Source organism: Zonotrichia leucophrys, chromosome 5 (genome assembly GCF_028769735.1).
Source record: "Zonotrichia leucophrys gambelii isolate GWCS_2022_RI chromosome 5, RI_Zleu_2.0, whole genome shotgun sequence".
Taxonomy (NCBI): domain Eukaryota; kingdom Metazoa; phylum Chordata; class Aves; order Passeriformes; family Passerellidae; genus Zonotrichia; species Zonotrichia leucophrys.
Genome location: NC_088175.1, coordinates 51,532,008 through 51,676,186, shown reverse-complemented (window position 1 = coordinate 51,676,186; position 144,179 = coordinate 51,532,008). Strand labels below are relative to the sequence as shown.

At 38.4% G+C, this 144,179-nt stretch overlaps 1 protein-coding gene and 2 long non-coding RNA genes across 5 annotated transcripts; 1 reads left to right on the top strand and 2 right to left on the bottom strand.

Annotated features, from left to right (window-relative positions):
- Positions 1 to 48,427: 48,427 nt before the first annotated feature.
- On the bottom strand, positions 48,428 to 49,941 carry LOC135449088 (uncharacterized). Its single transcript, XR_010440641.1, has 2 exons — positions 49,809 to 49,941; positions 48,428 to 49,298 (listed from the first exon to the last, which is right to left on the bottom strand). It is a non-coding gene; the product is annotated as an uncharacterized LOC135449088 (long non-coding RNA).
- METTL15 (methyltransferase 15, mitochondrial 12S rRNA N4-cytidine) lies at positions 49,318 to 132,644 on the top strand. 3 transcript variants are annotated; one of them, XM_064715592.1, is made up of 6 exons: positions 49,318 to 50,090; positions 51,495 to 51,774; positions 81,954 to 82,090; positions 121,041 to 121,232; positions 124,216 to 124,394; positions 132,076 to 132,644. In XM_064715592.1, exons 1-6 carry the CDS (start codon positions 49,513 to 49,515, stop codon positions 132,519 to 132,521), a joined length of 1,812 nt encoding a protein of 603 aa, XP_064571662.1. In that variant the 5' UTR covers positions 49,318 to 49,512; the 3' UTR covers positions 132,522 to 132,644. The 3 variants fall into 3 exon arrangements, with proteins under 3 accessions (XP_064571662.1, XP_064571663.1, XP_064571664.1); XM_064715593.1 differs by lacking the exon at positions 49,318 to 50,090 and adding an exon at positions 50,251 to 50,822; XM_064715594.1 differs by lacking the exon at positions 49,318 to 50,090 and adding an exon at positions 50,986 to 51,060.
- LOC135449086 (uncharacterized) lies at positions 121,228 to 124,980 on the bottom strand. The gene is made up of 3 exons (XR_010440639.1): positions 124,894 to 124,980; positions 124,074 to 124,408; positions 121,228 to 121,739 (listed from the first exon to the last, which is right to left on the bottom strand). It is a non-coding gene; the product is annotated as an uncharacterized LOC135449086 (long non-coding RNA).
- Positions 132,645 to 144,179: the final 11,535 nt, after the last annotated feature.

Sequence of the window (144,179 nt, the reverse complement as noted above, 5' to 3'; positions counted from 1 at the left end):
TGTTTACATTTGATGGGAGATGAATTATTAGTGCTGACATTCTTCTTTTCCTTCCATAGCTGTGCAATCATTATTGGGGAACACAGAAAGGAGCCCCTACATGAAGCATTATTTTCTGTGTTCCAGCAAGGAACATAGAAATTCCCCAGAATTACAAAGAATTCCAGAAAATTTTCTTTGTTTTGAAATCTTCCGTGCATCTAAGTTTGATGAAATTCAGAATCTTCCATTGGTTTTCATTCCATTGGGCACTGAGTGACTTTGCAAAACACTTGGGGGAAGTTTTGGCACTGTGGTTCCAGAGTCCATGGGAAAGTTGCAGGTGGTTAATAAGCAGTTTTTACACATCAGTAAGAATATATATGATATTTCTTAGGAAAATACAATTATGATTTTGCAGATCTCTGAGTTTAGGAGTAATTACAGCTGGGAGAATATCTTGGCTATTTCTTCAGCAATGAAATCACTTTTCTGCTTTAGATTTTCACTTTCTTTACTTCTACAAAATTTGCTACTATCTATTTTTCTGTATATGATATTTACTTCCTCTAGTATTTTCTACCTCTATCTATCTATCTATCTATCTATCTATCTATCTATCTATCTATCATATTTGCTATCTCTAATATGTCATTAAGATCTGTGCCAGAGCACATCCTGACCTAAACTAACCCACCACTAATAAGATGATTAAAGCTAATCTGCATCTCTGTATAAAACCAGCACAAGATCTGATCTCCAGCATTTATGTTTTGATTCTGCTTTTACTGAATGGCTACTGAATGCCTTGGCATTGCATTTTTTTCTGAAAATCGAGGATTCTGTTAATAGGAGTGTGCAATCCATGTGTGCGCTTCTGAGCTGGATCACCCAGGCTTGGCCCATGGCTGAGTTGTGACAGGACTGTTGAAATGGAAAAGGAAGAAACTGAGGTGAACAAAGTAAACCTTCATCTGAAGAGAATTAAATCTAAATGTGGTCATTAAATCTACAGATCAGAAAGAGGCAGGCATATGCTCACACATCCATATGCATGCTCCATCTTGCAATAGTCATCTCTTAGATCTTGTAGAGTTCTTCTTTCCCCTTTTCACCTGTCTCCCCTGTCTGCTGCATTCAATTAAATAAGAATTTTTACCCTTTCAGCTAGAAGTTGGTTAGTAGTCTTGCACAGAAGCCAGGAAATGAAAGCATTGCAAATTTTGGAAATCAGCAGTAGAAATGCTGTAATTAAATTGCACTAGATGCTCTTGCTTTGTACAACGACTTGCCTTCAGTGTTCTGCTATAGGCATTGAAATCTTCACTGTTACAGTGTTATGTCACAGGTGGCAAGCATTCCCACACATTCCTTTGGGAATTTTTAGACTGTTGTGCAGCTCTCATGAATTAAAAAAAGGTGCCTATGAATGGATAGAATTTGTTTGTAATTAACTGGCTGTCCAAACATGCTTGTGTCCATCATCTCACACCTATAGATAAAGGTACCCAGACCAAGGTGACTGGGCCCCGTGCCTGAAAGTGAAAATGTGTTCATTCCCTTTTCCCCTGGCTTATCAGAGAGCATGATGCAGACTGGGCATCATTACACTGAAGATTTTTCTGTGTCTAATTAATTTATTTATGTTTTGCTGAGAGCTTATCATCTGTTGGTGTAGGAGTAGCACTGCATATTAATGGTATTTCCCTTCTAACCTCTGCTGCTGCTTTCAGTGGCTTTAACCTGAGTGTTTCATTACCTGCACACACACAAGTGATTTTGGTGATTTCATTGGGCAGTGGGCTAGGGGAGAGAAGGGCCTTCAGGTCCCTACACACCCATCACAAAGCTGTTACAAATTTGAATCCACATGGTGCTGAAGGGTGTGGGAATTTTGAATGACTCAGAGACGGGACCTCTGAGTTGTTTTTGATGATGGGGTTTATTTTTCTTATCTTCTGCATAGGCAGGAAGGGTGAGTTCAGCTCACACCTTCATTGCATGCCTCAGACGGCCACAAGACCCTCAGTTACAAGATCTTTTAAGGAGTTATTGACCAATAAAACACTGCCAACAAGGATATTTATGGTTTTGACCCAATCCTTCAATATTTTATCTTATGGACCCATGTTACAGTGTAAGATTTTTTAACCAATCACGTTATGACACACAAACCTACAGTGCTGCAATCTAAACTCATTATTTACCTCTGTAATACTTTTTCTATAAAATATTCTATAAAGTTTACTATTTTCTATATCTTAAACTCTAAAACTTTACTTAGCTTAATGTGTCTTTGCTTTAAATTCTCATAAATAAATTCACATTCTGGCTTCCAGCACCTGGGTTTGGAAGCCTTTTCCAAGGTCTCAGATCAAATCCTGGGTTTAATTCTGAGCTTTGGCTTAAAAGCCCAAAATCCTTAGAGTTCCCTGCATTTCATATTCCAGCAAAGAGGACTGCAGACCTCTCTCAACTTTGTTGAGGATCATCTGTTGTTACTCTGCTGGGCTTGTTAGAACAGGAGCTGACAGCCCTCCACCCTTTGTAGGTGCACTGAATCAAGAAAAGTAAAAAATACATCAGAAGAGCCTCCCCAGATGTGTTGAACTCCGGTAAGTCAATTCAGATATTGATCCTGTGTTTCTTTGGTAGGCTGGATTTTACACAACTGACAAAACAATCACAGGATAAAACTCAGAACATTCAGAGAAGAATATTTTGGAAAAGTGTCAGGAGGTGAGAAACAGGGAGCAAGCAAAGAAGGGAAGGCATCTTGCTGCTGTCTGTAGAGAGAGCTTCTTCTACAGGGAGGAAGCTCCTGGAGATAAAGTTTCTGTTTCCATTCCTTGTCCATGGCCTTTGCATTTACAGCAATAATTTTGCTCTCCTTCCTGCAGCAAGAATGATGATTTGAACAAGACCAAGTGAAAGAACTGTAAGGAACAGTAGAATAAGACTTGAGAGAAGCTGCCTTCCTCAAAGGAATTATTCAAAATGTTAGTTTTTTTTATTTTGTGTGTGTGTGTGTATGTTATGTTTTAATTCTTCCAGGCATTTCCTGTGGTTTCTGTGAAGTTTGTTCCACCTTCAAAATGTGGCAATGTTGGTGGATGGCATTCATGCGGAAAGCTTTTTGGGGCTTATTGTACCACTCTGAATATATTCATTTTTTCAGCTTCATAGCAGCTACCATTGGCATGTGAGCAGCATGCACTTCATATCTTGGGGTAAAGTGCTTGGGCTGGCATTGCTTGTCTCAAAGGGAGTTGAATTTACTCCAGAGCTGTGATTCTGCAGTTGGTGGCAGCTTGATGGGTGAATGGCATGGAGGATTCACACTGGCTACCTGCCACGTGCCCCACAGAGCCGCAGTGCTCCCCTTTTCAGCAAAACCAGGAGCAGGAGATATCACAAATTGCTTGTGGGTTAAGGCAGAGAGAGAGAAATCACTCAGCATATTATTTCCTGTCTGTTTTACTTTCATAGGTAAAATAGACTTACTTGATTGGAGAGGATGAATTTGATTTATTACTATAAAATTCCCACTGGACACGGGAAGGGTTCTGCCAACTTCCCAGAGAAGCCACCCCTGCAGACCCTCTGCTACCACAAGCTTGCCATACAAACCCAATAAAATGTTAATTTTTGTTTTCCAAGTATTTCCAAATACCCAATGGAAAAGGGAAAAACTAATGGTCCACTGTTCTGTGAATTTAATATTCAGAAAGAGTAACAACAGTTATCACCATGTACACAAAAATGTTTGTCCTGAACTATCCTAGCAGTAATTACTTAATGCTTCAACACCTTTTAGGCAGAAAAAGATGTGTGAGGAAACTTAAAGGCTTTCCCCTTGTTGTCACAGCTTAAAACATGTCTGAGAAAGGCATGAAACAATAGCAGGGAATGGCTGAATATAAACTTTGCTTGTTCCTGCTGGAAGGTTCAGGTCTAGATGGTACAAGATGGATCATGGAACTGTCTGACCTGACCACAGAAATATCCCATGTGCAGGGCTCAGCATTGCACTGCTCTCCACTGGTGCTTCTGGTAGCCCATGAATAAATAGCTCAATAAAAAAAAAATGGGAACAATGTTCACATAATCATAAAAGAAAACATCCTCATGGTGGGATGTACCAACATCCTCACATTGGGGTTTTATTTCCCCTGTGGATGGAAATGGCAGAAACAGGCATTTGATCCAGCCAAACCAATTTCCATTATCAGTCTGTTCTGCTGGGCCATTCTCAGTTGAGGATGCACCAAATTTATAATCAGGCAGGAAAAAACTCCCAACCCAACCTGCCATGTTTTCTGTGCAGAATGGTAACAGTGGAAAATCAGAAAAATTAGGCAGCTTGTTGGACTTTAACAGAGGGGTTAAACCCCTTTAACAGAGGTGTTAAACCAACTCACCTGTACCCAACTCACCTGTACTTTTGCAAACCTGCTGTTTCCTGCTCCTTTCTTTCCACCTCCGACTTTGTGAATGCCAATCTTTTGTGAGTGGTGAGTATGTGAATGCTCATCTTTTCCCCCTTCCCTCAGAATCTCTGCTCCAGCACCCTCCAGAGCAGTGCTAGCTTGGAAGAAGCGTACCTGACCATATCCAGAGAGGGCAAGGAGAGCAGTCATGTTCCTGTTAGCAGATTTTCTTGGTGTGCTGGTGGTGATACCTTAGGTTTTAGTTTTTCTGTCTGGTTTGGGGTGCAGCTTTTAGCTTTATATTAAGTTAGTTTATAGTTTATATTAAGTTATTACTAGGATCTTTTCACAGGATGGTGAAGACAAAACAATCCCATTCCAGCTGGAGACTAAAGGTCAGTCTCTTTAAACTTCAGGCCCAAAGCTTAAACAATGTGAAAAGAAGAGGGCAAGCAAGCAAGGAGGATGAAACTTCATCATTTGAAGCTGTTACCTGGGCAGTTGGCTCCTGTGTGCAAATGGACTAAAACTTATAAAAATGTGAGATCTCATGACCAAGCCCTCTTTTGCTTCCATCTTGGAGGCATCTGGGCACTGCCAGGGCATGGCCTTTGAAGGCACTTCCATAAATATCCACTTTATTCCTCTGAACTCCTTCTAGCTTCTGTCCCAGCTCCTTGAGGCATCAGTGGGTCCTTGCATTGGTTCCCCACCTTTGCCAAAGGGACAGCTCCCACCTGAGCCCCAGCACAGGGTGCAGCCCCTCTGATGTGCCCGCCAGGCTGTGTGCTCAGCCACTGCAGCACCCACAGCTCCTCTGGGAAAGCGTTCAGACTTCATCTCTTGAGATGAGACTTGTTTTGTTGAGATGAGCCTTATTTCAATGACCCAAACCTTTGTCTTCAGGCAAGCTGAGGCTTCCAAGGGGCAGCAGCAAGGCACCACCGTGGCTTTTGCAAATGGTTTGGAGCTGAAAGCAAAGCTCGAGCCGTCTGCACTCTGCTGGGTTCCCTGCTATGGAGAAACATGAAATCCAGGTACACACATGGAATATTTACTGAAAACAGCTGAAATGCTAAGTCACAGCTCGTCAATCTGTGATCCTTCCTTTGTTTTTAATAAAAGATCCTGGGAGAAATGAAGCCTGACTAAAAGCACTGTGTGTGCTGTGTGCAGGAAAGCAGGCAGCAGTGGGCTCTCATGACACAAGGAGTCCCTTAGTGATGCTTTTGTGCATGCTACGTGACTGTCAAACCTCTCTTTCTGCTATTGTTTTCCCCTTACTATTTATTTTAAGTGAGCATATTCATTTAAGTGAAAATGCCAAGTGAGTAATGTGTAACCAGATAGAGAAATGCAAAAACTGATCGTTCTGTTAGAGGAATGATTTATTCTTTGTGCATAAATTCTAATGTTTGAGTGCAACTAAAAAATAAACATGACATTGCTGATAATGATGAGTGTTTCAGAGACCCAGAGATTGTCAGAATATCAGCTGTCATCTTGGTATTAATGAGAAACAAAATAGATAAGGATGCATTTATTAATAGACTGTGCACAGAGTCTGAGGCTAAGTGGTTTGGAAAAGTACTACATTGTTTATAGTAATAAAGGTGAAGAAACACTGGAGGAAACATCCCTGGGGCTTAATCAATGATCAGCATATGAACATAAGTCAAAGATTGTTTAAAATTGTTCCAAATGAGGAATAACTGACGTCAAGAGCTTGCTTGACTTCTTACCTGCTTCACACTCTGGTTGCCTGCAGTGACAAAAGTAAAAACAAGAACAAGCTGGGTTAGGCTTGGGGGGGTTTTGTATTTGCATTTAATTTAATTTATTTACAGGAAAGCCATAGATACAGAGGGCAGAAGTGCCATACACTGGTAAATCCATATTTTGTCAGCATCAACAGATAATGAAGCCAGGAACAAGCAATCATGGGCTGTTAACACAGAATTGCACTTCTGCACTGCAAGCCACAAATGACATTTTGGTCCCTACCAGGGGTTTTTTGTGTCAGCAGCGTGACGTAGGTACAGGGCCAAACTCTCTGTGACCCCAGGGCCAGAAGTGCTCCCCAGAACTCCTCCTGCCACTCAGGCTTCCAGAGAAGGAGCTGCTGGGGAGGGGGAGGAAAGTTCTCAGAATATTGGGGGAAATCTGCATCATGCACTCTCCCAGGTGCTGTGTAGATGCTGTAACTGAGGTTGCTTCCATGGGCACATTAATTCCAGCTCTTGGGCAGGAAGCAGCTCAAATAATGAGATTTTCCTGGACACTTTTAATCAGGTGACTAAGCCTCTCTGACGTGCAGAGGTGTCTCTGCACTGATGTCTTCTGAGATCCTAAAAGCAAGTCTGAAGTCCATCTTCTGGAAAGTTTATGCACACCAGGGAAGGAATTTGTCTTGAGGGGGAAAACTAAAAGTGACGTTTCTCTGTGACTGTTTAAATAATAACAAAAGTAGTGTTTATGCAAGACTCATGTGGGTTTCTATTTCATCTATTAAAGGGGAAAAGAATGCATTTAGCAGAAATAATCTAAGGAAAGGAAGAGTGGATTGTATCACCTGTGAAAAGGGTGGAATTATTATTGGGCTTTTTCCAACAGCTGGCCTATTTTCAGAACTGATTTTTCCCATGAGCAGGGCAGGGCAATGAGCCCACTGAGCCCTGCACAGACCAAAAAATGACCTGTAAGGGCAAACAAACGTTTCCTTATCCTACATGGAGAGACATTTTCCTTACTGCCTGCGTGCCAGTGGTTCAAAGAGTCCTCACCCTGCAGCAGAAACTTGTTGCATGAAACCTTGGCAGTCACCTGCTTCTTCTGCCCTTCAGTTCTCTGCGTTTCAACCACTTCAGTTTTCATGCCACATACTCATATTTGCTCCAGATAAAGCATCATCTCAATGGACAGCAGCCTTGTTCAGTGTGCAGTCATAATGCACATCCTGAAAGCTGCCCAGTCTCTGTCAGAAACATGCATGACAGGCTCATCTGAAAAATTCCCTGTGATCCTGCTGGAGTGCTTGGGGTTTTTTTCTGCTTTTAATGCAGCTACCTGTCGCTTCAGTGGCATTCAAAACTGCTTCAGAAATGTTAAACACAAACACACAGGCCTGCCTGTGCTGTTTTCTCCCAAAGATGTTGAACATATGGAAGGATAATCTGCCTCAAAAGCAGGTTCTGGATAGTTCAGGTAACCTTTCAGTGTGTCTGTGTCACTGATTTGAAATGGAGCACTGCTGGGAATAATGAGCTAGCATTTGGGCTTGCGGGGGCATGGGATGAGTAAACACCTGAAAAAAAAAAAAAACATTGCACACAGGATTTGTGCTTTACTTAATTTTGCTTTCATTAGGTCAGCCTTCATCACAGTACAGAGCAAGAGACACAGTGAGGAGCAGGCTAAATGCAGTCCAGATACTGCCAGCTAGAAACTTCCAGCAGATCATCCAGTGAAGGTGCTATCTCCCAGTGTTTCAGGGATTCTGGTGAGTCTGCCACACACACACACTTCTTCCTTTCTTGGGATCGAGCTGACCCCCTACATCCCTCAAATGTTTGAATTCCTCCCAAATTAGTTTTCCATTTGTCCCTCATGGTCTTCATTCTTTCTATCATATTTTAACTCAGTCAGATGTAGAGAGTTTTCTGGATTCCCTAGCTTGTGATCTGGGATTATAACAAGATTTTTAATATGTTTTTAGTGGTTTTGGAGAGTTGAGTTTGGGTAAGTCTCTTAGGGTTTTTTGCCTGTCATTGATAAGACACATCATTTAAATAAGTAAAATTGCAGTGGCTGGCATTCCCAAATACCTGAGCACTGCTAAAATTCAGCTGCATCCTATTCTGTGCACAGATGAGTTACAGGACTCAAATAACCCCAGCATGTTCACCTCAATGTCTTCTTTGTTTTACTCCATGATTAATCAAGATTTCATAATGATCAGCAACCCCTTGGAAGTAATGGCATTGACAGTGTTTATTCCCTCTAAACAGTGGGGCTCCTTTGCCTTGCAGCCACTACAGTTTGTTTTAATATTTAATAGAAAAGACTCTGAAGACAGGAAGGATGAACTGTGTTCTGGGAATATTCTTTATCCATGGAACAAACAAAAATTCCTTTTATAAATTTGACTGTATGAGGGGGGATATGTGATTGACTCTCTCTTCTTTCCACCAGAAGGCCTTGTGGTTTTAAAATGCCCCAAAACATTATTTATAGAGAAATGTTGGTTCTGAAGCCTGTCTTTGGGAGGAGATGGTGCAGAATGCTAGTGACAATGAGTCCTCACATTTATCAGCACACATTGGACAGGATTGCAATCAGCCTGTGTCACCTCTTGCCTTCTTTAGACAAGCAGAGATGAGTGGTTGAAGACAACATTCGATTTGTTTATGTGTCCACTGCAATAGAAAAAATGTTTTCAATTTTTTATTATTTTATTTTTTCATTCCATTTGTTTTTTTTTATTATTTGTACACTCTATCCTTTTATTCTCTATTTACAGTTACTTCATAGTATCACAAGAACCATATTATTGTGGCAATATAAACATTTACAAAACTCTGTCTTTAGTAGAAAGTTCAGGGGAAAAAGAGAGCATGGGACAGCTGAAGAAGTCTGTATTGCATCTCCTGTGCTGAGGGATGATGGCATCGCAGCTTGCCTTATAATCCAGATAAATCAGAAAGCATTTCTAACGCTGGAAATCTACACTATCCCTGAAGAGCTGCAATACTTCCTGTGTCTGTGAATCTGTGTGTAGGCTGTTCTAATCACGGGTCAAAATTTTGCATTTCTTTGGAGCAAATAACTGAAATGATGAAATAACTTTCTAGCAGAGTTGCCCATGTGTTGCTTGCTTTGCCAATGAGTGAAAATGGAAGCATCACTTTTATTGACCAATATATTTATTTACCAGTATATTATATATTTATTGGCCAATATCTTTTTCTTGTTGGTTTAATGATCACACTCCAAACTTCTCTGTTTGGAGGGGAAGTCCTGAATTCTTTCCCTGAGTCACAAGGGCACCTGGAATCATACAAATCTGCAGGGTTTGGACAAACTATTTTTTTTTCATTTCCTACATATAGGCTTATTAATTAGTTCTTGAAAATTTGTTCTATTTGCCAGCATAGGCTTCTTCCTACAAAAATGTTTGAATGGAAGCTTACCATAAAAACTATTTCAAAATAATCTCTAATCAAATGTCATTTATCCCTAATGAACTTCTAATTGATAAGGTGATTTCCACAGCAGCAGGTGAAGGAGTCACAGAATGGCTGTGGCCGGAAGGGACTTGTGGAGATCATCCAGGCCTGAGCCCCTGCTTTTGACAGCCACCCTTAAAATACTGGAATGCACAATTCCATTTGAGATACTGGTATATCTTCATTTTTTCATTTCATACATAGGGAATAAGGCTAAGGGGAAGAATACCTGGAAGAATGAAGAGAATATTTCCAAAATTAGACTTTTATGGTGGATTTGGGGTTTTTTTTTCTAGTTTGATATGAATTGCAAGATTCTCAGAAATCTCGTTGTGTGCTAATTGCTTTTATTAATGTTTCTGGATTAAGCCATATGGGTTTGCTTATGATTTTAGAGCACCCTAGACCAGAACTCAGAACTGAACACTTATTTCCTTTAAATCTTCATTTTAATGCTTGTTGTTACACACTTTGAGGCAGGGCAATAGCACATTAAGAAGCATCTTCAGAGTGCTTTGAGAAGAGAGCTGGTGAGGGGTCCTGGCAGAGTTCCTGTGATGAGAGTGGTTCTCTTTCCTGGCTCACCCTTTGCACAATGTCCACCCACTGCAGACACTCCAGCATGTGTGTCGTCATAAATGAATTATTAAAAGTAAAATCTGGCCCCCACTGGTGTCAGACAAACCTCCCTCTGGCTTTGGTGGAAGAACATGTATCCCCCCATGGTTTGTAAATGCACAGAGTGCAGGAGCAGTGCTGAAAAGGGAGTTAACGTTGGTGCAAAGGGTCACTTGCTTAGTAAAATGTGCCTCAAACAAGTTACTGTGGCCAAAGGCATCTGGTTTTCAATTTTTAGCATGTCCAAATCAAGCACTGAATCCTATGATCTGTTGCTGAAAGTGTGTAAAAATCCCAGAGTGAAAAGGAGAGGTTTTGCAGACATAGTCTGTGGTTTCCCCAAGCAATGCACTGAGGCAGTGAGAGCTGTATTAGCAGTCTGTCTCACACTGTGTGCTGCTTGGGTTAGGGGAGTTAACAGCAAAGATGGTGCATCCTTACAAGCTGACTAGGGAAAATTACAGGATTCCTTCTGAGTAAACAACATTAGAAATGCTTTTTCTCCCTCTCCCCCTCACAACTCTTTTGCTCTTACTAAAAAGATCAAGTTAATCAAAACCTTGTGGATTAAATAATTAAGCCTGTAGATAACCACAATTTTTTTATTGTTAATTAGACATAGAGAGGTGCAATGTTCATAGGATGCAGAGTCCCTAAATTTAGCTGTGGAATATTACATTGATCACACACACAAAAACATCATTGATCCTCTGGGGAAGGGTTGGACGTCAGTGTGTGCGTGCTGGCTCAGACCACCTTTCACCTATTAAAGGGGGTTCCAGCTGATCTTTATCCTTGCTGCACATAGCAACAAAATGTGATTTGCCATCCTTAACCCTTTGAGCATTCTCTCAGCATCTGAGCAGGATGATTCACACTTTACTCAGTTACTCTGCTTTCGTGCTCTGTGTTGGGAGCTGAAATCTTTATACCAAAAGTGCAGCGTTTTTATCTTCTGCTGGTCTGTCAATTCCTTAATGTATATGTGTTTAAATATTTAATATACACTGAAGCCATTAAAACATGTCTGTAAGAAATCTGTAATATTACACCTTCCTACTATGACAATTACTCCTTCCTTTAAATGACTTGCAACCTTTATAAACAAAACTCTGAAATTAAACCCTGACATGATGCAAAATGCTGGATTTTGCTTCACCTGTTTAAGCTTACCAAAGGCAGTGAATCTTATTAAATTACTGTGCAGAATATTTTTATTGCTGTGTAGATCTTTGTCATTATGCAGTATGATAATTCTCAGATCCTTTTCCCAGCAATCATTAATTAAGTGTAACAGGCATGCATCCAGACAGTCCTGAATTTTAATCCTCATGTTTCTTAATGAGTTGATCAGATATTACACAGAATGTAATAAAAATATGGGACTCATTTAAAATACAAATATATAATTTGTATAATTGTCCAGCTAATAAATTATGTCTAAATATTATGATTGTTTGTGCAAACACTTAGGGATGTGTCTATGCAAGTGGTAGAAATGATCCATATGTGCACATGCAATTAAATATTCTATACACATAATTGTCCATAAGGATTTTCAGAAGCATGCATGGCACTACATTTGCAGAATACTTTACAATCTAGACACAGGTCTTGATTAAAAAGAACAAAATCTATTTCTATTAAAAAGTAATGATATGTAATTAAATTGTTAGGAGGGTAATTTAGATAAAACAATACCCATTAGCCCCAGCTTGTCACCTGACTGTAGCACTGGCCTTTCCTACGTTCTGGAATGATGGAAGAGCTTCTTTCCTCCCCTTTTTCCTGATGGGAAATTCCTGGCAGCTGAAGTGCCTGATATTTGACCTGCTTTTAAATGTTTTGCATGATTTTGCAGAGTCAAGGAGCTTCCAGTAGTTCAGACAGGCTTTCAGCAAAAAGATCTAAACATCCTGCTGCTTAGCTAAAGTGACGTTTTGATGTTCAATACCACTTAATTTTCATTCATTTTTCTTCATCTTAAAAAGCATCTACACAAACTCAATATCATTTATTGGAAGAAAAATGAAAGTAAAAACTTGTCAGCTGTGAGAAGCATTTATTTTTCTGCATTATTGGTGGTATAAGCACAGTGCTGTGGAAGGTGAGGGCCAGCAGAGCCCTCTCTGCTTTACTCCGTACAATACGATTCAGTCGGGTTCAGTTTGGTTTTCTTTTTTATTTTCCAAATAATGAAAAAAATGAGCCCATCCCTGGGCTCATAAAGGCTGGGAAGACCACAGGGACAGATTGCTCAGGCACCAAGGGATGAGAATATCTTGTGCTGTTGAGCAGCAAGCCCCGTGCCCGGCTGTGTGAGAGAGGCCGGGGAGGGAGCATAGGCAGGACGTGCTGCTCGTGGTGCCTCTCATGGCTCTGGCAGGCACAGGAGGGGCTCTGCAGAGTGAAATTCCTGAATTCCTGCTGCTGAGGAGCTGGCAGACCCATCCAAGGGCATGGCATGGCTTTTGCCATCTAGCATCACTAGCAGCTCCAGTCCAGTCCTGCTGCCCGCCCCTCTGGGGATTTGTTGGATCCCCAGGATGAAGGAGTAATTGAGAATGTGACTCTATGTTTTTAGAAGGCTGATTTATTATTTTATTATATTATTTTATATTAAAGAATGCTATAATAAACTATACTAAAGAATAGGGAGAGGATACATACAGAAGGCTTAACAAGATATTAATGAAAAATTTGTGACTCTCCAGAGTCCCAACACAGCTGGCTGTGATTGGTCATAAAGTTAAAACAATTCCCATGTTGGATAAACAATCTCCAAACCTCATTCCAAATCAGCAAAACACAGGAGAAGCAAATGAGATAATTATTGTTTTCACTTTTCTCTGAGGCTTCTTAGCTTCCCAGGAGAAGAAAACCTGGTGAAGGGATTTTTCCAGAAAATATGACAGTGACACCCCTCTGCAGCTGAGCAGGGCAGGAAAAAATCCATTTCTGCCCTGCAGCCAAAGACTATTTTGTCTCCCCCAGAGCAGACCCAGCTCAGCCCTTGGTGTGAGCCAGAGCATGCAAAAGGGGCTGGGCAGGGGCTGTTCCAGCCTGGCCTGAGACACTCACAGAGCTGCACTCTCATTTTCCCTGTGTCGGACACAAAGTGTGAACCTGGACAGAGCAGAAAGAGATTTTAGGAGAAGAATGTTTATACCTAAGTTGATCTTGGCTCTTACACGCAGCTTTGAGAAGAATATCCATGCTGGGATATCACCCTGTCCTTCTCACAAAATCCTCTCCAAACAAGAGTCATTGAGATATTTAACTCCTTACTGTAATATACTTCTAAATTTGTGATGTGTGTTTAATATCTCAATTTCCTTCTTGTAAAACTGGGGACTCACATCTGCTGAAATGTGCTCTCATGTTGTTGTCCAAACCACCATTGAAAGAAAAGAGTTTAACATAAAAAGAAAATATAAGAAAAAGAGTTTAACATAAAAATTAAGAGCATTGCTTCCAGTTGTCTGGGTGATGTTTTATCCATGGATCTACATGGATGGAAATAAAATTTAAAAATGGGAATATCTACTTTACAGTGATGGTAATGTACGTAGTCTGAAACTTTGGTTTTATTATCTATTTTTTAGATATTTTTTACCATGTCCTGAATGAATTCAACTTTTTATATGATGCAAAATAGATGTGTTCTTTTAATTGACAATTTATTTAATGGTCTGATTTAAAGTAATAGCATAAATTTAAATAGGACCATCAGCTCCTCTGGCAACTGGACCACACCAAAACCAAAACTGTCCAGCAAAGAACATTCACTGAGAAGAGGGAGAGTTGGAGAAATTAAGAGGTGGATCAGGCAAAACCAAAAATACCTCGTTTTGACCACTGTCTCTCCTGTAGAGATGGAATGGGTGTCTTGGGAGACTGACAAATCTTCCTCTCCTGCTCTTCTGTTCCATCCTGCTGCATGCCAATCCTTGAATATTTCCCACAAGATTTCCAGCATTCCCTGTGCTTTAATCCTCCAAGCAGGATGAGGGATGTAGGAGCTTTTTGAAGTGACAAATGCTGCAGCTGAGTGCTGGAACCCCTGTGCAGGGTCTCAGTCCTGCTGGCTCTGTCTCTCTCTGTGAATATGATATTTTGCTCTACATACTGGGAAAGTCTCACAGCAAGAGCCTCAAAGGATACCCCATTCAGCCTGACATTGTTTCAGGAGGGAATTAACCTGGGAATTTGGACCTGTGAATTCAAACTCCCTCATTTCACAGAAGGGGCCAAACCAGTCAGAAAGAAACACATGATTCACATTTTACATGCAAAGCTCTTCCCTCAATTATCAATAGTGCTTTCATGTGAACAGAAAGCAGCTGTTGCAAATAAAATTCAGTGTAAAGCAGAAAGGTAGACTAAACATTGACTCCACAGAGCTGTTTTATCTGGAGGATGGGTTTACATCCATTATATGTGGCTGCAAAGGCTGAACTGTCCTTTTTAAAGCACTCCATCTGCAGTGTGTCAAAAATAGTGCTGTCCTGCACATGCTTACATTTTTGGCAGCAAAGTGACAGCTTAATTTCTTTTACAGTAAATATATAGATATATTACACAGTGATATGTAGAGCAGATGTTTCTAAAAATGCAAAGAAATTCCAGTCTGTTCATTTTGATGTAGTAGCTTTAGTATTTCAAAAAAAAGAGCTGGTTTGGCAATGCAGTCATGGTGCAAACATGAATATTTGAAGAGCCTGTATACAAACACCTTGTATCACTGGGTATGGCCATGACATCTACAAATAAAAACTTATTTCGAATTTACCTATGGAAAAAATAAAGCATTCCTTTCAAAAGTTTTCAAAGTGAGGGACAACTCTTGTATTCAGAGTTCCAGCATAACAGGCTTGACTCATCGATAGATGACACATCAAGCACAGGGAATTTGAAAAAGCACTGCTTAACCTCGCTAAAAAAAATCATGGTTTTGAGAACAGGAAAGAAGGAAAATTGCTTTCTGATCCTTGACTCCACCATGTTCAAAAAGGGTAATGAATGTTCTGATAAAACACACTTCATTGGACAAATAAATCTGGTTCAAACTGACAATGTTATGTAAAGGGTTGTTCAAGTCTGTTTAAAAATCATCTTGAAGCAGAAAAAAAACCCAAACAAACCAGAAGTCCAGTATGAGATAAGAAATTAAGTTTAGTAATGCATTCTTTTTTTTTTTTTGTGTTTCTCTTATAAAACATTTTTAGTGACATCCTTCACTCAACAGAATAAAAGTAAAGGAAGTGAGGAAGGGTACAAAATCCAAGCCTCTAAATTACAAAGTGCCCAAGAAAACCAACTTTAAAAAAAAAAAAACAAACAGCACCACACACACATCCATCAAGGCCCAAGCACTACACTCAGCCCTTCACAGGGGACAGCCCCAAGAATGAGATTTTCTGTTTTCTCTCATACCAAATAGAGCAACGTGGTACCTTACATCTCATTTACAGTGTTAAATTAATTATTACTGGCTTAATTCAGTTTCTTCATCTTGCCATTTGAGGTGCAGTGGAGTACCTGAGACAGATGCATGGGGTTTGGAGATTATGACCTGTGGAAATATTTAATTAAATTCTAGATTAGCAGCATGAGCATAGGCCCTGTCAAAAAGCACTGGATATCTGTTAGACACATTGAACTTTGTCTTTTCAATGTTTTCATGCACCTCAAGCATCTTTTGAAACCAAGGGGACCATAATTCCAGGATTACTTCCTTGAGCCCTAAAATTATGTATATAAAATTTGTACATAGCACAAATTATTTATATCAGCTTTTCCCAAGGCTACCCTCGTTTGTTAAAGGTGGTATAAGTTATTGCAACTGGATAATATATAATTATATAAAATTATGTTTTATATATAAATAGGTTAACAATTTGTGGGACACAACCACCTTTTCGTTGCTTTAAGGTTGATGAATGAATAGAACCAATGGAAGAAAAAAAAGAAAACCCTTTTTTTGCCAAGCAGTTTTTTATTCCCCCCATGATAAAGGACTAATTACATGAAGCGACGAAAGACATAAATATTTATGAAAAACTGAGGTGTTGAAAAGCATATCTAATTGGGCAGATCATGCACAGATTTGCACATCAAAATCTAATATAAAGCATGTGTAGAGAAATTATGCATAGGAATATCTGGGAGGCCATTCACAGAAGTGAAAGTAAGGCAAGCCATTCTGGGAAGCAAGCCATAAAAAATATGTCCACAGCTTTTCATGAAGAAAAATGTTTGTTCCAGTAGACAAAAAAAGGGGTTAATAACCAGGTGCTGCCTGTTTTAGGAATCACACGAGTGTCAACTCTTAATTTTTCAGCAAACAATCTAAATGCAGCTTCCAATAGCATCCATTTGGGAGATCTCCTCAACTTAGTGCAGTCTGACAGCATGAAAAAAAAAAGGCTTGAAAGTGTTTGCATTTTCTTCACACTTGCTGAGCAAACTGACAAAACATTAAGCATCACAAGTGTTAACACTATTTGTTTACGATGAAATAGTAGGTTTTGCTGCAAGAGCAGAAAACAGCAGTAGTGAAATATCACATGGTGCAGCTAGAGAAACTCTTGGGAGACTTACAAAAAAGCTAACAAGACAGGAATCATCAGAGGAAAGATTTGTCAGCCAGCTGCTTTCTTCTAAATTTGTGATGTATGTTTAATATCTCAATTTCCCTTTTGCAAAACTGGAGACTTGCACACACATCTGCTGAAATGTGCTCTCACGTTGTTGACTGAAACATCATTGCATATAAGAAAAAGAGTTTAGCATAAAAAAATGGAGAGCATTGCTTCCAGTTGTCTGGGTGATATTTCATCCATGGATCTACATGGATGGAAACAAAAGAGCAAAAAATAGGAATGTCTGCTTTCTACAGAAATAAGGAAGAATAAAATTCTTAAAACCCTTTGCAATTTGTATAAGCAAAGGTGTTTTGAAACATTTTTTGTATAAGTTAAGCATACTATCCCTAATATGTTCATCACCATCCACAAAAGTGAACTTTCTGACTATCTCTCTAAGATATTTTTTGTCAGCAATTCTCAACCATTTATTGTCTCCTCTGCTGTGAAGAACAGAAGGATGTAATCTGGTATGAAGACAGCTGAGATTTATTTAGTGTCCATGGTCAAGGAGGGAATTTATCTGTAGAAATGCTTTCTTGGAATCCTTCCCCTCAAAACCTAAAGTCCCTCCGAATCTTGACATTACATATACATGCAATATAAAGATAAACTTGTTTGGAGCTCATGAGATTTTCATAGAATAGTTAAAATTACACAGATGTACAGTTGAGAATTACGTCTTGTTTAATTGTGTGCCTGGAGATGGATTTTTGGGTACTGACATTTGAAAATGTTGGCCTTTGCATCGAAATTATTCCATGATAAATCTGTTCAATTAACGAAATTTCATGTCCAAATATCTGTCACAGATAACAGAACCAGCATTGATGCTACATCTTAAATTCAAGTTATTTGTAATATTTTGTGAGGTTTTTTTAGTGTTTTGGAGACACAGTTTGTGGTAATGGGCTCCAGCTGTGAAAATCAGGTGAATGCTACTGAAGGTGAGGAGCCAGGGAGTGCCCAGGGGTGCTGAGCAATCACACAGAGGGCACACAGGGGCAGGGCATCAACAGGAGGGCATAAAAGGCTGAAGAAGGAGAAGGGCAGAGCTTGCAGCCTCCTGAAGTGGTCTGGTGTTACTCTGTATGGGCTGAAGCTTTTTGATATTTTATGAAGATGCTCTGGATATCATGGCTGTCTCAGCTGTGGCAGGTTTGGCTTTCCCAGTAATCAAGGTAGGTACAAAAGCTTCTTTTTCCAACACACTTGGTCAAAAGAATAAGTAAAAGTCTTAAGACTTCCAAGCAGTTCTGCAAATGCATTAAATTTCTTGGCTGAGGAAGGCCAAACATGGTAGACTAGAACTTGAAACCTTTTCTCCTATGCAAGTAGAATAGTGATGAAAGGGTTTGAGCTCTATTGGAATTGAAAAACAAAGGAGATATGAAAGATGTTCTGAAGTTGTTCTAATTTTTCAAATGGGAATTCTAAACTTTTGAGATATTTTGATGTACTTTTGTTTTTAATTCTTCTTCACACCCCATTTGTTTTTCTTTTCTTTCAGTGAGAGGGTTGTAAAGTATTTATGAGAGGTGGGAATGGAAACAGTGAATAGAGGAAAGTGGGTTTGCTAATATTTCTGTTGGTTTTATTAAATGAACTGCTAATGAAACTACTTGCAAGAATAAGACATTGCAAAGCATGTTTTTTATACTTTTACTGGAAGTAATTAACTTCAGTACAACTGTAGTGTCAGTGTTGGAAAACAGGATCCTACTTATATATTTATACAGCTGAACATGAAGGAAGGCATCTATGACCTGGGAGGGCAGGAAAGAGCAGGTACAAATTGAAATGTGAGGTATTCAAACTGTGGCTCAGGGGAAGCCCGTTTCACCTTAGGGACTGGAGCAGTAGAACAGGTTGCCCAAGAAAATTGTGTGTTCTTAATCTTTAGAGATTTTTCAAGACATGACTGCTTCAAGTCTGGAGCAACTGTGTCTTATCACATGGCTGACCCTGCTCTGAGCAGGGGTTTGGACTAGATGAGCTGCCAAAATCCCTTCCACACATGGGCTCTCCATGTTTTACACATCCTGCATTCAAGCTTTGGTTGTCTGAATATCCACAAGCCTTCAAAGACTTTTTTTTTTCTCTCAAATTATCAATACAGAACTTGAGTGTGCATACCCAAGAGTTGAAAACTGAGTGGCTGTGGCTGCTGGCTACAAAACCAGCACTGGAAATAGGTCCTGGGGGAAAAGCTGGGATGGGATTCAGTGAGGAACTGACTCTCTGGTCTGACAGCCTGATGGTCAATGAGCATGGAACTGTTGCCTAAATCACACAGGGACAGTATATATAAGAAACACAGATATATAAAAAGGAAAACTTGAGCTGAGGGATGGCCATCTCTGGTTCCTCTTGCTGTCAATAAAAGAGTTCTGCTTTCTGGCAGAGGCTGGAGAGTATTGCAGACAGCTGTGCTGAGCCAGAACTGGTTTTTATGGCTGTGCCCCAAGTCTCTAGCTCTGAATTTCTTATTGCTAACACCTGTAAGGTCCTTGCCTCTTTAACCTCACTCCTTGTTTTCTTCACTGAGCAAGCTCTCTATTGAATGCCACTGTGTGAAGGTATCCACAGATATGAATAGTTTACACTGAAGTGAGGAGTTTGAGTTGACCCTTCATGAATATTTAATGGTGATAAAATTTGTCAGATTAATACAACTCAGGTGTCAGAGTGGAAAAAAAGTTCTTTTAAGCACTCTGTGAAAAAAAGCATGGATTGATTTTTGCCCGCCTATTAAACTAACTCCTGATAAAATGCAGAGATGCTTTCAAGAAATTCCAGAAGCAAAATATATTAAGACAATACATCCCTGAAAACAATTCTGTTTTCCCAGCTAAAGTAACAATTTTGGCTGTCACAGCTATGAAATGTCTCTGTGACTGTGTGTGAACAAAAGTTAAGATGAGCAAAGAAAGTTCAGTCCATGCACTCCTGACAAATCCTTGCACTTGCTGTGCTCCATAAATAAAACTCCTGCAGAAGATACATTTGAGGCAGGACTTCATTTCATGCCAACGTTTTTAATCTATTTCTTCTGTGAAGTTTTTCAGAGTTGTTGCAGTTATTTTCTTTTAAATGAGAAGGGGATACCATATTTAATTTCCTCCTGTCTACAGATCAATAATTTGATATTCTTCTTGACATTGGGTAGGGTGGTTTTTTATTCCTCCCACACTTAATTTTAAGTTGCTTTCATTGTAATAAAAGAAAATTTAAAAGCATAAACCAGTGCACTTTGAGCATAAATGTATGGAAAATATGATTAAATGGTTAACCACCTCTTCTGGCCACGTACAGAAGCACTCAAATTAAAGGTGAAATTGAACCCATTAAATGTTTTTCATATTTCAGAGTTCAGTTCTATATCCCAAAACCAAAATAAGCCACCTACTCTTGTACGTGTTTGTATTGCACTACACAACATTAAAAATAGAGAAAATTTTATTATCTAGGTATTTGTTATGGAAATGTAGATCTGATTCTTATCTTTTGGCTCTCTATGTCCTTTGGGAAATACCCTTTGCATTTGGTGATAGATGGGAGAATTATATTAATAGAAATAAGATTTAGCCAAGTTATTAAAATTCTCAGAATCTTAAGGTAGGACTACAAATAATGCAGCAAGGCCTCTTTCCATTTTCAGTTCATAGAAATTTCCTAAACTTTGATGTAAAGCAAAGTATTTACCTAGTGGGTTGGGGAAGGGGCTGCAGGTTAAACATTCTATTCAAATACATTTAACTGTTTATTTGTGTTTGGAATGTTTTATATATTGAACTCTGTGTTTGGAGTATTTTATCAGTTCAAAAAGGAACTTTTTCTCTCTGATTGTTTGGGGGTTTTCCCTCCTCCCACTTACACCTATATTTTAAGTCCCATTATATTTATCATTTAGTTGTAGAAATGTCTTACTCAGGTTTGCTCCAATTTTTATTTAATTTAGTAATTCCACTGTAAAGTGGGCTTTACAGACAGGACACTGTTTTCCCCTAAACATATCCTTGTACTACCAAAAAGCAAAAGCTGCTGAAGAAATTGAGTTTGCATCCTCAAGTGTTGTAGAACACACATCTTAATTTTCCCCTTCCTCAGTGCTCTTCAGTGCACTGGCTGCTCCCTGCATTGAGAATTTCTTGGTTTCCCTTCTTGGTGTATGAAAAAGGCTGTTCTTCCCAGAGCATCACAAGGATTTGTTTCTTAGCCTTCTATTTCCATCACATGTGAAGAGACTCTATTTTAGCTGTTTTCAGAAACATTTTGGTAGGTTTGAATGTGCTTCGCCTAGTTTGGTTACTTCCTCATCATGCTAATGTTTTCAAAATAAATGTAGATAAAACTGGAGACAACAAATGGTTTGTAATCATCCTGAGCAGATAGCAGCATTGTGCCTTATGTAAGAAACTTTGGATACTGTGAGCTCATATTTGACATTTCCAGAGATAGAAGTAATCTCCAGCCTGTCCTTGCACATAGAGGATTCTACAAGAAATTGAAGTTGGATTCCATAACTCAGGGAACTGATGTCAGGGGATCTTCCCTACTCTGCTTTTTTTTTTTTTTTGCTGATGGGAGGTGAAAACACAGCTCAAATTAATCAGGCACAAAAGGAAACTTCACTGTCTATTTATTCTTCCCACTTTCACCTCCTAAGTGAGTGGAAATGATGAAAATCTATGAGCTCCTGTCAGTCTGGAATTGGAGAAGTTAATTCTTCCCTGAATCCCATCTGTCATAGCTTGACATTTGTTTATTTAAACCCAGGCTTTGATGCCATGTCTGTGTAATGAGATTTCTTTGTGGTGGACACCAACTCCTCACCTAAACCAGGGTAACCAGCAGGAGATGGAGCCAAGGCCAGAACTGGAACACAGTGTATTGAAACATCTGGACCATCAAATTAAAACCCTTCTCATTGTCAATTCTTGCATTACTTGCCTCCATTAAGTTAACGGAAACCCATCTTAAAATAAATATTTTTGTTCCCACTGAGGATCTTTTCCAGATCCTTACTCCTTTGATGCATAGGAGGTTTCTTTTAAACTTATTTATGGACAGCTCATGCATATTTGTTCTGTTGACACATTGACCTTTCACAAAGCCCTGACTGATTTCTTCCTCTGGTATGTTTCTAGGGAACAAATTTATTTCTTTCCTTGGCTTCTCCCTTTTCCCATATTTTTATTCTGTTTGGAAAACTAAGCCATTCTGGTCTTAATTTTGCCTTTAATTATTCTATCAATTCTTCTGTTTCCTTTCTCTGTTAAAGTTGTTCTTATTCATGATGGATAAAAGCCACGAGTATTCCAGGTAGGACACTTTTATCCTGTGAGAATCTCATGCTTAAAATTCTACCAGTGATAATGATAATGATTTCCTTCTGATAATGATTTCCTTCTTCTTTCCAGAGAGAGTGAAGATGCCACAAGAGGATATTAAGCAAATGAAAGGTCTGCTTTTGCAAACAATGACACTTAAGGTGGCATACATAATTGTATCCTCTGCTGTCAGACAAAATTGCTTTTACTCCCTAAAACAAGATATAGAGTCCTTGCTTGGGAAGGAATGTCTTGATCCTGGTGTTTGGCCATCTTCAGCAAGTTTTGTACATATAGATATCATGTCTGTATAAGAATGGATATTAATGATTTCTACTCCAAAATTATGGGCCTGATTCTCTCTAGAAACAAAGTGCAAAACCATATATATTTTCATCATAAAAGTCCATATTGTTTGCATAATGTATCATCCACTTCCCTTTCAGGATCCTTAAATTTCCCATCCCAAAAGTCAATATTTTAAAAAATTATAATATAAATTTTACCTGTTAGACATCCCAAGCTGAAGTAACATGACAACACAGGACAGGTGCATTAAGTCATTCAGTTTGTTATACATTTTTAGACCTATACTGAAATAATTTTGGTCTCCTAGTCAGCCTTTCTTCAATAGAAATGTATTTAGAATACCCATGAGTGATCAGGACCCAAAGAACAGGTGCAGCACAGCCACTTCACTCCATCATAATGGGAAGAAAATGTATTTAGTCAGCTGTCTTGGATGTGTTTTATTTCTAGTGATGCCTTGTGCAGGCTGCCCTAGAGCAGAGGCTGGGCAGAGCTACAGAATCAAGCAGGGATTGATTCAAAGCATCTCCTCCATGGATCCACCTTGGGCAGCACCAGAGCCCAGCCAGGGCTGCACCCAAGATGAACCAAAATGGCCCCAAAATGCAGGAGCGCTCCCGGGCTCTCTCCCTGGGATCAGTTCTGCTCCATTTGCACCTTGCAGTTCATTGTCCCATTCCAGCTTTAGCCCAGGCACTCCCACCCTGCTTGTTTTTCTCTCTGCAGCCCACGGGGTTTGTGCTCTGGGGCTGAGATTGGGATCATTTGTCCTTGGTGCCCAGCTGGAGCAGGAATTGTTTTGTCTCCCTGCTCTGTGCACAGAGCTCACCATCCCTGAATGTGAAGCCCAAACCCACACACTAAAGCACCACAGAATGTGAAAAATATAAAAGCTGCAACATGAGGCATCAAAAGTATTCCCTGTTCAGGTGTGTCAGTGTGATTGCAGTGTGCCAGCTGGCTGGCAGCAAGGGTGGCACAGCTGTGGGCCAGGAAGGAAAAGAGAAGGAAGGAGCTCTGTGGGTCACGTCCTGCTGAGCCTGAAGCCCAAGGGTTTTCCATCCCAGCTCTCTAAAGGGCAGGCACCCTGTGTCCCACAGGGGCAGGACTGGGTTCTGTCCTACCTCCCTGAGATCTGCATCCTGTGCCAGCTTTGTAGCCCCAATCAGGGAAGCACAGAATCAATTAGTCTGGGAAAGGCCTCTGAGATCTATGACCAAAGAGCACCTTGTCACCCCGAGCATGGCACTGAGCGCCACCTCCAGCCTCTCCTTCCACACCTGCAGGGACAGTGATGCCCTGGGCAGCCCATTCCAATGCTCAATCACCTCTTCTGTAAGGAATTCTTCCTCATGTCCACCCTGAACCTCCCCTGGCACACCTAAAGGTCTCCTTGTCCTATTGTTGGTTGCCTGGGAAACAGTCTGACACTTTGCTTCTTAAAAAAAAAAAAAGCAAAAGCTCAATGACAGAAAAATATAAGGTGAATTTCTTGGGGAAGAGAATAAAATAACCTGGATCTTGCTTATTCCCTTTATTTGAGACTAATCTTTGTCTCATATCCAGAAACCCACATCTAAAATGTTAATATTGCTTAGAAATGGTTATGCTGGGTGTGATGTTACATTGTTTTGAAAGTGTTAACTTTATTGAAAATTAGCTAATAAAATAGATAATTTTATTAGAAATTAGCTCTGTGAAAATGTAGATACTTTGCAAGATGTGTTTTGGGTCAATAATTAGTTTGACTGCCATTAAATTGGATGTTCAGCAAGAAGTTCAGTCAAGGTTTCTGTGTTTCAGAGGATATAATGATGTATGCCACCTTAAGTGTCGTTGTTTGTAAAAGCATACCTTTCATTTGCTTAATATCCACTGCTGGTATCTTTACTCTCTCTAAAAATAAGAAGGAAATCATTATCAGGCCAGCACTGGCTGAAATTTAAATATAGGATTCTCAAAAGATCAAGTCCTGCCTGGGTTACTCCTGGCTTTTATCCATCATGAATAAAAAGAACTTTAACAGAGCAAAGAAACAGGAGAATTGATAGAATAGTTAAAGCATGGTGGAATAATTAAACTGGATGTTCAGCAAGAAGTTTAGGCAGGGTTTCTGAGTCCAGTGTTTGCTCATGACCCTGTCTGGTACCCATAAAATGATATTTGGCTGCTGCACACAGGAGCAAGGCATAGAAGAGCTCATTGGGCTGCACCCAACCACCAGAAGTTTTATTTTGTTTATTTAATTTTATTACTGCTGAAGCTGCACCCATGGACAAGTGAGGGGTATTTTTGTTGAGCATTGCCTAAGATGAAACAAGATTGTGGATTTCTGCAATCTGCTGAATGCTGGGACCTGAATCAGCCTGCAGGGCTGGCCTTACTCTGGCTCTTTGTGGGATGTTTGTCAGATTAGAGCAAAGAAGCTTCCTTTCCTTCTTGCTTTCATGGTTTACTTTTACTCTTTTTCATTGTTTACTTTCCTCTTTAGAGGAATATATTCACAGGTAAATGAGTATCTTTCAATTTCACCTACATTCTTGTATCAAAGGCCAGATCCACTATGGACTATTCCATTTCCTTTTTTTTTTCCCCTGTAGCTTACACCTTCATTAATCCTTTTCTACAATAGAATCTCCCTGAAACATTTCCTAAGAACATCTTATTAGCAATGCTCCCAAATTGCATTTGATCTCTTGCTAGAGGACTATTAGAAAGTCACAAGGTTAATTTTCCACAATTAAAATTAGTTGTCCTTAGTCACAGCCTTCAATCTGCTGCTCCTCTGTCAGGAATGATAACTTTGATACAGCAAGGCCCCCTGGAAATTCTGCTTTATTGGAGTTGTTCTTCCCTCTTGAGAAGCCTGTTCTGCTCAGCTCCTTCTGCAAGAGGGAAGAGATGGAAATACTGGTTCCAGTCTACATCAGCCTTCAGTAGAAGCCTTCTTTTTCCATATTAGAAAGATCAAAACATTGGATGACAGAGTATCCAATTTATTAAACTTAAAAGATCGTATTAGTTTTACGACAGACCACAGAATAAGATTTATATGGAATAAATTCATCCATTTTCAATTTAATTCAAGTGTTTAGTCTTGAGAAACGAAGAGGATTTTAATTTCTGTTTAACTTTTGTTCAGCAAGTAAATTCATTCTCAAGTTAATACATTTAAAATTTATTTTTAAAAATATTATTAGTCAATTCATTCATTCCTTCATAAGGCAAAGTAAAAAAATACTACTGCCCCTAGCAGAATATTCAGAAAAAAAAAAAGTCGAAAACATTGCTGGTGTGTGTTATTTTGAGATTATTTTTCTTTTTTTTTTTTTCTAATATGTCAAAATTGTCCGTGTTGTGTTCCTTTGTGGAGACCTCAATTTAAATTTGTTATAATTATTCATTTCTCCTTTGCTGCAGTGATATTGTACACAGGCATGTTATTTTTAGGAGATTTTGTCCTTAAATCAAATCTGATGCCTGTTCCCTTCATGACCCCTTTTTGAGATCTTTTTTCAGCAGCACCAGTCATTCTGCAGTCTGTTGGACATGTGCTGATATTTAGCAGAGAAATGTGAGCAATGCCTCCCCTGAATGCAGAAAAGAGCCTTTCCCCAAAGCAGCTCTTGACACTTTCAAAAGCTCTGACTAGGTTCTCCAAGTGAATTTAAGTGGTTTCTCTGACTGAGATCTAAATGTGCTCCATTGATTTCCATCCTAAAATATATTTTAAGTTGTGAAAATGCATTTTGTTTTAAGTCACTTTGTTTAAATTTGTGGGAGGGTACTTTTTTGGGGGATGGGGTAGTTCTTATTCCATATTATCAGAAAAATTGAAAAATTTATAATTTATCATCTTCAACAGAATTCTCTGAAATCTTAATGTTCTGAAAACAATGTTGTACCTTTTCAAAAGAGTGGTGCATACAAAGCAGCTTTATTTCCTTCAGTGGCATTAATTAAAAATTAAGTTCTTAATTATACCTGCGTTTAAGGGCTTCGCAAGAATATGCACAAATCACAGTGGCACTGTGGAACCTTGAACACAGGTTTTTCTGTTGTTTCAGTCCTGTTTTCCTGTCTCCTGAACTTTGCTTTTTGTACTTGGTTCCTAGAGCTGGTATTTTTAACTTGAGATGAGTTGCCTGGAGCTGACTTTGTTGGGCTGTTTAAGATAAAACATTTCAGCTATACCTGGAAGCAAATAATGGCATAAACCTGACCATTTTTTCTTAAAATAAATTAGAGTCCTCCTGGAAATTTTATTGACATCAGCTCCATACTCAGGAACAAAGATTAAAAATTAATTAAAAGGTTCTGAAATCCTTATTCAGCATTCTTTGACATGGGTTTTTAAAAGCAGCTTTCATGAGTAATTCTGCACAGCACTGAAGTGGTACAGTAATAAAATTCAGAAGCTGATGAGGGATTTTCTCTGAAAGAGCAGCAATGGATCCTTACTTTGTTTAGAGGTAATAGTTCATTTTAATATAAATTAATTTTAATGCAGTTGATGCCACGAAACAGTAGCAAGCTGCAGGCAAGTGACTTTACTTCCAAAAACAAAAATCTGTAAATTGGAGAATGATACATTTAACACTTACAGAATCTTGTAAAATAATTTTCTTGGTGAACCAGTAATTGTGAATTAGCATTGCATCATGCTAAGGAGAGAGAAACAGTGATATGGATCTTTTTGCATGTTTAATGATTTTGCATAAGCACCAAAGTATTTTCCATGAGTAGTTTTCCAACATTGAAGGCAGCTCATCAAATACAGCAAGTATCACAGACAGAAGTTTGTCTGCAGCAGAGACATGTATCTCCTTGGCAACTCCAACTCCCTGCTTGTCTCTCCTGTCACTTTTTGGGAAGTGAAGGATGTCACTGAGCTCCATCCGTGTGAAAAGCACAACTGCTGCCTCAGAATCAGCAGGGAGGACTGCTCAGCATTGTTGAAAAAACACAGCCTGCTCTAGACAAAGCAGGTGAATAAGATACAGCAGGAAAGTCCAATGTGGTATTTATCTGCAGTAATAACAGGAGAAAAACTCATGCTGCAGTTCTTGGTTAGGTACAGTGGGAATTTAAGAAATAGACTGTTTTGTTGTCTATAACTTAATTATTTAAATTCTGTGGTGGTAGCTGTCACTGTGATATTTTATGGAAAATCCCTCTGCCAGGATTTTTCTCCTGAGAAGCTGAGAAGCCTCAGAAAAGAAATGTAAACAATAATTATCTGATTGCTTGGAATGTGGTTTGGAGGTTTCTTACCAACAGGTGCATCTTGGATTGATTCTATGTGAATTGTTTTTAATTAATGACCAATCCCAGTCCAGCTGTGTCAGGACTCTGGTCAGTCAGGAGTTTTTTATTATTCATTCTTTTCCAGCCTTCTGATGTCTCCTTTCTCTTTCTTTTAGTATAGTGTCAGTATAGCATTCTTTAATATAATATGATAAAGATAAAATAATAAATCAGCCTTCTGAGAACTTGGAGTCAAATTCTCATCTCTCACCTCGTCCTGGGGACTCTCACAACAACACCACAACAGGCAGCTCCCTATTTTTGCAGTGGGAAGTAGACAAAGATATTCAGTATCTGTCATTTTGTTTCTGTCTGCTCTGGGTTATCCATGGGAAAAAAAACTTGCAAGAGTTGCAGAGTTCCAATTGGAAATGTATTGTGCACCCTGTGAAAGAAGGTTTTGCACAAGCTAAGGGGAGGACAGAAGATGAGGAGAAAAACCTTTTTTCTTGATCTTGACCTTGAGCAGTCTTTATTATAAGGATGAGGGAGTATATTCTTTTCTTTTCTTTTCTGGAGGGTGTTTTTTTTTTTTTTTTTTTTTTTTTTTTTCAGGCTAGAAAATGAGAACATTTGCTGCTGACCTGAACAGATGTGTAGAAAATGCCTTGTGCTGAGAGGTATTACAGAGAAGTTTGGTTTGTGAAATGTCAGTGTGGGTGGACCTGAGATGATTGAAAGGAGGGATGTCATGAATTCTTTACAAAGATAAACTTGCCCCAAACTCCATAGCACTTGTGAGAGTTGTTCATCCATGGTATGAATAATCTTTTGGATTGGATCTCCGGTGTGTCCTATTATTGGAGCTCTGCAAATTCTGTGAGAAATGGATGCTCCATGTCTTTTGGAGAGATGGTTCTTTGTCAAACATTGCCATTTCTGTTGAGTTCTGAAGTTCTTTCCTCCTTGCAGGTTTTTCTGGGTGTAGTGGGAAGAAGTTCTTGTCCAAATGTTTTTCAACAGGAATTGAGACACAAAGAAATAACAGAAATTAGGGAAATGAAGGAATCTGCAGTTCTGAGAATATTCCCAGGAATAAAAAGGTTCTGTGCAAGAGTCATCTCCCACTAAATAGGCACAAGAAACGTGGGGTTTGTGCTCTCCAGCCCATGGAAAAGCTGCCCCAAGTAAGTGGCAGAGGTGAATTGCCTCCCACCTTTGTTGTGCTGCACCTTCTGCTCACTGAAAGCTTTCAGATTTGGAAAATCCAGTGTATCACTGGATTTCTACGTGGCCCTGACAACCACCAGAACATGCACATTTACAGGCATTCCAGGAGAGAAACACAGGGAAAACTGTTCAGGAATGAGGATCCTGGTGGATCTGGACTATGAAAACAAGCAGGATGGAAAGAGATTCTGCAAGGGTAGAAATGCTTTCAGAAGCACTCTGAAAGGACAATTACAGGGCTGCAGCACAGTTAGGAGAGTGTTTCCCATTCAGAAAAGAGGCAGATAACCCTGGTGTAGCCTCAGCCAGCTGAACCCTGAAATGAGCCCTTACCTGCTTCCAGCTAACAAACAAACCAACCCAGAAACAGGGAACAATTTGAGCATTAAGGAGACTGAATGCTTTATAATAAACATAATCTTAAAATAGGGTTCAAGGAAAAAAAAAAAAAAAAGAGTTTTGCACTTATAATACTCCAGACTGGGTTTAAAATGGTAGCTGGGAGCAGTGTCTGTGGTAGTGAGTGAAGTTTCACTTACCATGATGTGTTGCACATTTCTGCCAGCATCACTATGGAAATATGACTTTCAGAAGCAACCAAAAATACTTGCTCTTTTAGTGAGTAACAGCTTAAAGCACAACTCTATATGGGACAAGAGGCTCCTTGGAAAAAGGAAAGCTCCTAGTACCTGTCGTGGGAGATGGTGCATGGCAGAAAGGAGACCAGAGCTAAGTCTCAATTCTCCAGCCTTGGGATCTGAGTCAAAGCCATGTTTTTAACAGCTACCAGAATGTTTTATTTCCAGAGATAGGGCATGCTAGTGTAAGGGACAATGGTGTGCATAAAGGGTGGATGCTGAAGCAGGATAGAGATCAGTGACTTGAGGAACCAGTGGAAGAGATAAATGTTCATGTGGGTTTTGTGTAGGCCTCAGGGTCCAGCTTTTCAGCACCAGTTGGCTGAGTCCTTCAGGTTTCTATAGAAACCTTTTGTATGAGACTTTAAATAGAGGCTCTGCATGTACCAAAAAAGTAAGAATTCAAGAATTCTCTGGTGCCTTTGGTTACAGGCTCCTTCTTTCACCCAAAAGTCAAGTCTTACAACATTGAGAAGATGAGAGATATTCTGGAAGGAACAATGCTCCAGTGATAACAAATATCTGTATGGTTTCCATCATTTTGTGATCTTAGTTTATGTTTTATGTACAAAGCCAAAAGTTTGTATGCCTCATTTAATAATACGTGAATATCAATTAATTTGCAGTTTCTTTAGGAAAAAATCACGATTTCTTTACAATTCTGGATGTTCATTAATTAATATCTTCTCTAAAAGTTCAACATTATTGGTAGAATTATGCTTAGAGACCATAAGACAAATTCCTTGCCTGAGAGCATTGTCCAAACACTTCTTGAACTCAGGCAGTCCACGTCATCTGTACCTTTAAAAATAATTCTCTCTATCTTCCAAGATGTATTTTTTATAGCACTTTGCCCAGAAGAATGTAACTGTGCTAAGCACAACCTTTCCAAAGCTCATTCTAATAAAATAAGTAAATAAAAATACTGATCCATGGTTCTTTGATGCCAGTCAGTTTGCCTTTCATAAGACTTTGCATCCAAGTCCAGCCACCTCCAGCTAGCAAAATGTTTTTTCTCAAAAATGAATGTCTTCCTACAGTATTTCTCATTAGTGAGGTTTTTATCTTGGGATTTTTTTTCTTTGCTTGGATGGTTGAGTTTTCATGCAAAATGAGCTGAGGACACTTTTTTCCCCTTGTCATGCTAATTTTGCTAAAAGGTGAGTTCAATTAATGGGGGTTTTTTTCCCCAGACAGGTACTTTGATGTTTCACTTGAAGGAAAAAAACCAAACTAGAAATTGAAACTAATATTTTCTGATTTCTGCTTCACATTTCCACTACTTTCCAGAAAAAAGAAGTCATCCAAACTTCTTTTGAAGAACAGAGTAGCCAGAGCCAGTGAAAAGTGATTATCTTGGGTTCATTAACTCACTGCTCCAGCTTTTGATGCCAAAATTGTTGCCTTCTAGAAACTGGTTTTGAAAGGATTAGTTCTTTACCAATCAATGAGCTCTTCTTCCTGCTATTTCCTGTGCAATATTGAGAATTTATTGTGAAATTATTGCTTGCAGACTTTATTTGTTTTTCTGGGGTGAATTCTTTGTCGATTTGAGTGATGGTGAAATGCACAATTACAGGACTTGGATTTCATAGGAGTGTTATGCTCTTAGATATCATGTAAACTCAACAGGCTCTCAGTGGTAGAGAGGAATTAAAAGATCTACTTGGAGCTGGTAAAATCAGGTCCCACATAAGGAAAACTTTTTAATTTTAGTATCAATGAAACTGGACAATACAACTTTTAGATATTTTTTAGGTATATTTTACAAGTAATTTCTAGGTATGGACCTAGTTATTTCCTACAACTCCATAAGTTATTTAAAGAACAGGATGGGAGAGAATAGACTTCAATAGTTCCAGCTGGAAGGGACCTTCAACAATCCAATTGCAAGTAGTGATGGGCAGGTAAATTTCTAGTTTTTTGGATGAAAAAGCCAACTCTATGCTCCCCCAAGAGTTGTAGCAGAAATAGGGGGGGAAAATAGAATCATTAAAATCTGCCTAGTGGAGAAGCAGACTCAAAACACAACCAGCTGCTGTCAGACAGCTTGGCAGCTATCTCAGCTGAGCTCTCTGGAGCAAATTTAGAGCTACTTGTAAACTAGAGCAACTTGTAAACTCTGATCAGTTGATAATGAGTGTGCTGCATAACTTATGATGATTTACAGGTGCAAAATCACCATGAGTGTACAGGTGAGGGGCCTCCTGGTGGAACCATTCCATAGTCCATGGATTTATAGCTCATTATTCCAGGGGCAAAGCCTGTTTAAAATAAAAGCAATAAGATCATCCACTTAATAACCATGTGTATGAGAGAGATGTTGTCATGCACATCAAAGGAGAAAACACATTGTTTCATAGTCAGGTTTTTATTTTTGGTGTTCACATAATTTCAGGATATGGTGCCCTCAGCAGCTCCCCACACTCCTTCCCCGTCCTTGAGGCCTCCTTGGGATGCTCTCTAATGGCCTCATCTCTTTTTTATGTTGTGGCACCCAAAACTGCCCCAGCACTCGAGGTGAGGCCACCCCAGCTCAGAGCAGAGCAGGACGATCCCTCCTTGCCCAGCTGGCCATGCTGTGCTAAATGAACCCTGGTGGTTTTGTTTTTTTTTTTTTTTAACCCTGAGAATTACAATATTTTGTAGCTGTATATTGAAGTAGCTAATAAAATACTTCTAAACCACCAACATTTTCAAAATCCTGATTCCTTGATCAGCCTTGTGCATGACTTTGCATGCTGCTCAGCTCCAAGATCCATGAGGATGAATCTCTCAAACCTTGCCTGCTCAGCTCATCCTCATTCAGAGACAAAATTGTGTCTTGTTGAAATGCAGAAGAGCTGCAGATGAAAGGTCCATCACAGTGTCAAAGAAAGAAGTTAATTTGGATGGAGATGCAACAGCATGTTGTGAGCCAGGACAGAGGAGCGATATCCCTCTGTTGAATTGCACTAATTAATTTCTGTATCTGTTAATTTTTGGTTCACAATTACTTTCAGCTCTGTGATTTAGACATTTCTGTTGCCCTATGACTACTGTACTTCTCTTTTCAGCTGCATCCCAGTAAAGTTTTAGCCTTGGTGGGGCATTCGCCAAATTTCTCACGTGTTATTTGATAGAGCTTTCTCTTGTTCTTGGTGTAAGTTGAGCAGTGCTCAGGTAGAAGAATGTGTGTGTGTACTAGAAAACTCAAAATGCCTCAGCTCCAGAAAGATGCATTCACTGGCTCCTCCATGTGGTGTTCTTTCCTGATTACCTTGATGGCGATGGATGGCCCAGGTTTTAAAACAGGACTTCATCACATTTCACAAAAGATAACGCAAGTAAACCCTTCTGCTTACAGCTCTGATAACCTCTTAGCTGGTGTAACAGTCACTTCCCAGAAAAGTGATTTCCCTTTGCTTAAGTCCCATGTGACATATTTCAGATGAATCCACTGAGCTAAGCTCCATGCTCAGAATAAAACCTTACCAGCAATAGGTGTTTTCTATTGAAGCTTGGTTAGTATGGGATTTTTTTAACTTTATATGTTCTTTTTCAACACTCATGGAACGATTGTGTCCCTAAATTTTCAGAATTTGTTTAAAAGATCCATGCAGCAAGCGAAAAATTCTTTCTCTGTTTTGCCTTCAGGATACAACTTTACAGTGACTGGGAAAAATGTCAAGCTTTGAAAGAGCATTTGTTGTGTCTATGAGAGAGAACTCCATCAAACTCAGGTAAGAAGGGTCTGGAGCCCACCCCAGTGCTGGAATTTGTCTGTCACTCACATCTCCTGATTAGCAAGCATGATATTCCCAGGGAACTTGGAGCTAGGAGCTCTTCCCTGCAGAACTGGAGCCCAACAGGAGAGAGCCAGGTAATGACAGGCCCGTCAGCAAGGGTTCCCCAAGCACCAAAGCTCAGGTCTGGAAGGAAATGTTCCCTTACAGCTCTCTGCTCACACGCACTCACATTCCAGGGTGTTTGCTGCATCTTTGTGGTGTTCTCTCTCTGATGACGCAGAGCAACTTCCTGCAGCCACTGGAGAGAGTGGATTGGATATGACTCAAACCATTACATATTCCTTCTAAAAATGGTGCTCATAGATGGTACAAGAGTAATACAAGCTGGAACTTTGAACTGAGTTGGCTTTGCTCATGTTTTTGGGGTTTTTTTAGCTGTAATGGCCTATCTGCTACCTACTGGCTTGGCATGTCTGGAGATGATTCAGAGTAATATTTTATTTATTGCTGATTGCCTTGTGGTTTGTAATACTGAGTAATTCATAGAAAGAATAATCTTATCACTGTGACCTTAATAACTTTGGCCACCAGGGAAAGAAGTACATTCAGGAAAGCAGTTATGGAACTAATTGTTCAGATTGGCTTTTTTAGCTGCCTCCTATTTGAATTTACTTTTTGGAAAAGAGAAATGAAGTTTGCTTCAAATGATTGTTTAAATTCTGTTACAAACTTTTTTATCAGAAGTACCTTTGGGTTAGGTACTTATTTTTCAAACTGGATGCAGAGATGGGCCTGTAGTGGTTTTCCTTTGTTAATTTGAGATTTTACTAATTTTGAGATTTTTTGATTTAATGTATCAATGAGTGTGGTGGGTTTGGTGTTGGTTAATTACTAGGGTATTTATTTTTTGTTGTGAGATAGGATTAGGAAAAAGGTAAAGTAGGTTTAAAACTTTAAAAGGGCATAAATCAAACTTTATTAATAATTAAATAATTAATAATTTTATTATTAAATTATATATAAAATCATTAATAATTAGAATGACAATTAAAATTAAAAGTAGTAAGAACTCGAGTAAATTTTTTAGAATCTCTAAAATAATTTTTACTGACAATGTAAATAAGTAAAATGTAAAAATTTTAGTTGATAATTTTTAATTTATTTTTTTTTTAGTTTATTTAGAGAAGTTTGGTCTGTTGTTTTTATTTGTTTTTTTTTTTTTTTTTTGTTAATGTTATGAAAAATTCTCTATGGAGAGTTTTTCAAAATAGAGTAGAGTTTTTCAAAACTATGACATAGGCCCAGCACCAAAGCTATGTAATATTTGCATGTGTTGAATGATTGATAATTCCAAGCCCTGCCAAAGAGCTGCAAACTGAATTAAATTCCTTGTAGGCTTGAGAAGGATTATTTTGCCAAGGTGCAGGAGTTACACATGCATGACCTGTGGCACATGTGATGATGCAAATAATACAATAATGTGGCAGTTTAAATGAAAAAGTCATGCTAACAAATAAAAGTTCATTTAATGAGATTTCAGACTATGGAACACTTTAAAATTGCATAACCAGGCAGCCTATAACAAGCTGTGATTTTAATCAAATTAATGAGTCTACAGATGAGCACTGCTGATGACTCAGAAAAGTCTTTCCCTACAGCACAACTTCCTAACAACCCTTCATGTATCATTCATTAAACTCACTGCAACACCACCTGAAGCAGAAGGAGATACAGGACAAGGGATTTTGGAAGTGTAACCATACACAATTTTGGAAAAAACAGCTTGATATCAAGTCCTATAAGAACAGTTCCTTAGTATGCTTGTTACAAAAAAATCAACTCTTTGTCTTCACCCCTTCTGTGAGCATTGAACGTGTCCTCAAGTTTCTTCCTATGAAATACTCATATTCTTCATATTCTTAAGCCTTGTTTCAAACATGAGAATTCTGAAAATGTTATTCCACAACTTTTTTCTTTTTCTTTGTTTAACTAAGTTCAATATTGACACAAATTAGCAGAACCATCAGAAATCTGAGACAGCACCTAGCCCAATAATGAAGCCTGAACTGAAAGAAGCACCACCAATATGAAGAAAGCTTCCCCGAAGGGTGGTAATATTTGAAGAAAGAAGTAAATTATTTATGTTGAATTCAGGTCTATTTAGTTTGTTTTATTGCCACCCTGTGCTCTCTCCTGCTTCTGATAAGGGTTTAATTACTGAAGTTGCCATGAGTCCTATCACATGGTTAGATTTCCAAACACAGGGTACAATTACAGCAGTGCCGGCTTCTCAAAGAAGGTGGAAGAGCTGAGTGCATGTCTTTAAGTTAGAAGAGGCTGCAGAATTATCATTCAAGTGCTGAGATAAAGCTCTTTATTGTTGGTGCTTCTCCAGTAGACAGGTTGGTGTTTGATTTTGAATAACCGATATTTAATATAGAACTATCTCGGATGGAAAAGAGCAAATAAGCCTTGGATCCAGATCCATTTTTAAATCAAGTGGGGTACTATCAGCTTTACCTATGTGGATTTTGCAACCCTTGTTTTATTTGCCAACGTGAAGAAGTGCTTCTCTTCAAAGCTGGCAAGGCAACATAGAGCAATGTCATTGGAAACATCACCTACCTCAGCAAGGTGACAACACCACTGTTCCACTGATGCCTCAGGTTTCAGCTTTTCTATTTTCCCATTCTGTGCTGCTTTAGTGTGTGGGTCTGGGCTTCACATTCAGGGATGGTGAGCTCTGTGCACAGAGCAGGGAGACAAAACAATTCCTGCTCCAGCTGGGCACCAAGGACAAATGATCCCAATCTCAGCCCCAGAGCACAAACCCCGTGGGCTGCAGAGAGAAAAACAAGCAGGGTGGGAGTGCCTGGGCTAAAGCTGGAATGGGACAATGAACTGCAAGGTGCAAATGAAGCAGAACTGATCCCAGGGAGAGAGCCTGGGAGCGCTCCTGCATTTTGGGGCCATTTTGGTTCATCTTGGGTGCAGCCCTGGCTGGGCTCTGGTGCTGCCCAAGGTGGATCCATGGAGGAGATGCTTTGAATCAATCCCTGCTTGATTCTGTAGCTCTGTCCAGCCCCTGCTCCAGGGCAGCCTGCACAAGGCATCCCCACAATCTGCAGCTGACACTGGCTGAGCTCCGTCCGGGAGGATCTCCCTGGGAATAGCCCCAACATTCACAGCCTCACAAAATCCAAGATCCTTCCCCAGAGTGCTGCCTGAATGGTGAGCATTTCATAGAGTTTGCAGCTCTGGGGAAAATTACAGAATGTGCAGTTTTGTTGTGAAGGACTTTGTTAACAGTGCTAGAGCACAGCCAAAATAATTATCTTCCTTTTAGGATGCTACAGAAATTTCAAATTTTCCATACAGGAAGGCTGAAAATTGTGTCTGTGACATTTACACGGGTCTGTAACGTGCCATGGTCTCCAGAAATCTGCAGGAATGAAAACAAATATTAATGAAACTTTATTTATGATTCTCATGCCACAACTTATAAGATAGGTAGATTTTTAAGGTGGCATAAATTATGTGTTCCTCTTCATCTTCCTCTGCAAGCATTAAATGTGCTCTGATTTTTGATAGCATTGCAGTGGTACTAAAATGATACTTTTAATGTTTTGTTGTGTTTGGGTTCTTTTTTTTTTTTTTAAGCTAGTGAAAATTTAGGCTATTTAAATTTGTATGTAACACTAGTTTAATTTTGAAGAAAACAAATATTTCTTAAATGTGAACGGGATGTTCTTCCCACAGACAAAACTGCAGTTTGTAATTCTTACTGGTTTTGTGTTGCCTAACTAGTCATCTTTTTGCTCTGACAAAATACTCTCATTTTATGTGTGTTGTAAACTTAAGATGAGGAGTGTAGGAGTCTAGTTCCTGAATTTCACTGCCCCCTTTTATACTGCATAAAGGAAATTTTATATATTTGTTTGGTTGGTTTTTAACAAAAAAATTAAACCAAAACCTAGTATTTTTCCAATTCTGCAGTGCTTGTCTGTTCAGGTTTTTATTTGTCATTTTAAGTCCAAGTTGACAGAATTCATGAGCTACACAACATTAGACTATGAATTCTGAATTGTTAATTTTTATTGTTGAGTAATTTTTATTTTCCTAGCAAGTGGGACTGTAAGGAATTTTTTCAGGAATTTTTGGCAAAAAAACAAAAGGGAATTTTTGGGGAAAAAATTGGGAATTGTTGGGATGAAAGTTGGGATATTTGGCCAAAAAAAAAATTGGGATTTTTTGGGGAATTTTTGGAAAATTCTCACCTGTAATAAGAGGTTGCTTCCTTAACATGGGAATGCTGTTGAGCATTTGTGTCATTCTCTCATAAACAAATTTAACCAGGACAAGTCATCTTATGTTTTTGTAGACTGGGAGAGGTAAACACGCCAGGCCACAATTAATATGAATATAAGTCAATATAAATGAATATAAATAAATTACAATTCTTCCATCTCCTCTATTCCTTTCATTATCAATGTGCTGAAACTTGTGGCTAAAATGACAGAAAATGAATGTACAATGCCTTCACAAGTCATGTTTCTATATTGAAACAATGGTACTTTTCTTCATGGAAAAAGTACAGGAGTTCCCTTTTCTGACAGGTAAATATATTCTTCTTTATATTGATATATCCTTCTTTATTGGAGTTCTGCATCTCTTCATTCTTGGCTAGAAACATATTTTTTTTTTGTATGTTAGAAACAATATTGGAGAGACCCCCTCTCTTATCCCACACAGACATTTTTTGTCTCTGTTGATGTCACTTTCAGGAAGGTTGCAATTACTTTCTTATACCAAATTCTGATGGCAAAATGCAATAAATGTAGGTGGAATAATGGCAGCTGAACAGGGAACAGCATAAAGAGAGACAACATTTTAAGATGCTCTCCTGCTGTAATGAAATAAATCAGTCATTCTGTATTTAGTGAAGAAATTTCTAAGAATTACATCTCCCCTTTTCTATGGCAAGGAAGGAAAATGCTCTGAAATTTTCAGTCTATTTTATTTTTTTCTGGCTTTGAATGAAGAAGAGTTTGTGATTGTAAGCTGCTGCGTCTCACACCATTATGTTGTGGTGTTGTGGGTTCATTTCTTTTCTTTTTAATTTTTTTTAATAGTATACATACATTATGTTCTTCTATTTCTTATTATGAATAATCTTTTCTGAATGGAGCTTCATCATAATTCAAGTGCCACTAAACTAAAGGTTAGATTCCCTGTATGTAACTTTGTTGGAGAAGCTTTTATAAATGACTTTATTGTTCCACAGGCCTTGGAGAGTGCTGCTGTGGATGGCAATGAGTGTGACTCATCTGGCTATAGAGCTGGAAGTGTAATATTAAAGAAAATAAATAACAAGGCTGCAAAGAGCAGTAAATGAGGAAATGAGGCATGGATGTGTGAGACAGAGGTTGGTCTGCTGCATGTAAGTAGGTACCACCTAATTACTTGGGAAAAGGAACTTAGTGAGGGCAGAGCAAGACCATGGATGCTCTGGAAGCACGGCAGGATATGCTTGGCCTCTCAAAACAGTGTTTATGGAGGGGTAGCTTGAAAATTCCAGTCTTGAAAGGAAATACGTTAGAATTGTTGAAAAAGAGATTTGTGCTATCTTTTTTTTTGCTTGATTTTACTGCTTTATCATGTACCTGCTGTTATAAGGAGGGTTTTGCATTGTGCAGGAACAGCTCATTCTATTCAGTGTCAAAAAATATGAGGTTTTACTTCTTAAAAAGAAAATGCCCAGAACATTCCCTCAGTCAAGACTTTACTCTGGGAACCTTTAACAAACTACAGCTGGGAACTTTAATGTGAATTTTTTTGCACAAAAAACTGATCTGAGAGGCAGCAATGCCCCTGTCACTCACTTCAGCAGGAAAGGCATCACCATTCTCATGGTAACCCCAAAACTGGGCAGGACTTTTGGGCAGCCCTTGCTCTTAGCATGCTCTTGTTTTTTCTTTTCTCCCCCTGGAAATTTTATTCTTCTGTAGAAGAGGAAAATAACTCTTCCTGCTCTACAAAGGGACATTCCATGCACAAACTTGCCTTTTTCTTTGTTTTTATCTTGCTTGCTTCTTTTGTTTTTAGTTGACCATTGACTGCGGACAAAAATACTTTTCCTACTTCACTCAAATGTATTTATGTCCTTAGGTAAAAGACCACTAACATCACCAACCTATGTAATGCAGAAAATGCTTGGAAAGTCTGAATGTATTAAACTCTACGTCCAATAAATTTGTTTTGGTAAAAAAAAAAAAAACAAACATAATTAGGGCATTCTGTCGATGTGTGGTTGTACCAATATTGATAAAAGCACTGGCATGGCCAAACCTCTAAGAGATGTTATTTAGAGAAGACTGAAATCAGTGGCAATCAGATCTTTCCAAATTCAGTGCTCACATATCCAAAGAAATAAGGACATAGAATGAAACTGCTGAATAATTTCCATGTGAAACCTTGTGAACAAGTTCTGTCCACAAAAGACACAAACTGACAGGGGTGTGCTCATTAACATTTTGCTGTTTGAGTACAGTTCTTACTCCTAGAACCAAATGAAATCTTTTGCAGTTCATTTTTTGAGATTGTGAAATTGTAATCAGCAAAGCCTGCTGGGAAAACCAAGAATAAAATCTATACTATCATTTCATTGATTTAACATATTAATGTATTAATTATTTATTAACACATTGGATTGACTTATTTCTTATCAAAATGAATTAGAGGGAGAGATTTATTCTGCAAATCGTGTTTTGGATTTTGAAATAAGCAAGATTAATATGTCTAGGTCTTATCTAAATATTATATCCCTGATATCTATTTTTACAAGATTTTTTTTTAATGAGATGAGCTGTGGCAAATAATTCATTTTCCAAAGCTGCTTCATAAAAGCTACTGGAATATAACTAAATCTGGGGCCTTGACAGATAAAAAAATGAAGGTCTATAAAGTATATATATATATACAATGATGCATAATTACATACATATTTATACATATATATGTCTAAATATAATATATATAATACATACAATATATGTATTATATACATATATATGTATATATACATATATATAGAAATATATATGTGTATATATTATATTATATAATATATAGTATATATAATATATATTATATATATTATTTATATAATATATACATATAATAATGTATATAATAATACATATAACACATATGTATAAAAATATATATTAAATGTTAAATCTATATGTGTGTATATATACATATATGTGTGTAAATATAATTAAAGCAACAAGAAGTGTTTGATGCTATCATTTTTAAAGGAAGTGGACCATTTCTAAAGAACTAAATAAATCAGTTTCAACAAGTTTTGTCAAGAACTGTAAGTTAGAAAGTAAATTTAGAGACACCAAGGGAAGATACATTTTATATTAAAGTATTGATAGTGGTTTGTGAAACCATTTTGTTTGTAAAGAAGTGACATGTTTCTAGTAAAGATTTGGATATTCCCAGTGGCGGGGGAAAAAAACCTAAGAAATTAGATGATCTGGGGCTTGGGTAGAACAGGGTTATTGTGGCTGTCACTTCAGATAAGTTCAGTGCTCAAGATCAGGTAGCATTTGGAGGGAGAATATCCAGGAGTTTTTAGAGCCACAGATGCAGAGGATGATCCAAGTTTTGTGCTTCCTGCTGCAGTTTGTGATGGCTGATGGCAGTTCTCCCAGCTCAGGAAAAATCACTGGATATACTGGAATAATTGCTATATTGGGATAACTGTATATATTGGATGTTCATGTGAAAGGATGGTTTAAGCCTAGGAGGAGGGTTTTATTGAGGGCTCTCCCCTATTCTGGTACTTCTCTCCCTCTCCCACCAGCATTTTCCATCATCTTGGACTTCCATGGGGGAATTTCTTCTGTGGTGGGAAGGAAGGACCGCTGTGGTGCAGTGTATGTACTATAAATCCATTTAATATATGGTGTAAATGTGCACATTTCTTCTAGTCTTCTTTTTGAAGAATGTTCTACTTCTGTTTGAAAAATATTCTTCTTCTTCAAAAATATTCTTCCTCTATTCTTCTTGTTGAAGAATAGTCTTCTCCTACTCTTCTTTTTGAAGAATATTCTTATTCTGTCCTTCTTTTTGAAAAATATTCTTCCTCTATTCTTTTTGAAGAATATTCTTCTTTTGTTCTTTTTGAAGAATATTCTTCTTCTTTTGTTCTTTTTGGAGAATACTCTGCTTCTTTTCTTTTTGAAGAATATTCTTCTCTTCTTCTTGTTGAAGAATATTCTTCTTCTACTCTTCTTGTTGAAGAATATTTCTTCCTCTGTTCTTCTTTTTGAGAAATATTCTTCTGTTCTTTTTAACGAATATTCTTCCTCTCTTCTTCTTTTTGAAGAATTTTCTTCTTCTACTCTTCTTTTTGAAAAATATTCTTCTTCTACTCTTCTTTTTGAAAAATATTCTTCTTCTCCTGCTGAGGTACTGAAATCCAGCTGCAGAGGTCTATAGGTAATCTACTGCTCATCTCCAGCAAGAGACTGACAGTCAAATCCAGATTTAGGAGTCCCGGTTTTACCAGCTACAAAAGTTACAGAAAGAACTCCCAGGAGTATTATAAGAAAGTAAAAATTCTCAAAAATAGATAAAAAGTACTAGGTATGGATCTGACTTGTGTTTATGCTTAAGGAAATGAAGAATTGATAGAACTGATTAAAAAAACAGAAAGACACTAAGAAATTTCACTGAGTTGCTTAAAAGCTGCTCATAAAGCACCAGTACTGCTAACTCCCCATCACACACAATGGATAAAACCAGATATGAAATATTTTCCATGTTTTTTGTGTTCTTCACCTGCTATTTTTCATTTTACTCTTTCCTCCCTGAGCTGCACAACAGCAAGCCAAGACCTTCTGAGCACTCTTGACTCGATCTCTCTTCTCAGAAAAGTGTGATTCAGCAGCAGAAAATGTTACAGGTAAGTGTTTTTATTTTATTTCCCTTTCTTAGAAATGTCAGCTGCAGCCAACTCGAAAGCATTGTCCTTATTCTAGAAAAGACACAACCAATTCTTATGGATTTGACCTGAATGTTTTCATTTATAGAAGGATACCTGTCTAGTATTATTTTATTTGTAGCAGTGTTTGTTCTTGAATTCTTCTCAAAAAAAAATCGCCAAATGCAGAAAATGTTCTTTCTTGTGTTCAGTAAGAAAAAAATCTGTCCTATCAGTGATAAACAAAACTGAGATTTGTGTGCACAAACCAAAACTGATCCAAATATTGTCACTTGAGTGTTGCAGTTCGTCTCTTCCAACAAAAGATGGCACTGCTCAATTTTCTTCAAAACTAATCTCCATTCATTGAAATTAAATGCTCCTAAAAAAGTTCCCTTGTCTTTGTCTAGAATCTGCACACTTAGATCAGTATTTGTTATTACCAACCACGTAATAATGTGGCTTCAGATATTTCTAAAAATATCTATGTTTCCACAAGAAGTCCCAAGTGGAAAAAACCCTAAGTGCCAATAATTCACAAATTACTCTTGCCACTTGTTGAGGTTCAATTTGGAGTCAATAATTATTTTATGGATGCAGTTTTTCTACAAATAGGAAATGAAAGGAAAATAGTTTCCAAGATTGTCTCAGATCTATTTTTTTTTTTCTAGGCAACACACATTAACCATTTCGATATTAATTTAAATGCCTTTTGGTAAAGGGATATCTTTTCCTCACAAGTTTCTGTTTGCATTATGGCTGTACACAAAAGCAGAGATTTTACTTCAAATTTGAACTTCTCCAATGCCTTGTGTAACATTAGACAGCTCTATACTTCCGAGCTTTGCTAGATTTAGGTACAGCAAGAATCCAATGATTATCATAAATTAAAAATTAGGGAGGCAATAAGAAGAATATGGAATTTATTATTATGTTCTTTATTATTTATAAGAACACATGGAATTTTTTAGTGTAAAAGACAGGATAGTCCCCACAGACAAATTTGCAACAGGTCTGTCATATCTGTTAACACGACTAAAATGTAAAAAACAAAAGCCAAACCCAAAACACTACTGTAATAATAATATACAAATGTCAGAAAGTAATTTACTTAATTCGGGGAATAAAACTTGAAATATCTCAGCATAAGGTAAAAATCCACAAAATCATGGATGTTTTTTCCCTTGTGTTATTTTAATGCAATCTGAAGTGTCAAATATACAAAGATAAATTTCCCACAGTACCCAGAGTGCTCTGTGTTAAATGGCACCAAAGAGGTTCTGAAGGTTTTGGATAAAGGGTAAAATTTACTTCCTGACTTTGTTTTGGTTTTAGTCAGTTGTGGGGAAATTTCTGTGTTTCAGGAGTGGCATTTCACATAGTTTTTTCCATTTTCTTTTTGGGTTTATTTCCTAAAAATACTGTGATGCTGTGCTTTGAGTAACACTCTGCATGCTCTTTTTCAATCCTTTCTATGCTTCCCTCAAGGGGGAACAAAAAGCCAAGGATTCCCTCAAAAATGAGGATACATTATTATTATTATTATTATTATTATTATTATTATTATTATTATTATTATTATTATTATTATTATTGTTGTTGTTGTTGTTGTTGTTATTGTTATTATTGTTATTATCATTATTATTATTATTATTGTTGTTGTTGTTATTACTACTACTACTACTATTACTATTATTACCTTTTAGAAATAAAATTACTAAGTGATAGATGCTATATTTCCTAAGAAGCTTCTTCAACATGACAAAATATTTTTGCTTTTTTTTTTTTTTTTAGAAAGAAAGGGTCAGATGTTGTTCCAGCTACAACAAATTATTCAGAGTACAGAAAACCCCCCAAAAATAAATGCCCCCCAGTTCTGGTGGGCATCCCTTTGAATGGGATCAGCAACAATAGCTGGGAAACTTAAATTAAAAAAAAAAAAAATAAAAAAGAAACATGACCAAATTGTAATCTGTAATTCAAACAAGATTGTGGAAATTTATGATAATGGCTTCATAGCAATTCAAACAATGAAACAATTCAATTTCAGAAGGGCAACAATGAATTTTTTATTGGCAGAGGAGTCCCTAGTTCTTGTATGTAGCTCACTAGGTCAGCCTTAGCAGCAAATAGGACAATGATGCATTGATAAAAACTCATCATTATCCTCATTGGGTGGAAAGAAAATGGTGTTTTTACAGGTCTAGGCCCATTTTCACAGCAAGAAATCACCTTACCTCATTAAAAATACATTAGCACTTTGTTTATCTGCTCAGGAAGAAGGGCTTTAATGAGATTCATCTTAAATTACTGTTTTGAGAGAAACAGCACATTAGATAGTACACACATATTTCAGCATATATGCAGTAAATTAAAAAAAACCCTTCAACCAAAGGGGAAAAAAACCACATAATACACTAAAAATTAAGAGGCAGAAATCACTACCTTGGGGCTTTTATTCCCCATTGTGCATGTAGAATTTGTTCTAATATGCCACTCTTGGAGCTGGGAGTTTCCCCACATATACACACTTCAATAAATTTGGCTTTTTTTGCCCCACATCTCTTGTTTGCTCAGTGAATTCCACAATAACTCTGTGCCAGCCCTGTCTCTGAGCTCTTTGCCCTTCCTGTGCTCTGCCTGCATCACTGCAGGGCTCTCTCTCTTCAAACACTCACGTCATGGCTGTGTTTATTAGAGCTGGAAATGAAAAGTGTAACTTCTCCCAAGGGATGCTGCAAGAAAAAGTCATCCCAAGGAATTGGACTTTTTGCTCATGGAGAACTCTGCTGACTCCTGCCACAACCCCAGCTGTCAACAAGTGACCAAGCAGGGGCTCAACTCAGAAATTCCTACAGCTTTATCACATCTGGGTTACTGAAAACATTCAATCTACTGCTGATGTGCTTTTGGAAGGAAAAGCAAAGTGATCAAAAGTAACAGGAGAGAGAATGAGGAAGATATGGAATGTGATGGTCAAGGTGAATGCAAAGCTTTAACAGAAGGTCAGTCCTGTGTTGAGTGTGGATGGTAATAAACTGAATTGCAAACTTTGCCACAGTGGCTTAAAAATGCATCTGGTTCTTTCTAGGAGGGATGTGATTCTCCTGGCATGCTGCTCCTTCATGGCTCTGCATCAGCAAGTGAAATTCAGCAATTTTAGGAGGTGGGTGGCTTGCAGATGTGTTCTCACAACTCAGGTTCTTTCACAAGTAGCATCACAGCAATATGCAGTTAAAGTCAAAATTTCAAGTAAGTCTTTTTTCTTTAATAAGCTAATTTAGATGTACTGAAAATAAAAAACAACAGTTAAATTTTTATTCATAAAGCGAACATTTTAAAAACAATGTGGAGATCACAAAGGTATTCCAGGCAAAGGTTGTTTTAATGTTATATATTCCAGAAAAATAACAAATTGTGGAAATCTTTGAGACCACCTTAATTTCAAAATATCCCATCATCAATGAAGCTACCTCACCGTATAGCTAAAAATATCATTCTGTGTTCCTTGGGATGTCAGCCAGATCCATATGGTGAGAGGCAAAGCACAATAAAATGTAATAGAAAGCAGATTGGAGTATGGTATGTATAGCATAGTATGTATAGTATGATGTTTGCAGCCAAATTCCTGAGCAAACCTGGGATCTCTTACCTTCAGCTTCAGTCCTGTGCTGTGGGGCTGTCTGCAGACCCTAGTGTAGGTAATTAGAGATGTTGAGTAAGTGGTAGAAACTCTCATTTGGGCAGTTTGATTGCTGCTGTTTGTCACAAGATTCACAACTCTGTTCAGCAGAAATTAGACTGAACACGAGCTGTACCTTCCATGATGCCAAAATAGCATCAGAATAGGAAAAAAAGGAATTATTCTTAAGAAACACTGAGCACAGTGTTCTTCCAATAAACCCTTCTGCTCTGAGAAAGATCATGGCAAATATTTGTTAAATTATCACAGGAAAAGTCATTTTAATTCTTATCCCATCTACTACTGCTCCTTAAGTTCAGGAGCAGTGCCTCTTTGTGCTTGGCTTGCAGAAAGCTCCTCCTCTTCCTTGCTCCTTATGTTTTGGCCTGAATACAGTAGTTTTTTTGTTTTATCAGGAAAGCTCTTGGCACACTCTGCCCTGCCCCTGATGCTTCCTGATAAATTTCTATTTGTTTTCCTCTGCCCTGTTTCCCAGCCCTGTTAAATTCCAGCTTGACACACAGCATCCAGGTATTTAGGGCAAATTTGGTAAAGGCCTTAGCTGTCTAGGATAGGAATGAGAATTTAGATGCCTGCATCTAAACCCATTGCCTATGTGCTTTTTTCAGTTCTCTTTCTGGGTTTATTTTCTAAAAATACTTCACTGTGCTTTGAGAAACACTCTTTTCCAATCCTTTCCATGCTTCCCTCAAAAACAAGGATTCTATTATTAATATCATTATTTTACTATTACTCTTTGGAAATAAAATTGCTAAGCGAAAGATTCTCTACTTCCTAAGAAGCTTCTTCAGCATGACAAAATGATTCTTCTTTTTACAAAGAGTCATGAGGATCCTCACAAGGTTCAAAGATGACAAAATGCCCACTGCCTCCCAGCAAATCTGGAAGGAAACCACCTTGGGCTGTGCTGTGCCTTGCAGTTTGTGCAGGCATTCTGCAACACAGAGTCACTGCAGAAAACAGGGAAGCAAGGATAAGAAATCCAAGACTTGCAGGAGCATTTCCCAGCCCCCAGCCACAGAAAGAGTTAAATAAGTGAGTGAAATCCACTCCCACTCTGCCATGTGCAAACTGTAGGCACTTGACTGCACCTGGATCTGTAGGGTTTGGACCATGCTTGTGAAAAAGTCAATAATAATAATAATAATAGTAAGAGACCATAAGTCAACAATAATATTCAGAGACCATAAGTAAGAAAGGGAAAAAAAAGTAATTTGATTTGCCCAATATGAGATTAATCTCTGTTCTGAAAGAGAATTTGACTTGTAGAATAGGAAGAATATAGTAGGAATTCTCTCTTCCTACTAGAAACAATATCAAGGAATACAGAAAATTTCTGAAGCAAAATCTGTTCCTCATCCTTTCAACTTCTATAATGAAAACAAAATTTATCTGGGCTGCTAAAAATCAAAGTCAACACTGTTTAGTTTCTAACTCATTGGTATCATATAAAAGCTTTTTATCACTAGGAGCTTCCTGAGCACTTAAAACTGTTCACTTATAGAGAACAGCATGTTCTTTCAAGTTCAGGTTCATTTAATGGAGCTAGGAGTTTTGTTGATAATACCATTTTTTTTGCTTCATTTTAAAACATGGTAACACTCTGGGAAAACACAAACCAGAAATATTGATAGTATAATACTAGTAAATAGTTTGAAAAAATAAAATAGCCTTCTTCCATACTTTCTGATATTTTTATTAGAAAAACTGATAATATAAATTAATTAATTAAAATATATAACAATATATAATGATATAATATATAATAATATATAAAAATAAGTCATATCAAAAAGTACAGTATTTAGATTGCAATATGCAAAAATAAATCCAATTTCTATTGCTCACTTGCAACATGCAATTAAGAGTCAGTCTCTATTTCCATTAAATGCAATTTCCTTGTGGTCAATTCATAATTTTGTTTCTGTGACAAAATCATTTTATTTGCTTCAGTGTTTATCTAAAACATTATGCTAACATTCTTGGATGACACAAACCAGAAATATTGATAGTATGATACTATTAAAATAGTAGGAAAAAATAAACATTGTCTTCTTCAATACTTTCTAATATTTTTATTAGAAAAAAAATACAATGAATTAAAAATATATAATAGATATACAATATATAATAACATATAAAAACAAGTCATATCAAAAAGTACAGTATTTAGATTGCAATATGCAAAAATAAATCCAATTTCTAGTGCTCACTTGCAACAGGCAATTAGGAGTCAGTCTCTATTTCCATTAAATGCAAGTTTCATGTGGTCAATTCATAACTTTTTCTTGTAAAATAAGGCAACTCTAAGAGTTTGGAAGCCTCAACAAATTATGTGATTCTGATTTCTATGCAGTTAAAGAGAATTACAACTTTAATTTTTAAATTTTCTAATGATTTACATTATTATCATTAAAAAGTTACAAGGTGATGAAATACTATAACTTTAAAATACTTTAAAATCTGTCTGCATTTATTGAGTTCTGTGTTATGGCTTCTCTTATATTCCTGAATGTAGAGTGCTGGCTTCTATCACCTGAATAGAAAAACAACCTTTTTCCTCTGGAAAAGAGGAAGATGGATGGATGGATGGATGGATGGATGAGATATATACACGAGAGGCCTTGAAAGTATGCAGAAGACACCAAGTTCACATGTTGGGGTTTCACAAAGTTGTTCCTGTAGTTTTGGAGACATTTGAAGGCAGGCTGTGGTAATGTAAAGAAATCATAGTAAAGCGAAGAAATAGCAAATATTCCATTTGTTATTCCTGCTTTGACAGTACTGTTTCCCCTGTCATTATGACTATAAAACTGGCTCTTTCCTAGTTAAAAAAGAAAGATTGTATTTTTCCAGTATAGCCTTAGAATGAACTACATGTTGTGTAGATTGTCCCCTACACAACCAACATTTTTGGAGCTTTTTAGGAGAAAGGAATTGGATGGTTCTTTCAGGTCCTCATGTGTAAGGGTGCAATCCTGTTAAAGCTGTGCTTGGGGGTGACTTCCTCCTCCTCAGGATCAAAGACCAGCACGTGCTGGTCGATGACACGGACCACCCTGCTGAAGCTGCCCTGCTTTTCCTTCTGGCTCTCTGGGCGCACTCGCACCACCACTTTGACATGGCTGCACACATCTTCTTCCTTGGCAGGAGTCATCCCTGCTGCCCCCCAGCTCCGCTCCCAGCGCTCTTTCAGGTCCAGCAGCCGAATCCTTTCTGCAGCAGACAAGAGAGGTTTTATTTGCAATAGGAGCCTTTCACTCCTCCCAGCAGCTCCCACGTTTGCTCAGGCCCCTGTGCTGGGCCCAAGGGCCGCCCCAAGGAGACTTTGGGAACTCCGCAATGGCCCCGAAAGGTGCCTGAACTCAGCGCAGCTGCCAGAAAGGAACCAACCAGCACTGCCCCAGGGAATCCTCGAGTTTATTTCAGAATGGAAACTACCAACTGGCCTACAGGCTTTCCTTCATACAGACCAAGCTTTCAGAGGAGACACCGCACCGAGGAGCTCGCCGGACCAAGGCGAGCAGTCTTTTTGTCCTTCAGCACAAAGAGGAGCTGCCCGTGTCGCCCTCCCCGGACTGAGCCAGGCACGTCGCGCGTACATTTAAAGAGAGTTACAGCGGGATTTGCGTTACCGTGCCCCGCAGGGGATGCAGTAACCGGCCCCAAAGCGGAATTCCCTTTAAACAGCCCATTGCTGCTGTTGGCAGCGCGCTGCCGGCTCACCCCTGGCAGGGACACGGGCCAGGCTGCCAGCGCCGCCGCTGCCGCTCCAGGGCCGGCTCGCCTCCCTCGGCCGAGCCCCTCCCGGACCCGCCCGGCTCTCCCGGCCCTTCTCGGGTGTCACCCCCGGGCCGTGCCCTCACAGTCCTGCTCTCTCCCCCACACTCGTCTCGGTCCCTGTCCCGCAGCAACCGCCATCCACCGGCCGCGCAATTCAAACACGGGCAGGCCGCGCTCCTCGCCTCCTCATTGGCTGTGCGCCGTGACGTCAGCAGAGCGCCGGCGGTGAGTGCGTGGGGCCGGGCGCGCAGCGGCGTGCGCGGGGTCTGAGGGGCGCGGGCGGCGGCGGAGCCCGCGGGGACGGCAAGGGAGCGCTGAGGGAAGGGAGGCACAAAGGGAAGGGGAGCACGGAGGGAATGAGGGCGGCCGTGAGGGAAGGGCGGCGCTCCCGGGGCTGCCGGGGAAGGGGCGCTGCCGGGGAAGGGCCGCCGCCGGGGAAGGGCCGCCTGTGGCTCCGCGTGTCCGGCTCCAGCCTCCCGGGCTCTCCTCGCGGCGCTGCTCCGGCCGCCTCCGATCCAAAGCGCTTCGGGCTGGGGTTTCTGTCCCCGCCGCCTTTGGTTCTGCTCCAACGCCGGTGCCGGCCCGCGGTGGCGGCCTGCAGCCGTGCCCCTCGGGCTGCCCCTCTGGGCGTGCCGTGTGTGAAATGAAATAAAACACGAACTGTGCGCTCGCCGTGAGGAGGAGATGCCCGGGGTGCAGGGGTGGGGGCTCTCTGTGGGCAGCGTCCCTCGCCTTCCCCCGGGGCAGGGCAGGGATGGGAGCACGGCGGGGGCTCAGCCGCTCCTCGCCCTCAGCAGAGCGGCCGGGACGGAAGGGGAAGGGACAGGAGGCACAAACTCAGCGGTGCCATGGAGAGAATTCAGCAGGAGAGTCCGAAGCTGTGCAGACAAGCAGGGCAGAGCAAGGAAAGCCTTCCCGTGGGCTCAGCCATCTCCGGGAGAGCAGGGCCCAACTCAGGTGATAATTAATGGTCACCATTGGTGGGAACACCGGTGCCACCACCCCGATCCTGCTCTGCCCCTTTCTGTCTGGAGCACGGTGTCCTTTGCTCTGGGGAATCCCTTCAGCCCCCTGGGTCGCTGCCCCAGCTGTGTCTCCTCCCTGCTGTGCCCAGCAGGAACCCAAAGCAGCCCCAGCTCAGCCCCTGGGGAGGGAATGAACTGCAGCCCAGCCAGAGCCAGCAGAGCACACCATGGTAATGCCCATGTTTTCTACACGTTTCCTGTAGGCACACCGGGGAGTGTTGCAAAACACACATCTGTGTGTCTGCTCAAAGTTAGCCATGAGCACTTTCAAATTTAAGGTGGGGGAATTACTGCCCTGTTAAAGCCTAAATGATCAGCAGAGCAACTTTCTCAGCATACCCTTATGCAGGCAAAGTATTGGTAGCCTCTGGCAAGGGAAATTCAACAAAAGCACATAATAAAATCTGATGGTGAAAAGAATCTGCTCACTGCTTGAACATGATTGATTTGTGGATAATCTAAGTTCTGGAAAATTTTGCTGATGTGACATAATTATAAAGCTGCCCAACTTGGAATGTGTATAGCTTTGCCTATAGCATTTCCTCTATGTTATTTAAACAAATATTTGTTTGAAAGTAATTCCCAACATCTACTGCTCTTCTAGGCTGATCAACTCCAAAATGGTACCTCAAAATCTGTGCCAACTTTGCAAATGTTTGTTTCTGAGTAAGTTGAAACTGAACTCAGTAAATGTGGCTGGTTTGGCCAGAAGGATCCATTCTTCATCACAAAAGCTTTCTGACTCTGAGTCACAGGAACAAACTGTCCAGAAATGTGAATCTGAAGAGCTGCCTCAAAATACAGAGAACAGTGATTCTGGAAGATTGCACGTACCAGTGATGCTGGAGGAGGTTGTTAATTGTTTATCCCCTCAGCCTGGTCAGGTGAGTTAAATGATTAATTGACATCTCTGATCCATTAACTGTGCAGCAGAAAAATTTGTGGAGTGTGGACTTTTCTTTAGAGGAATAAAGGGATGCTCTTAAACAATCAGCTGTATCTTTCAAAGGTTCTTAATTGTTTTGAAGTTCACATTAAAACTGTGTATTCAAACTAATAAAATTCTGGTGTCTGTGTGCCTGAATCCCCAGGTAGGTGGTGTTTATTAAATCTGTCATATTTGACTCTTCTGTTGCTTTTGTGCTTGTCTTTCTGAGTTGCACTTATGTGTTCTTAAGGTTATGTAAATGACTCAGAGGAGAGTTCTCATGTGTGGTTATCTCATCAGTTTTTGAAGAGCCCTCTTCCTCTTGGATAAGAGGTTGTAAGTATGTAAGTTTTAAAAATTGTTTAGCCTCATTGGCATGGAGAACCTGTTTCAAGCCTTCTGGTTTGGGTATGGTACTGTGAGTGCTTTGCTTTTGGTGTCTGGGGTAGTAAATGGTTACACCTGAAAAAAATTGAAAAAAAAAATTATACCCAGGGAAATGTTTTTGTTTGGGTGGTCTTAGTATTGGTTTGAAAGGATTTCTTGAATAATGTAAATTCTTAAATAACCTTTACATTTCAGGTACTTTGATCTGTGATTTTAGTGCTTATCTTAGCTTCATAGAACCTTACTTGTTTTGGGTTATCAATGTTTACTGGTGGAACAAACTGTCCAGGAATGTGAAACTGAAGAGCTGCCTGAAGTTTACTGCCTTCACAGTTATCAGTTTTGCTACAAAGAGTGGAACAATAGGCACAGAAGTAGAAAGGTCCAAGTGTGCATATTTTTTTGGGGAACAGCACGGTCCAACAGTAGCAAAGTGATACAGCAAGTTTGAGGTGGATTCAGTGATCAAAATTTTGGAGTCAAATCTTGTTGTATTGCCTTGTGTATCAATTTTAAGTCTTTGAGGAAGCACTGAAAATGCAAATAGTGTTGATACACATTAGCATGCAAATTGCTCTAATTGCATGTGTTCTGCTGTTGAAGACACCTAAATTAGAGAAATATGTAAGGAACTTGGAGTTCAGATTTCATTGTGATGTCAGAACTGTGATGACATTTTCACACATTAAATGAACACATAAACTGTGATACACTGTGTGAAATATTTTTTCCAGTTGTGTAAATTTTTACTTTGATAAGAAGAGCCTGATGAAGTCAGTATCCATTAGACTCTCTTTGTTGATGTAGAAAAACTTACTTGGCAACAGAACTTGTAAAAGAAACTCTCCAAGGTTATGAACTGTGGAGAATAACTATTACTGTCCCTCAAGACTTTTTCTGATTTAAATATTTATGGTTGTAAAATAGCTTAATATGGGGTGGGATTTTTTCAGGTCTGTGTGTACAGGTTTTTCAGACTCCTAAACCGGTAGTGAGCTACTTATGACTGCTATAAGAGAGCCCAAGTGTGTTTACCTCAAACACAAGCATTTGTAATGCTGCCAACCTGTTCAGCAGGACTGCAATTGCAAACTGTGCAGCACTTCTGGTTTTCTTTTTCTGCAGTTATTCACAGCACTTTCTGAAGCCTCAAAAAATAAGCAGTGTGCAAAAGGATGCAATGTGTCAGCTGAGTTTTGCTAGTGTCACTGGTTGAGACAGTTCCTCAGTAACCCTAGTGGTGGTAATCACTTTGTGTTAACATGCATGTCAACTGGGAGGGTCACAGAAATTTATATTTTTAAGATTATAGTCATGACAGGAAGTCTATTAACTCTTTGTTTTGTGGGCAGGAAAGGCAGTGCTCTGATCTGGAATTCAGTTTTTCTGCTTTATTCTCTCCTCACACATAAAGATTTCCTTTGCTCAGCTTTAATAGAGTTATATTCTTTGTTATAAAATAGCTGGTTTGGGCCTCTCGTGTCTTAAGACAAGGAGGTACCAATATAAAAAAATCTAATTAGAAAGATGATGTTCTCTCTATAGTTATGGTCACTGAATGGGATTTTCATTTCACTTCCAGAGGTTCTTAGGAAAGGAAATGTTACTTAAGTGTGAGTCACCACTGAGATAAAGATGTTAGTGCCCTCCCACTGAATATTCTTGTTGACTGTCTCCTTTGGGGAATCTGTGTGTCAGGAGTTGGAGCAATAATACTTCCATTTATCTTTGAATCCTCTTTTATTGCCTTGTTTCACCAAGTCCCTGTAGTAGTCCTGTCTTTGAAGCAAGGACTACCAATTAGATTTTACCAATCCACCTCACTGCTCAATGAAAAGTCTGTTGCACTCAGTCCACACATAAGTAATTTCCTCTTTAGGTTTACTGTATTGATTACACTACATTTCCATCTTCTCAGTCCATGGGTGTTGTTTGCAAGTACCTGACCAGTGGTTTTGCAGTAGTCTGGACAATTCTCTATTCTCTTAAAGAACCAAACCTATTTTGAATCAATGTTTGGACATCCAGAAGCATGTTTCCCCAGTTTTCAACCTACTTTTTCCTATTTTTTTCCTTTGCAATACTCATGCTTATTTTAACTAGAGATGTGGATCTTTTCCACATACTGTGGCTGTAATGTTAAGTAAAATAACTTCAATAGTAATAAGTTCTAGTATGAATGCCAGAGGATGAAACTCTGAAATTTTAACTGTTCTTATGAGAATCTTAAGGATGTTTGAGCTGCAAAGCTCTAGGAAATTATATTGCTCCAGCACCAACAAATACTTCTATATATAAACTTTAAACTCCAGCTAGAAGAGAAGCAAATATTATACCCTATTCTGATTATATGGGGAAGCCTGTAACCTGATGACATCTATGGTTTGATGTGATTGATTTTATCCATGGTTGAGTATGATCTAGAAGAGACTATAATGGAGATACTATAAGTTCTGCTAGTATGATTTGCTTTATGATAGTTCTAGAAACTGGGCGTTTTTAGTATCTGTAAATTAAATGGTAGGTGGTCAAACTTGAGGTGAGAAGTAATGAATGAGACCTTTCCATTTCCTCCAGTGTTTGAGTAGTTAAGCCATTAATAGTAGATGATTTTTTACTTCATGATGTTAATTTGTATTAAAAAAAACAAGAAGGCAGATAATTTTCCACAAAGAGATCTCATCTGACACCATCTTGAGTTAGCCAGGACTTACTGAGGTATTTCCCTTTTGATTCTCCATGATGTTATTCAGATTATTTTTGCTACTTGACATTCATTGAAGGAGGTATCCTGTTTGTCTTGGAAATCATGTGTTGGTCCCTGTGTTGTTATTTTATTTTCTTGGAAATCATGTGTGTGTCCCTGTGTTAGCCCCTGTGTTATTATTTCTTTGTCTTGGAAATCATGTGTTGGTTTCCAGAAAGAGACAAGTGTTTCCTGAGAACACGCAGCTTTGCCATGAGCTCTCCTTTCACTCTTTCAGGTACATACTGCTTTGTTTGCGGCATAGTTACTATTTTCATACATCCAAACATCAAATTATTCTCTTTTCAGGAGTCTGAGCATGGACTTGTAAAATAACAGGAAGGAAGTGTAAGACACTGCTGCCAGCCAGACATGGTTTTGTTGTGAGTGAGGTTCTGCTGGAGCTCTGGGGTTCAGGTTTGAAGGCAGCTTTGCACCTCCTGCAGGTTCTGTTGCTACTCTCAGGTTTTGATCTGGAGCATGGTTGTTTCCTTCCTTTTCTGCAGAGCTAATCAGGCAATAGAACACACCTGAAGGAAGCTGAGGGACACTGCTGCTGGGAGAAAGCAGAGTCACTTCTGGAATTGTTCTCTTACTTTCTGTGTATCGTCCATACATCAGTATTCCCTCTCTGCCTTGTGCCAGGTGTAAGTGGAAGGCAGAACTGACCTTTCTCTGTGCAGCACCCTGCAGAGGGGACTCCTGTTCTGTGGCAAAGCTTTCCAAGTGTTGTGCTGTATAAATAGTTCCATGGTGGTGCTGGTGACCAGGCTTCTCACAGCACCTCCCATGCCATCTGCAAGTCACTTCTAACTGGAGGGAGCCATTTCTGCTAGAGGTGCTCAAAACTGAACTTTTCTGCTGGGTGCCCAAAGTAAAGAGGAATTGAAAAGGGGTCTGGAAAAATTAATTCTGACTTCTCAAGTTGTATGAGTGCTTGCTAAAATGCAGCCAAAATATCAAGTTTGGAAGGGAATATTAGTTGCATCATGAGGTAAATGATTAAATACTTGTTTTGGAAAAGCACTACAGACACGTGGATGTAATAAAAGTTTTTATTGTTTTAGCCTGTTTTTCACTGGACTTGTAAAATGAATAAGGTGACATAAAGCAGCCAAATTGCATAATGTTCTTTATTGTAGAAACCACTATTTTTTATGGGAAGCATGCTGAAGATATCTTTCCATACACAATTTTTTTTGGCTAATTTTTCTCTGTCAGCAGCACAGTGAGCCTTGTAGTGATTGTTGTAAAAAAGAAAGTAAGAGAAACTTGCGAGTCAATAAATTAACACAGAGTAATTCTGAAAATACTCTGGGAATTCCAGAACACACTTTTTTCCCACAGTACTTGGGTGTTACTGGGGCATATTGAGAGTTGTTTCAGTTGATCATGGAGTTCCTGTGTATTTTTTCTGTCGCTCTTACCTTGCCTGATGTCCTGGCTGCACATACTGTAAATTTACAGAAGTGGCTAGCCAGGCTTCAGATCACAGCCGTGTGTGGAAGTGTGTAATAAAATGTCCATGCAATAGAATGTGTATCTATGCAAAATATCTTTATTTTTGGATGTGTCTACTTAGAAGCCAGTTAAATGGATTCTCATCAGATAGCACTGTTTAAAATACTTGGCTAAAATCATACTTAAAGAGGGATGATTTTAGTGAAGTTAGCATTTGAAGTTAGTGCATGAAATTGGAAAACATTCTCAAAATAGTTTTGACTAAGATGTGCAAGAGATAGTGCTTCAGGTATTTATTATTATTTTAAATACTGATATTGTCTGTTTTTGCAATGGTAGTGTATGCATGCAGATTTGGAAAAGCAGGCCCCATTTGCTTATGTTCCTTGACTTTGAACCAATTGCTCTTTGCTGTGACGTGCAGGCAAAATAAAATGTGCTGAGGGAGAAGGAGTGTTATGGAACACTGTAATACCAACAAATGTCATGTGTGTTTTACAGTATCTGCACCTGTGTGAGTGCCATCCCAGCATGAGAGAGGACAGGACAGGAGGTGACACTCAGGAACAGCTTGCCAGTTGAGGAGGCAGAGGAGGTCACGCTCTTCAACTGTCTGCTTCTTTTACTGACTTCTCTAGTGGGCCCTCCAAAAGTACAGGCATTTAAATTCCATATTGGCAGGGGACTGAAAACATGTGTGATTTATCTGAGAGCACTGCATGACTGCTCTCTGTGTTGAAGCTGGTACTGCTGAGTGATGAGACTGTGGTACCAGGAAATGAAACATGTCCGTGGGTTTGGAGCTGACTGATGGCAGGATATGAATGAGGCATGCTGAAGAAGTCCCTTCAGATTTTACTTTTTTTATCCTTCCAGAATTAGGTCTTCAGAGAGGAAGTAACTAGAATACTTGGATGAGAGGAAGAGTAAGTTGATGGCTACAGCTGCAGAGGAAAGAATGTTCAGGTTGTAGTTGTTGCACATCTGCCTGACCTCATCTCCCCAGCTGCATCCTGGCTCTCTGGAGGCATAGCCAAATGTCACCAGCAGCCACAAGCACAAGACCTCTCACCACCTTGCTTCTGCATCTTTCTCTGTGGCAGCAGAGGAAGGAAGGACAACCTGCAGCTGCTCTATCCAGAGAGACCAGCAAGGGAGCAGGGGCTGCCTGCTGCAAACAGCTCTGCAGATGTGCACATCTGCTTTGGTGGTGGTGCTGGGTTCGTTTGCTGTTCCTGCTCTACACATAACAAATGACAGCCCTTCAGGAGGCTGTTTAAGATGCTGTGTTATAATAAAGCAAGATTCAGTGCTTTGGGGTGACTCAGCTTGCAGTGACGCTGTGTATGCTCTCCTTGGCTGTTGTGACAGCATTAGTCTTTGCACCTCTTGGGGAAAACTAATAAAATTCACCAGAAAGTAATCTAAGCCCTTTAAATTTTAACTTGAGTGAGCCTGTGTTCTCAGAAAGGGTGATAATTAATATATGTAGCTACTCATTTCCTCCTCATCTAGTACTGTGTGTCTTTAGTCAGCCTTTTGGCTAAGCTTTCTTATTAAATATTTGAATTTGAGTTTGCAAACAGAAATACAGACTTTTTTTCTATCACACAGAATATTACCAGCAATTGAAGATCAGAGGTGGAGCATGGGAGGTATCTGCAGGTTTTGTTTTCATATTTTGTGTTTTATACTGTTGGGAGTAGTTTTGTACAGAATTAACCTGGGTAAAGAGATGATTAAGAGGTTAAGCTACTAAATTTTTGTTTAAATAGGTATCTGAAAGTTCATGCACACATGTGATCTGATTTTTTTAAAAAATATTTTTTCTTTTTCCCAGACTTCCTGAGCATGTTATCTTCATTCCAGTGATGTTTGCTGATGCTCAGCATCTTGGGAAAATACTTTTCTAATAACTGTTTTAATAAATGACAAATTCATCTGTGTTAATAATGTCCCTGAAATAAATGAATCTTGTTTCAGGCTGACTCTATATTAAAATGGTATTATTTAATGTCAAAGTGCTGTAGGAACCTGGCAGCCAAGGCTTACCAAAAACACATCCATGGCTTTTTTGGGGTTGGCTCGCCATTAATGATAAAGAATTACATTTTTACTTGAGCCTTTGTAAAATTTTCATTACATCTTAAATATCTCCTCGGTTATAATTGAGGAAAGAAGTTTCTTCTGAGTTAGGCAGAGGAAGTCAGCTTTTTCTTGTTAAGTCTGATGATTAGCTGAAGTCATTCAGACACTGAAATTTTAATTTCCTATGGAAATGTTAATAATGGTGTGTTTGAGTCATAATGTCATTAAATCTAATTCCAGACAACATTACTCTTAGGAAAATGAGTGAAGTAAATAATGCATAGTGAGGCAAGGTCTGCCAGTGCTGTCTAAAAGCAGGTGGCAGAGGCAGGTGGTGGTTTTTGTTTGCTTCTCTTACCTCTTGTGCAAAGGGGAAGGGGCTCTAGAAAATAAGTGAGGAGTGCAAAACAGAGCAGAGGTAAAATGCCTTTTTCTGTGTTTTCATACAAAACCTGTTCACTTTTGTTCATGTGTTGTCTCATATTTAGCTGTAATCAGAAAGTGGAACCCTTGTGAAGAAAATACATTGGAAATTATTTTGAGGCATTAAGTGGGTATGATTGATGGGTGCTGCAAAATGTGTCCATAGGAATCTTTTTTTTCTCCTCTGTGTGAAATGATGAAGAGATGGTTGATGGTGGAAGTTCCTGAAATTCTTGGATATGCCAGCTTAGTGATGTTACAGATATTTCAGCTGTACACTAATATAATCTAGCAGCATCCTCTGTTGATGTTCCAATGGGATGAATGGGGAAAATGGGAACTGATGCTTGCATTACATTGAATTGCTGAATAGGCCAATACTGGAAAATCATTTTATATTGTACTTAATATGTGATCTGAGGAGGCTGTTTGCCTGCAAAATGCCAACTATTAATTTATATTCTCTTTTTGATGTAAGTTGTTAGACTTGGTGTGTAAACAACTTTTTTATCATTTCATAGTCTGTCAAAAATTACTTGTGGAGAAAAATTAGTCCAGTTATGTTTTACCTATCAGGCCTTATTTTTTGAAAATACAAGTGATAACTTTTTACATAGGTGAAAGACATGAACTGTATAGAACTGATAGGAGACACCTTTTGCTTGCAACCAAAATTCTTCTTTGCTATATACTTAATTTGATCATTTCCTTTTTATAGGTGCTAGAAAAAAACAGGTTTTTTGGTGTAATTTATTACCATTAGCAAAAACATAGAACTGTAAATTTTTGCTTTTTTGGTCAACTTTATTTTCTGGCAGGCCATGTCATCCTGCAAAATGCCTTTTAATCCCTTTATAATATTTTCACTGACAAGTTCAGCTCTTGGATACTTGAGCAAGCTTTGGATGGGAACTATGCCTGTATAGGTCAGTAGCTGCTGATAATTTTCATAGTGGTGTTATCTAAAGCACCTTATTGGTTCTGGGTCTAGAGATTTGTATAAAGCTTGTTTACCTTGTATAGGTTTAAAACATTTTCCAGTTTACTGCAGGGAAACCCCTAGTGAGGCTTTGCTCTACAGGGTAACCTCAACCACTTCTTGCTGCAGATGTTTTTATTTTCCAGAAGTTCCTTTTTTGCTCCTTTTTATTGTTAAGGAATTTTATGTTGCATCATGGCAGTGTGCTGTTACTGATTGACGTTGAGATGACATCAGAACGTCACCTCTCATTTTTAGAGTTCTTACAGAAGTAACAGAATGCAAATGGAAATTACAGCTTCTCAGGATGGGAGCATAGCACAGCAAGGTGTCTGTGGACAGTGTGTGATTCACTGGATTTGTAATATTATTTTCCCTTCTGATTTTGAACAGGTGATTAAAAATCAAAGTGCTCCAGTTGAAAAACAGCTATGTCTGATTTACTTCACAGAACTTATTTGCAAAATATTTTGAATTCTCCTAAGAGAAAGCGAAGGTTATTAGCATGCTGAAGCCCAAATATTGCTTTACTAAATTTGAATAAAACAGTATGAAAATGCAAGAATAACTTGGTCTCATTGACCTCTCATTTTCTTAGTTCTGCGATAGTTTTTATTTTTTGCATGTGAATAGCAGCAAGGTATGTTTTAATAATGGTTTCTTCTGAGACTTTGAGTGTGTGTAGTTTCTTAGATCATTTGGAAAAACAGTACAACTCTTCCAGCATTTCTCTAAAAGTACATTTCTCTACTAACAAATCTTTGTTGCTCTCTCACAAGTAATTTATGTATCGTGTCTCACTATGCCAATGGTTTTTAACAATCTGCTTTATTTCGTGTAATTTTAAAAACCCTGCCTGTTGTCAGACATATAAAACAAGTATACAGTTTTAATTCTTGTATATTTAATGGAAATTGAAGACACATTCTTGGGTTGTTATGCAAAAATTAAAATAGAAACTTTTCTCTACATGGTCAGTCTGTGCATGCATTAGGGAGGACATAGTGGTAGGTGCAATAAATAATTTTGAGATAAATTGGGAGGACACAGAACACTTACCCATTTTAAGTCACATCTTGAGTCAACCAAAGAAACAGTGCTTAGGATGGAGAAACGTAATGGAAATTTGTAGACAGGGATGGGCAGGCTTTGAGCTGTTAGATTTAGCCTGCAGACCTTGTTCAATGGCTTTGAGGAGCTGCAGGTATTTCAGCTTACACAGGCCCTGTTCATTCAGCAGAGCTGACTCTGGCAGAGCACAAAGGGAGGAAGCTCCAAGGAAACTCCATTTTCTACAATGGGGACTGAAATGCTCAGAAGGAGAGGACCTCCAATTGCTAAATCTTCTAATTGTGAGTTTGGGAGTGAGCATACAGAGTGTGTATTTTGTTTGTATATATTGTTTGACTTCTCACTTTTTTTGATGAAGAATTTTTTACATGGGTAATTGTTGAGCAGGATTGAATGCTGACCTCTGCTGGCATTGAATTTATAAGCAAACTGTAATCTAGGGAGACTTTTTAAAAAAAGAACATGACCTTGGAAATGATCAGGAGTAAAACCTGCTGGCCTTAGTGCAGGGGCCCAGACAAAAGGGTGGTTCTGTCCTTTGAGACTCTCCTGCCACTGGCCTGTTCAGGTAGGTAGAGCCAGACAGTGCTGGGGAAATAAACAGAGTATTTTGTTCATGGACACATCTTATATGCTGTTTATTGTTCAAATTCTGCTTTGAATTTAGACTTCTGTTTCTTAAACTATATCCCTACAACCTTTGAATCATCCACAGATTATAGATGAATTAATTCAATTTCATTACACAGGATTTATGTTTACAGCTCTCTTATAAAGTAGCACAGTAGTATTGCTTTTGCTTGGCAGAATTTAGAGGCAGCAATGCTGAAATTGTGCTTTAGGTGCCCAAGCAGAAATGCCTCTTTGCCTGGTTTTCCAAGAGATGGTCAGCATTTTGGTGGAGAGCTTTGCAGCACATTGGAGGGACATCCACCTGCAGCTGGTGAGGTCACAGCGTGTCTGGGAAGCGGATCCAGAGTTTGTTCGTTTTACAGACAGAAAAAGGAGGAGCAGCACGACCTACCTGCTTGGTGTGGTGACCTCCTGAGTGTCACAGGGGCTGTGTGGCCAAAGTTCCAGTGTCCCTCTGTCAGCTGGTTGCATTTCTCAGTTACTGGGCTGGATGTTGCCATTTCCAGTGTTACTTTGGGAAAGAAAGCTGGAATGGAGGCGATGCATTGTTCCTGAGGGTTTGCTGGAGGAGCCAAGCTGAGCACAAAGGCAGTGGAGTGATGTCACTGAAGGGGACAGGTCCAGGGTCCCTGCTCTCCCCTGTGTCACCACCTCCTTTCTGGGGCTTTGTGTTGCTGAAATGGCTCCTGAGGTATTAAAGAGTCTTTTTTCCCAACCCTGTGACCAAAGAAGAAGTTGAGATTCCTCAAAAAAAAAAAAAAAAAAAAGCTCTGCTTTTCAAGGTTGTTTATTTTCCCTTATCTGTTACATTCTTTCTCTGACCCGCTGAGATCTGCCCAGCAGGTTGGTTTGTGGCACGGTCACTGCCCTTGGGGTGGTGTTGGCTTTTTATACTAAGAGCTACCTGTACTTTATTTACAATAATTTTCTAATCCCTATCACCTATCTTAGACAGTCTGTCTCTACTCTAAACCAATCCAAAAGCATCACAATCACAGCAGAAGATGGAGAACAAGAAGGAGAAAGACAGGACACACCCAGATTCCTCCATCTTGCCTCCTGAACCCCCACTCTAAAAACCCCAAAATTCTACATTTACCCTGTGACAAATTCACTATCATTCTATTCAAACCTTTGTGGCTTGCAACTCTTCACACAAAGTTGGTAATTGTTTCCATGGGCTAAAATCAAAGGCACAGGTGTTTGTGACTCTGTGCCAAGGCCTCTGAGCCCCTTGCCAGGGTCCTCCTGGGCAGCCAGAGCAATGTCCTGGGTCCCAACACTCCCTGAGCTCCTGTCCCTCCCTGTCCTCTGCACATCAGTTGAACACACTCCCATGCCAGAAAAAAATGCAGCTTTTTCTCTGTCTCTCTTTTTTTGGGCCGTGTTGCTGAGTTTAATTGGCTTGTGAAAGTACACAGTAAACACCTGTGCTGAGAGAAATTAACTGCAAGAGGGAAAACACACAGGAGAAAATAATGCCTAATTACTCCTACACCTACCACTTCCCATCTTGTGTGACTTGGTAGTCCAACTGATTGGTGTAGTTCCAATCTTAGGTAAATTGTCCCTCTTTGTCTTTGCTGTGAGAAGATGACGTGTGCCTGTTCTGAGTTACAGCTTTTTCACTGCTAAAACCTCATGTTAAATACTGAGATTCGTAGGTTCTAGTGTAGTTCTGGAGGAAACGTGCTTTAATTTAAAAATATTCAAGTGCAATATTCATGCTCATTTTAACCCTCAAGAGCCTTACCTGTTCCTCCAATTCCTTCCAGACCTAAAATAAAACTCAGGTTCTTAGATCAGATGAGAATGATTAACACATCCTTTTCCAGAATCCTGCACTTGCAGCTTTGGCATCATAGCCTGGCACAGAAGTTTTACTTGGAAATCTTAACAAGTTTTTGGAGGGCTATGTGAATATCAATAGAAGAATCTTTCACCCAGGATTATCTTCCTGCTGTTTTCACTGCCAAACTTGCAAATCCCATTACTGTTTAGTGCAATGGTAGAATTGTTCAAATTCAAAAATCTCACCACAGGGTTGTTTTTCTTCCCCAGAAAAAGGAGATGGCTGAAGACATTTTGTCACTCTTTGCCACCCCCTTCCATCAGCTTCCAACTTCCAACACAGAAAAACCTTCTGCCTTCAACTGTTCAAATCAGCCAGGACTCTTAAGTGACAGAAAACAGGATTTTTGATGGTAGATATTTTTATTAATAGTAAATAATGCTACTTGAGCATCTTAAAAAAAAAACACCAAACCAGATTTAGAATGTGCTTCTTCAGCCTCAAACTGTACAAAGCATTATTTGTACTTTGATTTTTTGAGATGTTGATCTGAAATGGAGTTAAAACAGTGCTCCTGAAAGTCTCCCTTTCAAAAAGCCTACTTGAGCACTTGTGTCACTATCTACTTTTGGTCATCTAAATTTAAAACAAGACTTTTGCTAAGAAGGTCAGTGTAAGTACTTTCCTTTTGATCTTGCATCCTTGTGGGTGCCCGGGTAGTTGTGTAGGAAAGTTTTCCTGAATGAGTCAGTGCACTGAGTCATAGCATGAAGCCTGTAGTGCTGCAGACTAACTAATTGGTAACAGTCTCAAATGTAATTAAAGCACAGTTGTCAGCTCTGGGTTACTGACTGCCATCCCACTGAAGTATTTTGGTTTTAGCAACTTGGATTAATTGTTCTTTGCTGTTAAAGTTTGTGTGGTGTAAGATGTTTCTGTTGAATAGACCTGTTGTTGCCATTATCTTTTACTATCCTCTCTGATTTTTATAGTACTCAGTTTGGGTTTTTTCTCTGTTAGGTCACATATTCAGTAATTATGCTTTTTACCATGCCTGTGCACTTACAGATGTTTAGAATCCTTTGAGGACCTTTTAAACTTTTAGTCATTAAGAACTGTCCTATTAGTAGTGATTGATGTTTCTTCACTATTCCTAAACTCTTTAAAGCATCATTCAAGGCCTTTTAAAACTCAAAAATAATTATATTTTTTGTGTTGTCTTGCCAATTACGTTTTCAGTGTTGGTAATTTTCATGTTTGGTGTTCATCTTGTGTTATGCCCTGGTTTTTAATAATAAATGGGGTTTTTTTGTCCATGTGTGAGCCCACCATCCCCAGGTAATGAGCAGCGTTTTCCAGTAGCATTTGAGCCTTCCTTTCTCCTGTTTGTCAGTTCCTTTGTGTGTGTGTGGTTTTTACCACCATGCAGCTTGAGGCAAAGGGCTGGATGGGGCACATGGGACAACAGGACATGTCTTGAAGCTGTTTCATTAAGGAAAATAAAACTACCTTAAAGCATTGGGAGGAAAGCAAGGTTTGATTTTTTTTTTTTTTTTTTTGGTTTGGTCATTTGCATTATTAGAGAAAACAAACCTTGCAGGCTTTGTGCAGGACTCCTGCTTGTCCCCACTGAGAGCAGAGGAGTGCGAACATGAATGGCTGGTTGCAGCTGAGTTTCTTATTTCTAAAAGCTGAGACAATAATTTTGATCTGTAAGAAAGGCCTGTACGACTTCCATATGTGATGAATGCTGAAGCTAGGATGGTGAACAAAGGCCTCTCCAGAGATTGGAGGAGGTGGAAGATTCTTTGATGATAAATTCTTTTTCTCTTCAACAGTTTTTCTTCTCACTGGAGCTCTTTAGATGGAAGGACACTGCTGAGTCACAGGAGCATCAGTGCCACAGCACTGGTTCACATCAGGAGTGCACCTGGCCAGGTGTCCAGTTCCTGGCACTCCAAAATTCCATTGCTGCAGCAGCTGATGGAAGCCTGAGAGAAGGGGAAGGGAGAGAATGATTATTTTCTATTCCTGGTGCTGCCTTCATCTGACAACAGTCATGGAAGGACTCCCTTGGAGGGGGAAGCTTGGGGGTTGTACTTGTATAATATCATTTGTGGGCACAGAGATTGTGATGATTGGGAGTGGGGCTCAGTACATAAAAAGCAAGTATTTGAAGTAATTTATTGATTTAAATTTCTTTTAATGCTTTAATAGACTGCAGGTCTGCACAGTGTGGGTTTAGTGTTGGTTAATGACTAGTGCACTCACTAGAATGCAGTTGTAGGAATTGAGTTTGTGGTGACTGGAGTGGGGCTGTGGCTGATCCCCAGTGGCTGCAGCTGTGCAGGACAGGTGAATGCCATTGAAGGTGAGGAGCCAGGGAGTGCCCAGGGGTGCTGAGCAATCACACAGAGGGCACACAGGGGCAGGGCATCAACAGGAGGGCATAAAAGGCTGGGCTGAAGAACCAAAAGCGCAGACACTTGCAGCCTCCTGAAAAGGTGAGGTGTTACTCTGCATGGACTGACCCTTGCAGCCTCCTGAAAAGGTAAGGTGTTTATTTTTATGAGTTGAAGCTTTTTTAAGTTTTCTGGTGTGCATTGTTGCCCTCTTGACTGTGACATGTGTTGGGACAGTCACTGGCACTGTGTTTTTTTTCTACTTCCATCTCTCTACAGAGTGTGTTACATACTGGACTTCTCTCCACATTATTCATGGTTTCAATATTTGCATGAAAGGCACTTTTTTATTTGTTCTAACTTGATGCTTGATAATATCATCAAGTTCCCTGAGCTCTTTTATTTTGAGATAAGTGAATCATACCATCTGCTGCAGCTGTATAAAAACAATTTTAATAGTTCTCCACAGAAAACTGCTGGAGCCTTTGGATGTTTTATTGGAGCAGAGAGATGTGTCCTAAGGGAATTCTTTTCCACATTTCCTACTTTCTTGTCCTCATCTAAGCCTGGTTTCATATAAAGCAGCAGTGATGGAAGGTGTTCTGCTCTCTCCTGAAATGATCAGTTGGCTCTGAAATTTGTTCTTTGAATGTGATCTTATTGTTTTTCTGGACTGGAGATTTCCCTCATACCAACTTTCTCCTAGGAGTGTGAGCCTTATTGGTGCAGTTCTTTTTCATCCTCCCTCCTTCCTAAAGGATTTCCTTCTTCCTGCATTTTTCCTTTGTTATCTTTATCTTGGTTTTATCTGGTTTTGCTCCTTTTCTAACAGGTTTTTATGTTTCCCTAATTTAGTTTTATTCTCTATTAAAGTGTTTAGTATTTTGATTTTGCATGTTAGCTACATTTTAAAAACTAAATTTTTGATTAGTTTTAGGACTGTAACTCTGTCATGTAGGCATTAGTTCTATTTCATCAGTTGTGAAGAAGCTTAGATGTTTTGAATATGATCACCAAAATCATATTTGTCTGAGAGACTAGCAATAGAATTAGTTCTTGAAGAGTAAAATGCAGCATATTTCAAAGCATCTTTTCCAATTTGAAAGACAGCAGTAAGGATTTAAAGCAAAGCATTCATCTGAGAAGAATAAAGCTCTACTTGGAAGTGTTCTGTTTCTAGGTAAAATCAGATAAGTTTAGCTGAAATGAAAGAGGTTTTTTTTCTTGCTCTGTGTAGGAGATTTAAGAGAAGATTGCTTTTGTGGAAAGTTGTAGCTTGGATTTTGAATTTAGTAGTTTGGGAACTGCTGTATTGTGGTTTGTACAGTAGTACAAGCTACCACAGTACTTTTGGTGATAACGTTGATTACTTTGTAAAATATTACTCATGTAATCCTGGTAATAGAGTTAAAACTGGTGATAATAACCTATTTGTTCTCATCCCATTTCTCACGCACCATTAGCACATATATATTTTTTGGGTTTTAGCACTTCAAAATTCTTTGGATTAGGCAGAATTTGCTTGGCAGAATCAGTCTGGTCTAAGCTGGAGTACTGGAGATAAAGAAACAAGATTCCTCACCTGTTAATGGAATTTTTGTATCTCAGTACAAAAGTCTGGAAAATCTCACCAGTAGTTGGGATTGTCATTTGCTTTAGGTGGAGTAACTTTTCAGGAGTGTTTATGTACACTAATGAACAAACCAAGGTTTTTGAATTGTGTGGGACAATGCTTTCTTCATAACACCACCAAATTAATGCTGATGATGTACTTAGTAGAACACTTGAATGTTCAGAGGTTGTGTTCTGTGTACAGGGACACATTGCATGTCACAGCCAGAGGTTTTGCCTTGCTGTGGTCAATGGATTGCTTTTACAAATTTACAAATGTTGCACAAAATTTCTAGTGGGTTACTTTGTTCTTCCAGGCAGGAAGGGAAAAAATTTAAATCACTAAGTGGCATCAGCAGCACCAGTCTTGGAAGTATTTGTTAGTCTTTTATCTGCTGGTGGAGAGAATAATTAGAGACTCAAGACTTCATTTCAGCAAAGGTTATAAAAAATTCTGTCTTGTTGACCTGGCTCTGAGTGGGCACGAATAAGTGCTCAGAACCTGGCATTTGGAAAATCCAGAAAATAAATTTTAACACCTACTAGGGCATGAAACAATTAAGGTACCAGCTTTAGAATAGTTTCAAATACTGTAATAGTCAAAATAATTTATCAAGCAGTCCATTAAGTACACTTGGAAACATATTCTTAGTCCTATGTTTTTTATGGCTCTGTAAAGCATTTTCCTATACAGTTTAGAAATGTCATTATTTTAGCTCAGCAAGTCAGGTTGCTAGTTTTCTATTTGATTAGTATATTAAAATATATCCATGCTGAAAGCCAAAGAGTGGAATTCAAGGGCCAAGTTATCAAAAACAACCATGACATTGAAAGAAAAAAAGCAATAATGGTGCTGGGTTTTGCATTAAGGCATTTTACCTTTCCATACAGAGACTTTTAGGGTGATGACATGTATTTAGAGTAGACATGACTATTCTTGAGCGGTTCCACTCATGGAAGGGAGGTGGAAGACAACTCAGCTGGGTCAGCATCACCTCTGGTGTGCCCTCGTTTGTGTGGTGCTGGTATAGGCAGAGTGCCTGGGTACACCCCCCTGCGTGAGGATGTTGTGTGTTCAGAACAGAAGAGTGCTCCCATCTTAAAATAAGCTTAATAGCATAAGAAAATATGTGAAGTTCAATAGGAAGAAAATGTATCCCACTAAGATAAGCTCCTAATCCTATGTCCTGTTGGAGCTGTTAAATGTCTAACATGGATTAGAGCACACTTGGTGGCTCAGGTTTTGCTTGTTGATGAGATGATTTAAAACTGTAACTATTTAATTATTGTCTTCTTGTGTAACTAACTTTTGGATGAAAATACAGGGTAAAGCTAACAGTTACAAAACTCACAGGCCCGTCTATCTGTGCATGTTGATTCCAAGATAGCTAAATCAACACGTTTAATTGCTTTGTGCTGAAGGATGCAACTGCTTATCTGTAATTGCATGGAATTGATACTGTTATCTGTATGGTTCCCTACTCTGTCATATTCACTTGCTTGATCTTGAGTTAGATAACAGGTTTGTTTAAAAAGAACTGCATCCTCTGTGTGTGCAGATCATAAAGCAAGTTAGTTTTGCTAGTGATAATTCCTTTGGTCTCTAATAAAGGATCATGGCATGCAAGCATCACCATAAAAAACTGTGTAAAACAACTTGTTTGCAGGCAATAAATATCAGACAAAGGGGAGCAAGCAAGTTTACTGCCTTTCTACTCTTCTTGTGGTAAAAGCTGTCTTATTTTCTGTGTGTTTGTAGGGATTTTTAGAGCAGTTTTTTACAGTAGGGTGTTCAGTGTCATTGGGCCCATTTGTTGAGTTTTGCAGCACTGCTGTGTTAGAACCAGCTCATTAAAATACTGCCTCTATCTAATCTGTGTAATTAGATGTAATCCTTGTTTCAGCCACTGGGAACCAACAGGTGTGAGCCAAAGCAGCTCCTCCTTGTGCAGCATGCTGCCACAGGCAGTACTTTGTTGGTAAATAAAGAGTGTTATCAGAGAGTGGAGTTTGCTCAGCTTTTGGTTCATGATAGCATCTCACTGTCACATGGAAACACAACCAATGAGCTCAACAGCTTCAGCCCAAGGTGTGATTTAATATGTTCTTAATCCACTTGTTTATGCTTTCTGTAACTCACAGCTGAATATCTTGTTTTTTTAGAAAATAGATCCTCCACTCCAAAAATTTGCTTGATTTCGTCATGCCATTGTATTCTAGGATTTCCACCGTGGCATTCTGTATTGAAGTACACAGCTGGTGGAATTGAGGATGTTTTTGCCTTAAAATGGAAGCGAAGGGACCCTTGTTCAGATGGCAGATTGTGCATGCCTGGTTTTTTTCCCCCACTGGCTTACATCAACATTTTAAAGATATTTTATTGCTATAATTGCATTCTGCTCAGACTTTTTGTGCCACTATTGAACCACCTGGGCTGTTTCCACAAGAGGTTGGTTGGGGATGCCTGGTGTTGGATTTTATGCTCTGAAGGGCCAAGTAATCAATAGATAACTTCTCTGATCAATACATTATATGAAAACAAATATAACTGTGAATATACTATATAGATTATACTGCATAGTTCTACAAGGTTTTTATTCTCAGTATTTTTGTCAGGGGTGATTGACAGTTTTTGTTTTGATTGCTGTATTAATGTAATGAAGGGTATAAAAGCACATTACAAGTCCTGCTGTTCTCACTAGGAGTTGGAACTCATGTTTGTGGTAGGAAATTAATCTGGTTTTAATTGCCTGTGAGCCTGAAGTATGTTCCTTTTTGTAAAGCTGATCTCACATAAATATAAATCAGTAACTGCCTGTTCTTTAATTATGTATTAGTGTATAGTATTTGCATGCTGGATGAGAATATGAGCATCTCCAGTTACAGTGTATTGCAGGTCATTAAATCTTCCCTGTTGGATGAAGTTTAGTAGCACTGCATTTCTAAATAATGAAAAATGAGCTGTGCTGCCACTTGTTTTAGAGTGTGACTGTGTTCAGCTATAGTTAGTTACCTTATCAGTAAGGTTATAGGGTTCTTTTTTACAATATGGTAAACAATTGCTGTAAAATATACTATAGAATTGCAAAAAAATATAAGGTCGTTGTAAATTATTTTGAGATATTTTAATGCAAAATAAAGTAAAGGCTTTGAAAATATTTGTTGGTATTTCATAAATACATGGCTGAATTCTACCATGGTGCTAAAATATTCTATGAATTTTTGGAAAAGAGGACTAATGTAACCTGTATTCTTCCATGAGTTACAGAGAACGAAAATAAGTGGAGAGAGAAAAGAATTCATTGAGTTGATTTTTGGAAAAATAGTTAAACTTATTGCATGAAATATGTTAAAATCAAATTGCAAATTATTCCCAAATTCCTGCCTTTTGACTTTCTCTTGGAGAAGAATAATGTATTTGAAATTTATTTGAAAATATGCTGAGGTTTTTTGTTCTGTGGTTTTTTTGGGAGTTTTTTTTAATAGCCATTACTTAATCAGTAGGGAATGTTAAGTGAAATAATATTACTAAGAGAGAACTGTTTAGAATTTTTGGATGAGTAGATTTTTTTGATGTTGAAGGGCAAATTACTCTTAAGAACAACTTTGAGTCATAGTATAATTGAACTGGCAACTTTGTACAAGTTATGATCTTGGGTTTACACTTCAGCCCAAGATGAACAGTAAAAATACATAATTTTTCAAGCAGAATGTGTTCTTCTGGAGAGGCCTGTGGGTGAGGGTTGGGATTTTTTTGTGTGTTTGTGATTTTTTTTTTTAATAGGTTGGAGCTTTATTACTCTGTTACATTTCAAATAAATTGAGAATTGTGAGAAGTACTAATAATGATGATTAAAATAAATAAATAATAAACAGTTATTTTTATAGTAATTATTTAGAATGAAGGTAATTTTTAGCTTTTGGCAGGAGAATATTTGTGAGGTTCCTACACACTGTGAGGTTTTAAGCACGCTGGCCTGATCAGAGCTGTAAGCTGAGTCCAGCCATGAACTTGAGTTGACAGAAAAAAGACTCCATGTGTCTTTCAGAGGAAAAGTGATCCCACTTCCATTAGTCTCTCTCCAATGGATTGTTTGTTCCCATAATAAGGTGTCCCAAAGCCAACACTGAGCTCTGTGTAACTGAGCTGCTGTCAGTGACTTTACCTGGCTGTGACTTTGCACTGCAATTAATAGCTTTGGGGTTTTTTGATTTGGAAGTGTTCACTTACCTAGGTTTTTAAATAATTGCTTTTTATTTTATTTTCATTCATACATAAATATGTTCACAGTGACCTAAGGGAGTGGTTCAAATTTCCTTTTGTGCCAAGTTCTTTTATTTGCTGCACACACTGACCATTAAAGTTTGTTCAGAAATAACTGTGAGCAACTTAAAATGCAAAATGGTGCTTGAAATAGAATCTATGTGAGGAGATTTGGAATGATTCCCTTTCTATCTCTGACAGAATTGTACCTTTAAGTTATTATACAATTAAAATTTAGCTTCCTGTTGGTTATTACAATTTTCTGGACTTGTTCAGAGCATATGCTAAGAAAAGACCGTCCCAGTTTTTTTTTTTTTATCTTTTTCTTTTCTGGTATATTTGGCCATGATCTGTCCAAACTGCTCCAAGACATGTGGCTTCAAAAGTGGTGAGCTGCAGAACTAAGATTTTCTGCACGTATCTCACATAATTTAGACTCACGTGTTTTGCAAAAACTGATCGTGAGATTTCTTTGAAAAAGCTCACAGTCCATATAAGAAAGAAGATGAAATGGTGACTCTGATTTAGTGGGAAATGATGGACAGAATTATGTGTAGTGCACATGTAGTGCTGTAAGAAATGCACATGTTGAATATGTGGTAAATGTTTAGGAGAATTTTTTTCCTTTAATGTGAGAAACTTGATTGTTCAGTTGCTGTTTTTAGCATATCTAAACAATACTTTTGACATGTTTGGCATGTCAGAGAGCTCCAGCTTCAATAACATATTATATATATCTATCTATTATGTACTATATACTATATTATATATCATATTATATTATATATAATATATATATAATACATAATGCTGACATACATATGTGTATATACATGTGTGTATATATAATGTATGTAATATATAATATTTTATATATATTATATATATAATGCTGACATATATGTGTGTGTATATATACACTGACATTTTTATATATATATATATATATATATATAATCAGCAGTTTGTGGAAATCTGGATTGTAGCTTTGAGTTGTGGATGCTTTGGAGGTGACCTGGAGAAAAAGGTCAGGAGAAATGCGGTGTTCGTTTTGTTGGTGAACAACTTCAGCAGCAAATGTGGTTTAGATCAGCTATAAGGGTGAAAATACATAAACCTGATACTTTTGCTTTCTTTTAAAACACTTTGCTACAGAACAAGTTTTTTTTCCTTTCATTAATTTCTTGTGAAAATGTCTGAATTCGAGCATTACGTCCTCAGAATGTATTTTCTGTTAGTTAAAATGCATTTTCTGCTGCCAGACATTGCCCCTTGAGCACTTGGCATCTCCCTATGTACATCCTGCATAACCATTCAAAAGAGCCTTCAGCCCTCCCTGGGCAGAGAAGGTTAATATTGGCCCCACTGAATTGACCCCATTGAATTCATCCTAGGATGAATTCAAATTGAATTTATATTACCGAATTCATCCTAGGATGAATTCAAATTGAATTTATATTATTGCTTTAGTCATATGTTGAATTCAAATTTAACTCATGCTATTGAATTCATCCTGTAGTGAATTCAAATTTAATTCATCCTACTGAATTCATCCTATGATGAATTCATCCTGTTGAACCTGTGTGCTCGTCCCCCAAAGCTCAGAATTTCAGTGTGCTGGTCCCTGCTTGGCTTGATGGCCATAAAGACCCCATTTCTGCTCTTCTGGGGCTTTTGGAGTTGTGAATTTATTTGGACAAAATGGTTTTGTCTGCTTTTTCTTTGTTGATACAGAAATATGGAATATATGTTGGTTTTTTTTTTTTTCCAATCCTGTAAAAAGTGGAAAGAATGCAATTTTCAAAACAAACATGTTCTGCAAGTTTCTTGAAAATGTACTGCCTCCGTAATTGCATCATCACGTGGTACTTAAAATTACTGAACGTGATGATTTTAGTGTTTGTTAGTAAGCATGTCCTGAACAGAACTCTCTATCTATATTGTCTCCTTGTGCATTTCAAATAGCATTAAAAGATGGAATAATCATATTTTTCTGTTCCTAGAATTGTCATGTAGGATGTTGCTGCATGCAGTGACATGGGAAGTTTTTTTCTGAAAAAAATTTTGGGTTCTCTGTCCACTTGGACAATCATATTGAAATGAAAGCAGTTCAATATCTCCATAGATTCCTGCTTTTTAAGGTGCATCGTGGTCAATCCAAAGTGGTTTGATGATGTAATAAAGAAGTGGAATTAAAGGAAAACCTCAGCAATATGCAAATCCTTGTACCTTTTGGCCATCTCCCAAAGAATAGCTGTTAGAAAGGCCTGAATGAAATGTCAGTAACTGAATTTGGGTGAAAATTATGGATTTCAAAGCAACAGAACTTCTGTTCCTATCTGCTGCCATATAGACCTGATGTGTTTTAGGATGAAAAATCATTGCTCATCCACTGGAGCTGAAATTGGTGTTGAAGTTGGAAGAAAAGAGGTTGAAGTTTGGATGTATTTTTCCTTACTCTTAGAAGGAAAAGAGTATAGATTTCATTTGTCCTTCAGATTAATTTTCTCTCTGTGTTTATTGAAACTATAGGTTCAGTGAGGGTGGTCTTAACAAAGGCCAGCACTAAACATTAATTCTCAATTTTGAGCTTTGCAGAAGGAAAATAAAATCCTGAGGCACTGAGAAGAGATTGCCTTTTCTCACAGCGGACTTCAAATATGTGCCCAAACAATAGTCTGTGTACTTTATGCAAGAAACACTGACAACAGTAACTATTTTTACCATGTCTCTATTCATACCTTTGCAGTGATTAGTTGTGAAAGATGCAATAATAAAAGGATAAAGCAGATCAACTATTTCTTGGGAAAAAAAACATCACTGCTAGGAAAAGTTCCTATAGAATTTGTTGTCAATGCTCCCCACTTCAATTCAGCTCGTTCTGCCTGGTGTATATTAAATAGTTGAGTGCCTTAAAATAGTAAGCTGTAGAAAACCCAAGGTGTTTGAACAAGAGGTCAGATGTCTTTTATTGCACTTAGAGTTGATATTTGGAAAATAAAGCAGAGTGGAAAACAAGTTGTGTTGTGACAATGACCAATTTCTGTTGTGAATACCAAGGAAATTCAGACAGCGAGTTTCGAGAACATGACTCATCGTAGGAACATCAGAAAAATGAAGTAGCAAAAAGCATCTTGCAGTGTGTTGATTGTTTTGTTTATATTGCTTTTCTGCTCTCAGGATTTTTTTTTCCACAAAGAGATGGAGTAGATACAAATAAAATAAGAACAAAAACTTTAATACAGGCCAACAGTGGCTGGCAATGCAGTAATAAATATTTATTGTTAGCCTTAACAAACATCCTTTTATTTTGACCTTCTTTGCATTTTCAAGCAAACACCAGCTCTCATTTCAAGTATGAAAAATTTATTATTGTGAAAAATGTTGGCTTGTCATCCTACTGAGAAAGATCAGTAAAAACAGAGAGGAGCACTGTGATCTAGCTTTGATTGGCTTGGAATACACTGGTTGATGGTGGCTTTAATATTACAGAAATACTACAGAACCTATTTCTCTCATCGTGTTTTTGTGCACTTTCCTGTGTTAGACTACTCAGTGTAATAATAATAATACTCCAAGAAAAAAGACTGTTACTTCGACATTTGGTGAATGCCAGTTGTATGAGAGTCTCCATTTTATTTCTCTTATTTCAGGCAGCAGTTTCCAGGTATTTCCTTTTCTTCTAGGGAGCTGGAATGTTAGACAGCATAGCTTGGATGCTGGCTAGCTGTTCTTTAGTTTTTCCTTTGTAGTATGTTTTAAATAAATCAGTACTCTGATTGTGGGTGTTTTTTACAATCCTGCAAAAAGTGGTAAGAGTGCCATTTTCAAAACAAGTATGTTCTGCAAGTTTCTTGAAAATATACTAATTTTATCATTGATACCACTGAAACTATACTCATTTCATCATTGGTACAACTGAAACTATACTCCTTTCATCATTGATACAACTGAAACTATTCTTATTTCATCATTGCTAAAACTGAAACTATACTAATTTTATCATTTTTGTTCTTTGCAACTCTTCTGGGAGATGAACCATGAGTGGTGGGGTGCTGGGGCTGTTTTCTCAGCTTTTGCAGCACGGTTTGTGGCTGTATTTCCTTTCTCCCAGAACTAAGTTCTGGGTTTCTAGTTTGTAATTTTTTTCAAATAAATCTAGTTTCTGGGTTTCTGGTTTCTTCACTTGTGCAGCCCAGTTCTGGATGGAAATCCTCCATTAGGCATGGAACGCTGTTTAGTTAAAATGTTATCTATGGCATTGATGTGGCACTGGCTAGGGGTGGGATTCTTGAAGCTAATTTTTCTTCTGCTCATATTTTAAACATGGCATTCATGTTGTTGGATGATTCTTATGGGCATTTAAGTTGGGAGGAGTACTGCAAAATGCTTTACTCACTGTGCTTGAATGGCTGCCATTCAATGAAATTTTTCTTTTAGGCAAGAAGGGGACAAATGCCAACAGCAGAAGCTTCAGAGAGGAGTAATTGTGGGGCTGTCTCTTGTGGTTGTGTATTAAACCATTGGAGGAAGGATCAGCATTTTCTGGGAAGGTTCTTTCGAGACTGATTTTTATTTATTTTATCTTTTTATCAGAGGAAGAACTTGGAGATAAAATGGTTTAAGTGAGTACACTTGCTGAGGGCACTCAAGATGGTCACTGTCAATATGGATTTTTCATTTTTATTTAATCGAAAAAGTGGATAAACAGGACTGGGGAATGAATAATATAAATAGAATTAAATAATCAAATAAAATAATTAATATAATTAAATAAATTCAATTAATGGAATTAAATTATATTAATAGAATTAATAGTATTAAATACATTCAGTTAATAGAATTAATAGAACTAAATAAGTTCTGTTAATAGAATTAAATAATTACGCAGTGCAAGGTCACTTTTTGGGCAATAACAGCCTTTCTGGTTTTAGAAGAAATTAATTCTGTGTATTGGAAAGAGCCATGGAAAATGCCTTATGTGTGCTTGCTTATCACAATGTGTTAATGATCTTTATCACAATGTGTTAATGATCTTTATCAGGATGTATTAATGATCTTTATCACAATGTATTAATGAGCCAGAGAGGTTGCCTGGACAAAAAGAGGAATGGCAGGAGTTTGTCCCATGGAATGGGGAGAGAGAGGCTGCTCATGGGGCACTGATGCCCAGGACAGGAGGTTGTTTGCCATGTCCTGTATCCTAACTCAGCATGTCTCAGGGGGCTTGTACAATTTGCCACAATCTTTTGGAGATACTGTCCAATATGTCAGAGTCCTCTTTCAGACAATGTCAGGGTTGTGAGAAGAAGAAAAAAGACTTTTTGGAAGATCATCTGATGGAGTGCTTGAAGTAATTAGGGGAAAATGAAATCATACATCTAAAGGATCAAATTACTTAAAAAAGAATATAAAGTTCTTGCCTTTAAAACATAAAGAAAGAAGTGAGTGGCAAATACTGGAATTGTGAGCTTTTAAAAACCGGCATTATGATGATTCAATTTATGTGTCACGTTTGAGTCTCAATTTTGTGGAAGTTCTGCAATCTCATTTTGTTACACAGCAAAGGAAAAATAATCACAAAATCACAAAAGCTGTCAAGTGTTGTGGAGTAAACTTTATCACATGTGGAACATAATCATTACAGGAGTTCCAAATCAGCCACAGTAAAATGAAATGCTTAAAAGGTCTTTATTATGAGAGCTTTTCTGTACCAAGTCTTGTATACCAAAATGGTGAACCCCAACTCTTTGTGTCTCTCTAACTGTAGTAGAGCTAGCTGGAAAATGAAAGCTGTGAAATTTTAGTTTGTTGCTCTCTGTGTCATAAAAGAGCCAAATGCTTTCTAAAACCTGCAGTCACAAACTGATTATGAAATTCCCATGGGGACTCTGATGGGACTATCATAACTTAACAATGGAATGGTGAGTCACTGCAGGAGAAATTCATGTAATAATCTTTCCCAGTATTTATAGGACCAGGAGGATAAAATGTCATTTAATTTCATTTGATTAAAAACTAGTAGGCAAGAGAGAAGGAGGAAGGAAAAAAATGATGCATCTTTTATTTCAGGCGTGAAAGATGGAAGGAATATGTAAGAAGCATATTATGGAGCAGGATATTACAGTGATTAATTTCTAATCTCACCAATGCTCCAAAATGGTCATGTTAATATCATAATCTTTCTATTTGATAACTTAAGGTGATAGTTTTGTTGGTTTTTTTGGGTTTTTTTTTCAGATCCTAGATGCAGAGTGTAGCTTTTGAGTGGAACAGCTGGATTATGAGGAGGTGGACAGTGGAGGGATAGAATGTAGGAAAATAAAGATAATGCAGAAGATACTCTTACACCTGAGGAGCTGCAGCTGTACTAATTACCAAAGATTAGGAACAGGCCTGCCCTTAACAGGCCACAGCTGTGTCCAATGAGGATGAATGCTATAAGAGTGGGGTAGCTGGGTGAGAAGGGAGCTGGAGTTTGTTGTCTGTGCTGTGAAGGGAGTTGGAGTCAGTGCTGTGAGGAGCTGCCCATGAGAAATCACCAAGGAGGTATGGAACTTTTGCAATAGGATGGCAGCAGTGGATGTGGATTAAATCTGGTGCTCTCAGGTTAAAGACCATGGCTGGTGTTGCTTAAAGGTTTGGGGTGGTGTGTGTTGGTTCTTTGAGTAAGGGGAATTCAGTGAGTTTGTGTTCATTCACAGCAGGTGAATGGCTTGCTTGGGTTCTTCATTGGAGCTTCCCAGTGCTGTCACAATGCTGGGAGTTTGTCACTGTGCCATGGCACAGCCACCCCATCCTCTCTCTTCTCCGCCTTGCATTGCCAATGTTTATTTTTGGTTTATCTTCAACATGTGCTGTGTGGTTTGTTAAGAAGCAGGGTGTGTAAAGGGCTTGTCAACCCTTAAATGTATCAAATTGCAAATGAATGAAAGCAGAAGCAGATGTCTGTGAGGAAAGGTAAGACTATTAAACAAAATTTAAGTATTCTTGAATGAGCTAGACCATTGTGGGAATCCATAAAATGAGAGGTTTTTGGGGAAAGCTGCAAAAGGCAGGCCTCAGAGGCAGCAGAACTGTGATTAGAGCTAAGCAGCAGCCATGAGATTGGTCAGCAGAAAAATTATGTAAGAAGTAGAAAAGCAAGGACAAATAGAACAATGGTCTGTATATTAATGCTGGTCTAGAATAACTCCCTAAGGTGCAGAAAAGTTTATCTAGCAAGACATTAGGAAGTTTTAAGCTTAATAATGGATCTCTGTGTGTTGTGTTTTAAGGCTTACAAGCAGGTATTGTATTTGAAATAAGCAAGCATTGTTTAACCAAAGGTACCTGTGCTTGTAGTGGTTGGATAGAACTGCTGTCAATGTGCTTTTGCTTTGTGTGATTGGTCAAAAAACTTCTAAAGTGAGTTGTAGCATTAAGTTCTTGCTCTGCTGCCTGGGATGTGAGCTGCTGACATCTTCCCATTGCCATAACTGTGGAATGAGGGTGATGCTGGAAAACAAAGCAGCTCAAGGCACGTTCACAGCATTCCTGTCCTGTTTGTAAATATCTTCAAAAGTTCATCTGGAAATAAAAATCTCAGTGTTAGGTGTTGCTTAAAAAGCAAAATTGTCTGGAGGCTTGGCCAAAAAGGTCCCTAATTTATTTTTTCATGTTCTGCTGTTCAAACCTGATGGAACCAAGGACTTTGTAGGAGTGGTGGTGAAAGAAGCATCACATGTGTTCAGTACTTTGTAGAGATGACCAAAGAAGAGTCAGATGTTTAGAAGACAAGCAGGCATGCAAGAAATAAATGAGTAGTTAAACATATTAGTGGGAGAAGACTGTTTTCTGGAAAGTCAATTTGCTAGTGAGTTTAAGTGGAAAAAAATTATTATTTCAATGTATTTTATTTTAAAGATAGAAGTAGCTCTTCTGACACTTCCTATCCCTTCCGTGACTCTTCCTGCCAACACTGTAGGTCTGTTTTAGGAAATAGTGATTTTTTTCAAAGTTTTCATCCTAGTTTTGTACCTATGATAAAGAACAAGAGCATTTGTTTGTTTTTGGTTTTTTTTAAGAAAACAAAACAACCAAACCCAACTATGAAGATGTGACTCATGCTGATGAAACTTTTTTTTTTTCCAAGAGGAATTATGATGTAGTTTAGGTTGGTTTTGATTGTAATGTGTTGCTGCACAATAAGTGTAATCCTAAATGACACTTGGGACTCCTGTGATTAAGTTTTTGAGTGCATTTCTGAGTGGGTTAATCTTATGCAAAAAAAAAAAAAGAAGCTGGTTTTAATTTTCTGTTGCTCCTCCACATATTTCTAAAGGGATTTTCTAAATGGATTTCCCTACAGAACTAGAATATAAAAGCTAGAGGTTTATTGCTTATGTACATTAGTTCTGGTAAGGATTAAATGGAAATAACTTGAGTGGAAATCAAAGCATGACATATATACCCTGGATATTTTAAAAGTAATTTAGGAGAATTTGTATTTTAGATATTTAGATATTTTGGATTTTTATTTTAGTTTATTCTTAGGTTTTTTATTTTTGTTTTCTAAAATGTATATTCATTTTTACAATTTGCTAAGCTAAATGCAGAATGAAAAATTACATTTTTATAGTCATTTTCATTGAAGGGAGATAATAAAAAAGTAGCTAATTAGTTTAATATCCCACTCAGTAGCCAGTGTTGGATTTTATGGCTGTAGTAGAAGTAACAGTACAATGCAAAGAAAACCCAGAGTGATGGGAGTCTTTAATAAGAAAGCTTCTCTGAATCTTACAGGTATGTGAGAACTTATAGAGAACATGCTTGGAGTTTTTAGCCTATGCAAGTATATTTAAAATTTCGCTAAATTCTTATGTTCTGTTGAGTTAAAGAAACAACCACATTTTTTAACTGCTTCAGTTTTGTGTTTATAAATTGGTTTCAAGGAGTATGCTTTTGTTTTTGGCACAAGATAAATCAGAATGCTTAAATAGATTGTTTAGAATGGATGGTGTGTTCTCTTTAACACAGATTTGTCTTACAGATATTGCTTACAAAAAATTCTGGGTCAGTGCTTTATTTTTCATATGAGTGATGCAGCTTAATATTGGGTGATCACCCACTAAATTTTGTTTCCTTCATTAACTTTGTAAAATATTGTACGAAATTTTTGCTTCTAGAACATAAGCTTAGGATATGTGATAGTATAGCATGAAGAAATTGTGTTAATTGTTTCAGCCACAGTAGAGTTAGATTATTAGTCTCCTAAGTATCTTATTTATTTTGGGGGGGGGGGGGAATTTCATGTAGAAGTCTTTGTTTTCTAAAAAATGGTTCTGGATATTTGGGTCTTCATTGCCTTTGAATGTCTGTTCTTACCCAATGGAGTTTGTGGTTGAACCTTAGTTGTTCTTCATTGCCTTTGAATTTCTGTTCTTATCCAAAGGAATTTCTGGTTGACTCTTAGTTCTTCTTCTTTGCCTTTAACTTTCTGTCTTATCCAAAGGAATTTTTGGTTGAATCTTAGTTCTTTCAAGAGTTAGATAGAAAAAATTCACTTAAAAGCTGCTTTTACCCTTGGGCCCTATAATTTGTGAGAATAAGTTTAGTTCATATCAATTTCTGTTGAATATGATTGTAGCTGGTAAGTAGTTTTCAAAACCTGTTTCACATAAAAAAAAATCTGAGAAGTGGGAAAAAATCCCCATGCAAATATTAATATTCAAGTATATGGAGAATTTGTTTTTCAGGTCTAGCTCGAGTTTCCCTCAACAACAGAGGTCAGTTCAATCAGGGCTGAGAGAAAAGATTTATGGCAATACCAAGGTGCAGAGAGGCAGTGACATTTGTACTTTGGTTTAGATACAATGTCACAAAAACAATAACAATCCTTTTATTTTCTTTTTGCTAGTATGTATTCCCTAGACTAAAGAATTCCAGTAAGAGGTTTGGGGGTATTTTTGTTGTTGTGTTTTTGGGGGTTTTTTTGGTATTTTTTTGGGAGGGGCGGTTTTTTGGTTAATTTGTTTTGGTTTTGTTGGGTTTTTTTTTTTTTGTGTTTTTATTTGTTTGTCTGTGGGTGTTTGGTTTTCTTTTTTGTTTTTAGTTTTGATACGGTGAGAGATTATTTTTTGCAGAATTGCAATGATGTCAGAATACAAGAAACATTTCCAAAAAGGCAACGGCGTGTTTTCCTCTAGTACATGAGGGGGATTTTCAAACTTAAGTTCTGCACCATCCATCAGTTTGTCAGTGCTCTGAGGTGGAAGTGTTTGTGTTTTCCCTCCCCAGCGTTTCCTGGATATGACATTTGGAGCTGGAGGTCACACAGCAGCTCTGCTGGAGAGAGCCAGAGACATCACAGTGTATGCCCTGGACAGGGACCCCACAGCTCACAGCATGGCCCAGCAGCTGGCAGCAGCCTACCCGTGAGTTATCTCTTCCTGTCCTATAAAATGGCTGGGATAAGGCTGGTACTTGGGTGTTTTAGCAGTGATTTGATATATTTTTATATATTATAATATAATATATGATAGAAAATATAATATATTATACAATACAATGTATTATATAATATAATTATAATATATCATTATATATTATACTATATAATATATTGTATAATATATTGTGTATAATATAATATATTACATATTATATTACATACTATATGACATTATTATTACATATTATGTTATATATTATATATTATATACAGGTATAATATATATTATATAAAAATATATATTATATATGATATTCTATATTAGATTATATATTTATATTACAACTGTATATAACACAATATATAATACAATATATTATATCATATCATAACACAACACATAACACAACATAATTTTATAATATAATTATAGTATTAAATATATAATATGTATATTTTATGTATTATATAATAAAATATAGTATATAAAATATATAGTATCATATATATATAATATATATATTATACCTTTTATATATTTTATAGTTTTAATGTCTTGTTCTGTGCTGTGTGCACCCTGTTGAATAGGAGATGATCCAAATCAATTTGTTCGTGAGAGCGTGAAGCTGCTTCTTGGGGTTTTGGAGTTCAACGTGTGTTTTGTGGGTTTCATTTTAAGCAAGCATCAAGTAGCTGATTTTATATTTTAGAAGGGGTTTTAAAAAGATTCATGTGTTCTGTTTGCCTTGAGATGGTTCTGATTGCAAATAGCACAAAAACATATCTTGGTGGTATGAATTTCACAAAAATGATGGAATAATAGGTCTTAAAATAATTAGGTCATTTAAATATGGATTATGAATATTTTAATTTTAAAAACCTCAAAATAATTGTAATTCAGTATTGGGTTTGCTAAGTATTTTGCCACTGGCTTGAGAAACTACTGAACAATTTAATAAGCTACAATTTCTGTGTATAGCTTATGCTTCAATTTTCTTTTTAAATAAGAGTGCTGAATTTGCTAAATGAACAATTGCTAAGTGCAAATTTTCACATCTTTTTTAGTTATGCAAAGTTATTGCTCCTTTATTTAGTTCAGGAAAGAACCCAGTCAGAACATCAGTGCATTGGTGCAAAAGTGTGCAATATATAGATTTGAATGTGAGCTTTTCAGAAAGTGACATTTTCAGATCTGACCAGTAGTAAAAATGTGTAGATACAAAATTAAATAATGCGAAGTAGTCAAGACTTGAGAAATTTAGGTGAGGTAGTAAGGAGAGAATACTCACTGTCAGGTTGAAAACGTTATTTCAAAATGAGCTTTAAAATGAAGAAAAGCAAATATTTCCAGTGAGAAGAGATCTGGAAGAGGCAGATGAAAAACCACCTGGTTCTTCAGTCGTGTTTCCCACAAAAAGAGGAGTTCTGGGGCAGCAGTAATATTTAAGCCATGCAGAAGGTGTTCCTCAGCTTTTCTAAGATAAAGGGCTAAACTATGCATTCCTTTCAAGTGTGTTGGACAGAGACCCAGTGGGAGAAATGCAGGCATGTGCCAGGACAGCACAGCTTCTTTTCTAGCCATCTTGCTCTCTAAGATGGCTTACATCTTAGAGATTACATCTATTTCTCTAAATTTGCAGTTCTCTCTGGGCTGAAGTGACATGCAGTGTATGCTTACAAATTTGTGGAATGCCTCTCCCCTCCATTATTTCTCCAGAGAATGCTCTTTTTGACAGAATGCTGTGGAGAGTATTGTCAAGGAAAGTCCATTTTCTTTTAAGCTAAGCCTGCAAACATGTTCTGCCAAGTGTCATGGGAGTTGTAAAGTCTTCTGTTCTTTGTGTCATGGAAAAAAAACCCCAGTCTTTTAGAAACATTCCCACAACATAAACCAGCAATGAACAGTCCTCTGAGTCGGTATAAGTTTATCTCAAAGTACCCTATGCAAACCTGGATGTGAAAAGTTCATTTTCCAGAGAGATGAGGAGATTTGACAAGTGTTGGGTGCTCTTCTGACAATAATTGACACCAGTAATTTTCTGCTTGCTTAGAAAAGATGAGCTTTGCATAGCAGTTGATGTAACTTAAGACGGTTTAATAGACAAAGGAGGTCTGGGTCTAATTTTTGATGCTGGCGTCCACCTCAGTGGATACAAGTTATCCTTAGAATGAAGTGGATCCTTAAATAACATGGTGTTGGTGAAAAGTCTTGATCATTGAAAGATGACTGCATGTCACCTGGATATAATAATATAAGCCATATGCTTCTTTGCTCTGGTGTTTTTCCCTCATTTTCTGTCCTTCCTATTGTAAAGAACAGGTGAGTCCTTGTTCATAAGGTAAATACTATCTTTTCTTATAATGGTTTGTGTTAGAATTTATGGCACAACAATGTTCTGTATGTGCTAACTATAAACTTGCTTTCCCTGGGAAGTCAGCTGCATAAACCATTGTCAAATTAAGAGGAGAAAGGAGGCATAAGGATATAATTTATAAACAGGTAAAGCTGGTGCTTGCTTACAAATTAGTTGAGTATAAGGGGTTTATTTCTGAGATATGGAGCTTTAATAAATGGATATTTTTCAATATTTGTTAAAAGATAGTTGGTCTAACATTATGGGATTTTATTGTCTATTTTCTGCACTGTGTTAGAAACAAACCTTGCATCAGTTCAGTTCAAATCCATATGGGCATCCAAGGCTTGGGGAGTTGATCCAGGCGACACCTGTGTGTGGTCAGGTCTGTTCTCAGGTGAAAGAGCAGCCTGGCTCACCAGGGAGCCACAGAAATAGTTGTGCTACCTTAGGAATGGCAGTGGCAGTCTGAGAGAAACGTGGGGCTGTCCCTCTGTGAGAGGCACTGCCCTGCACGTACCTCACTGAAAAACTGCAACACAGGGCTGGAAACATCCTCCACTTTCCAGACAGATCTCCACCTCCTCTTTGTGGCACTCCTGTTCAGGGAGAGGTTGTTTGACTTGCTCAAGTGCTCCTGTGCTTTGGAGATGACAGCACCAAGCTGGGGAAGAGGCTCTCGTGTACCCATCACCAGTAAAATCCGATTCCCACTGGCTGAAGCTGTGAATGCAATGGGCAAAATGAAAGTCATGCTTCAGCTGAGTTTTCTGTTGCCATTTTTTCCCTGCTTAAACCAGAATGCTACATGTGTTATTGGTTATTCTGGTTAGATTACAATAATCTTAGTGAAATCATATCTCTCCCATTGTTACTCAGTGTGTGGCTTGGTTTGCTGATGGCCATAAACTAAAACACAGCAAGTGCCACCTGGAAATGAGAAGAATTTCGGTGCATTGGGGTGCACACCTGCTGCAGGTGAGCCTATCTGGGCAGGGCAGCTGGACTGGGTGGTCTCCAGAGCTCCCTCCAACCTCTGCATTTATTTCTGTGATTCTGTGAAATAAACCCAAAGGCATTGTGGGAACAGCAGATAAATGTGGCTAAATTAAGGGGTTTTTCTATATTCAGAACTCATAAATGAAATCCTCCATATATTTAACTGAAAGACAGCTGGAGTAATAAGTCACTGGAGGAGAAAACTGAGGAAAAATTCGTTTGATGTTTGCACTTTAAATGTGCCTCTGTTTTTTGCTAGCGGTTTTGTCAGAGCTGAAATCTGAAGAGGGCAGAGGAATTCCAGCTGCAGCTCTCACATTCATTTGGTGTTGCTGCTTATTATTTTTATTTTTTTTTTAAACATGTAGTGCTGCTTTAATAAGGCAAAAATGGGTCAGGGTCTGTTAGATATTCAGTGTGTGGGTGGGAATCCTTTGACGTGCTTTCTGGGGAAGCCACCAACTTGGGAATTGCTGCTGAGGATGCAGGAGAAGAAGATAAAACTCAGGCAGTAGCACCAGATATTCCAAATAAACCCTTTCACGCCCACTGAAAGGGCTGAAAGAGGCTGGAGAGGTGGCTGAAATCTGGCCATTAACCAAAAGCATGGAAAATTTTTTAGTATGAGAACTCGTGCAGAGGGGAAAAAAATGTGTGCTTTGTAATTCTCTGAGCAGAATGAGAAATTGTGTCCCAAAAGTAAGGATAAATAGTATAGAATTCATCATAAAATTTAAATGCCATTTTTTAAGGTAAAGTGATTTTGAGGTGTGGGTGTGCTTGTGGATTTTGCTTTCAGAATTACATGAAGTTTGCAGGGAAGAAGTGATAGATCAGCTGTGCATTGTATGCTCTGGGGAAAATAGGTATTTTTTTTCCAGTTCTAGAAAAAACAGGGTTTTTTTTAAATTTTGATAAGCTTTTTTATGTGCTTATGAGTCGCAGCTGAGTATTATATATATTGGTGCTTCTCTTGCTATGTATTATTTTTATTTAGCTTTTAACTGTTTTAACTGAAGTTGTATAAGGAATACAACTAATTGCAATCGAGGCATATTCATTATAATGTGCCTTGACTACATATAAGTAAACTTAAATAGTTATTTGGTTATTTCTTTCTAAAGAATTCTCCATGTATCTCAACATCTGTCTGTCTCCCAAATGCAGGCAAAGAAGAGAGAAGCAAGCTACCTTAAATATGAAGTGGAAAAAGTCAATTGAGGGTAGTTAAAAGACCCTCAAATGCCATTAGCATTAAAATATTACTTTACTGGCTTCTATTTTGTTTCCTAAAACATTTGAGTAGGAAAGCCAAACACATTTCTGTACCAAAACATGTCATTTTGATCTGAGTGCTTTTGAATAAGCTGCTTAATCATATTATTTTGGTAGAAAAATCTTAGAAGAGATAGGGAAGGTTTAGTTTTGTGGGTAACTGACATTTATTACTTTTGGTTTAGTTTCTCTTGCAACATATCCTGATTCCAGCCAAGTTAACTTTGGCAGCAGCCAGGAGGGGCATGGCCAGGACCTGGATGTGATTCCCCAGTACCCCACATCCTGGGCAGGGTGGGGAGGGGTCTCCCCCAGGTGTGGGTGGGTGCTGGAGAGCCTGTGGAGTTCCACATGGTCACAAATGCCTTTGTGTGAATTGTTCACCTCTCCTGTACACCCTGATACTGGGATTGCTGCCAGTGCTGCTCATTTTCTTATTTAATTTGCTGCTTCCAGTAAACTGTTCTCAGCCCAGCCTGTGATCTTCATCTGCTGTGCCTCCAGCTCTCCTTTCCCTCCTGCTGCAGGGACAGGGGTGCGGCAGGGTGCATGTGGCCAGTAGGGTCAATGTCCAGCTAGCAGAGGGTCAGTGGCCGACACCCAGCTGCATAAACTGCCAGCCCCCCTCAGCATCTATAGGCCTCAGGCTGGGCTGGCTTGCGGATTGATCCCACTGCCCAAGGGAGGAAGAGGAGGAGTAGCACACTCGCTGGGGATGAAGGTCGGTTTATTGATGGAACTGGCATAGCAAACCAAGAAGCACCAACCAGGGAATGGCCAGGAATGGAGGATGGAACAGGGTTATAAAGGGGGAGGGTGTGCAGAGAAGGGGTTTGCAAGGAACCAATGGGGAAGGGTGATGGGATGAATTTAACATAACTGACATAATGGGGAAACCAATAAATACAAAGTAAAGGAGGGTCCCCAGGACCACAGCCAACCTCAACCCCCAGAGAGAAGATGATTCTGGAGAGTTGGGAGGAGTGGGGGGGTGATTGACTGAGCCCAGGGAGGAGAGAAAGTCTACATATAAGGGAAGGAGAGGGAGGAGAAATTATATAACCGAAGAAACTGATAACCCCAATGGCGGCAGTTGCCATGGGGACAAGATAACTGGCGGGCCTAAACTGGGGGAGGGCAGAACCATTTACATTAAACAGGGGGAAACAATACATAAAATAGGGGAGTAATACAATAAACTTAACAACACACTACAACACAGGGGGTGGCAGTGATGCCTTGGGGAGGCTGCAGGGGCTGGACAGAACTACAGAATAAAGCAGGGATTGATTCAAAGCATCTCCTCCATGGATCCACCTTGGGCAGCACCAGAGCCCAGCCAGGGCTGCACCCAAGATGAACCAAAATGGCCCCAAAATGCAGGAGCGCTCCCGGGCTCTCTCCCTGGGATCAGTTCTGCTCCATTTGCACCTTGCAGTTCATTGTCCCATTCCAGCTTTAGCCCAGGCACTCCCACCCTGCTTGTTTTTCTCTCTGCAGCCCACGGTGTTTGTGCTCTGGGGCTGAGATTGGGATCATTTGTCCTTGGTGCCCAGCTGGAGCAGGAATTGTTTTGTCTCCCTGCTCTGTGCACAGAGCTCACCATCCCTGAATGTGAAGCCCAGACCCACACACTAAAGCAGCACAGAATCTGAAAATAGAAAAGCTGAAACCTGAGGCATCAGCCAGCAGTGGATGGTTTGGAGCCCCCAACTGGGGAGGGCCATTCCCAAACTGTGCCACAATCCCAAAACCATTCCCACAGGGAGAGAGCTCAGGATGTGGTCTGGTCCAGCCTCACACTTCAGCCCCATCAGTGTGATCCATCTGCTCATGGATCTGGATTATCCTGGAGAGCTTTAGATGTCCTCAGACACTGGAGGGACAGGTCAGGCAGCTCCATTCCTGTCTGGCTGGAGAGGCTGCACCTCTTAGAGCACAGGTGGAGATCAGGAAACAAAGAAACTCATTGAGGATGAGTTGGTTTTCTTCCATCACAGTTTGTTTTTCTAGGAATACTCTGAAATGCTAACTCCTTACATGTGGGGTTTTTATTTGTTGGGTTTCTTCTTTTATTTTTGTTGGGGTTAGGATTGAAAGTATGAGATCATAATTTGTGTTCAGATTTAGGTGTTTATTGGTTTTAGGTGTTTATTGTTTTTCTTAGTGTTACTTTTCTACAGCAGTGAGTTCTGCAGTTTTTTCAATAGTAAGGTATAAAATGGTTAATTATTTTTGTTACAAGGTTTTAAAGTTAAGTTATTTAAGAAATTATACTTATTTTTTTTAAACTTAATTGATTATTTGAAGTCCGTAATGCAGACTTTTTAAATTATGAAATATTATTTAAACTTATGAAAAAGAAGGAAGATGGAAGTAAAGAAGAATAAATTGTTTCTGTTTTAAAACATCTGTTTTGCTTCACATTTATTACTATATTCTAAAGCCCTAAAATTTAAGATTTTTACTTTGTGACATTATCCACTTCTAACCAACTACAACCCATAATCCTAGTACCACTAACCAACTTTGCAAACCTCTTTGTAGATTTATGTTAAACGTAATGTCCTCTTCTGAGTTTGTGCCTCTCAGCACAGAAAGCTCAAAATTCTCAGCATTTAGGGTTCTAACCCTTACAGAATGACAGAACCATCGTTTAAGTTGGTAGAGAATGTGGTATTCACAATCTCTGAAGAGAGAGAGACCTAATTCTCTCTCCCGGGATTTTTCCCGGAGAAGGCAATGAAAATGGTAGCTTTTTCCACCAGAGTTTTTTTCCCCTCCAGAAGGCTTTATAAGAATACATTATACTTTATTTTATGTATACATACATACATACATATATATATATATATTTATATATATAAAATATTGTATATTTATATATTATATATAATAGTATATATTTATATATTATACATATTAATTATATATGTATAGCTTATATGTATACTATTATATATATTATATAATATTGAATTAATTTTTAATATATAGTATATAGTAATATATAATATTATATTATGTACTTAAAATATATATTATATATTATATGTTATATAATATATTATTTATAATTTTATGATTATTTTATTATATATATTATATACAATTGCTTTTTTAAAATATATTATATTACAGTAATACTACATTAAATTACATACTAAAGAGATACTTTATTAAAAGAGATACTGGAGAAAAACCCATGTCTCTCTGAGACAGCCAGGACACAGCTTTGACCCAATTGGCCAAGGAATCCAAACAACCCTCAGCAGAATCCAGTTGACAAATCACTTTGTGAACAATCTCCACAACACCTTCCACGTGTGCCCAACAATAGGAGCGTTGAATAGAGATGGGAATTGTTTTCTTCTCTCTGTGCTTCAACAGGAGAAGTCCTTGGGAGGTTGTGCCTGCTGCTCTCTGTGAAGAGAGCTGTGGCCACAAGAGAGGGGTAAAAGCCTCAGAAATAATTTCAAACAAGTGCAAACCCCTCTGTGTCTTGGTTAAGGAGAGGGAGCTGAATGTGAGTAATTTGAGTTTCTTTTGCTACAAATGTCCAGATCCTTAATTTATTTTTAAGAACCTGTTAGCTCAGCTTGATGGACTGCAATATCAAGTGTTGCTTTAACCAGTGGTGGTTTCAGACATGCTCATGATATTCTCATTCTTTAAGTCACCTCTATCAGTGTGGTATGAAAGTGCTCAGGAAATCTTTAGAGCTTACTGCTACAGCTTTTAAACTAAGAGTATTTCTAAGAACAGTTCTCTGAGGCTTAATTTGGGTTGTAGATTTTTTTTCTAAGAGGGAGAAGTGTTTTCAATACCCATCATGTAAATAGTTACCATACTGAAATAATCTTTGCATTTTTTTGATCTGTAAAGGAGACATCAGCTTTTTCTTTCAGCCAATTTTCCTCCTTGGTTTTGGCGATAAAGTTTCATACAGGTGTTTGGATGACTTAAAGACTTTCATACTGCATTTGTAACTATCTCATTACTAAAATTCTTAAATTCCAATTATTAGAACTTAAATTCTAATTATTAACACTTTATAATGTATGTTTCAAAAATATTTAGAAATATCGTATAAACAGCTGGAAAAAAAAAGCATTTTTTTTCCAGATGAACAGTTGAGTTCTGGGTTTATTTTCATTACAGTAACAAGGGTTTACAGTTTGATTTTTATGAAAATAATCCTTGTTTCATAAAGGACACTGACACAGTGCTGCTTTCATATTTTCTAAAATTCAGTTTTTCATAACAGCAAAACTCTTTCTGATGGGAAGGCAGAGAGGAAGGCAATAATTTCCAATCAGGAGGTTTTTGTGGCTGGTTGTCTACAGATCTTTTTGTGTTGATAAGGAGATACTATTTTCATATTCCTTTGCAATTTTGTACCAGGCTGCATATTTAGCTTATTTTTGCTCACACTGACAGTGGGAGGCATTAAAGCACTCTGCACAAATCAAGATGACATAAAATGATTTAAAATACTCCTCCTTGTATCAAACAATACAGACAAAAGTTGGTTTCATCAGTAGATGGATGATAATCACTGGGGATAGAAGACAGGAGCAGTTTCCTCTGAAGGTGGAAATTATAGAAATTATATAAATGTGTGGACAAAAAGATGCTTGTCACTTACTGAGAGAAGGTCAAGTCATGCTGGTATTTAAGATAAACATATGATTTACTAAGTGGCTAAATTAACCCAAGAAAAAAGCTGATAGTCTCTGATTCATAATCTTATTTCTTCTACTTGATAAAAAGGAAAACAAGTAACTAAATGAAAATATTTGTAAACAGATTTCTGTATCAGAACTGAGCTTCACACTTAACTATGAAATATAAAACCATACAGAGAAATTCAGATTATTTTTCTGATTGAGTCATTGGGCTTCAGATACTGTTATTCTTAGAAGCATCAGGATCATGCATATAGGTGACACAGACCATAAAAATGAATTACTTTGACTACATAATTCTGGTTTTTCCTTGTCATGATAATAAACATAATTTGCATTTTAATTTGATTCTAGTCTTCATGACTCAGCTGTGCCAAGTATTGTACGGAATATTGAATGGGCTGAAAGTAAAATCAGGCACTTAATTGCTGCTTTGTATTTGGCTGCCTGAAAAATACATCAGCTTATCTTGATCAAGAAGCAAAGATTTGGGTAGAGAGATTTCAGAGAAATTCTGTGTGAAATTCAAAGGAAATTCTGTGTGAAATTCAAAGGAAATTCTGTGGGAAATTCAAAGGAAATTCTGTGTGAAATTTGAAAGAAATCTCAGTGTAGAATTTGAAAGAAATCTCAGTGCAGAATTTGAAAGAAATTTCAGTGTAGAATTTGAAAGAAATTTCAGTGTAGAATTTGAAGGAAATTTCAGTGTAGAATTTGAAGGAAATTTCAGTGTAGAATTTGAAGGAAATTTCAGTGTAGAATTTGAAAGAAATTTCAGTGTAGAATTCGAAAGAAATTTCAGTGTAGAATTCGAAAGAAATTTCCATGTGAAATTCAAAAGATTTTCGGTGTAAAATTCCAAAATCAGCAATTTGAAATGGAAGCTTCCTGTGGCCTTGCCACCACTGAATGGTGCAAATGTTTGAGACCAATACTGACTGAGTGGTGTTGACACAGAGAGATTTGTAAGGGATAACAGGGGTGTCACATCTCACCAGCACAAACAATCTGTGTTATTGGTGCTGTTTATTCTGTCAGTGTCACTGTGGTACGAGATGTTAGAGGCTACTGCAATTTAAATATGTAAAATCTCCTTCACCTGAGTATATTAGGGTAAGTTTTGGTTCCTTGCACTACAGCCTGGGCTGAGGTTGGAGAGATGTGTGAGTGGATTCAACCCCTTCTGCATTCTGCTTTTAGGTGGATGTTAGCACCCAGTGAGTACAATATTAAAATTAAATACCTTCCGGCATTCAGTAGTGTTTAAGCCAAAATCTGGTGATGCATGAAATTATGCTAGTACATTTTGGTGTTCTAAATTTAAATAAGTAAAATTAATTTTCTATAGATAAGTAAAAATTATGTGTCATGGCAGAATTGAATGTGTAGTTTGTTACTTTTCCAAATAGCAGGACCAAAAATGTGTGAATATTGAATGTTGTGTGAACATTTTGAATAATCAGTAGTGTCACTTTGTTAAATTTCATGCTGCAAGAAATCTTATTTCACTCACAGTGAGCTGACCATCTTGGATACTGCTCTGAGAGTATAAAGGGCAACTTCTTACTTCAAGCTAACAATATCTGGGTATGTAAGTGAAATTTTCTTATGCAGGAATTTATGTCCTTCAGGTTAATCTGGTATATGTGTCAATACCAGCAGCTGAGAAAAGGCTGAATACAAAGGTTAATGCTAGTGTGGTAGTGAGGGGGAAATTATTATCATGGTAATTATCATGGTAATGAGGGGGAACCCCACAAATAGGTTTATTTTACAGTACGCTTAAGGTAGGCTTTTTGTGGTATATGTGGTTGTAGTATGACTTGTGTGGTTCAAATCATCTTATTTCTGCCTGTTTGGAAAGCATACCATGGCTTGAAAAATATTTAGATTTCCCAAAATAAAATGCATAATCAAAATATCTTTCTCTTTTGCCTTCAAAATAACCCGTTGGGTTTATTTTCAAATAGATTTCTAATAGACTTTGAGAACTTTCAAAAAAGATTAAAAATAAGATTAAAAAAGACTAAACTTTCAAATAGGTTAACTAGATATTAGCTAAAATGGCTGGTAATAATGAGGAGAGGACATGACCTGTGCTAAAACCAGGCTTTGAGCTGGTTGTAATATTTGTTGTGTAGAACAAAGTGGATGAGACCTCTTGAGTTATTCTGGTGACAGAAAATTGGGGAATTTAGCAGAATAGAGCAGCAGACATGGCAGACATTGGTTTTCTTGGTCTCATCTGTTTCTTTGTCTTGCATGGTGACATACTTGATGGACAGGGCACCAAAACTGTCTGGAGGAAACCTTGAGTTGTATTTCCTTGGATATTTTGCAGATTAAAAAAATGGACTGAAAAAGAAATCTCTGTAGGCTTTTGATGTTAATTTGATGTCTTTTTTCATAGCTCTTTAGTTGAGATACTAGTTTATTATAAATTCAGATCTGTCGTAGCAAGAACTGTGAATAAAAAATGTTACTGAATTTTAAAAACTTAAAATTCAATACTCCTTTTGTGCAATGACTTCATGGCTTAAAACAAGAACTGAATCTCATTGTATAATCACAGGAATTTCTTGCTTTCAAAGGAATATTTTTCCATTTTTAATTATCATAATTAATAAGATATTAAACATTGAAAAATAGAAGTGTGCAGAACTAAAAATGTCTTGTTTTCCCCTGTCTCCATTACTATAGGAAGAAATGTCCATATTTGGGTGCCAATCTGGAAGCTTCCCAATGATTTGGTGTTGCACATTTCATAGAAATAGATAAATATGTAATAAAATTATGGTACATAAAAGTGTTTATGCATTAATTCTACATTCAGAGAGGCAGTGTAAACCCTCTAATTACTGAATCTTGCTTTTGAGTTGTCAACTCAAAATTGGATTGTTCAGGCAGGTTTTTGTCTCTGGAAGGAAACTCTCTCCTCCTGCGAGACTTTGAGGTGCAAGTCACACCTTGATCCAATGCACCAACAGTCCTTGAAACCAGATTTTTGCCCATATTTTGTGTCTCTAACATTGCCTACCAAGGTAATAGAGGAAATGTATTAAAATGGAATTAAATATACTGTTTATCTGCTACCTACAGAGGCAGGTACTTTTTCTTAGATTTATTTAAGGTAAAACACTCCTGGATCAACCTCATTTATTTCTGTATTGCCTGTTCCCATCTTGCTCTTCGAGTTCTGGGTAATAGTTTTCATGCAGTGTGTAATGATGAAGGCAGCTCTGTGATTCTCTGGGAAATCCTTCTTGATGCTCTTTTGAAGTTAGGATGGCGCTGGCTTTGTCAGAGTTATCAGGGATGTGCCCAAAAGCTGGCAGAGCTGTGACCTGAGCCGGCTCTCCTGACACGCTCGGGCCTGGTGTCCGTGTCCTGTGTGACACTCGCTGGTGCTCCTGTGCTGTGGTGCTGCACATTTCCCTCCTGGGCACGGACAGTGGGCACGTTTTGCCAGGAAATACTCAGCCAAAGCTTTAATTGCCTCTGCCTTTTTAGTGAAGTTAATTACTGGGTCGTCTGGGCCATTCTTTGAGATCTTCACGGTGTATCCGTTTGCAGTTTGTGCTTCAGACTGATTCTTAAATCCATTCTTAAATCCAATCTTAAAAATTAAAAGTATTCTTAAGTCCAGCTCAGGATTTCTCTGAAAGTATTTCGCCCTGCTTCTTCCTCTTGGCCCTGTTCTCTTTGACAGAGTCAGCATTTCCCTGTTCAACCAAGCTGGCATCTTTTTGTTTTCATATGGGTGTGGATTCCTATGGATTCCCTTGCACATGGCAGGAATTGTTCCTGGGCTTTGACCTGTTGTCCTGAGCTCCTTCTCATGCCAGGAAGGGCCTCCTGTTTACCTATTCCCTCAAAAGGCTGAGGTCTCCTGTGTGCAAAACTTGTTTTTGAAATTTTAAAAAGTTTAACAGTAATAAAATGGTTATAAAAATAGTGATACAATTAGAGTAATAATAATTTGGACAATTTGGATTAGGAAAATATGAGACAATAGAAACAAAGAGTTACAGATGATCTGAGTACCTTTTTCTGGGCAGCATGAGCCTGAAAAAGGACACCCATTAACAAAGGATTAACCTTTAAAAAAACCAGCCTGTTCCATATTCGTACACCTCATACATGATGCGTAAAGTCCATTCAAACACAGGATTCTCTCTGGTCAGTGTCAACTTCTTCCTCTGAATCCTGACAGCTCTTCGTGGCTGAGCAAGGCAGGAAGAAGTTAATTTCTTCCGATAATGGAGCAATAAATTCTCTTCTCTGGAAGAGTGAGAGGTGTCCTGTGGCTGCTATCTCGCTTTCCTTTAAGTCCTTTCTTTAAAAAAGTATCTTACATAGCATAGTTTCTATTTTAAGATTATGTTATTACCTAAAACCATATTTAACACACTACTTAAGAGAATTAATGCATCATAACTTTCTAACACAACACATATAACATTCATTTTAATATTTGCAAAAAGCCAGTCGTAAAATATGCATTTTTCACATCCTGGATCCTGTGGTTTCTAGTTTGTTGTGTCCTCTGCTGCCATCACCAGTTCTGCAGTTTTGCCTCAAGACTTGGATTGCAGGGTGTCCCTGTGTCTAGGATCAATGGTCAAAAGTATTATTGGACTCTTGTATTGCTTCCATGAAAAAGAATCTGTTGATGCACCCTTCCCTGTTGTTCCTCTAAAATCTGTTTGAGGCTGTGTCAGGAGCTGTGACACCTGAGGTGTCAAATTTTTGTGGAATACTTGTTTCTAAAACCAGAAGGCTTTTACCAACTCCTTATTTTTGGTGTTGTGTAGTTTACTACAAGTGTTCCCTCTTGTCCTGTGTTAACCTGGCCTAGCACTTCCTTACTATTTATTTCATGAAGTGTTCAATTCCATTTTTAAATTATAATATGAATATAGTTTCTGAAACTCTTAGTATTGTAAAGTTTCAAGTGCTTTTGAGAAATAGAAGTTGTCATTTATTTGTTTGCCTTTGAAAGATGCTGCAGAGGAGAAATGTAACTTGCATAACACATCAAGTAAAAAATGATCTCTTAAGATGAATTTCAGTCAGTTGTGTCACTGACAGCTTTGTTTAAATTCATCGGAGAGCATTATCCTTGTCAGAGATGAAGTTGGACTTAGCTTCTATTTCTTTTAAAAATATTGTTTGTGTTGTGAACATAAATGATGGCAAGCCCTCTAATAATTATGGCTGACCTGAAGCTGTTTGAATATGCCTTCTAAAGGAAAAAAAAAAAAACAAAAACAAACCAATGAAAAGAAAAACCTGTACTGTAAGTAATTAACAACTTGATGATAGGTTCAAAGTAATTTTTTCAAAGATTGTAATGTTTAAATAAGATTTTTTTTCCTTTGAATCACTGTAGGGATTTTTGGAAGGTTCCTGTGTAAAAGTCAAGCAGGGAATGAATGACATCTTAGAACTTGGTTTCTGTATTGTCTGTGATAAGGTTTGGGAAAAAAGAGTTGTGGTTCAGGGTTCTTAGCAAGCATTTCTGCATGGGGAGGTGGAGCCCCTCTCTGAAAGCAGCACATGGTCTTGGCCTCTGCTCTCACCTGAGCTAAGAGAGATTCCATACTTATATTTGACTTTATTCTAGAGTTAAATGATTTAAATAGAAAAGGGAATTATAATTTACTGGTTTAACTCATACCCTAAGTCAACACAGTTTATCTGCAATGCTCAACCCAGTCACAGCTTTTTACAATTTTAATACACATATCCAAAGCATTTTCATCTTGGAATATTTTAATCTTGAATGACAATTTCAATAAGAGTTTGTATGAAAAAGAGTATGCACCCTTTAACTAGAACCAGAATGTTCTTTTTATTTTGACTTTCTGATGTCTTTCTGCCCCATAATCAACTTTAGGAGGTACTGCAGGTGGTTTGGAGTTTGAGTTAATAATTAATAAGGATTTACATGGCCTTTGTGTCACCTTTTATTCCCAAATCGTTTGCTAACAAGTCACCTAAGGGCTTAAAGTTGACCAGGACAATAAGCAGCAGGAGCCTGAGGTGCAGTTGATGCTGATGAACAAAGAAAATCAATTGTAGAAGCAAAAATAAGTATTACTGGTTGTGCTTAATACTATAAAAAATGCTTTCTTGTAAGGAATACAAAGAACCAATTCAAATAAAGATTTTTTGTTGGTAATTTCATGTAAAACCTAAACATTCCTCTTTATATTTAATGCAAAAATTATTCAATTTATCAAATGTTACTGCATTGGTTTTGCTCAAGAACATCCACTCAAATGGATGTCAGTATTGTGTAATTTTTGTTTTCTTTTTTTCCCTTACTTCTAAGTCACTCTGAAGATTGCCATTACAGCAGGAAGGCATTTAATATTTCAAATATTTCAGGACTAGAAGAGCACATTAATTTCTATAACCTATTGAAGGTTTCTGACTAAAGGGTAGAGTTTCTTCTGGTCTCTTTCTCTCTTAAACCTTGTGATCCTTTCAAATCAGAGCAAATATTTAGTAAACCTTTAAGTAATGATAGCTAGTGCCTTTGAAAGAGTAAGTTTTGCTGTATGTGAAACAAGGGGATTTTTTTTTTGTTTTTTTTTGCCAGACTCCCCTCCAGGTTACTTGACTGCATTCAATTATATGGAGGCAAATCTTGGGTTTTTTTAAGAAGACTTGTGACAAAATTTCCTTTCTCACTCCAAAATTTTTATCTTAGATTTCCTACTCTGATACTTACGTAATTTGATTACAAATGCAGATTGTTGCAGTTGGTGCCACACTTTACTCCCATTCTTTTACAGGCTCCTCTAATGATAAAATCTTCCCTGCGCAAAGATTAGGTCAATGTAGGTAACTTGTGAGTGTTTCAGCAGCCTTTTACAACTTTTTGGATGTTCTGGTTCTTGTGTTTTACAAGGATGGGATTTCATGTGTGTGATCTCTGATCTGCAGTGCTGGGGGCTCCTTGAATTCCCTTTGCTTTGGAGGCTGTATGGAGTGGTACAAATGTCTCAATATCCTTGAACTGAACGTTGGAGAGCCTACAGGTCAAAAATGACAATTGTCCCTATTCCTACACTGCTCTGGAGTTCATGTGATTTCTTCAAACTTGTTTCTAGCTTTCTGTGTTACCCTAAGAGTATTGTCCTTTCCTTCCCTGTGAGTGCAGCCATGTGGCACATCTAAAACTTTTCTTGTTTTTTGTGTAAAGGATTATAGGATTACTTAGGTTGGAAGAGCCCTCTAAGTGCCATTATTAACCCAGCACTGCCAGCTCCACCATGCCCCTAAATCCAAGTGTTAAGCACTGTGTGTTCAAGTTCCTAAACTGAAATATTCAGCGCCATCCATGCACAACAGCTTTGTCCATCCGTGAACCATTAAACTCTTATTTGTACACGCACAGCCCAAGGTGTCATCTTGTACACAATGAAAGGGTAATTTGTTTAATTGCTGCACTGCAGAAGGAATGAAAAGACAAAGCTTCTTTGCTGCTTAATGTGTTTATTCAAGCAGGACTCAGATGCAGATTTTTTACAACTTGGGTTTTACTATGCTGTCTTCTGGGTAAAGGTACTATAAATACTTTTTAAATGTCACTTTCACTCAAAATTGCTTACTCTGGTTTCGGCCATATGTTTTGAAAAACAAAAGAAAAATTATATCTGCCTCATTTTGCCCTCTCAAATCTAAGTAATAGGATATTATGAGGTAGAAAATACTATTTTTATACCCTCTGTCACCTTTGTTAATATTTTATTAGACATAAATCATGTAGTTCCAGGCTGCATAGTGGCAATATGGTTCACTGTGCGTTCTATTTTTATAACTTTATTTAAAACTGACATGTAACTTGCTGTACCTGAAACCCCAAATGAGCCAGTTATTGGAGTGTAACAAAGTTCTGACGTCAGAACTGCTATTTATTCCACTGGCAACCATTAGAGATGCATTACCCTTTGGCACTCGTGTTTTCAGAAACACGGTTAAATTTTTATGACTGGCTCTAGCCAATTAGGATCCTTTCTCAAGATAGAAATAAGGGAAGGGATCTTTTTTATGACTTACTAAATGTAGCTTTCCAGAAACAACATAATAAAAAAAAAAAAAAAGGAGTGAACGGTTGCACTCAGAGCCTCCAAAAGGTTCTGTGGGGCCACACCTGGGCTCTCCTGCTGGCTGCACGCGTGTGCTTGGGGAGGCAGGGGTCCAGCCCTGTCAGAGGCAGGAGCCTTCATCATCAGGATTTAATGTCATTGCAGTTGAGTCATCCTCTCAGCTCAGCCTGGGAGCTCCAGCAGGATGTTGGAGGGGCCAGGCAGGGACAGCTGGGAAGATGCAGTCTTGGATTTGTGAGGTTGCCCGTCGTTGGGAGGAAGGAATGATGAATGTGACTCCATGTTTCTCAGAAGGCTAATTTATTATATTATCATATTATATTAAAGAATACTAAACTATGCTAAAGAATACAGGAAGGATACAGACAGAAGGCTAAAAAGATAATAATGAAAACTTGTTCCAGAGTCCTGACACAGCTTGGCCCTGATTGGCCAAAGAGTCAAAACAATTCACATGAAACCAATGAAACAATCACCTGTGGGTAAACAATCTCCAAACACATTCCAAAGCAGCAAAACACGGGAGAAGCAAATCAATTAATTATTGTTTTCCTTTTTCTCTGAGGCTTCTCAGCTTCCCAGGAGAAGAAATCCTGGGCAAAGAGATTTTTCAGAAAATGTGACAATGCAGGAGGTGTGGAGGCGCTGGGCTGGTCACAGATGGAGAGCAATTCCACTGGAGGTTTCTGATGCTGCCTTTTTCCTCTAAAAGCTAAACTTTAGCAGCACTTAAGAATTTTTGTAGCATTTTTTTTGAGTGTATTTGTAGCATATTTTTTAAAGCACATTTTGCAGCATAATTTTTAAGCAACTTTGTAGACCCTACCCACCAAGAGGGATGGAGCAGCTGCATGAGAAGGTGCTGTGGAATGTGATTCCTCCTTGTTGGTTCACTGCATAAGAAATGTCTGCAAGCAGGACTTGGAAAACACCAGATGTGTTTTCCTTCTGTGTGATGTTCAGTGATCTTCTCCTGAGGGCTTGGTGATCTGCACTGAGCATTCAAGCATGAATTCAGAGCTGCCTGTTGACTGAAGTTACAAAATGCTTGTTTGTACTCGTTGCTTTGCTGGTGTGCTGTGGATTTGTTTGGAAGGGAATGCTCTTTTATATAAGATTATTATTTCATTCCTGCACTTTATTAATGGTACTGTGTTCTTTGTATCAGTAGTGAAAATATCACCAGCTTTTGTCATAGGTTGTTCCCTGCAAAAACTGCTTCTCTTCAAGGCTCTGATCTTTATTTTAAGAGGGCAACTTTAACGTGTTGTGTTAAAGGTTGTGGCTGCAATCTAAATTTAGCAGCTACATCCTGATTTTCCAAGCAAATAGAAGCTGCTTGATCTTAAAGTATCAGCTATCTGCATTTATTTGTAATTTAGTTGTAATGTGATTTCCAGGCCAACAATTGTTTTTTGAGCAGCCACGAGAGGGAAACTTTTTGGATATTCTGTTCCTGGTTCTTGTATTTTGCATGTGTGGAACCTTTGACATCCCTCACTGCTCTCTCCTGTATTTTGGATATTCTGGGTGCAGCACCTCAGAGACTTTTACCTGTCTTTTTTTCTTTACCTGACTTTTGTTGTGTTTTACCAAGCTGTAACATTACCAAGTTAATGGGGACAAACATTTTCTTTGTGGCTGAGAAAATTGTTGAAGGTAGAAAAAAGTAGTTGTGAGGCCCGTGACAGAAGGGGTTGTTTGAATGGAGGGACTGCCCAGGAGATGGCAAAATTTGGAGACCATTGAAACAAAAAGGAGAAAATATTCCAGAAGAGAAGGAAAACTGCAGGAAGTGTTTCCAGTTTCTTTGGGAAAAACAGGAAGGCAATTAGAGAGGGAGAAAGGATTTAATTGTCTGGTAATTTTATGGAGGAGGCATTAAGTCTTCCAGAAAGCTTTGTTGGTTCCTCCTGGGTGCACATTTGTCCTGAGTCTCCTTTCAACGCTGTGTAGTCATTGCCCTGGCAGTGAAAGTTTGTCACATTAAAAATTTCAGTTGTCTGTCTGAATGATCCTTTCAATATTTTCTCTAAAAAAAATTAGGAACAGCCTTTTCTCCTTGGAACAGTCACCTTTTGAAGCTCTCTGGTTGCCTGTGGTGCCTGACTGGGAATGTCAATACAGGGCTGACTACTTCTGGAAGATGGAAAGCGACTTTAAATCTCAGATTTAAGAGTTACACTCTAAGGTTAATCCAGATTTAAAATTACAATTCAGTATTTCAGCTGGATTTTCCTGGGTGCTTGCGGGTATTTAGGCAACATTTGGAACAGTAGTTTTTGGATATCTGTATAGTGGTTGTAGACCTTCTCCTGCTACTACACATGCAAAAATTTAAGAAAAGATCTCTTGGAGAATGTGCTGTAAAAAAAGAGATCAGGGTAATGACTACTAAAGTTCTGAATTAACTGGTCAAAATGAGTTTGTGTTTAGGCGCTCACAACCTGCAGAAAATGCAGATAATTGCAATGTGGATATCCCTAATAGGCAGATTTTTTTAAAAATCATGAGCTAAGGTTCTTGCATGTCATCATGCAGGCAGCAGTTGCACAGTTTCACTGTAGTTTTAATTGCTGGATTTTTTTCAGCATTCCTCCCCACTCCCAAAGAGGTACTTTTATCACAAATGCTAGCTTCTTAGATTAGTCTGCCTGACAATATTAATCTCCTTCAATACATTACTCTGTATAGGAGAATATCTGTAATTCAGCCACCCTGTATTCTCATGGGCACAGGAATGAACAAAGTCTCTAATACATGACACTGATGATACACAAATTAATTTCAGATTAATTTTCTTAACATTTGCTGTTCCATGAGAAATTGGATTGAGCTAGACATGCAAGATTCACAAGTGATTATTTAAATTCCAGTTTGTGAGCTATTGTAGTGGAGAGCTTTTTGGGAAGAACTGAATCATACCTACAAATCAGAGTTTCAGCCCTCCAGCTCCAGTGGCTGGTTGGTAAAACTTGGCTTAACTAATGAGCTAAAAAAGCTGATTTTCATTTGTGCAGACCTGTAAAAGATCAGTGATTTCATATAATTTAGGTGGGATTTATTTGTAATAAACATGATTATGTTCAATTTGATCGCTCTCTATATCATACTGGAGGAGAAGCCTGGCTCATAACTATTTGTGTTAAACATTGGTAAATTAGATAAAATAGCAAGAATTAAGCATCCTAAGACAAAATTTCTTATTCCTAGCAAGTGGGAAAAGTTTTCTATGTGATGCTTTCTGTGGTAAACACATCTTCATTGTTCACAGACCATGGAAATTATTATGTTGCAAGAATGCCTATGGGATTGCCTTGATAGATGTAGAAAAGCAGTGGGGAAGAATATGGAAGAGAGCAGGGAATGAATGAACATGTGGAGAATTGGGAAAATAGAGCAATTGAAGGGTGAAAAGCAAGTCTAGAGGACAAGAGCTATGTGTAAGTTCTGATGAGAAAAATACCAAGAAAACAAGTGGTTTGAATAATTCATGATGGAAGGGAGTATTATGAGACAGAGATAAAATGAATGGAAGAGGTGAAAATATGGGATGTGACAGGCAAAATACAAAGAACAGAAATTAAATATCAGCTGGCCATTGGACAGCAGCAGTTAAAATTGATGAGTAAGTCAGGGTAAGCCAAAAAAGAGCTTGATGTGAGCTTCAGGGTACATCTTCAGGAATGTGCAGTTCAGGGGGATGTATTGAGTGAAAGACAGGTTTTGGTAGTTTTTTTAGAGGGGAAAAACCTGAAAATTGTGCATGGTTGTGCATTACAGCCTGGCTGCTGCTTCTGCTCTACAGAAACATATGTGGCATGCCTTAGAGTTGCCATGGAAAGAGCTGTGGCTTTGCACCTCTCTGTCCACTTCAGCATTAAATCAATCAGTGAAAAGTCTTCTGAGTGTACTCTGCTCCCTTCAGATTTGACTGGAAATGACCCACTTTTATTTTTTTGTTTGTTTGTTTTGTAACATCTATGTTCATACATTCAGCTTTGAGCCAAAATTTTCGATTTCGGAAAGAAACATGGGTTCTGTGTGTTATACCTGTTTAAAAATACCCCAAGTAATGACTCAAAAAATAGTTTTGGTTGGAAGAGAACCTTAAAGATTGCCTGGTTCCCACCCCTGCTCTATGGGCAAGGATGTCAACCATCTGTGTCCTTGTTGTAATACAAAGAAATAAAAATACTGGTAAGGTAAAGAAAGCCCTGATGCAGTTACAGGAATATCAGGAGATAAGACAGAAGAAACAACAGAGTGACACAGGCAAAAATTTCATCAGTCACTTTTCCAAAGATGTGAAATCAGATGTTACCAACTTGAAATTTAACTTGCCAACTTGAAATTTAACTGCAGATTTCCTGATCAAACTTAGCAATGAAACAACTTAAACCCCGAATGATTCCCAAAAGAAAATTCAAATAAAATAAATAATGGATGTTGGAAACAAGGGCTTTAAGCACTGTCAATAAATTGCAAAATTAGAACAAAATCTAATGTACTTCTGGAATTCCTAAACACTGTTTGCCTTTCCTCTTCCTAGAAGCATTCCATAATAACAGGAATTGCATAAATAATATCTCTTGGTGATTTCTGGTGGTTTATGCATGAAGAAATTGTCCCAATGTCCAGCTCAGAGCTCCTTTTCTGCCACTTCAGCCAAGCATTCCTTGACTTGCTCTGGCTTGGCATGCAGAATTACTGAATGCTGAAGCCTTTTTAGTAACTTGGTACAGAGATAACCATCAGATCACCTCCAGCCTCCTTATTCACAAAGAAAAACAAAACCAAGCCCAGCTTGCAGTGTTTCCACGTGACTCATGTTTTCTGCCTGCTTCTTTGCAGCTCTCTGGATCTCTCTCAGCTTATTGACTCCTCATTTTAAAGCACTTGCTGTAAAATTTGGCCCAGTACTTGAGGTGATACCTGATTACTCTCTGACACATTGGCTACCTGACTTAATTTTGATTATCAGACTTTTGCTAATTATACTGTGAAGGTGTTAGCATTTTTTCCTGGTGGATGCATCTGTAAAGAAGCTGTGCCACGCCCTTGTTGTGCAGAACGTGGTTCTACTCTTTTCTCCATTTTAGACAATATTTGTCTAATATTTGTTAGAGTGATCTGCATGTTTTGAGAAGACCCCAGTGTGGTTTTGCCATGATTTAAGCCTTTGCCTGAGCTGTTTGGCTCAGCTCCTCCTTTGTGAGATGCACGATGCCAAACAGCTACAGAGAGGTGAACAGGCCTTTTATCCCCCACATCTGGTGGCACCAGCACTCTCTGACAGCCCTTTTGGCAGGCAGTGTCTCCCACAGGGTGTTAATAACCTTTGTGTCAGATATTTCACCCATTTTATGGGCTGTGGTAGGGAAGTCAGCAGAAATGCAGGAGGTGCTGAGCAGTCAGACCCATGAGACGGTGGTCACAAGGGTTGCAGGATGAAGAGAGAGGTGAGAATGTTGACCTCATGTTCAGAAGGCTTGATTTATTATTTTATGATATATATATATTACATTATAACTATATTAAAAAGAAATAGAAGGAAAAGTTCTCAGAAGCTAGCTAAGCTAAGAATAGAAAAGGAATGAATAACAAAGGTCTGTGTCTCAGCAGAGATCGAGACGCAGCTCTGCCGTGAGTGGTCAGTAAATCCAAACATCCACAGGAGACCAATCATGGATCCACCTGTTGCATTCCACAGCAGCACATAAGCATTGTTTACACTTTGTTGCTGAAACTTCTCAGCTTCAGCCGGAAAAATCCTAACAAAAGGATTTTAATGAAAAGACGTCTGTGACAGACCCACAGTGGAAGGTTTCTGGGCCACGGTTTCTGGGTCCATTTCTGAGACAGAACAGTAGCTCTGGGATTGTTGAAATTCAGGACATCCCTCTGGCTGTCCTGGATTGCCAGGACCCTGCCAGGGGCCTCAGAGACCCTGGCACAGAGCCCAACATGCCCCTGTGGTTTTGATTATGACCCATGGAGCAAATTACCTGCCTTATATGAAGATCTAAAAGCCACAAAAGTATAAGTAGAATAATAGTTTGGCACGGGGGGAGAAATAGATTTTTTTGGGTTTTTAGAATGGGGGTTCAGGGGGTAAGATGGAGGGATCTGGGCGTGTCCAGCCTTTCTCCTTCTTCTTGTTGACCTCCATCCTCTGCTGTGATGTGTGACAGTGTTCACAGGGGTCTGAGGATGAGGGAAGAGATGAGGATCTGACTCCATGTTTCAGAAGGCTTGATTTATTATTTTATGATATATCTTATATTAAAACTATACTAAAAGAATAGAAGAAAGGATTTCATCAGAAGGCTAGCTAAGAATAGAAAAAGAAGGAATGAATAGCAAAGGCTTGTATCTCAGACAGTCGGAGCCAGCTGACTGTGATTGGTCATTAATTAGAAACAACCAACATGGACCAATCACAGATGCACCTGTGCAACCCACAGCAGCAGATAATCATTGTTTGCATTTTGTTCCTGAGGCCTCTCAGCTTCTCAGGAGAAAAAAATCCTAAGGAAAGGATTTTTCATAAAATGTGTCTGTGATAGTGATGTTGGCATTTTTAGATTGCTTTAGAGTAGAAGCTCACTGTCTAACATAGGTAATAGATTTTGGGAAGTTATGGTAAATAGTGTAAATGTAGTTTTTAGTATAAAAAGATAACACCGCCTTTGAGGCAGGCAGAGTGCCTCTGTCTGACCTGCTGAGCAGACTTTGGCTGGACAGGAGAAAGAATTTTATAGATAAGAAACAATAAACAACCTTGAGAATGAGAATAGAAGAGTTCTGACTCTTTCTTCAACCACCGGGCTGGGAAAAGAGACGTTCTAACTCATCTCGGGGCCACTCCGAGCAGCAGAGATTCTGAGATGCGATCACTTGAGGCTTACTTTCATAAATCCAATGGAGCCATGCACTCTGTGACAAACCCCACAGCCACACTGTGGCTATGACACAAGAGTCAGCGGTGGTGCAGGTGGTGTGTGGGGATGAAATTTCCTGCAGCAGGCTGGTGGCAATGCTTTGCAGAAGGTTGGCTTGTCCTGGCATTGACCACTTCCAGTGGATGCTTCTGTGCAATTCTGCTTGGTTTCATTTGATATTTTGTTGTTGGAAAGGTGGGATCTTTTAAAGTTCTTTTAAAGGAGCTTCTCAAATGGAGTTATACTTACTCTTATGGGATGGCGGCTTAGGGAAGAGATTCTCCAGGTAAGGCATTATAATACTGCCAAAATGAAATAGTCAATGTTTCTTTAGATCTCCCATGGGTGATTTGAAATGTTACAGAGCACACAGTGGGAACACCAGTGGAGCCATCTGCAGTACTCCGAACGATTTAATGGATTAGCCATGGTTTTGCATTGGCAAAGAGGCATTTATTTTAAATAAAAGGTCTTTTTTTTCCACTTGAAGTGCTGGTATTGGTATTTATAATTTCAGCTTGTGAACAGGAACAGAAATATGTTTGTATAGTAACAAAAGTGAGACTTTGTTCCAGTGGGAGTTATTCTGCTCAATAATGATTTTTTTTTTAAAGTAATATAGCAAATGGAGAGCAATGAAATTCAATTTACTGGTACTTCCAAATAAAACCATAATAGAACTGAAAAATCATCTATTTTGGGAACACGCAGGAATACTGAGATGTAAACCAGCTTGTGTTTAGAGCTTGATTCTTAAATTTTTCATGTCATCAGGTAACAATAAGCAATTATTTTATGTCCTGCCAACACCCCAACATCAAAAACTCTTAAGTCATAAATTAGTAGCCTGATATGGAAAATGAGTCTGCTTGTAGTAAATATGTAAATTATTCAAGAGTAACTGTTTAGCTTTCTATGTGACAAAACACAGCTAAGAATGAATTTTCTAGGGGAATGTCAAAGTGCTAATTTATAATATTTTTTATCAATTTTATTTTATTAATTTGATTTGATTAATTTCTTATTAATTTCTGCTTTTTATTATTGCTTTGATTAATGTAGTGTATTAATTGATTTTTATAATTTTGATTAAATACACAGTTACTACATCCTAATCTCAAGTTTGTCTTCATAATTCTAGGGGAAAAAAACCTAAAACCAGGATCAGCGATCCGTAGTGTTTTTTGAAGACTTAAATAACTGAAAACCCTTTGCCAGCTTTGTGAACAATTTGCTCTGGAGTTTTTCACCTGCCTGAAGGATTGCCCCAGAGCTGGAGTCTGGTGGGGGTTCTGAGACACGAGTTAAAAGGCAGGAAATTCCAATTACAGGTGTCAGGGAAGGAGAGGGCCAGAAGGGCTGTAGAACTGGGAGAGGTTTCCTGTGGAATATCTTTGGGGGTGTCCAGCTGGACCTGGCCTTGGGGAGCCCACCTGAGTTAGGTCTGCACTGAGCTTTGGGCTGGAACACCTCTGGAGGCCTCTTTGGCAAATTGTTTCCTAGATCTGTGATTCCTAGGTAAAAAGATGGCACATAGAGAAAAAATTCTCTGCAACAGTCTGAGCATTTGTGGATCAAATGGATTCTTGCCTAATTCCAGTTTTGGAAAACTTGAGTTTAAATAAATGCTGGAGTGGACTGTAGATGTTTTCTGAAGGCTGTCAGGATCACGTTGTGTTTTCTAGCACCTGGAAGGGCGTTCATCTAGATGTGAAAATTGCCTGTAATTATTTTACTTACGGGATCTTAACCTGTAGGGACATATTAGAAAGTAGTTGTCTAATTGAGGAATCAGCTGCTTTACAAAACAGATGGGAACCTGCTGATGAGCTTGGAGAAATAAATACAGCCTGCAAAGTCCCAAGCCATGGAGCAGAGGGTTAAAATGTTCTTAGAGGTGCCTGTTCTTTTTTATTCAATTTGGGTAGAATTATACTTAAAAATAGCACTAAAGTAACTTGGGATTTTGTTTGGGAATTTCTTTTTTATCTCCTTCTATATCACATTAAGTTAATGCCTTTAGAGTATTTTATTGCACCCTATGGAAAAGCAGACACTCAACTTTTGAACTGTTGAACTCTTCCTTCAATAAAAATCAAAATTTGTTGATCTTGGGGTCCTAATTATCCTTTTGTGGCAGGTTTGGAAGTTCCATTTGGAAGTTCCTTTCTCATCTTCTGAATTAAGGCATCAAAAATATGCTAGAAAAAGTTGCATCTGAGAGCAATGTATTTTTTGAGTTTTCTATCAGAAAACAGCAGTTGCCAGTCAATATCAAGGTTATGTTTGGTTAAAAGTTCCCCAGTAACTGTTTTGGATAAAATTAAGAGAAAGAAGCCTTTTCAGTGCCAATGGTGTATTTATGCATTCAGTTAAGGGGTTTCTAAAAATAAAAGGAACCATTTATACCTAAGGGGTAAGTTATTCTTGTTTGGAGTATGTTTATACACATGTAAAATGTGTAATGTGTATATGTCATGATAAGTTTACGTAAACATTTTCAGGGTGAGCTTTTCAGAGGAGAATTACAATAGCTGCTCAAATATAAACATGCTCTAAGAGACTTCTACAGCACTGAATCCAATTGCATGGTGTTATAAGCCACTGCATAATTTAATCTCCTCCCCTGTGCTCTATATTAAAAGTAATTAGGAGTTCTATATACAGTGCTCCAGCTATTCCAGAGTCTAATTTTTCATTATACGAAACTTTTTTTTTTAAATTTCCAGTTAAAGCAGTTACCTAATTTAATTTTAATTGAAGAAAATTAAGTAATAGTTTATTAATATCTCTTAGATCTTTTCTCTCCTTGGCATTTGAAAATACTTGCTGTAGAATATTGACATCTATTCTTGCCCTCCTTTTTTGCATGCAAAACAAGTCTGGGGATTTTTAATCTTTTCATAACCTCTCACTTCTGCTCATCCTGTTCCCGCTCCTCTGTGCCAGTTCCACTCTGAGCTCCTCTGTTTTAGACAAGGCTCCTGTAATGTCATACCAAACTCTGGATAAGTCCTGCTGTTCTATTTTAAATACTTCTCTATTCCAATTGAAACTTCTGGCTTGCATATTGTAGGGTTTTGTTTCCCTTTTCACAGCTGTTTACTGTTCATATGCCCAAATGAAACTTGCTGCTCCTTTTTTTCATGCTTATGTCCAGGTGATGAACTTTCAGCTCAGGCAAGGGTTTTTTCAGTTTTTCAGAGGTTTTCTTAACATATTTAGTACATATTTTCACACATGGTGCTTTGAGCTCATCACATTTATCCATTGTAATCTTTTAGGAACTTTGCCTCACATTTACTGGGGCAAGTGCAACAAATTTGCTGCTACACTTCCCCTTCTAGGTAAAACTGCTGAAGCATTTTTTTTTTCTTGTTTATGGAGTTGTAAGAATTATATCTCATGATACTTTAGGTGGGGCTATGCAACACCTTCTGTTCTCATGGTCTGCCACACTTTTATACTTTGATATTACTACTTTATACTATACTGTACTATACTATACTTCTATACTTTCATATTACTACTTCTATAAGGTGTCTTTATGGTATCTTTTAAACTGTTGATTATGTGATTGTGTTGGTTATTATGTGTCTATTTCCTTACCTTGCATATTTGGTAGAGCTTTATTTTTTCCTTTTTTCCCTCAGAATGTTGTCTTATTTCACAAATGGGGTGCTTTTTTTGTTCTTTTTTTTTCTCAGTGCATCTCAATTGAATATATTTTCCCATTAGAGAGAATCAAAGCAGTAATTTAAAATTGTATGTGTACTTTCAGGAGCAAATATTATTCAATTGAAAGTTCTCTTACTTCTCCAAAGCTTCAGACTTTATGTTGTAATCTGCAGTGGCAAGTAATTAGACTGCATGTAGTCTCTGTGCAGAAAAAATAACATTGTTGAGACTAGGGTATTTCAGTAAAAAAGTAATTATTATTTCTGATATTGACTTAAAAGATAATGTGCACACTTTCTGGATGTTCATTTTATAGGAGAGAAGTTCATTTGGATGCAGCATTTCATGACTTGTATGAAGTAAAAATGTCAGTGCAGGGAACACTGAATGTCAGGATAGATTGTCACTGGTGGGATGCATTTAAATTTCCCAGCTCTTATAACAAGGCACTTAATAAATGATGTAACAGAATGAGACTTTAATATAGAATGTACAATTCTACGTGGATGCTAACTGGTGGTGTCCAAGATGCTCCTGGCTCCTGAACAAACTGGTTTTATTGTTAGGATTCCTTTCTGAAATTGACATTTTTAAACTAGAAAAAAGGGTCAGGGTCACTGGGGAAGTGTTTTAAGACAACATTTTCAATCAAAAGCATTCTTAGAGTTGGTAATGTATAATAATAACCTTTTGTGTACCCTCGGTAGTTTTCCAAAATTTAATTTCCAAAATTTAATGCTTACTGTTGTAACTGAGGTTTTCTTGAGGGATATACCTAAGTTTGCATATGCAGGATTTGGAAATCATGACTTTCTGGAGATTTTCATTTGATGAACAAATCAAATTTTTTTTACTTGTAAAAAAATACTTAACAATATTTTACACGCATCTTTTCACTATGCAGGTACATGTTATAATCGTTAGTAGGATTATATTGTTATATATGTTATAATCTTTAGCAGGATTATGTTATATATGTTATAATCTTGAGTAGGATTATATTAGTATACATGTTATAACCTTTAGTAATGTTAAATTATTATACATGTTATAATTTTTATTAGAATTACATCATTATACATGTTATAATCTTTAGTAGAATTACATTATTATACATGTTATAATCTTTAGTATGATTACATTAGTATACATGTTATAACCTTTAGTAGGATTAAGCACATTACTTTCTTCCCAAGATTGGATTGCAATGTTCTGAGAAACAAATATAGATTTAATTTTGATTTTCAAATGTTTCATACTTTGGAGCAATTTTCAGAGTTGGTAAATACAGAAGTAGCAAGGGCAATTTAACAAGGTAAAGTTGTGTAGAGAGTGAGTAGTGGAAGCAAAGCAATCTTCTGGTGTGGAGTTTCTGCCTGGTTATAGGGGTCACTCTGATCTCATTTCAGATGATCTCACCAGTGCAGTGCCACAAGGATATGTGGGTGCAGCACGCAACTTAGTTATTCATCAGTTATCAAAATAAGCCAGTATATTGGTGGGTGGCATGGTTTTTGGTTGACTATTGGTTGACTATTGGTTGACTTTTCATTGACTTTTCATTGACTTTTCGTTGTTGATTTTAGGCTGTGTTACCTAATAAAGGAAAAATGAAGCTTTTTTTTCTGGACAACTGCAGAACCCCACAAGGCAGCAGGTGGAAAGACTTAGGGTTACGAGATGTGGCCAAACATGTCAGGTTCACTCGTGTGGGCTGTGAGCTGACCAGAGGCAGGTGAGACACTGGGCTGTCCTGGGAACCTTAATGACTGGTGGTGTTCACTGCTGGGTGAGTGGAGCATGCTAAAAGCCACTGGGAAATGAATAGAGAACAAAATACTGCCTGCTGGCCTGCCTTTTAACACCATGATGTGATGGAATTTGTAATTTTATGCAGAGCTCATGTTGCTTTGTCTGGACAAGGCAAAGACTTGGTGTGAGCCAAGGCACAGGAGAGCAAACTGCAGTTGTGGCTGAGTGATGCCCCATTTCCTAATTTGCATTTCTCTTGTGTTTTGCCTCTGATTTCTCCTCCCCACAGTCAGGAGCATGGGATGCTGTCCAAGGGACAGGCAGAAAGTTTCGTGCTTGAGGTGAGAGTCAATTCCAATTGTAGATATGTTCTTCTATGGCTCAGCTTAGAAAAGAAGAGCAGGAAGGAATAAAAAGTTACTTGTTTCATCTATAATAAATGAATTCTTGATGCTGGATGTATTTATCCTCAGTGTTCTGAGGTTTAAGTGCTGTTTCAAACAAGGAAATGGTTTGTCAAAGAAAGAATAGTTAATTACTTGTAGTGGTGTGAGGTCCCTGGGAAAAGTGAGAGATCAGAATTTGACTCCATGTTCTCAGAAGGCTGATTTATTATTTATGATATTATATTAAAATAAATTATATACTAAAACTATACTAAAGAAAGAGGAGACATCAGAAGGCTAGAAAAGAATGATAATAAAAACCCGTAACAGACTCAGAGAGTCCGACACAGCTGGACTGAGATTGGTCATTAAATTAAAACAGTTCACATGCTGGGTAAACAATTCCAATGCAGCAAAACATGGAGAATCTGAAGCTTCCCAGCTTCCCAGGAGAAGAAATCCTGGTGAAGGGATTTTCCAGAAAATATCACGGTGACAAATTACTGATTTAAGTAAGACAGAAACATATTCAGAAACTGAAATGTTTCAGTGGGGGACAGCAGGTACTAGAGAAATACACTTTGTTGTTGTTGTTGTTCATTCAACAAATGAGACAAAACTGAGGCAATTTTTTGTCTTTTTAGACTGTAACATATGGTGTTTTGGTTGTTGTACATACCTGATCTCAATTATTCAGTAATTGATCAGTAAAGCTGACTGAGTGATAAATCTGGGTTTGTGCCTTTTCTCCAGTCTGCAACGCTCAATACAATTTTCTCAGATTCCTCTGAGACTGTGTGTTAACCTGGAAAAAAGAGATCTGCCTCTTTCCTGCATGTTGGAGAAACTTCTGTCTGCAATGCTTGTTGCTACAGATTTTAGTGTTCTTACATTCATAGACTGAAACATGTTCATACACAGCTTTTATGTTCCTGGTGGTAATTTGTACCTTTCAACCTGCTGGTGTGCATCCAGAATTTCTTTCTGTTTTCTACTGGTAACTGATTAAAACAGAACCAACCTTCCTTCCTTCCTTCCCTTCCTTCCCTTCCTTCCCTTCCTTCCCTTCCTTCCCTTCCTTCCCTTCCTTCCCTTCCTTCCCTTCCTTCCCTTCCTTCCCTTCCTTCCCTTCCTTCCCTTCCTTCCCTTCCTTCCCTTCCTTCCCTTCCTTCCCTTCCTTCCCTTCCTCCCTTCCTCCCTTCCTTCCTTCCTTCCTTCTTTCCTTCCTTCCTTCCTTCCTTCCTTCCTTCCTTCCTTCCTTCCATCCTTCCATCCTTCATGGCCAGTAGCAGCATTGCTTTTGAGTTCAATTAAGTACCATTGTGTCTCTAGTGAAATTGTGAGTTTATGTGTGGGTTGTTGTGGGCTGGAGAGGCAGTTTTTATCCAGCTGTCTTTTAAGATGCCAGTAGAAAAAGAATATCATTATTAAGATTGATCAGCTCTAAGAAAACTTGCTTTGCACTGTTTTCTTACAGTGAAAAAATAATCTTAGAACTTGAGTGGTGAGTTGGATATTCGCCTTTTAAAAGTGTTTGTGCAAACTGTCAGCAGAAAGGTCCAACAAAACTTCTTGCAGTAATTGTTGAAGTGGTGGTAGTAGTTTATAAGGAGAGGTGAAAGAACACCCTGGTTTGTGCTGGGGTGGTTAAAATTGGAAATAAACTGAGGGGGGCTCACTGAGTGTTTGGGAGTCCTGAGGTGATGATGATAACTCAGCTGTTCCAGCTTGTGGCCACTGCCAACCTGAGATCCCAGTGGAAACCAGAAAAAACAGGACTTTTCTAAACTGTTGTGTCCTATGAGTGACAGGCAGATCATTCTGACAGCTTGGTTTTCTTTGCACATCTCAATGATGGCAGCATATTATGTGTGCCACAAATATTCTGTAGTAAAGGTGTCACTCATAATGATGATATATCTTTTATAGCAAAGGCTTTAATGGCTAGATGCAATTGCATAAAGTTTGCTCTTATTATGCAGCAAAACTTTGTGTTAGGAAACTAAAAAAACCCTTTTTTTTTCAAATTTTGGTGAGACGTGTAATTTTGAAATTTGCCTCCATTGTCTTTTTCTGCTAGTCTTTGGTTTTCCCAGAAAAAGAAAAACAATTGCCTCCTTAATCTGTAATTTAGCAGGACACATTGTCCATTATTGACTTAAATTTTCATCCTTATTTTAATGAGATTGAGTATACCTGCTGTGGAAGATGTCTAATATGGCCAGATTTTGGATTTATACTCAATGGAAACCATCTTTGATGTTTGTGCTCTTGGTTTGCAAATTACATCTTTTCCTTTAGTTGGAACAGTGTCTTCTCCAGCAGTTTTTTGCTGAAATTGTGTTAGTGGACAGAACAGTGGAACCCAGACTTCATATAGAAATAAAAATGAGCATTTAAACAGTGAGCAGTCTGTTTGGAGCAGATGTGCTTGAGAGGTTGTTACAAACTTCTGACATTAAACCTCTAAATTAAGTTTTGGGCTCATTTGGTGCCAGTGGCAGAGGAGTGGAGGATTGCATCACTTTGCAGAAAGTGGCAGAGAAAGGAAAAGGGGACATTTTCCAGGGAGCTGGAGGAGAACCACTGAAGCAGGAAATAACCGGGTCCATGAGGTTGGTGTAAGAAACACACAGCTGGCAAGAGGAGGCACAGAAAGGCACTCCTGGGATACCATTTCTGACAGTGTAAGGTGCTCAGTGCTCTACAAGTCCATACAAAAAGGGGGGATTGTTTTTTGTTGGGATTTTTTTTGGTGTGATGTCTTCAGGTTATATGGAGAGAGAAGTAGCTGACTTTTCAAATGTATGCATGCCTTTTAAATGCTCTCTGCTCTTAAGTGGGAATACGTGGTAAGTAAAAGTTTACCAGTTTAAAAATACTTGAAATGGCATTTCGGGGATTCTCAGACAGAGTACAGTCATCACTGTAGCCCTCAAATTTGAAAATCTTAACTTGATTCTATGGAAATTGGTTTTTATGTATGCTTCTTCCAGTTCTCAGGACTTTGTTGATCAGTGGCTGAGATTTCAGTTTGTAATTTTGTTGCACAAAACACAGCCTAGACTGAGTTGTTAGCTCTCAAGTAGCTACTGGGCTTTCCATAGATCTGTAATTTATTTTTATATAAAACTAGAAATGCAGAGACACAGTTGGTTTATAAGGTGATAGATACCACAATTTTTTGGTTTCCCTTTTTTTCTTGCTGCTGTGGTTTCACCTTGGTCAGATGCTGGCCACTCACAAAAGCCACTCACACCTCTCTGCAGCTGGACAGAGGAGAGAAAATTTAACAAAAGGTTCATGGATTGAGATAAGAACCAGGAGAAATTATCTGGGCACCGCTACCATGGGCTGGGGGTGGATCTCTACATCCCCTCCCCTGGATCTCTGCATCCCCTCTTGATCTCCACGGGCTGTGGGTGGATCTCTGCATCCCCAGGGGCTGGGGATGGATCTCTGCATCCCCCGTGGGTCCCCAGGGGCTGCAGGGGCTCAGCTGCTTCACCCTGATCATCCCCAGGGTCTGCAGAGGAATCCCAGCTCTGCCCCTGGAGCACCTCCTGCCCCTCCTTCCCCACTGCCCTTGGTGTCTCCAGGTTCTTTTCCTCTCGTGTTCTCACTGTCTCCTCCTCCTCTTCTCTAGCTGGAATTAACACTGGCCCCCAGCTTTGCTTTGATTTTTTCTTCACTCTGTTATCCCAGAGGCGTTCCCAGCATCTGTCCCTGTCCCAGCATCTGTCCCACAGCAGGGACTGGCTCTGCTGGGCACAGGGGAGGCTTCCAGCAGCTCCTCACAGGAGCCACCTCTGTGCCCCCCACTGCCCAAACCAGGCCATGCAAACCAATACACTTGGCAAGCATGAAAACCGTGCCAATTTTCCATTTGGTAAAGGCAATGTAAAGATTTTTTGCAATTTTCAGGTACACTTTTTGAGAGGGATGTTGCACTGAGGTGCAGTAACACACCGCAGTTCCCAGGCAGGAGCGCTGGAACTTGCTGGGATTTGTGGCTGGAATGCTTCACAGTTTGCCTCTGGGTGTGCCTGGGGCAGTGCAGCCAGGAGTGAAAACGGCAGCAGAGTGACAGCTGTGGGTGACCTCAGCCAGGTGAGGAGGCAGTGTCGCACCAGGTCTGTGCCAGCGTCCTCACCACAGCTGGGGCTGCTGGACCCCCTGATTGTCGCAGACATCTTTTTATGAAAAATCCTTTCCTTAGAATTTTTTCCTCCTGGGAAGCTGAGATCTGTGATTGGTCTCATAGAGTTGTTTCTAATTAATGGCCAATCACAGTCAGCTGGCTCGAGCTCTCTGTCCGAGCCACAAGCCTTTGTTATCATTCCTTTCTATTCTTAGCCAGCCTTCTGATGAGAACCTTTTCTTCTATTCTTTTAGTATAGTTTTAATGTAATATATATCATAAAATAATAAATCAAGCCTTCTGAAACATGGAGTCAGATCTCCACCCCTTTCCTCATCCCAGAGCCCCTGTGGGCACCGTCACCCCCTGATGGCAATGCCAGTGCAGGCACTGCATCCAAGCACCACACTGGCCTCCCTGTTTGGTGAGCAGTGCCAAGAGCTGGCTGGAAAACTTGGTTTTCTCTTCTCCTGGAGAAACCATTTGTTCTGGTTGGGTGAAATGTAGTTTTCACTGCTCACAAGTGATGGGCCTGTGTTTATACACTGAATTTTTAAGTGGAGTAATGGTGAAACATCAGGAGCAAGTGTTAATATGTATACATAAAAAATGCTGAAGCACCATCGAAGCATCATTGTACATCTCTGTGAAATTCCTTGAATGATTGATGTCATGTCAATGTCTATGGCAATCAAGAGAAATTAGATGAGAGAAAAGATTCCATTTATTTTGTCAAAGCTGTGTTAATGCTTTACTTTTGGTTTTTTTTGGTTGTTTTTTTTTTTTTGCTGTGTGGATCCCTCTCAACTGAGTAAAATGAGAAATAAATATATTTATAAATTTTTTATTGCAGAATACCAGAGATTAACTGAAACCTGCAGAGCCTGAAATACTTTAGGAGATGTTGAACTCTTTCTCATTCTGCTCTTTCCTGTGCTTGAGAAGTGTGGATCAAGCCCTGTCTAGCAGAATTACTATGCTATGTGTCACAATATAATAAATACTGTGCTATGACCTGAACAAAGGACCTGAACCCTGAAGGATCTGTATTATTTTCCAACTGTGTTATTTCCCAAGAATTCTGCAAGCTTCTGAAGTTGTTGCACAGCAAAATCTACTGGGGCCCCACAGCCTTAGTTGCTGTGAATAACTTTTAATTCTTTTTAAAGCAGGCCAGGTTGTCCATATTCCCAGTGTTCTTTTGAAATCTTACATACATTTTTCTTGTAGAATGTCGAGATTACTAAAGGGGGAGTGAACATGTTGAATATTTTGAGAAGTTAGAGATTGCTTGTCTGTAGCAGTTGGGAATTTGTTGAAAAATTGCCATGCTGTTACCCCATACACATCCCCCCCAAAGGAGAGCTAATGTGACAGGTATTTTCTGCTTTCTTACATCCTCAGACCATGGTTTCTGAAATTGTCTTCGCTTTCTACGTGGTATCTTCAAGTCATTAAATATTAAGCTCTACAAGTCTTGTTTCTCCATTTATAAGAGAGGAGCTAAAAGCTCTTCATAGTTTTTTTATGTTTCCAAAATATTCTGAATATATAAAATGCTGCTCAAGTACCAAGTTTAAATCTTTTCTCTTAAGCAAGACAACTTGGTTTAGTCAGGTTTTAACCTTCTAAGACTGCCTAAAATGATTACAGGGCCCCTTTGTATTCCCAGCAGCTTTCCAAGGTGTCAGCAGTGGTGAAAATCCCCATCCAGTCTTGCTCTGTGATGTTTGGATGTGCCCTCTCATCTCAGGCCTCTCAGAACTATAGGCTTGGCTGTTTTCCTTGGTGTTTACAGATGTTCCCTGGTTTACCTTGCCTGCTTTTTCCACTGAGCACTGGTTTTGCAGTAAATTAAGACAAGAAAGGGTAATAGATTTTCACACTAGGTAAGTATGTCATAGAAGATAAATCTTCTCTTGACCAAAGAAAACATTGGAAGGCTGAAAAAGAAAGTGGCAAGAATTCTGCACACCTAGGTAGAGCAGAAGGCATGTGACTGTAGGGATATAAAGGTTTTTAACCTTTATTACTTATTTATTATTTATTTGAGATTTTTCTGCAAAGTGGATTTACAGATCACGTAAATAAAAACCTGAATTCAAAAGGAAATTGAGAGGAAATTAAGAATACTTTGAGAAATCCTGTGTGTAACAGGCAGGTTTAATTTGAATATAGGCATAAAGAATGGTAGACTAGGGGAGAGTATCTTCTAACAAATGTCCTGAACTCTTGGTAAAATATTTTATTTCAAATAAATGTGTCATGCTTATAATCTAGTAGATTAGGCCTTTTCATCACTATCATCGTTGCTGTCCGACCAAAAAGAGAGTTGATATTTGTGTTTCCCTTCATAAGATGATAAATCTTTCATTGCTGTGCACTTGGTTTGATTAATGGAAGGGTATGAGAGAGCCAAGATGCTTAAAACTGTTCTGTGTCTTTTGTTCCACAGAGGAACAGGAATCCAGAGAGTTGGCCTGAACCTTGTAATACACTCATTATAACCTCATAAAAACCAGCTGGTTTCAGTGAGAATTTATAAATTATTTATTAATATTATATTATTTTATATTAAAATATTTTATATTATAATTAATTATAATTTATAATCACCAGGATTCCTGTATCCATCATTGGTACACACAAGGCAGTGCATAACAAATTCCTTATATACAGAAGCTGTAATTCCACACAGCTGAAAGACTGACATCAAATGTCAACCTAATAATTTCTCAATCTATTTTTTATTTTATTTGCAAGCTCCAGACTTTTTTTTCAGCTGAAGCATCTCTCTACCAAAGAGAAAATTTCTACTTACTCAAAATTTACTTGTTTTTTTTTAATTAACCTTTTCTAATCACAAAAGTTTAGCAGATCACAAATCAAAAGCTGTCACAAACATCTTAGCTATCCACATATTTATGACTTGTTTAAAGAAATGTAAGAAAATTTATAGCAATAAAAAAAAAAATGTTTAGAGTAACTTTTCAGATGGGTTGGCAGAGCACTACTTCAGAACCCCTGACATGGATTACTGGCTGCTGGGGAACTGGACAATGTCAATTTATAGTTTTATCCAGATCTCATTTAATTTTCATCTCCCACATATGGAATTTTAAAGTTCATTCATTTGCACATGTCAGGAAGGTAGAAACACTGCCCAGTTGGAAAAAGTAGTATGCATTTTCAAGGAAATTTCCCCTCATTATATTGGGGAGGAAATACAATCTCAAAACTATCTAACTAGGTAGCTTAAATTGTTTTAAGTGCCTGAAGTGGATCCTTGTGCTTTCAGGAGCTGTCAGTTTTTATTATGCTGAGTAACTGTGTTCAGTTATGGGCTGGACAGACACCAATTCCAGATTGTGTGCTCCATCATGCTATCCCTGGTGGACACTGTCCATTCACACTGTTTCCCAGGTTCTGTGCTGTGTTTGCTGGGTGGATTTGTCCTGCTCTAATGAGGAGAGCCTTGTGTTAGCTGAGTGTTCTTCCATGTGGTTGGATTCGTAAGTGTCTTCCTTTTAATGCAGATTTTCCTCTCCACATGGAGGCAGTGGCTTCCAGAAATGTGTTCTGCTTTTCAGGTACTGCTTAAAAATGCAGCAATTTGTTGATTAATCTTTCTAACTCTGTGAAATCCATTTAGATTTTGAGAGACAGATAAAATAAATTGTGTAATTGTAAGCCACCTTATATATAGGCAAAACCCAGAAGTTCGGGGTTAGATACCCAAAAAAGCAATGGAAACCTGAGAGATGATGAAATCACATCCTGGAGCAGACCCACCAGGATCACTGAGCCCAGGAATTCCATCCTGAGCATTGTCCCAGCACTGCTGAGCTCTGTGTGGTTGGACACATGTGTGTGTGTGTGCCCAAGGTGTGTTCCCTCATCCCTTGCCATTCCTCTTTTCCTTGTCAGCATGGGAACATTAAGAAACAACCACTTTGAATCCGAGAAAGAGCAGTAAGCACAAAAGTGCATGTTAAACCACTCTCTGCAGTCATCAGGTGCCTAAATCCAAAATGCACTGAGGGTTTAACCTGCCTGTGATTGAGTGCACCTCATTCTCCCAGTTACTTTTAAATGACAAATGCCACTAAAAATGTGTTTGGTCCCACGGCAGGAACTTGGAATTGTTTTCCTACTGGGTAAATACTACCCACAGGGTTGTGCCCTCTTGTTCCATTTTGTCTGCTTCTCTAGATCTTTTCTTTCTTTTCTGCACCTTGGCCTTGCTTTACTAAGGGCCCTGCTGGGCAGGGCAGGTACTTCAGTAGCCAGGACATTGCTGCTGAAGGTGTCCTCTTCAGTTCCTGCTCACTGAAAAAATTAAGTGTTAGTCAGTTTTCCATTTCTTTAAGATTAGGCAGGAAGAGAGTAAAGAGTTAAAGTTGAAGTAGCCACTGAGGGGTGTTCTGGACCAGTTTTCAATGTTGGCATAAGAAAAGATATAAACTATTACTTGGGGAATATCCCTATTGCTTCTGAGACAAGTTGAGTGCTATTATCTAATTCCTGCTGTGCAAGGGGGAGAGATGGCACGGTTATAACTGAACTTGGGGCTATTCATTTGTTCCTTTCTTACAGGAACCAGCTTCAGCCTCTCCTGGGAAGGTTCAGCCAGTCAGAGGCTTTGTTAATCTCATCTGGGGTTGAGCCAGGCACTCTGGACGGAGTTCTCCTGGATGCTGGCTGTTCTTCTATGCAGTTAGACACACCTGAAAGAGGCTTCTCCCTGCAGAAGGATGGGCCCTTGGACATGAGGATGGATCATGACAGGTACACTATAACAGAACGTTTCTTCTTGAACCTCAAAAACTGCCTGCTCTGCAACCCCTGTGCATTTCCTTGCCTCTTAAAATGGAGAATTCTTATCCTCCAACCACATCTGATACTGCACGAGCATCCTGTCTGTCTTTTGCCAAAAAGGCTTTTTCCTCTCTCAGTGCTCAGCCCTGGTTGTCTTTGTCTTCTTGGAGATGAGGGGAAGGTTCCAGTGGTGAGTGATTAAACCAGTAATGTTTTATTAACTGCACCTTTAAATGGTAGCATTTTTGGAGTATGCGGTACACATTTACAGGAACCTCCCTCTTTCAGAGGCCTGTTATCTCCACAGTTTCTCTGCCTGCACTTGATCTGCAGGCTCACAACTTCTTGCTGCAGTCCCTGTCCTTTTCTGCCACACTTGCTGTTTGTGGAAACTTCACTTGAGCAGGTCCAGCTGCTCCCTCAGGAAAGGAGCAGCATCCCTCTTTTGTGTAATGACCATTTTATCCAGTTGCTTCTCTGTGAAAGGAACATCATAAAAATAAATAAATAAAATCCTCTTCATTTTATCTGCTGGCTTAAATCAGATAGCCACATTTCTTTTAGCATGCTGGTGTGATGTTGTCTTCCATGCCATGAATTTGTTGTAAGTTTTGCTTAGCAAAATTATAAGCTTCCTTTCTCTGTGTAGGAGGCACATCAGGCTTACTTAATTGTCAAATTATTGGTTACTGAGTAAATCACCTCTATTTAAATTTGGATTGGTGGTCAGTGCTTTCAAGAGCATGAAAATTAGTCGTGGAGTGATAATTTCCACTTATGCAGTCTTTTTCATCTTCAGACAACCTGATGTGTTTCTGCAGCACTCTGCTTTTTGCACGAGCAACAAAGATCTGTCTTGTCTGGGTGATGGCTATAATTGCATGACACATTACATGACAGGAAAGGGCAATTTTTTCTTGGTGTTTTGATGAACGTGGTGTCTTAAGAAATGCCATTTGTTCTTTCATTGCCCACAAGAGCCAATGGGAAGCCTCAATTTCTAAGGAATTAGCTTACCATATTAATGCTACATTTTAACACAGCAAATTTCATGATACTTGCTTTTTCTGGTCCTGTGCAAAATGCTCCCATGTTTCTCCTGGGATTCAGTCCTCAGATTCCAGGAATCTGAACCCCAGGCTGACGTGTAATTTGGATGCATCATGAGAAAACAGACACAGAACAGGAGCCTCAGAACAAAGGGTACCTGAAGCATAACAAAAGCCTTACACTCTGGTTGTTGCTATGATACTACTTGCCTCCAAGTTTTTTTATCTTTTGTGAGATACTGCAGGGGACTAAAAAATGCCTGAAAGCCAAGAAGAGAATTTAGAAAAGAATTTATTAGGTAGTTTGTATGTTTTCTCTGATTTGTAAACCCACAGATGATGCTCATAAAATACCCTGAACTATTTCAGTAGCCAAATGACAGAGATGTAAATACACAGATTAAAGTCTTACACTGTTTAAATTGTAATAAGTCCTGTGGTTTATATGACTAGGTAATTTCTGTTATCTAAGGAGGGTATTTCTATATAGATTCTTATGCCTTTTAGTGAAAAGTAATGTTTAATTATCTTCATTAGCAACTGTTTTCATAGCAGGAGATTTGAAATAAAAGATCTTTGAAATCAGTTCCGGCTCAAAAACAACATACGATGCAAGGTTGCTGAAATGAACCCATAAGAGGCAAGTTCATATTCTAAATCTGGCTAAAGAGAAAGGTCACACATAATTTCCACCGTAGCATGATACTGGAATATATTTATTCTTAATTTAACATTACTTTTCACTAAAAGGCATAAGAATCTATATACAAATACTCTCCCGAGATAATAGAAAATAGCTAGTCATATAAACTATAGAATTCAGTACAATTTAAACAGCGTAAGCCTTCAATCTATGTATCTATATCTCTGTCACTTGGCTACATAAAATATTTCAGGGTATTTTATGAACATCATCTGTGGGTTTACTAATCAGAGAAAACATACAATAAATTCTTTATTCTAAACTATTAAGCATAGTTTATGATCATACTTGGAAGTTAAAACTGTTCTAACTGAAGTTAGGGAACAAACTCAGACAAGTGAGAAAAGGGGATTTTAAAAGGCACAAGCATGGTTTATGACAACACTTGGAAGTTGAAACTGTTCTAATTGAAGTTAAGGAGTAAACTCCACGTAGACCAGCGAGTGAAAGGGGTTTAAAAGGCACAAGCACAGTTTATAACAGAATTTGTAAGTTAAAACTGTTCTAACTGAAGTTAGGGGACAAACTCCATTTAGACCAGCAAGAGACAGGGATGCAAAAGGCACGAGCATGGTTGTGATAAGACTTGGAAGTTAAAACTCTTCTACTTGAAGTTAAGGAACAATCTCCACCTAGACCAGCGAGACAAAGGGGATTTAGAAGGCACAAGCATGATTTATTACAACACTTGGAAATTAAAACTGTTCTAATTGAAGTTAAGGAACAGACTTAGTTGAAATTGTTCTAGTTGAAGTTGAATAACAAACTCCAATTGGAGCAGTGAGGAAAGGGGATTTCAAAGGCACAAGCATGGTTTCTAACAACAAGTGTTCTAACTGGAGTTAGGAAGCAAATTCCACCTAGAGCAGTGAGAAAGGGATGTAAAGGGCACAAGCATGGTTGTGATAACACTTAGAAGTTAAAACTGTTCTAACTGAAATTAGGGAGCAAACTCTACCTATACCAGCGAGAGAAAGGGTTTTTAAAGGCACAAGCATGGTTTATAACAACACTAGGTAATTAAAACTGTTCTAACTGAAGTTAGGGGACAAACTCTACCTCGACCAGCGAGAGAAGGGGATGTAGAAGGCACGAGCTGTTTGCACAGCGCTGTGTGTGTGTGGCTCCATGGAAGCTCACCGCTGGTGCCTGGCAGCTGCCCTCAGGGCACTAACTGGACCCATTGCTGCTGTGTGTGCAGGTGTCCTGGCATGCCCACGGCGGCGGACGTGGTGAACGCGCTGGACCGGCAGTCGCTGGCGGCGGTGCTCAGTGCGTACGGCGAGGAGCGGCACGCCAGGAGGATCGCCTCTGCCATCGTGCAGGCACGCAGCATCTACCCCATCACCAGCACCAGGCAGCTGGCCAGCATCGTGGCAGGTACCTGTTGTAACCTTCACAGCAGTGCTGTTGTTGTTGCTTCCCCATCAGGGCTTCTCTCCAGCTCTCCCTGAATGCCCCACCCCCTTTTATCCCGGCCACCTCCATGGGCTACAGCTGCTGCCCAATCAAGCACATCGCAGCTGCAGCCCATTTACAATAACTAGAATCAGGGCAGGGTCACTTCTACAATACAGAGATCTTTTACTGCCATACACATATTTACAATACATATATTTACTCAGGCCCCTACATTTCCCCCTTTTCTTTTAACAATTATACAATTACAATACACATTTCTGTCCCAGCTCTCAGGCTGCCACAGCTCTCGGCTGTCTTGAATACATACAAATCCCTAGATGTTCCCAGGCTCCTTTCCTCAAAGGCCATATTCTTACAGCTCTCTGCTGTTACAGCTCCTTGATTCAAAGGCCATATTATATGCTAAAGTCCCAGCTCTCGGCTGTCCTGTCTTTTATCATGTCAGGGTGTCCCATACCTTCTCTCAGTGTTTTCTTATGGTTGCGTGTTCCCTATCACATCGGGGTCACCAGATGTTATAATCTTCACAGCAGTGTCATTGTTGTCTTCTCAGTCAGGGCTTCTCTCCAGCTCTCCCCAAATGCCCCACCCCCTTTTATCCCGGCCACCTCCATGGGCTACAGCTGCTGCCCAATCACGCACATCACAGCTGCAGCCCATTTACAATAACTAGAACCAGGGCAGGGTCACTTCTACAATACAGAGATCTTTTACTGCCATACATATATTTACAATACATATATTTACTTAGGCCCCTACAGGTACCCTCGTTAACTCTGCACAGGAGGGAAGGAAATATTAATCCCTGCCAAGTCCCAGAGAGATCTATTTGTCCTTGGAGTGGCGCGGGGTCTAATCTTGTCCCTTCTGCTCTGATGCTCTGATATCGGATCTCTTCTTTTTTTTTTTTTTTTTTTTTTTTTTGGTATTTTAATTTGACAATTAGTTCAATAATAGATTTAACATGAAGTGATTTATCATTTCATACACCACAGAATGACAGCAGCCTTGGGTATTCTTTATCCTGGCTATTGATCCTTTCAAATACCAGATATGTCATATCTGTCCTAGTTTTAAGTGTCTGTATTTTAATATTTTAAGGGGAGGTACCATGGCAGTTTCCAATTACCAGTAAAATCAGATCATTTCTGTCTTTTTAAAGAATCAGTAAGCACAAAGCAATACATGGCCTGCTTCACCTTGGGCATGCCAACTAGATCAGCCTGAAGAGACTATTGAAACACTTCATCTTCCTTGCTCCTCACTGTAAACAGCTGAAAGAAAATGCAGTTAAGCAGGAGCAGTGTTTGCATCAAGAACCTTTGTTTGTTTTCTCAAGTAAAAATTTTCATAAGACACGAAAATCCTGTTCATAAACATAATATGTAGCATCAGGATGTTTTTTTTTTTTTTTTACCCCAATGATGAAAATCACTACATCTTGTCACAAATAAGCCTAAACTGCTGACTTTGAATACAGACCTTTAAAATTCTAATCCAAATTTAACATTTGCTAAAGAACAGTGTAAAATATTTTATTGGTATCCTGAAGACTATTAAAAATTTTATGGTATTCTTAAAAATTTGTATTACTTAAACTGAAAGTCTAAGGCACTTAAATTTAACGATGGAGAAATTAGAAAGTCTGGATTTGTAGAAGTCAGGATGCTTTAGCCCAGTCAACCAAGGCTCAAAGTTCAGCTGATGTGATAAAAGGACCTGAAGACGCTGCTTGCTGTTGTAAGCCCCTGCTGTAAATACAGTGAATATAACCAATCTTAAAACAAAATAAAAAATAAAAGAGACAAATCACTATGAGGCTTTTATAAGCTTTTAAATTTTTAATGTTGTCATTAGCAATATCCTGAAATAACAATTGTGAGCTTTGTCATATATATTCCATGCTTTTTGAAATAGTGTTGACAAGACAATGTACTACCCCTGAGCTGAAAGCAAATGTCCCACTGTGTTAAAGAGATAACCTGTTACACACAAGCAACTCAGTAATTCTGAAATAATTTGGTGCCATAGCTGAAAGTAGGGGAATGAAACTACAGATGTATGCAAGGCAGCAATTGGAGATCCCTTCATGTTTCATGTGAGCCAGCAGTTGATGCTCCCTTGCTGTGACCATGAGAAGGATTTTTTTTGTCCTCACTTTAAATTCCCTGCTATGTTTGCAGAGCTTCTTGATCCACAAGTCAGGTATCCAAGACAATAAATATGTTTGTTTGGTGTGCTTTTCTGGGAGTACACATGTAATTTTAGAGCTGTTACGCTGATCCCTGTTTGCATAAAACTTCCTCCAGTTTTAATTTGGTTTATCCAGTAAGGAAGCAGTGGTGGATCCTATCAGTTTTTTAACTGATTGAGAAAACCTTAAGGAAATTTTTCATAATTTTTATATTTTTTTGAAATAATTGATTATTTCAAAATAATCAATATTTTGATTCATTTATCATCTGTAATTAACATATATTCTTACATGGAATTATATTGGTGAAGTTATTGGGATCAGCCAGAGCTACAGTGGCAGAGACCACAGCTACAGAAACCTCTTGATGGCACAGCCCAAAAAAACACTGACTAATTCAGGACTTGACCAGAGTAAGATTTTTGACCTATTAGTTAAATGTTATGTCTTTTAAAACATAAAATATTAATTAGAAGAGTAAAATCTTGCATTTTAGATTTTGCAGATTCTCTGCAATCCTGATTATCTTCCAGAGTGGGGTCATCATTTTTGCCTGGTCTAGGAACCAGAACAGAAGCAAAACAATCTAGCCAATGAAGCTGGGTGTCAGCATCTGAGAATCTGTGTAGTGCCTGTATTTTTCTCTCCTCTATTGATTACTGTGGCTTCAGATGTTCCAGAGCTCCCAAGTTTTATCTTAAGGTCCAGCTGATCATCAGAATCACAGTGAATCCAGACATGGACTAACCTGAGCTTGGAAAATTTAATTTCTTTTGATGGAATGCTAGATTTCTGGTCTTTCCTACCACCCCCTAAAAGCTTAGAACACATGTTGCAGTTCCTAATCCACTGGGAGATAAAAGTGAAGGATGTAGTTTAAAAAAAACCCCAAGAAAACAAAACAGCATTAAAAATTTTATCTTCCTCCTGGTGTTTATAAATATTATCCAAAAAGCTTCTGATCTGGTTAAATAGGATCTCTAGGAGCTGTGGAATCTGCAGTAGGAGGAGTTTGGGGAACAGCATCTTTTCCTGCAGCACAGTGGAACTCTTCTCACTGTTTGTAATTTTCACAGAGCTGTTTACAGCATTGAGTGCTCTGTAGATAGTGAAAATCAGTAGTTCTTAGCAGAAGAGTAGTGAATAGATGTGTGAAAGTTGATTAAGAAGCACTTCCTCATGTCTGTTGTTGTACTTCATTGAGCTGTTTGGAAATACTAGTTCTGACTGCATGTGCAGGAAAACTCATTAAAAATGGTGAAATTTTTAGGATGTAATTTTCATATGCTTTTCCTGTACAACTAATGGTCTATTTTGATTTCTTTTCAGGGGGCAATATACCTTTTTCTCTATTCATTTTTGTCCAAAATTTGTTTTTTCTGAGCATTATTAAGGCACATAATCTATGAACAGACAATTTTGAGATCATGTGATCATCTGGCCTTAACTTGAAAGAAGTTGATGACATGTTAAAAAATTTTTCAAAGTTTAAAGAGAGCTTTAATTGGTGAAGTCAATTTCTTTCAGACTGGCTCACTTTTACAGGCTTTAATTATCAGTTTGGAATTTGTAATATTGCCTGTATTTCAGCTGGGAGAGAATTAGCACTGTGCTGAGGGAGCCCAGACAAAAGGACATTGGTTGCGTCACAGCAACTTATTAAATGCAGTGCTAATTCAACAGACGAATTCCTGCCAACAGGTGCAGCCTCTGGATTCATTCTTACACTCTCCCACTCCCTCACACTCTGGGGACTTGCATAGTTCCTACTGACAGGCACAGCCACTGCTAATTCCATTCACAAGCTTCTCAAATTTCAATGCGTTTCAACGTGAGAGCCTATTAGATTTTTTTTTTTTTTTAGGTGTTAACTATCATCAGGGCATCCTGAAACTAAAAATGGATATTTCTCTCACTGGGATTCCAAAGCACTCATCTAGCCAAAAACGTGGTGTTTTTATGAATGAAATTCACTTTACAAGCTTCCCATACAGATTTTTTTTTAAATTTTTAAAATCTTTTTGTGCATTGAACAGCCAGTTACCAGGAAGGATTTTCTTTAAGTGTCTTGGTAACTGGAGGGGCCTGGGTGAGAAGTGATGTGCCTGAGCAGAAAGCACAAATAGATTTTGATTTAACTGAACTAGAGGATTAAGAGTGATAGGGGAATTTTTCACCTGTGAAACATAGATCACAATCTATTGCCTTGGGTAAAAAGCTGAAGACCAGTGTGACAGAAATTACATTTAATATATAATTTATTTAATATGTAATTTTATAATATATAAAAGATCAGAATAACGAGAGATTACATTTATGAGTTAATTGCAGTCTTTGACAGTAGACCAGTAAGTCTTTGAAAATGCAAGCAGTTTGATTTTGGTTTTAGTCTGGGAGGTTTTGGTTCCATAAAACTGCAAAGTGGCTGCATTTCTTTACCAATTTCCTGAATTACATTTACTATATAATAATAAACATTATCAATTTTCTGAATTAAATTTAATATATAATAATAACCAGATTGGAATAACCAGAGATTCCATTTATGAGTTAATTCCAGTCTTTGACAGTAGACCAGTAAGTCTTTGAGCATGTAAACAGTTTGATTTTGGTTTCATTCTGGGAGGTTTTGGTTCCATAAAACTGCAAAGTGGCTGCATTTCCTTACCAGTTTCCTGAATACTAGTATTCTGTGCTGTATTATAGGAGCTGCAGTGCTCTTTGTGCATATTCAACTGAGGCATGTAAGGTTGAGTTATACTTACAGAATATATCTGGGCTTTAATTAATTTTTCTTCAGTGTGTGATAAATTATTCATAGTGGTAAATTAACGTCAGAGTTAATTGTCATAGAAGGTTATTGTAGGAGGAAACTGCACTCAACAGCCACGGCAGGATTAGTGGAAGAACCTCCCAAAGTGTTAGTGTCCTAGTCATGCTAATAGCCTCAGTGTCATTGTTCCTTTGTTCATCTGTTCAGCACTGCAGTTGCAAAATATCAGTGCTGATGAGCAGACCAATGAAAACATGCCCAGGTATCAGCATACTATGTCCATTTACATTTTTACAAAGCCTTTGGAAGTTGAATTTAGATGGATAGGATGGTTTAGGTTGGAAAGGGTCTTAAAGCCCATGGAGTTCCAACTGCCCTGCCATGGACAGGGACACCTTCCTCTAGACCAAGGAGCTCCAAGCTGTGTCCAGCCTGGACTTGGACATTTGCAGGAATGGGGAATCTACAGAGCAACCTTTTACAGTGCCTCCCCACCCACAAAAGGAAGAATTTCTTCTAATCTGATTCATTCCATAGATGTGAGCATCCCACCAGTACTGGTGGCTGTTACTTGGCCTTTAAACAAAGTTGTGTTTATTTTGCCTAGCACGATGTTCCTTTATGCTGTCAGACACTTCTCATCACACACAGCTGGCACTCAGTGGCTGTTCCAAGGGCTCCATTTTCAAAGAACCCATTTTTAGGTGTGCAAAGAGACATGGAAACAGACGCCTGCCAGTAGGCATGAGCTTGGTGTGGGTTTCTTGGGATTCTTCATGCTCTGTGGCTTTTAGCTCTCCTTTTAATTGAGGTCTCTCATCAAAACGAGCTTTGTGACCTCTCATCAATGAGAGCACACATTCTGTTTGTGATTCATGGTCAGTACAGCAAGTTATGTTCTCAGGGACAGGAATTACACTGACCAGCTAGTGTAGCTTTTTCTGGAGTTGGTAAATGATGGAGAAGCCTCACTCCTGCAGGCTGCACCTATTTATTGTTTTGTGAGACAGCTTCAGACCACAAATTCGCGTGCACTCCTTGGCTGGGACAAGTCAATCCTGTTGCCACTTTCTGTCTTGAAGCATTCAGACTCTAAGGATTGGAAGTAGCCTCAGCTACAACGGAGTCTCTTCAGTGAATTCAGGAGCTGTTAGCTTTGGAGATCAGAGGAGCAAAGTGGGTAGGAAAATAAATTATACAGAAACATATCTTAGGGACAGAGCACATGTGATAATAGCTGTGTTAATAACAACTGACTTTTAAAATCCCATTATTTTTCTCTGTCTTTGCTGAAGACTGAGGTTGCTTTTTTGTTTGTGATATGATTTGTGAACACTTACACTTTCTGACATAAGTAAAATCTTACCTTTAAAACTCTCAAGAATTACAGTAATCAATTCTTCTGTGAGAGCCTCTCAATAATGATTTCTCTATTAATTTTTCAATCACCCATGCAAATTTGAATTTAGACAACTTGTTTCAGAGGTACAGTCTTCCCCTCTTTCACTTCACTCTGTAGAATGTCAGTTACTTGATTGTGAGCTGTGTTTACTTCAAACTCTTTGCTTCAATATGTTGTAACTTAGCACTGACATGAAATTTGGGCATTCTAATGCATACATACCAATTTTATTGACTCTTGTTTAGAAAAATAACTGTCCACTTATGTGCTAGCATGATTTATTAAATTTATCTTTACCAGACTCATGTGATCACTTAGGTAATAGATGGTAAATTTACTTGGGTTTCGCAGATCTTACAGGATTCTTGCACTTTAGTTCCTCTAAAATCCATCAAATCAGGCTTCTCTAGCTTTTTTTTCTGTATCCATATAATGAAAGTTCAAGCTTAAAATACATTAAATATTGATATATTAAAATTTCTATCAAAATTTTGGTCTCTACAAAAACTTGACTCATAAGAATTTTGAGGAAAGGAAGAGGGAGTTTTGTGCATCTAATAAAAAATATTTAAGCTAGTGATTTTAGGTTTAACAAACCTTGACACATTCTGCTGTGTAGGCACATGAAAACAAAGCAGTGTCAGCCGCATTTTCTAAATTCCTCAAGGGATTTTTGTGAACATTTGAAGAAACACAGGCATAGTGTTCGACAGTTGCTATTTCCAAACAAGGATACCTCTTTTAAACTTCAGGTAGTTCATTGAAAGATAGTTATTGCCAGGTAGACAATGTCTTCAGCCTGTGAAGAAATGCAGTTATCTGGAAGCCACAGGTAAGATTGTGTCCATTGTACATTAATTTTTTTCCTTAAAAGTGTAACACAACCACAAATTCCAAGCTGACATTGATTACACTGAGCTGTAAAGTGAGACTTGTCTGTCCTATGGTTTTTTTTTTTTTTCTTTATCTAGATTTCAGCCATTATTTTTTAGTTTAAATTGGTGATGCTTTTGGAGAAGGAACTTCTCTAAAAGATTCTAGGGAAAAAACCCAACCACAAAGCATCTTAGTTTAATAGACATCATGTTCAGAGATATGAATTCAAAACATGAAATAAAGATGTATTGCAAAGAAGGAAGCTCACTGCTCAAGGTTCAGTTTTGACTTTCCTTTCAGTTTTCAGCTTTCCTTTAAAGTCATCTTGCACGAGTGGATGTCAAGATGTAGAAATAAGAAGTTATTAACGTGCATGTTTTAAAATGTGTGACAGGTGCTTTTCCAGCATCAGCGCTCTACGCACGGAAGGACTTGCTTCAGAGACCTGTGCATGTTGCTACTAAAACTTTCCAAGGCCTGAGGATATTTGTGAATGATGAGCTCCATGAACTCCTGATAGGGCTGAAGACAGCTGAGAAGTTCCTGAGGCCTGGAGGTCGCCTTGTGGCCCTGTCCTTTCATTCCCTGGAAGATCGAATCATCAAACGTTTCCTTCATGGCATTGACATGACAGAGAAACACAACCTTGGCTCAAAGCAGAAGATCAGGCAGGCTCTGAAAAATGCCTCCAAAGGAGAAGACACACAAGGATCTCGCTGTGGAAAATCCAACTCCAAGTGGATTTCTATACACAAAAAAGCTCTCACACCCCAGGCCAAGGATATTCAAACAAACCCAAGAGGACGGTCAGCCAAGCTAAGAGCTGCTATTAAACTCTAAATGAAAATATATGATTGTGTGATTGTATCATTTCCTGAAATTCTGTTTTCCAGAATCCTAACTGGACTTTTGTCAAATTGATATTTGTCAAACTGAAAAAATAAAAGGAAGGCTGTGAGAAAACTTTTCTTTCTTACCTTTGTGCTTCTTTGTGCTTTGCTTAGGAAGTAGTATAGAGCATGAAAATGTAAACTAAATGCATATAAGTGGGTGTCACTAATTATACAAAAAAGACATCATTTTTTAAAAGAGCATCAAACACCAAGTTTATAGAATTTGCAGGTTTGATGTATTTATAGTATTCCCTTTAGATTAATTTCAAAATCCTGGCATTAAGAGTCTAAATTCAGTAGCTAATTGAGACATATTTTTATGGGGGTGGATTTCACATACCTGATTCAGATTTGTAGTTTAGTCTAGAGTAAGTTTAAACTAACCTAAGAATTGTTTATATATCTGTTTCTGTATCCCAGTTAACTTGTTGCATCAATGCCATTGGAACAAGAGGTAATTCTGAAATAAAGTGACTTCAGCATCCCATGTTCTGTCCAGGAGTTTTTAAATGGACTTTTAGCTTTTTTAAAGTAAGTATTTATGTCTGAGTGATCACCTGGTTGTTTAATGATAAATAATACATGTGTCTTGGGTGTGAAAAAAGGGTCATGAAAAATCCACTTTTGGCACTTGGATGCTACAGTAAAGCAGTCAGATTTGTACTTGATCATCTGAATTTCTTCCTGCAGCCATAACTCCTTTGCACAGATCCTTTACAACTTTTAGATGCTGATGGAATTATAATTAACCCATCAAAAAAGCAATGTTGTGGGCCTTATGAAGTATTCTCCTTTGCTGGTGATCATTTATTAAGAGGTAAGTATTAAATTATTTGAGGAAAGGCTCACTCTTAACACTAGCTTTCTGTTTGGGTGCTATACTCAGCTGTAGAACATTCAACATAATTTCTTGTTTAGTTACTATTAATTAAATTTAGTTTGGGGTTTATATTTTATCTTAAGAGGCCACTGGTTTTCTAGTTTTATTTGCTACAAATGAATGGAAAATAGTACAAGTTTCAACTTCTTTGACCTCTGACTCATCTCTTCAGGAAAAAGTCTTAATTTAAATAATCAAATTGGTACCAGGATTTCATTTGTGATGTCTGAAACTTGGTTGGTAGAATGAAAAAATGCAATTTCTGACTCAGCTAAATGACCACTACACTGGCTCCTGAGCAACTGACTGGATCATTCTGAACTTGACTTTCACCAAGCATCCTCTTTGTGTTGATGTAAATGATGACTTCCTGGTGGTTTTTTGGGTCATACTGACACAAGTTGATATTTAGGTTCACTGTCTAATACACAGTATAGTGACATAGCTGGATATTTAATTCCTTGGTAAAGGTAAGTCATATAATGTGTTTCTTAGGTATAGATGATTGTGGTATTCATATATTCTGGAAAAATCCCTTTGCCCAGGGTTTTCTCCTGGGAAGCTGAGAAGCCTCAGAAAAAAAGGAAAACAATAATTATCTCATTTGCTTCTCCTGTGTTTTGCTCACATGTAGAATGTGTTTGGAGATTGTTTACCCACAGGTGATTGTTTCATTGGTTTCATGTGAATTGTTTTGACTCTTTGGCCAATCAGGGCCAAGCTGTGTCAGGGCTCTGGAAAGTGTCATGAGTTTTCATTATTATCTTTTTAGCTTCTGAAGGTATCCTTTCTGTATTCTTTAGCATAATTTAGTTTAGTATTATTTAATATAATATGGTATCATAAAATAATAAATTAGCCTTCTAAGAACATGGAGTCATATTCATCATTCCTCCCTGCCACAGGGCACCCTGCAAATACAACAGATGATGACATCTATCACAAACCTGAAATAACAGTTAAATGACGGTGGGCATTTCATTCTTTTCTGAAATTTCAATATATTTCCACTAGCTTCATTATACATGCTGCTTAAATAAAACATTCCACTTCAAATAATATTGCTTACTCTTGTCATCTTTGAGACAACACACTGTACCCTAAATAGACAGATTTTTTTTTTTGTGCAAACATTAAATATAAATAGCTAAGGCTATTTTTAGCTGAGATTTCATACTGGAATGTATTTCATTTGTAGATTTGAAAAATTGTGCCTCCAGCATGGGCTCAGAAGAGTTGTAGTGCCATGCTGTGCCTTGTTCAGGACACACTTCAGGGAAAGACCATTCAGTTATTATAGCAGAATTGATACCTCAGAAATTATATGAAAGCATTAAAATTCCTCATGCTTAAAACACTGTTTAAAATCCACACTTCTCACAGCTAAATTCAAAGGCACAGTTTCTTAGGATAACTGAACGACTGCATACAGGGTTGTGTAAATGCTCCCTTATTTAGGAAAAGAGGCTTTTCTTTGCCTTTAGGTTGGAGTTGCACAGCCAGGACAGTACATAATGTGTGGATTTTATTTTTTCCCCTTTAGAGGGTCTGTTTCTCTGAGCAGCCTGGAACAGTGGGAGGTGTGTGGTGTTTGTGAGGGTCCCAGGACGAGGTGAGAGATGAATCTGACTCCAAGTTCTTAGAAGGTTGGTTTATTTCTTATTATTATCATATAGATATATGATATTAGATATATGATATTAGAGATGTTATATGTTATATTATATGATGTGATATTATATATTATGTTATGTTATATTACATTATCATTATATTTATATTCTTTTATTATATTTATTATATTATAATTATATTTATTATATTATATTTGCTATACTAAAACTGTACTAATGAAAAAGATAAAAGGATTCATCAGAAGGCCAGACAAGAATGAATAATAAAAAACCCGTGACTCCTCAGAGCCTCGACACAGCTGGACTGGGATTGATCATTAATTAAAAACAATTCACATGGAACCAATCAAAGATGCACCTGTTGGTAAACAACCTCCTGACCGCCTTCCAAATCAATCAGGTAATTATTGTTTACATTCTTTTCTGAGGCCTCTCAGCTTCTCAGGAGAAAAGTCCTGGGCAAAGAGGATTTTTCCAGAAAACATCAGAGTGACAGAGGTGTCCCTGCCATGGCAGGGGACAGGGAATGGGTGATCCTTAAGGTCCCTTCCAACCCAAACCACTCTGAGATGGTGTGACTTAGTGAGCCACATGAAATTCTGTGCAGGGTATTGGACACTGATCCTGCTGGCAGAACACAAGTCTGCAGAGCACACCTTAAATTTTTCTAATGTTTTGTGTGTGTCATGTTACTAAAATGAACTGGTTTTTTGCCATAGTTGAAAATTATATTTAAGGAGGAGACAGCATCCTTAAATATAATTTTCTTTTTAAATGTCTTGCTGGAAACCAAGGCTTTCTGTCAAGGTACAGGTGATCACTTCTAGAAACTTCCATCCCACCTAAGCAATGCACATTTTCGTACAGCTAAATGCAAGGTCATCTATCTATCAAGAGAGAAAAAAGGTTGTGGGCTGTGTTTGCAGGGAATGTGACAAGAATGTGGTCCTGTACACAACAAGAAGGGTAGAAATATCCAATATTCTATAATACAGAATATTCTATAAGATGGAAATATGCAGTAATTGTGGAGAGCATCATGTGGCAGCTCTGGTGCCATTCAATATGTGCATGCAGAGCACGTTGCTGAAGAGTGTATCTTTTCAGGTTAGTACTTTAAAAGAGTGGGAAAAAAAAATTAAAAGGATGAAACCCAGCTATAAAACTATTTGTATACATTGTAAACATGCTTTCTATTGAATTTACTAGATAATGGGATTTAATTCTTTAATCCAAGTTATTGTAGGAGTTGATATGCCATCAGAAGTACCTGCCTGGTAAAGAAATTGGCACAGAATAATTATTTGAAAAGTGGGCACATTTATCCTGTGACTATGACATTTAAAATAAAAAATCAGTACATTTAAAACATAATTTAACAGTATAAACACAACTGTCTGCATTTACAGCCAGTGAGGGCCTACTGACAATTATTGCTTCCTGAAGAAAAAGAATGAGTTTCATTGTTTCATAATGCAAGTAATATAAGGAATTAATATCTCTTCAGTTTGGGTTATTTGGGTTTTTTTATTTTTAGCTTTCATAGTTCAGTACTGTATCAGGAGTCTTTTACAGTTATGATTGCCATTTGACTTGAACAAAATCCCAGTCTGGAAGGTGAGTTTCTGTGAAGATGTGTGGAGGTATTTGAGCGATGGAAGCTGGAGGGAAAGGATTCCTAATGGGGCACAAATGGGGAAAATGCTCACTTAGTGAGCGCCCTCAGCAAGTGCCTCCTCCAGCAGCAAGTGTTCTATCAGGTGCTTGGCATTCTGCTTCCTAGAGCAGCGTGTCTGTGGTTATTAATGATTCGTTTAATTACTCTAAGATTGCTTTTTGTGCAGGGGAAGGCATGGCGTTAACTGGAGAGCTGTGTAACAGCAGAGCTGTGCCCTCAGGAAAGGGCAGCAAAGGGAATTTGATGTGCAGGGGGTGGGAGCGTGGCAATAAGAAGCCCAAGACACAGATTGTTGGTGATTTGATTAATTTAAAATTTAAAATAACTTAGTTGTTTTAAGTAATCAGTCGTGAGTCACTGGTTTTAGTGCAAAAGTACTGGTGAAAAATGAGACAAATTTGAATAAACAGAGAAATAATGAACTCATAAGTCAGTTTTTTGCTGTCCACTTTACTTAACATCTTTAGCACAGCAAGAAATGAGCTCAGGCCTGGTTTCCTTGTGCTCTTCTCAAGAAAGAGCCCTTCAGTACATGTAATACCATTTACAGCAGGGTTTTCAAGAGGATAGAAGTCAGTCTTTATATGCACACATTTCCTTGTTCATAAAGCACCTGCTTAAAACTTATCTGTGAGTTAAAATAATCTGAAATTAAGTTTACAAATCTTTCAGAAAAGTAATTAAATGCACAGGCCATTTTACACTGGAGTTATACTGCAGTTAAAGCAGGATTTTGGGGACTAATTAAGACTTCATTGCTACAAGTGAATCTTGCGAATAATTTAAATGAATGTAGAACAGCTTTTTCCCTTCCCCTTCATCCAGACCCTGTAGAAGACAGAATGGAAAAGTATGTTGGATTTAAAAGATATAGGCAGTAAAGTTGAAAAGTCTTTAAAAGTTTTCTTTATGAGGTTGATCTCCAATTTTAACAGAAATTCATATATTCAGTATTCTGTTAGTTTTTCTGTTCCTGGCTGGGTTTTGCCTGTTTGGGGACAAAGAGCAGCAGTGGGAGAGCTCAGTGTCTGCAGTGATGCAGAGCATGGCTCCTCATGCACAAAGATGGAATAGTGGCAAGGGATACATTCTTCTAAATATGATCTCTGTGTTTTCCCTCTGTCTCCTCTGCAGTTAGAGTTGTGTTTGCCTTTCTGGATCCTCTTTAAGCTTGTTTCAGGTGAATGAGAGGGAAGGGCTTTTCTTTTTTTTTTTTGAACCATAAAACCTGTCCTTAGAAGTTTATTCAAACTAATTCTAGATAATACTTTTGTACTTGACATGTTTCACTGATGACATGCCATGTGTTTCAGTATTGCCATTACATCATTAAATCAGGAAAAGGGGCAAATATTTGTTCATGGGAAATCAAAGCTAAAAAAACAGAGCGAGTCGTCAGTTGTCTAAATTTCTTAATGACATAGCAATATTTACAAAAGCTAAACTTTTCTTCATTGTACCATGATCTTCAGGCAAATCTTATTCTTCCTGTTGCTTTTACAAGTCTAATTTGATTGGCTGTAATGGTGAAAAACAAGCCAGAGGGTGTTTTTTAATTTGTTTTTATGGTTGCAAGTTCAAACTTGACAGCTTGTGTACAGATGTCTTTTTAAAGGGGAAAACTGGAGATACAGCTCCCTCTGTCTGTCCTGGCAGTGCCTCTGGTGTCTTTTGAGAGCACCTGCAAATGGTCACAGGGGGAGCATCTTTATTGCCAACATGACAACAACATGGGGATAACTTTGTTTTACAGGTTCGTAGTTGTTTTAAGTTACCTTAACTGGAATTTTAAAAGAGCAAAGGGTCGTGTTCTCAGCTGAAATACTTCAGTGGAGGTGCCTAATTCAAAACACAGAAAAAGAAACCTGTGCAGTTTCTCAAAATTTATAATAAGATTATTATTATTAGAATGAAATATGTATGTATAAAACTTTTGTCTATTCTTTAGTGCCTATACAATTTTTGCAGACATAACAGTGGCAAATACACTTCATGGTTTTGACCATTCATTTAAAAAATATGCCCAAACATTAGTGAAACATTAGTGAATATGACAGAAACTGGAATGAAAATAAATGACACTAAATAAATCACATCTTAAAATTTATACATGCTGGAATACCTAAATAAAAACTTAGGGTTTATGTACTCCATTGTCATCTCTTCAGTTCCAGTCTGTGGATGTGATTCTGGCAAAGAAACTATAGAAAATATAATCTGTCTGTGGTATATATTTGTACTGAAGGTACACCAGAGCTCAGAATAGGTTTCTGCTAGACTTACCATGTTATTAGAACTTTCTATTAGCTATAATTATACTAATGATATTAACATAGAAACACAGCATTAACAAGGTCAGAGGACAAGTTAGTAGCTGTAAAAAAAAAACCTCAAAGCATCGTGATAGCTTGTACACTAAAATCTGTGGAAGCTTAGTAATCACTTAGTCATCAACAATTCAGGCCAGGAAAGATTCTTTTTTAATTTGAACAGTATTTTAAGCTCATCTCTCCACATCTTTCTTGTAAATTATAGATATACTTTTTTTTTTTTTCATCAAGTAGTTTCACACTGAAGAGCATCTCTTGTAGACATTGCTAAGAACTGAAATGAGTATTGACCATCTTGGCTGATAAGTGTCTGAAAATGGAGATTCCATGAAACTGTTTTGAACTACAGTGCAGAAGTCACATTCTCAGGAGAAATGAGACATGTCTGCCTGTCAATACCTGCACAGCCCACAGCTGTGGGTGCAGCCTTGCTGTGGAATGATGGAGCTGTGGAGGTTGGAGGAGAACTTTCAGTCATGCCAGCACTGCCCAGTCCATCCCCAAACCGCATCCCCCAGTGCCACAGCAGGTGTGACATGTCTCTAAATCCCTCAGCCACTCCTTTGGGCAGCCTGCTCCAGTGCCTGGCAATGTGAATGCCTTCTTTCTAAAGTGGCCCAAATGGAAATTGGACCCTTGGTGAGCAGTGAGAGCTGGCAGAGCAGGGGTTAAGGTCAGTAGGCTGATGTTGGGCTTCTCTGGAAGCAGAAAGGACTTGGAACTCTGCAAAACAAACTCTGCTGAGAATGGGGCAGTGCCGGCTGACTGCCAGCACGTGTGTGATAGTGACTGAACGTGATGATGCTGAATTGAACCAGTTCTGGACGTGGAGGCAGGTTCACAGGTGTATAGTGCATTCTAGAATGGCTTTGTGGTTTCAGAAAACTAAAGTTAGGAAAGTTATAATTTAAAAAAATCCTTGGAATTGAAGCTTGTATATTTCTTTTTCCTGCCTCTCTTTGGAAGGGCAGGAGTATGACAGAAAAATTATTTGAGATAAAAGGATATTTAGTCTCTGGTGTTGCTGCACCTATTACAGATAGGAGACGTTTCCACTCTTGTAAAAAACATGAGGTCTGTACCTCAGCAGCACACATCCTGTGGTTATCACTGTTACTCAGGCTGTTAAAAACTAACAGGGGATGTGAAATTGTAAAATAGTAGATTGTCATGGACACATTTTATGAAAAATCATTTTGTTAGGATCTTTTCTCCTGAGAAGCTGAGAGGCTTCAGAAAGGAAATGCAAACAATGATTATCTGCTGCTGTGGAATGCAACAGGTGCATCTATGATTGGTCTCATGTGGTTGTTTTTAATTAATGGCCAATCACAATCCAGCTGGCTCAGACTGTTTGGTCAGTCACAAGATTTTATTATCATTCCATTCCTTTCTATTCCTTGCTAGCCTTCTGATGAAATCCTTTATTCTATTCTTTTAGTATAGTTTTAGTATAATATATATCATAAAGTAATACATCAGCCTTCTGAACCATAGAGTCAGGATTCTAATCTCTTCCCTCATCCTGGGACCCCTGTGAACACCACCACAGCAGATGAATTAAATGAGCTTGGCAAATGCCCTGCCATGTATTTGTACTGCACTGGAGAAGCCAAGGTGATGAAGGGAGGGCTGGGCATTTGTCACACCAGCCTTTGCCCCAGCACCCTGCCCATTGTTCAGGTCTGTGTCTGAAGCAAACCCAGCAGCTCTGGGCTGCAGCCTGCACACCTGGAGCCATCCGTGTGATGGCTGACTGACCGACTGACTGACTGAGAGATTAAAATCTCAGCCTCCCCTTAAAGTGGGCCAGTATCTCATTTTGCAGAACACTGACTTTAGGCTTTATTAATAAATCTCAAGTTATTTGGAAAAGGCAGGATAAGCATAGGGGGCATTTTCTGGTTGCTGGTTGAACCTGGTAACTTTTGTTCCTCCAGGCAAGCTGGCTATTGTTCTACTGAAATTAAGTGATACAGCAGCAGCAGTCAGCATTTGTCTCTGAGACAAAAATAATTAATGAATCTACTTGCAGTGACCATTACATCCAGTTGTACACCAAAGGGAGCACAGCCCTCCCCAAATACCACATTTCCCAATAGCTCAGTAATTCAACAGCATATTTTAAATGCTCTTTCACAGTTTATACACTCCCGTAGTTGCAGTTGGCAAATATTTTATTTGACCTAGTCAAGATTTAGCTGTTTTCAGGATTCTGTTTCATTTGAGCACTCTTTGTACAGAATAAAATGTTACGAAGTGTTTGGGTTTCCAGAGAAAAGACAATTAGACAATTCATTTTTTTTCCAAATACAGTCTTCAGCAAAGAAAACTTTGCACTTCTTTGTTTAGTGTTTTTTGGTTTGGTTTTTTTGTTTCTTTGTTTGGGGTTTTGTTTGTTTCTTAACTTTGATGAAGAAATAAACATCTAAGAATTCATGCCATGGTTTCTCCTTTGAAGTAATTCATTATTTGTATTAGGGATGCAGAATTAATGCTGCCTGCTCAATAGAACTAGTGATTGTCATTCATGTTCCCCCTCCCACAGGGTGCCACCTGACCTGCCATTGATCCTTGGCACTCCCCATAGCCTACAGAATATCAGGCATTCCTCAGCAGGCACTCACAGTTTGCTCCCCTTCGCTTCATAGTGATGCTGTGCAGTATCTGTGCTGAACTTGGCTTTTCTTTTCTCTAAGAAAAAGCCTCACTTGTAATTCTGCTTATTCTTGCATGTAAAGTTATGAATTGTTGCTGTGTTCAAGTTACCACATCTGATTCAGTGCTGACAACACTCATTACCTTTGTTGTTAATGGTGCTCCACATTTTCCCCTGGGCATGAGAATATCAATTTTCCTGAAACATTAAAGCTGAATCCCAGCCTTCATGGCAGCAGAGAAAACCATGCAAATTGAAGCCCTTTATCTTTCCCAGAACTATGTGTGAAAGTAGAACCTTTCTGCATTTCCCTTTTCCATTTTCCCCCTTTGTCCTTCCCTCCTTTAAGTTTCACTTTACTCCTTTCCACCCTCCTTCCCCTCTGGCTTCCCTCAGGATGGCCATGGCATTTTTGGCCCCTTGATTCTGATTTTTAGGATTTTTGGCACCTTGCTTCTGATTTTCCATCCTCCCCTGCCCTGTGTTTGCCACGCCAGGAGATGTATGCAAAGGTTTGAACTGGAGGAAAAAGGCTCATTGCTACATCCTGCTTATGTGTGATTTATCAGCTGATCACGTCATCTTCAACACACCAATTTTTGCTCTCTGAAGCATAAAAGCCTCTCTTAAATGTAAGCCTGTACAAATGCATCTTTTAAAGTATTTCTTATACTTTATATCCTGTGAGGAGATTTCAAAGAATTCAAGACAGGACCTCTGAGTTTTTTAGATTATGGGATTTATTTTTCTTACCTTCTACATAGGCAGGAAGGCTCAAAACTTCACTCTGTGGCTCAGAAGGTCACAAGATCTTCAGCTACAGGACCTTTTAAGGATTTATTGATCAATAAAACACTGCCAATAAGGCTATTTATACTTTTGACCCAATCCATCAAAATTTCGTCTTATGGGCCCATGTTACAGTGTAAGCTTTCTTAGCCAGTCATGTTATGACACACAAACCTGCAGTGCTGCATTCTAAACTCCTTGTTTACCGCTGTAACTACTTTATTCTATATCCTAAACTCTAAATTTTCCTTTACTTAGCTTAATGTATCTCTGCTATAAATTATAAATCCACATTCTCCTTTCCAGCACCTGAGTTTGGAAGCCTTTTCCAAGGTCTCAGATCAAATCCTGTGTTTAATTCTAAGCTTTGCAAGCCTTTTCCAAGGTCTCAGGTCAAATCCTCAATTTAAGCTTTGGCTTACAGGCCCAAAGTTCTGAGAGTTCCCTGCATTTCAGAGTCCAACAATATCCTAGTAAGGTTCTTGTTGAATTTAAAGGACTGTGTGAAAAGATTTGTAATCTTTGTAAAGACTGTGTGAATCCAGCTTTGTAATTAAAATTTTTCCTAATGAGCAATTTCCTTAGTCTTGAATGCCAGGTCAATCCATTTCCAGAGGAGGCTGCTGAGTGACAGGATGTCACTGTGATATTTTATGAAAAATCCCTTTGCTCCTGAGAAGCTGAGAAGCCTCAGAAAAGAAATGTAAACAATAATTATCTGATGGCTTGGAATGTGGTTTGGAGGTTGCTGACCAACAGGTGCATCTTGGATTGGTTCCATCTGAATTGTTTTTAATTAATGACCAATCCCAGTCCAGCTGTGTCAGACTCTGGTCAGTCACAGGATTTTATTATTCATTCTTGTCCAGCCTTCTGATGTTTCCTTTCTCTTTCTTTAGTATAGTTTTAGTATAGCATTTCCATATGATATATAATATAATATAATATAATATAATATAATATAATATAATATAATATAATATAATATAATATAATATAATATAATATAATATAATATAATATAATATAATATAATATAATATAATATAATATAATATAATCATATCAGCCTTCTGAGAACTTGGAGTCAATTCTCATCTCTCACCTCATCCTGGGGACCCTCAGCAACACCACAACAATTGGTGACCACAACAGGAGGCACTTTGCCAGAACCAGACTGGCTTTGGGGGCAGCTGGAGATTTGGGGTCTGCAGTTGAGCAGCTCCTCATGCTGTCCCTGAAGCAATCCTGCATGGCAAAGCAGGGAAATGCCAGAGACAGCTGCAGCCTGCCAGGACTGCTCAGTGGTGCTGAGGATCCCTCTGGCAGGACGTGGTGCAGTGGGTGATTGTGCAATTTACAGTTGCCTTGGGTAGCCATGAAGGCTGAGGGTTGTTGTTGGATGAGGAGGATCATTCCATCACTCTCAGGAAAAGCTGTGTCCATTACTCAGCTTTTCCTGGGCAGGGTAAATTGCAGGGGTATATCTTCTGCAGTGGAGAGAAATGTTTCACTTGAAAGATGCTTCTTTGGGAATATCTCTTCCAGAGACAGAATTCAAATTGCCTGAGTCATGCTGCCATTTTTTCCCCCAAATTATGCTATGCTGGTGGGCAGTTGGCAATTATATGGGAT

What these genes read in the sequence shown, in the direction of transcription:
- METTL15 (XM_064715592.1), top strand. Translation starts at nt 49,513, where the DNA reads ATGGAAACTACCAACTGGCCTACAGGCTTTCCTTCATACAGACCAAGC. An exon ending in TATCCCCTCAGCCTGGTCAG is followed by an intron (nt 51,775 to 81,953) that starts GTGAGTTAAATG and finishes TTCCCTCCCCAG; the next exon opens with CGTTTCCTGGATATGACATT. An exon ending in CAGCTGGCAGCAGCCTACCC is followed by an intron (nt 82,091 to 121,040) that starts GTGAGTTATCTC and finishes CCTTTCTTACAG; the next exon opens with GAACCAGCTTCAGCCTCTCC.